Consider the following 103,566-nt stretch of genomic DNA (forward strand, 5'->3'; position numbering starts at 1 on the left):
CGTGATGTCATTTATGGACGGCCCCTTACTCGTCTACCAAACTTGGCAGGAAGGTCTGTTGTGAGGCAAAAAGAAATGTAGTCTTTAATTGGATTTTAAAACAATAATACGGGGATAGTTGTCCAAGAGTCGGGGACTTCCCCCATACCTGGGGAGCGTGGAGGGGGGGGGGGGTCACGGGTTGGGGGGCCCAAACGGTCACTTCCCTAATTTCGTTTCGGTCTTGTGCCGTCCAAAGGTCAACTCCTCACTCGCCTACCTCGACAATCACCACACCTCCTCCGCACACTCCCCTCCACCACAATCGTCATCAATGCGATAGGCAAAGAGTTCAACAATATAACCAACGGCATAACACGATAAAACGGGGGGTTACCAAGAACACTCTCGAAAACACAGATAGAGTGTGCGTCGAGTCGAGGGGAGCATCGAGAATTTGAGCGGGATCACTGGCAGTCGGCATTTAGGGCATCATGGTCAGCCAGCTCCACGTCTTCAACTCGTGTAGCCAACGCGTTGTGTTGGTGCGTGTGGTGCCCGCGGATTCTAAATACTTGCAGACGCAAACAACCAAATATCACGTTAAGGGCAAAGTTGGCATGGACAGTTCTTGCGCGAAGGCGAACGCGGGTGTGGGCTACAGTCAGAAGTCCACCTACAAGGGGATGGACAACACTCCCGGCTTCGTGAAGATCGCATCCAAGGACTTCCTCCGCTGGGATGGCTCCAACTTCTTGCTCACCGTCACGCACGAGGACGGGACGCCCATCTGCAACAACTACAATGTCCCCGAGGACCGGTCCGTCATCGTGAAAGAGGACGGCATCATCCTCTCCAAGTACGGCAGCATTTACACCGGAGAGAATGGAACGCACTACTACTGAGATCTCCAAAAGCGACCCCCTCCTCCCGCTCCAATCCGGTCAGTGGCATCTACGGTACTCGGATTAAATCGAGGGGTCAATTAAATGAATCGTAGCTTAACTGAACGGTATCGTCTGTTAGTGTTATCGCCTTGCTCTGATTGTGGCATTCGGTTTGTTGGCTACGTGCGTGCATACTGAACTTAACGGATTAACAGTTTACAGCCATTTGTCAATCCACTGCTGGCGAAGGCCTCCCCATGTAAGGTTTTTTTTGTTTTGTTACCATGCTTCCCCACGATTGCGAGATGTTAACTACCTCGCCTGGTATGCAGGAGGTCGTGGGTTTGACCCTGACGCCTGCTGTATATTTGGAGCTTGTATGTCTCTATCTCTCTCCGTAGAGATGTTAACTACCTCGCCTGGTATGCAGGAGGTCGTGGATTCGATATCGTTCCTCTGGGAGGGGGGAGGGGGTCCGTGGCGGTGCGAGGGGGGGGGGGCTCCGGGGGCGGTGGGGGTCCGGGGAGGTGGGGGTCGGTGGAGGGGTGCGGGGGTCCAGGGGTTTGGGATGCGGGGGGAGGACTTGGGGGTGGGGGTCCGAGGGCGGCCGCGGTTGGGGGGTCCGGGTCTCTCCAGGACCCGTCGTGGAGAGCAGTCGCCCTCGGTGCACAATTCCGTGGAGAGTCGAAAGTCGCCTTGGCTGTCACTTTCCTGGAGGCGGAGGCCAATGGCCTCTGTCGCGTGAGGTGACCTCGGTGATGGATCGCCCGCGTGCGGCACACCAGAGCCGCGTGTTGCGCACAGACACCCCCCACCCTCCTCTATAGGCGTAACAGGCGACCGGACACTCCTCTACTTATGAGGTTCCAGAGGTGTCTGTTCATAAGTCGATTTTGTTCGCAAGTCCAACTTTATTCCTGTTGATTCCAAACATGTTTTTCATGTTCTGCAGATGTAGATGCCACTGGTTCTTCACGTTCTGCAGATGTAGATACCACCGGTTCTTCATGTCTGTCGATGTAGATGCCACTGGTTCTTCATGTTCTGTAGATGTAGATGCCACTGGTTCTTCATGTTCTGCAGATGTAGATGCCACTGGTTCTTCACGTTCTGCAGATGTAGATGCCACTGGTCCCTCACGTTCTGCAGATTTAGATGCCACTGGTTCTTCATGTTCTGCAGATGTAGATGCCACTGGTTCTTCACGTTCTGTAGATGTAGATGCCACTGGTCCCTCACGTTCTGCAGATTTAGATGCCACTGGTCCCTCACGTTCTGCAGATGTAGATGCCACTGGTTCTTCATGTTCTGCAGATGTAGATGCCACTGGTCCCTCACGTTCTGCAGATTTAGATGCCACTGGTTCTTCATGTTCTGCAGATGTAGATGCCACTGGTCCTTCACGTTCTGCAGATGTAGATGCCACTGGTTCTTCATGTTATACAGATGTAGATGCCACCACCGCCATCTATTGCACGGCGGTTGAGCTTATGACTCATGAGCCGAACAGGCAACTGGACATACGGATAGGTTCGTTCGTATCTCTGAAAGTTCCGAATATTCGTAAGTTTAGGAGTCCCTGTACTGTTTGTGGAAAATTACATTAGCGAGCAGCGCCTACGAGGGGCCATCCATTGAGTAGGTACGCAAAAATCTGTCAAAACTTGACCCCCCCCCCTCCCTGTACGCACGCGGGCTTTTTACCCCCCCCCCCACTTGCGTACGTACGCTTGACGCACCCCCCGAATCCTATAGAACGGCCGAGATTTAATCCACGCAGAAACGATCAAGGATTAATAATATTAACGTGTTTAAGCAAACAGATTGTCCATCGCTGGACTATCTAACTCATTTGAAGGCCAATGTCGACAAATTATTATTGAGGCTTCACCCCCCCCCCGTTTCCTATGCGTACATTGTCAGTAGACCCCTCATTGGGGATGAACGATTTGGGGAAAATATCAAATTGCGATTTTTCTGACAGATATTGCGATTTGATTTGCGATAGCAAAAAAAATTAAAGTGATGCTTCAGTTCAATATTCACTGTGTAATAGATTTAAAACATGTGGTGAAGCATTGCCACAGGATACCATCAAAATGTGAACTGCTCTATATATTCTAATGCAAGGATGAGAACTTAAAAGATATGAATTACTTCCAACATGTATTTATTAAAATGCTTTTATTGAAATTGAACAATCAAACATAGAACAATTAACAATTGTTATGTTAAATAAATAAAGTTATAATAAAAAAAAATCCAATAAGAAAGTAAGAGGACTTTTCAAATCGCAAAAAATCGCAGCCTTTGCGATTTGCTAATCGCATTGTTTTTAATTGCGATTTCGATTTTAAATCAATTAATAATTTAGCCCTACCCCATACGCAAGCGTACGCATTTGGGTCAACCCCCCCTCCCCCCTCCATACGTACGTACTAAATGGATGGCCCCCTACGAGAGAGGCTACGTGGTCAACTGACTTGCTTCACACACCCCGCCAGGGTACTCGTTTGAGGCTGAGTCGACCTAGGGGAGGCACACGACTGGTTCAAATACTCGTCACTGTTATTGTCGTCGGTCGCGGGCGGGAATTTTGGCGTCGGCGATTTGGCGGTGCAGTGCGCTAACCACTGCACCACCGCTCCTCGCGTTGCCCACCTCAATCGGTGCAGTTCGCTGTCTCTCCTTCCTTGGTATGTGCAGCAGGAGCAGCAGGAGCAGCAGCAGGAATAGCAGCAGCAGGAGCAGCAGCGGAAGAGGGCAGGAGCAGTCGGGGACATCTGCGTTTCCGTGCCGTACACTCTCCAGAAAAGTCAACCGCAGCTCCCATGGTGGCGAAATGTCAACTCCCTCGCCTGGTGTGCAGGTGGTCGTGGGTTTGATCCAGACCCTGACGCCTGCTGCTGTATATTTAGAGTTTCCGTGTCTCTCTCTTCCCGTGGTCGCGTGGATTTTTTTTTATTACACGCTTTCTATTAACTCACTTATGTCTGTTGTTGTTGTATCCTCAAATCTTGTAACTCATTTTTCACCCACTTCCCAATGTGGTATCGAGTGCAAACTTGGTATACTTATGTCATACTGATGACAATACTATATTATATCATAAAAAAATATACAACATTTTTTTACATTCTTTTTTACATGTTATGTTTCGGCTTGGGTCTAATTGTCCACGCTCAACTCACGTTGGCTGTAAATCACCACGGCTCCCTTTACGTTATGGCAAGCTTCGGGGTCACTTCCTGGAGTCGTGGAGTTCTGCCATTACTCGTACGGCACATTACATTAAAGCGTGTTTTAAAAAAAATTTTTAAATATAATTCTCTGGGTATTTTGGTTTTCACCTCCATGCATAATCGACGTAATGCGTTTGGGGTATTTGTCTGCTCTACATTACCACATGACGATAAGCCACTTCGTCGCGCTATCCATCATTTGTGGCCAGTCAGCTTCTGGAAAAGAGCTACATAGCTCAGTGGGGCCTTGGGGGCCGTCCATAAATGACGTCACGCGATTTTGGACGATTTTTGACCCCCCCCCCCCCTTCGTCACACGGCGTCACAAAAGTCAGACCCCCCTCAAATTTGACGTCACAAAGCTCTGCCCCCCCCCTCCAAATAAAACATGCTTCAAATCGCTTTAAACTATTGTCATTGTATTGCGTATTTAATGTGACTCTGCACTCTGATGTTGTGGGAGAAAGCATTTATTAAAAAGTCTATTTAAATTTCGATTTAAAGCTTTCGTGACTGCAGGGATTCATCTTCTTGGTTCTTTCGGTAAAGTCACGTAGAAGGGAAGTAATAAATTAATAAAAAATAAAACATAATAAAATAAAATAATTCTCACGACGTTTCGGCTACAACGCAAGCAGCCGTCCTCAGGTGAAGAATGAGACACTGCCAAGCTAGGAGCTTATATATAAGCTGGGTTAATCACATCTTTCCAATGATGATGTGATTAACCATGCAAAAAAGATGTAACTACACTTATTTGCCAATCTTATTTGACAGACAACTATTACAGATTTACCATGTTTAGTTGTTTTCTCCTTGTCACAGGTTGAGTCACAAACCGTACCTCTCCATAACAAAGACTCACCCTCTTAAGCCTCACCTTACCATATGAATAAAAAGTGTGCTGTACTTGGCCCTTACCCACCCCCCTTCTCCAACCATTATATAAACGGAGTGGTAGCTCCTGCAATCTCCTCATTTACTTGATAACAGCTGTCGTGGCTGTGACGGTTCCACCTGAAGACGGAGGCTTGTGTTGCCTCCGAAACGTCGTGATTTTTATTTTTATTTTATTTTACTTTTATTAATTTTAATGTTTTACCTACGTGACTTTACCGAAAAAACCTAAGAATATGAATCCTTGCAGTCACGAAAGCTTTAAATCTAGAAATTTGGTCGTACTTGTTATAATATCGTTTAATGTTAAATTAAATCACAGTTCCTTTGATTACTGTGGTTACATTGTTTTTATAGCGTTATATTGGTGATTTCGCATACATATGGGTAATCAAAATTGTATTATGGTTATTGTTATTGTTTGACTTGCATCACACTGGGATTTTTGCACACAGCGGTTTTTTTCTTTTTGGAAGATTTTCTGGTTTATCCGGGATGTTTCTGTCGCTTTAAGATGTTCTCCGTTCATATTTTGTTTGTTGCGGTTGCACCCGACTTAAGAGTCGAATGGCTCACAGGGCTAGTACCTAATAAATGAAACTTGAAACATTGTATCCGCCCGGAGAGCTTCTCTGCCCTCTGCTGTTGCTGGGAGTGGAGCTGCCGACAACTTGCCCAGAAGCAGCGGTCCTTCACGAGCCTCCTCCCTCCTCCACCTCCACAGCTGCCGACGTGGCGCCCGGAGCCACCCCCACCCGGCCGGCCCATCCCGTGCCCCCCAAAACTTACACCCCCCACCAGAGCCCCCCCCCCCAATACCCCACACACAGCTGCACTTCCCGTCCCCTCCACCCCAACCCCTGCACTCTCCCCTGCTGCACTCTCCCCTGCTGCACTCTTTCCCCCCACTCGCTGAGTTGATGACGTCCTGGTTTCACGTTAAATATAAGTGACCCTTTAATACGATCTCTCCTTCTAACCCCAACAACCTGAATATCACATTACAGATGCCGATCTATCTATCGTTACAATTATGTTGGGCTGGTTCGGCAATATGCCCTCCCCGAATGTCGATTCTTTTTCATTGATAATTATATTTGATTCTCCCCGAACTGCCAAAAACTGGACTTAATTAAATTGCTCAAATATTCGCCAAGTTTTTGCGTATTTTTTCACCCTTTAATTTTTCCCTCCAACTAAACACAACGTAGTTCTAAAGAGATGAGTTTTTTTTATTAAATCGAGATGATTTAAAAGTGCGTATAGCTTCCCAGTGGCTTCCGGCGGCGAGCGAAGACGCTAGGGCACGGCTCCTTCTCCACTCCCACTGGGATGAATTTGGAACAGTTTTAACACGAAGTAGTCTAAGTCGTAGTCGGGCTTTCGCGACCAATATCATCCGTAATAAAGGTTTGCTAGGTTAGATCGCGTCAACATAGGGCGCTTCAAAAAATGTTAACACTTGCGTGAGCCTATCGTTTTTCATGGAAAAAGAACGGATACTACTGCACTGTAACGTGATAACAAATGTAATGTTAATACTGGTAGGAACCTCCTGGTGACACCTGCCCACAGGGGATTATTGTGTCCGTCGTGCAGGGAGGGGCTGGGTGGAGAGGGAGGGGCTGGGTAGGGAGGGGAGGGTGGGGAGGGGCTGGGTGGGGAGGAGAGGGTGGGAGGGGCTGGGTGGGAAAGGTGAGGAGGAGCTGGGTGGGGAGGGTGGGGCTGGGTGGGGAGGGGAGGGTGGGGAGGGCCTGGGTGGGGAGGGTGGGGAGGGGCTGGGTGGGGAGGGGCTGGGTGGGGAGGGTGGGGCTGGGTGGGGAGGGGAGGGTGGGGAGGGCCTGGGTGGGGAGGGTGGGGAGGGGCTGGGTGGGGAGGGTGGGGATGGGCTGGGTGGGGAGGGTGGGGAGGGGCTGGGTGGGACGGGTGTGGAGGGGCTGGGTGGGGAGGGGAGGGTGGGGAGGGGCTGGGTGGGGGGTGGGAGGGGTGGTGCTGGGTGGGGAGGGGCTGGTCACCCCGTGGTGCCCTTATTAAACTCAACGTTTAACCTACTCACGCCGGCATATTTGCGGAATACACCACGCCGCCGTTGACCCTGGCCATTGACCGAGCAACCCAACGTTCCTACCAGCTCCCTCCGCAGGAATGTAATAGCTTTTAAAAAGTCACAGAGTCTCCACTTGTTTGCCGTCGTTGCCAACGCGCCTGGAATCTTCTCCAGGTGGTCTCCAGAGCTCGGAGGAGGCACATGTCTCGAGGCGTTGTTGCAAACTCTCAGAAGTGTTTAAACATATTTTTTTACGCACCCCTGTATAAATGTGTCGTTAAACCCACCACCACTCAACACAGCCAATTAGTAAGTTTTATCACGTAAACAAAACAAAACAAAAATGTTCTTGCTGTGGTTTTCCGACCTGATGATGATTGTTTGTGTTGTAATCGAAACTTCGTGATTTGTTTTATTTCATTTCTACCTACGTGACTTTACCGAAAGAACCAAAGAGTATGGATTCCTGCAGTCACGAAAGCTTCAAATCAAGATTAGAACAGGCCAGTTCGTCACTAGTACAGCACACCGGTGTGTTGGAGAGCGAATCCATGACATTTATAATCTGAGTACGACGTTTTGCCAGTAATTACAACCGGCATCATCAGGCGGACAGACCGATTTATGGAGAAATCCTCCTGTTTCGTTCCTTAAACAAAGGGATAGATGTGATGACGCCACTTGAGGGCCGTCCATAAATGACGTCACGCGATTTTGGACGATTTTGACCCCCCCTCCGTCGTCACACGGCGTCACAAAAAGTCACCCCCCCTCAAATATGATGTCACAAAGCTCTGCGCCCCCCCCCCCACAAAAAAAATAAAACATGCTTCAAATCGCTTTAAACTATTGTATAACGTGTTGTTTATTTATTTAAAGTTGCGCATTTTGATGTGACGTCACATTTATCAACCCCCCCCCTCCTCGTCACACATCGTCACAAATGTCTGACCCCCCCTAGGTGCGTGACGTCATTTATGGACGGCCCCTTGTGAGCCCTTCTTGTGTGTAGTGGGGTGGGATTCTGGTAACAGATGGAGATTTTCAGCACATTTCGATTTGAAGCTTTCGTGACTGCAGGGATTCATCTTCTTGGTTCTTTCGGTAAAGTTATGTAGAATGGAAATAATAAAATAATCAAAATACATATAAAACATTATACAATAATTCTCAGAATTATTTTATTATGTTTTATTTTTATTATTTCCATTCTACGTGACTTTACCGAAAGAACCAAGAAGATTAGCAGCACACTTTGCGTTACTGCACCGCCCTCTCCTGGCGAGCCAGGGTTATGGTTCGTCCTCGACGGGGAGTTTCACAGCCCATCTGTGCGTGATCCACCAACCCCCCCCTGCCGTCTCCGCAGCGCTGGACGAGAGGCAGCCAAGCGTCTGTGGTCACGCTGTGATACAATAAGCCCCTGCATTCATGACACGTGGCGTTGAGTCTGTGTCTCATTTACAACGTTACTCTAAATTAATTTGGAAAAAGTTCGTTGCTGATAATGCCTCCCTCCTCCCATCCACTAAACTTTTATTATTTTCAAAAAAAAATTTAAATAATATTTATTATTTAATTTACATTTTCTACGATGTAAAGCCCACTGAGCTATCATATATATATTTTTCCCTCGAGGCAACCTGTCCACACGTGATGATAGCTCGTCATAGTAAGTCGGCAGATATCATCAGCACCAACACGTGGGGATTTAAAGCATCAGTGAACGAATCTAAACGCACTGTTACATCTCAATGGGGAGCGGTGTAGGCAAAACGGGCAGAGGAGAACAATCCACGCCTCCACCACCACGGGGAGAGAGAGAGAGCACGCGGACTACAGCTTTTTACATCTACTACAACAGGCATCGTCTGGGTCCGGGGTCGAACCCACGGCCTCATGGACCACGTGAGACCGGACTCATCTTACAATGGGATGGGTTACAAAGGCGGGGCTTATAAACAAGAGGCGGAGATTATAACAAGGGCCCGTGGTTCATAAACAACGGGGCGGGGCTTGTAGACTGAGGGCGGGGCTTATAAACAAGAGGCGGGGCTTGTACGCTGGGGGCGGGGCTTGTACGCTGGGGGCGGGGCTTGTACGCTGGGGGCGGGGCTTGTACGCTGGGGATGGGGCTTGTACGCTGGGGGCGGGGCTTGTACGCTGGGGGCGGGGCTTGTAACAAGGGACTGGGCTTGTACGCTGGGGATGGGGCTTGTACGCTGGGGATGGGGCTTGTACGCTGGGGATGGGGCTTGTACGCTGGGGGCGGGGCTTGTAACAAGGGTCGGGGGCTGTCTGCTGGGGGCGGGTCTTGAAAACAAGGGGGCGTGGTCGCGCGTGTCAAGGCGGGGGGAGGGGCTATTAACGGAAGTGACGTTCGCCTTAAGCCCTCTTCACGTGACGGATCTCGTGACGCGCGCGTTACCTTTAAAAGGGTCCCCGCGGGGAACTTTTTGGTTCCGGCTCCGCTGTCGTGTTTTGCTTCGTGGTGCTGCTGCTGCTGCCTCACCACCACCACCCCCCCCCCCCCGTCTCGGACTTAACGCAGCGGTGCGCGTGGACGCATCTCACGGGTCAGGTTCTCTCCACCGCTGGAGGGGAAGGCCGGGGAGAAGGGGTCCCTGGGGACTCGAGTGAGGCCGTGGTTCCTGGGCACCCTGGCGATCGCGACATCATCGGTGGTACCGGTCGCGGTGTGACGGGGTCGCTGCGGTGTCCGCGGGTATTTGCCGGTGCCGTGTGGTGGTGGTGGTGGTTGTCGTTGTTGAAGCGTCATTTAGAAGTTAGTTCCTGTGCCGGCATACCCCCCCCCCACGCCCGCAAAGCCCAGTGGTGGAAATTACCCGTTCGTATGGGAGCAAGTCTGTCCGTAGCACAACCAAATCTTGACGCCCCCCCGGTCCCTCTTCCGCCTACAGAACAAAGCGGTTCTTATTTTATCGGCCCCGAGAGGGAGCGATGATGGGCTGAGTCGACCAGGGTATTTTTGTTTAACTCTCATCCGTCACATTTCGAGAGGCGCTCGCTCCGAGCCCCGTAACTCCACTACCACGGGGATTGCCGCGTGTGGGTGTTGTTGTTTGTGGTGTTGTTGTTGTTTGTGGTGTTGTTGTTTGTGGTGGTGGTGTTGTTGTTTGTGGTGGTGGTGTTGTTGTTGTTTGTGGTGTTGTTGTTGTTGTTTGTGGTGTTGTTGTTGTTTGTGGTGTTGTTGTTGTTTGTGGTGTTGTTGTTTGTGGTGGTGGTGGTGGTGGTGTTGTTGTTTACAATGGTGCCGTCGGTGCAGCGTTCAGAGTCGTTGTCGATCTTCCCTTGGCGGCGTCATTACCGTCGACGTTGTTTCGCACCCTCGGTGTTGCCGTCTTACTATCGCGCGATGCAAGTTGTTGACGTTGTTGTTTATTTAGTAACCGTGTCAGGCCGATGATGGGTGTTGTTGTACGGTAAACGGGGAATGTGAAATCACCATCGTGGCTATTGTCGTTGAGGCGAAAAGCGATCGATTCTGTCCGATTTGAAGGGGTCAAGTTCAAATCCGGGTGAGGGGGGGTAGAGCTCCTCATCGTCATCGTCACCACCTCCACGAGGGGGAGGGGGGTGGGAAAGAAGGGAGCCGTGCTCGTCCTATACACACTGCCAGAGTGTTTACGCGGTGGTGATGGGAGTGGTGGTAATGTAACTTTTTTCGCACTGTACCGTGCTAATCGGAGGTGCGGGGGAACGACCACTCACTCGACATGAAAAAAAGTTCTCAAGAAATGAGTTTGCTAATCTAGACGATGATTTGAAAGTGCATGTCCTCCCAGCGGCTTCTTAATATGGGATGGAAGAGCGTTCCAGACGGCCGCAGAAACACATCTGAAAGCGCCACGCGATGCGGTGACCGGCCGTCTTTGTTCGATGGCCAGCCAGAAGCCGCTGTGAGGATGGATCGGAGCTAGCGTGATGATGGCTTATGCTCAATGATGTCTGTGTCACAGACGATGGCTCTGCTCTGGTTTACTACGCTGATGGTGCTCGGGACTGCGAAGTATGGATCCGGTGAGTGCAACACTGGTGGTGGTGATGATGATGATAGCGAATGGTGATGGTGGTATTGATGGTTGCGGTGGAAGTTCTACTGATGAAGGCGATGGGTATGCAGGTGTTGATGGTGATAATGATTACATGACTGATTTAACACGGAGGCTTTCGCGACCAATATTATTCCTAATGAGCGTGTTTGGGGTTAGATCGCGTTATTTATAAATGTGTCGTAACCCTCCACCACCCGACACGGCCACTCGGTAAAGTGTCACGTTGACAAAAGACAAATAGTTCACTACTTTACTTTAGCCCACCGGTGTGTTGAAGTGTGAATCCACAACATTGAAATTTTTTTAGTACGACGTTTTGCTGGTCATTACATCCAGCATCATCGGGAGATTTGCCAGAATAGTTTTTTTTTACTGATTGGCCGTGTCGGGTTGTGGAGGGTTACGACACATTTATAAATAACGCGATCTAAACCAAAAACGTTCATTATGAATGCTCATGATTACTGTTAAGGAGCTCGTGGTTAATGGCGATGTTTGTAATGGTGGTTTTTTTTCAGGGTGATTGATTTGCGATGTCGGTGTTGATTGTCATGTTGGTGATGGTGTTACCAGAGAGATGTTGACCTTGCTTGACCGTATTCACTGAACCCTCGTGCCCAGCCACTGTGACTGTCAGCGCCCCCGAGGAGGTCGTCCTGACCAACGGAAGCTCCTTGAACGTGACCCTGACACTTAGGTGAGCGCCACCGCCCCCCAACTAAGGAGGCCGACACTGGCTCACTGTATGCGCGATGAGTGATGTGCATTGATGATGCGTACCTGTCAACCCCTTATCAGTCCCCTACCTTATTACAGACCAATTCAGACCTTATTGGTCACCCCGTTCCCCTACAAATATTAACGTTCATTCTACAAAGTCCCATCACAAGGGAGAAACACAAACAAATAGACATTCTGTTGTTCCCGTATTGAAACGGCTGTGCTGTATAGACTTGAAAACTCAATTTCCCTGTACAAGAATACGGGTAAACCGTATGGGTTGACCGGTATGATGATGTGTGTAAGCTTTGTTGTGTGATGTGTGCATGCGTTCTCGTGTGATGTTTGTTGATGACGCGAGTGGTGTGTGATGTGTGTTGATGACGCGAGTGGTGTGTGTTGTGTCGTGTGATGCGTATGCTCGATGCTCTACGCCTCCGAGTCACGGTCATTTAAGTCGGCGAGATCTCATTCGCGTTTTCAAATTTCGCTCTTGTTAATATCATAAGTGTGTTGTGTGTGTTTTGTGTTGTGTGAGCAGTGGAACACTCGCGAAAAGTGTGGTTCTCACGTTCAACATCACGCAGCACTCTGAGAACGTGACCATTGTGGAGCTGCCTGACAGCGTCAGTGCTATCGCCCGCACGCTCGCCCACATGCCGCTCGCCCACACGCTCGCCCACACGCTATATTATTTGACACAATCACACTCGCACACTTTCACTCTCACAATGCCACACTTTCTCACACTCGCTCGCACTCTCCGCCCCGCGTCTCTCCGCTCCGCAGGTGATGTTGCCCGCACAATCGCGGCTGGTGCCGTTCCTCGTGAAGGCCGTCGCCGTGGGTCAGGTCACCACTCATCTCCATGGCAACTCCTCCCAGATCGCAAGGTCCGCTTCCCTACAAGTTTCTAGGCGCGCGAGCCACGGCGCGAGCCACGGCGTGGCGGCGGGGGGTGTCGTTGTGCACGCACGCTGCTGGAGTCGGTTTGTTGTCGTCGTATCATCGGGCATTGGAGGTCACACCGAGGTCAGTGCTGCCCCCCCCCCACCCCCGGTCCATCTCCGTGCAGGGTGGACGCCGTGCGGATTCGCTTCCAGGTGATCCGCAGTGAGGCTCTGCGCCTCCTCGACGTTGTGATCGGCTGGCTCTACTTCGTGGCGTGGTCCATCTCCTTCTACCCACAGATCCTGGAGAATTACCGGCGCAAGAGGTGTGTGGGCACGGCATCGTGAGCGCGGTGTCGTCCGCCGGTGCGAGTTGTGTTTTTGTTTTACTTGCGACGTTGAGAGCGTGCGCCATTGCGGGCATCCCATTGCTCGTGCTGTCCGTGTGTTGTTGAATTCGCCGTTGCGTGTGACCCCATGTCGCTACGAGCGGGGGGAGTGTGTGGAACAGCGGTTGGCACGCTGCGCTATGAATCTGGCAACCCGACTTGTGCTGTAGACGAGATAGGAGGGGAGTGGTGATGCTGCGGTGAGCGCGCCGCGCTACGAACCTCGCAACTCGCGTTTCGATTCCCTCTCTTCTCCTTCCCGCTCACGGCCAACACCGGTGACGATTATCTGAACGGGTCCTAGGCCTCCCTAGGTCCGCTCAACCTCATGAGTACCTGGTGAAGTATGTAAACATCCCCACTGGGGAGACAAAAGCGGCTGGGGGTGGTGTTGGCCACCCACTTCCTCGTGTGCCATGCCGGCCTTCGTAGGTACTCTCGAACATTCTGTTAAGGCTATAAAAGGGGGATCTTTGTGTTTATGAGTTTAACTGCCGTTGTGAGTGCATGACCTTGCAAGTTGTAAGACCGCCGTTTTTCCCTCGTGCGTGTGGAGCGGTAGTGTAGCGGTTAGCACACTGCGCTACGAACCTGGCGTCCCGAGTTCGATTCCCGTTCACGGCCAACACCAGTGACAAGTTTCTGAACCGGTCCTGGGCCTCCCCTAGGTCGACTCGGCCTCAATTGGATACCTAGTGCAATTTGTAAAACATTGCCACTTGGGAGACAAAGGGTGTGGTGCTGGCCACCCACCCTCTCCATGTGCCGTTCTGGCCTTGATAGGTGCTCTCTTCACGGCACTTGACCCAACGGTCTGTAAAGGCTATACTGGGGGATCTTTGTCTTTGCAGCGTCGTTGGACTCAACTTTGACTTCCTGGCACTGAATCTCACTGGCTTCGTGGCGTACAGCCTCTTCAACATCGGCATGCTGTGGATTCCCACTGTCAAGGTGACTCGCTGTGGCCGCTCACGTGTGCCGTGCCGGGCTTCGTAGGTGCTCGCTCACGGCTGCTCGCCCTAGCAGTCTGTGTAGGAAGTGGTGGTAGAGTGGGGGGGGGGGAATGGCGGTGTCGGTTGGTTGCTTCGTATTTTTCAACACTTTCATAGCTGTCAACCCATATAGTTGACCCCGTATTCTTGCACAGGGAAATTGAGTTGTCAGGTCCATACGGCGTACAGCCGTTTCAATACGGGAACAACAAAATGTCTATTTGTTTGTGTTTCTCCCTTGTGATGGGACTTTGTAGAATTAACGTTAATATTTGTAAGAGCACGGGGTGACCAATAAGGTCTGAATTGGTCTGTAATAAGGTAGGCACTGATAAGGGGTTGGCACCCAAGTTTCCAAGCAGACGTGCGAGACCGGGATGAGTTTTAATTTGCAGGAATGAGTGACGGGGGGGGGGGGGGTGAGGGAGTTTGTGAAATTGTGGGTGATTAAGGTGGTGAGTGGGTACATTTATTGAGATGATGAATTGGTAAGGGTGTTAAAAGTCGAGTTGATTTTTGTTTTAACTAAGTGAGAACTCAAGAGATTGGGATGATTCTCATTTGCAAGGGTGATTCGGTTTCATTTCATTTATTTCAGTTTCATTTATTAGGTATAACCCTGTGAGCCATGCGGCTCTTGACTCTGGTGCAACCGCAACAAACAAAAACATGAACAAGAAACCTCTTAAAGTGACGACACGCGACAGAAAAATCCAGGAAAAAACAGCAAAGTCTTCCAGAAAAAACACCGCATTTCAACGCTGTGTGCAAAAATCCCCGTGGGATGCAAGTCGAACAATAACCATAGGACAATTTAAATGACTCGGGTCGCCAAGATGACGCATCACTTTACAAATAAAACACTTTGCAGCAGTGAAGCGAGAACAACTTGTCCGATGACAAATCAAAAAAACATTTCAGAAACATGAATCGATGTTCAGTAATGAATTCCCCATTGCGTGCATAGACTCCAGCAGAATGTTTTTAGGCTGACCATAATTAACTTAGAGGCATGTAAAGAGTGGTTGAAAGCATAAATGCGTTTAGCTTTGTCCATTTATAACATGGTTGGGGGAGGTGGTGGTCGCGATAACTCTCCTAAAGATGATCCAATATGAGTGTAACATTATTATTGTTATAGCAGCGTAACTTTGTTATAATGAAGTTTTGTATAAGTCACACTGCTGTTAGTTACGTTTTCTCGAGCGCGGTTATCCTTGTTGACCAAGACGTCGCACACTCGCCCCCCTGGGGGGGGGTTGCTAGTGGCACGCGCGACGCACACCGCTACGCTGTTTATAATCGCCGACAGACGTGACGGGGGGATGGGGGACGGACGCCCGTTGGAGAAGCGTCAACAGGGTTACGCGCTGGACGCTCGACGCTTGGCGGTGGGGGGGTGGGGTGATTTTCTCGTGTCCGTTCAGGAGGAGTACCTGGTGCAGTACCCGGACGGAGTGAACCCCGTGAGCCTCAATGACGCGGGGTTCAGTCTCCACGCCATCTTCGCGTGCCTCGTTGTCATCACGCAGTGCATCATCTACGAGGTGAGCGTCGTCGGCGTCATACTCCTTGGGAGATTCGTGTGTACGTGTGTGTGTGTGTTAACTTCTTTCACGCCGTACGAAGCCAACCGTCATAATTTGGAGGTGCCTGGGCAATGGACAACAAACTAAACACAAAAAACTTCTTAAGAAATTGATTTTCTATTTTGTATAGTGGTGTAAGTGTAGTGTTTAGTGGTGCAGTGTATAGTAATGCAGCGTATCGCGTAGTGTAGTGTATAGGAGTGTATTGGTGTAGCGTATGCATGTTGAACTTCTTTCGCACCATACGTAGCCAACCATGCTCATTGGAGTTGCGGGGGAAGGACAACAAACTAAAACACAAAAAGCAGTTTGAAATAAAATTATTTATAAATATTGATGATTTTAAAGTGTAAAGCTCCAGTGACTTCTTCTTGGTTCTTTCGGTAAAGTCACGTAGAATGGAAATAATAAAATAATAAAAATAAAACATGATAAAATAATTCTCACGACGTTTCGGCCACAACGCAAGCAGCCGTCCTCAGGTGAAGAACAGGTCTGTCGAGAAGACAGCGTCTGAATGACAACCCCAGGCTTGGAGCGTCTTTTTTAAGCTGGGTTGGACGCTCCAAGCCTGGGGCGTGTCATTCAGACTGTCTTCTCGACAGACCTGTTCTTCACCTGAGGACGGCTGCTTGCGTTGTGGCCGAAACGTCGCGAGAATAATTTTATTATGTTTTATTTTTATTTTTTTATTATTTCCATTCTACGTGACTTTACCGAGAGAACCAAGAATATGAATCCCTGCAGTCACGAAAGCTCCAGTGACTTCCTAATATCGGAAGGAAGAGTGTTCCAGGCGGCCACGGAAGCGCATCCCAATGCGCGCGATGCGGTGACCGCCTTGTTCAATGTCCAGCCAAAAGCCGCTGCTGCGAGGATGACCGGAGGTTTTGAGAAATGTTGCGAGCGACGTGCGTGGGCGAGCACCCTGGCTTGCAGCGTTTGGAACCAGTCGGTGGCAACGTGTACGGCATGCCCTTGTTATTTGCCACGAGCGATACGTTCCGGAGATGCTCGTGAATGGCGAATTTTGCGGATAATGATATTGGCTGTACGAAAATGAATTGGCTTAAATAAATGCCTAAAATAAGCTATCGAATATCATAAAACAAACATTACATTGGTGATAATAAACATAAAGTACCTAAAAATGATGTATATTAAAGTATTAAATAATAGTGGTGTATGCATGTTGACCTTTCGCATCGTACATAATACATTTACTTGACTTGTGATGATGCTGCATAGTAGGATGCAGTAACGATCTCATCACCCTCTTTCTCGATGCAGTCGTGTAGAGTTCCAGATGCGATTAGCGTTTTTGAGCAAAATCGCAGATCGCAAGTTCGTGAATAACGAGCAAAATACTGTGCATGAGTGGTGGCCATCTGGCATCTCTAGCGTCACGTGCGGCTCTTTAATCCACCACGTGCGGCTCTGCTCTTTAATCCCCCACGTGCGGCTTTATCGAAGGGACCTCATGTAGAACGCGCTATCAGAGTCTCATTGAATAATGAATGTCCCCTCTCCTGTGCCGAAAACTGTCAATATATACACACATACTTGTATATACACCTTGACTCTTTGCAGAACTCCTGGGGTACTCTTTGGCTCATGGTCTGTTTCAGGTTGGCCACGCCTGCTGTATATTCAAAGTTTACACGAACAGCAGTTGTTCCAGCAGTTTTTTTTAACGGCCGCCACCGGGTTGTTTTTCTGTCTGTGTTGTTGTTGTTGTTTTGCCCTCGGTGGTGGCGGGTGTTGGCAGCGTGGAGGCCAGCACGTGTCGGTGCCCGCCTGGGTGCTGCAGGCCGCCGCGTGGCTCTTCGCGCTCGCCTACCTCGTCTCGGCGGCCGTGCACGCCGTCTCCTGGCTGCAGTTCCTCAACGGCTTCTCCTACATTAAGCTTGTCATCACGCTCGTCAAGTACATGCCCCAGGTGCGAGCCGCCCGCCTGGCCCCCTCGCCTCAAAGCGGCGAGATGTTAACCCCCCTTCGCCTGGTATACATGAGGTCGTGGGTTCGATCCCGACCCTGACACCTGCTTGTAACCACTTTGCACGGTGGCGGGATGTTAACTCCCTCACCTGGTATACAGGAGTTTGTGGATTTGATCCCGACCCTGACGCCTGTATATCTGGAGTTTGCATGCTCTCTCTGGGTCGTGTGGATTTTTCTCTGGGTCCTCTGGTTTTTCCTTCCACATTTAGAGTCCACATGCATTCCGATTAGCACGGTTGGCTTTGTACGGTGCACAAGAAGTTCAACACATACATTCAGCTGCTATAAATGTCCACGTGATAAGCCATTTCGTTGAGCTACCATTTGTGGACCAGGTCGCTTCTGAAAAGGAGCTACATAGCTCGACATGCCTTACTTGGTAAAAGAAAAAATGTTTAATAGTAATAACAGATTTTTTTTGCCCGCGCCGCTGCTGTCGGGTTACGTGAGCGTGTGCGCGTGTGTCGTCCCGGTCTGTGCTGGGGACCCGCAGGCGTACATGAACTACCAGCGCAAGAGCACGGAGGGCTGGAGCATCGGCAACGTGCTGCTCGATCTGACAGGCGGCACGCTCAGCCTCGCGCAGATGTTCATCAGGTCCTACAACAACGGTGGGGGGAAGCACGCTGCGTGTGCCAGACTGTAGCGGTTAGCGCGCTGCGGTATGAACCCGGCGACCCGAGTTCGAATTCCCGCTCACGGCCAACAGCTGTGACGATTATGTTAACCAGTCCTGGGGCTCCCCTAGGTCGACTCTGCTTCAAATGAGTACCTGGTTCAGTGTATAAGCATCGCCGCTGGGGAGACAAAGGCGGCCGGGCGTGGTGCTGGCCACCCACCCCCTCGTGTGCCGTGCCGGCCTTTATAGGTGCTTGCTAACAGCACTTGCCCCAACAATCTGTTAAGGCTATAGGGGAGATCTTTGTCTTTTTGTAGACAGGGCAGAGGAGCGATGCTCACAACAATGAGCGAAGCGCAGGGTGGCTAAGAACAGCAAGTTGGCACAGCTGGTGCATCTACCGGTCATCTCGGTCAGCCAACCCATGGCACCTGGGTCTGTCCCAAGACCGCTGTTAGCGAGCCTTCGACACTTCACGTGGCCTCAAAGTGCACCTGGCCTGGCACAAGCGCCGTGGTGACGTCACCGTCACTTGGTGGTGAATGGCGGGTAGTGGTATTGTATACGAGATAGGAGGGGAGCGGTGGTGCAGCGGTTAGTGCTTGCCACGCGACGAACCCGGCGATCGGCGTTCGATTCCAGATTCTTCTTCTTGTCGTACGGCTGATGTGGCGCAGAGCAACGAATACAATTTAACACTCGGGTAGTCGAGCCAGATAACCGCGTCGGGAGTAGCGGGAGTATATCACTGTGATATCTACTTCCCGCTCACGGCCACCAACACCGGTGACTATTTAAATAAACCGGTCCTGGGCCTCCCCTAGGTCGGCTCGGCCTCAAATGAGTACCTGGTGCGATGCGTAAACGTGGCCATTCGGGCGACAAAGGCGGCAGGGCGTGGTGCTGGCGACCCACCCGCTCGTGTGCAGTGCTGGCCTTCATACGTGGTTGCTAACAGGACTTGCCCCTACAGTCTGTTAATAGGCTATACGGGGGACCTTTTTCTTCGTAGAGGAGATGCAGCACAACAGGTCAGGCCGTACAAGCGAGACGGACAGTGCAGACAAGACGCAGTACAGATGAGATAGACGGTACACCCTAGACCGACATTGTAGATGAGACCACAGATAAGGCAGACGGTCTAGCCAAGACTATAGATTAGACGGATGAGACAAGCGAGAGACAAGATGGTACAAACAAGATTGTACAAATGAGACGGATGGTACAGATGAGATGAGGGGGCAAACGTGCCAAAAATAATAAATCTTTAATTAAATTCTGACCGGTCAGTCTTGGCGAGAGAGAACGGTTAAATGATTCGTACACTCGAGCGTCAAATCGGTTTTCGTAAGAATTTGTCCCTTGATGTGGTGCGGTGGCTCAGAGGTCGGAGAAATGCACTGGCAGTCACTAGCATCCTGGGTTCGAGTCCAGTTTTCAGCCACTGCCTGTGATGAACCTAGGCTCTCAAGCGTAGCGAGTCTATGCACACACAAAAACCCTCTAAATGCGTGGGTCTACAAGGTGCCCTGTTCGTGGTGGCTGTACACTCTCTTTTGCAGGTACCCAGGTCACCCTTGCAAAATAGGCCGTCCTAGTCCCGCGAGTTCTCACCTGGTTAAACGAAACTGGAGTTTGAAACTCTGGCCGAGTCAGACCTTCGAGAGGTTTTACTGCGATCCGCTCTGTTTGAATAACGCCAGCTGGAAAATAGCTTTTGAGGGTGGGGGGGCTAAGCCCTTTTAGCTCTAGCCACCTGTTGCGATGCGCAGATTTTGTTTAGCCATATCTTGATCAGGCTAACCCCTCTGACATCTCTCCGTCGGGTTTCCCCCCGCGCAGACGAGTGGACCCTGATCTTCGGCGACTTCACCAAGTTCGGCCTGGGCCTCTTCTCCGTGCTCTTTGACTTGCTGTTCATCGTGCAGCACTACTGCCTGTACCGGCGTCGGCCTGGCTACCGGCTCATTCACAGCGACACCCCCGACGACAACAGCTACCCCAAGTGACGGCCGCTCGCTCGCTCGCTCACTCGCTTGCTCGGCCGGCCGGTCAGCCGGCCAGCCAGCCACTTCTGCTCACCCACCATGAGCCCTGCTGTAACCTCGATTTTAAAGAGGGGAAATGCATCAACTCACAGTGGGGGGGGGGGGGTGGGGGAGGAGAGTGCGACATTCAACGTGAAATGGGCTCGACTGCTAAAGAGGATGTGAGGAACAACGGATACCATCCTGCTTGTCTACCGCACCTTCTGCTCAACTGCCCCCCCCCCTGTGCATATCGGGAAAGATTGCGACGCCCATGCTTACATTTGTATTAGTTTTGTATCAACAATTTTTGACTTTTAAGAATTAAGCAGGGCTGAGCTTTCAAAGGCTCCGTTTCCCCCCCCCCCCCCCAGCATTACAAGGCTGTCACCACCAAATAGTATTTGGGGTAGCGATGGTGTTGGGGACTTGTCAGGAGCACTGCGGCGCGCCAGCAGTGGAGGGTGGCGTAAGAAGTAAACGGCGACAATGTTTGTAGGAATAATAACAATGACGGCAATTAAGAGGGAGTATTGAAATATTTGAAGATGTTGCACCTTATGTACTAATGACGTTAATGTGGGGGTTTGTTTTGCACGCCTATGTCTGTTGCTCACTACGAACACGGAGTGGCGCTGTGGTGCAGTTGTCGCCTATTACGTCGGTAGCCTCACACGGGCACAATTGAGACCAAGGTGCTAAAGGTTGCCATCAGTCTTGAGTAAGCTGGCTAATAATTAAGAATGTATTGACTATCGTGCGATGACCTTTACTCCTGCGTAGCAAGGCAGGTGGGGAATTGCTGCCCCCATATTGCTCGGACCAAATGACACTCGAAAGTGATTTTAAAGGGTGGCTCTGATATCTGCTTCCACGGGTTAATTCTCTAAAAAAAAAATCTGCACTGGTCTGCGAGATCTCCGAATGGATTCTCAGTCTCCTGACGTGATGCCGACAGCACATTTAGGATAAAATTTGGGGGGGGGAGGGGGAAAGAAATTTCAAGTAAAAAATCCCGATGCAATGTAGCTGTGCTCCACTCTGGAAGACGAACACGTTGATACACGGTCGATATTTTATCGGTCCTTGGCTCAACAGTAACGACGACTTCCACAGATGAGTTATTCTCGCGAGGTCCCCACGTTCGGGACCGTGCCTTTTTCTAATTCACCTGTTTTTGTGTGGGGATGGGGGGAGACGCACACACACGGCCTGTCCACTCGCTGAGCTCTAGGCAGCTCGCTCGAGCAATCGGCCCACCCATGGGTGGAAAACAGCCGGGTCCTGGAGCCCGGGACTTCTTCCAGTGAGCAAGATGCGTCGGAAGTTTCCGTCGGTGTGTGCCTCCTGCAAACCTCGTCGGGGTAGGGGTGCGGCAGTGCCTTGGGTAAGGTCAAATTTAATGCTAGGGAGGGGGTGGGGGGGGTCTCTATCTCCTGAGGGACAAAAATCTGAGCAACGAGATGATAATTTCTCACAATGGTGGAAGAGGGATAGAGCTGCATGTAAATACATTTTCCAGGAGTACATTACGCACACGTGAAAAAACATTGGGACTTTCAAATGTCCCGGGAAGATTGACAGAGTTCCAAGGACAGCAACTACCTCGAAGGATGGCCTTGGAGAAAACCCAGGACAGGCGTCAACCCTATGCAAGACTCAAGGAATTTTCACCTGTGAAGTCGCGGCACGTCAAGTGTCTGCGTTTTTACTGTGGGTATTTTTTTTGTCGCGGTAATTTGGAATCCTAAAAGTGCACTGACGTTCAATACCTTTTTATTCGTAACACTTGCATTTAAAATGTGGCCTTAATGTGGTGTGGGTGCGTGCCTTCGGGAGGTTGGAATGTGGTCAGAACCGTCGGCCCAGCATTGGCCCCATGGTCTCAGAGTGCAGATTGTATAGCCGAGGGGACCCTAATGGCAGCTTGCCTAAGCAGGGGGGACGCCCTTGTGGTCTTTTGTTGCGCCAGTTTGCACAGCAGTGAAGTCATATTGAAAGCATCTGTTGGTGGAGGACGACTGGTGGTTGTGAGCACCCAACTGTGAATTATTGTTACTTGTACACCGCCGCACTTAATCGGAACTAATAAAACAAATGGCCACCATTTCAAATGTGTCCATTTTATTTTCCGTTGCTGCAGAGTTTGTAACGAAACATAACAAGTTGCCTTGTTCCCACATCTATGGCTCCCCGCCTTTAACCTACGCTGCCAAGTGTGGTAAATTATGGTCAAATAAAAAAAACTCCACGTGCGTCAATAAATGTGCCCTTAAAAGAAAAAAATATTGTTTGGGCAGTGGCCCAGTGTGCTATTAAGTGCCATTGCTCACACAGTCACATTTTTTTTTCATTTTAAGGCCAAGAGTTATTGACGAGTGAATGTTGTGTTGTCTGCACCACTGCTAACGCACCATTACATACCTATCAACCCCTGATCAGTGCCTACCCTATTCGACCAATTCAGACCTTACTGGTCACCCCGTGACCTTATAAATATCAACGTTCAAACTACAACATCTCATCACAAGAGAAACAAATCAACAAAAAAAATGTTGGCTGAATTGAAACTAAATTTCCCTGTACAAGAATACGAATAAACCGTAAGGGGTTGACAGGTGTGGAATTAAAAACTAAACTTTTTATTTTACCAGGTAAGGCCCCCACTGAGCTGTTACAGCTCGTTTTCAGTAGTGACCTGGCCACAAAACATTACAGCTCATCGTGTGTAGGTTTATAGCAGCCAGATACAGTACTCTAAACGTCTGATTGAAATTCTAAACGTTGAGGGGGAAAAAACCGGAGGACCCGGAGAAAAATCCACGCGGTCCGAGACCTGCAAACTCAAAATTTACAGCAGGGGTCGGGATTGAACCCACAAGCCTGTTGCATACCAGGCGAGGGATTTCAACACCTCGTCCTTATCAAATTACACTGGTCAACACACTTTTTCTGGCATAAGGTATTCCAACGGGTTTAAGGTAATTTTGGGGTGTCGATTCCAAATCTGGCATCAGTTTTTGTCCATCGCATCAGTTTGTGAGATATCAAATATTGCATTTTAAATAAAAACTGCAGAAGAAAAATATTAAATAAATGTGGATATCTACATAAAATGATATTATGAACACACTATCCTAAAAATACAGCTCTATATTTTAACACTAAAGCAGTCACTGACTCGCAACAACTTGCAATCATAAGTGACAGAGTTAATTTCGGGTAAAATCAATGAAAATGGGGTATGCCGATAGCATAAAAAATTAACCCGTAAAAACAAAGTTTTTCACTATAAATCCTTTATATGCGTGGCGGCTAGAGTCCTCTCGTCCTCTGGCTTGAGATGGCTGCCACCTATGGGTCAGATGACTGCCTGCCACCATTAAGCAATTGGTAATTAAATATAAAAAAAATTCCTAAAAAGTGTAACATTTTACAAAAAAAATTTCACGAAAATAAATTATCACGCACAACGAGTCTGTGTGCAAAATGTCAGCTCGATTGGATCACGGGAAGTGGGTTAAAAAACGACCGAAAGATTTGCACGGTCGTAAGCGCGCAAGCAAGTGAACTTAATATAAAGGATTTAAAAATGAGATGTGATAGAGCAAATCTGAGATCAGATTTGGAATCGGCACCCTGAAATTAATCTAAAACAGCTGCAAAAGTCCAGGCCAGAAAAAAGTTTTTTTTGTTGACCAGTGTAATACGGTGTGGGGGAGGACCTTGTCCAGCAGTGGATAGAGCATCGACGGCCATGAGGGGGCTTCTGAGGGGATTGCTTTGTGGACTCGAGCCCCCATTGTCTTTTTTCCCGCCAATTCTCTGCAGCCTCATTGGCTCCTGGGCGGCCACGTCGCCTGCACGCCTCAAGTTTTGGCGGCAACGCACAGACGACGACGACTCGAGGTGTCGTGGTGTCGGCACTCTTGAAAGCTATTTGACAATATCGTATCGGTGATTTAAGTCGCATAACCCGAAATAATTGTCATCCGCAAGAGGTAGGAGAAAGTGCAGCCTCCGTTTGCTATTTGCCTCGGCGTGGTCCAGATGTCTTGTGATGCCTCCCGTTTAATTCTTAAAACTTATCTAGCTTAATTTTATATTAGGATTAATTAAAACAGAACTTAACATGCAAAGGGAAAAAAAATTAGGGGTCAATTCGGGGGGTCACAACACAGGTGGACCATCCTGTATATTATTATTATTATTTACGAGATTAGCATTACATCAAGGTTTATGAAAAGACGAATGTGATCATTCTGACGTGACAACACGGTGTTCATTTGAGTTTATGGTATCCGCATTACTGTCGGTCACGGTGGTGATTTCTTTCGGGAATTCTGAAGTACAAGATGTAAAAAAAAAACACGTTTCATAGAACAAGGCAAAGTGTGGTGCGATTTCTGTTGTCATTGAATTTTGTTGCAACTTCTATCTAAATACCGGGCGAGGTAGGGCACTTCGCGATTAATCCCGGTCACCTGAGTTGGATTCCTCGCCACGGCCAAAGGAAGAACCGAGTTAAACAAGAACTGATCCTTGATCCGCCGCCCCTTTTACCAACCCGCACTGACCAGCGTGGTGAAGTATGGCCACAGAAAAACCAATGAAAAAATAAGAGGTTTTAACCCCCTTTCTGGCAATAAAGGAGCAGGTGGTATGATGTTCAAACACCAACCAAATAGAAACCTTTTTTGCAAAGAATCAAGTCTGCATTGACCACGTGTACGTGTGGTTGATGCAATCGTTGATTCTTTGCAAAAAGGCTTCTATTTGGCGTTTGAACATCTTAACATTACTCCTGTTTTATTGCCATGAAGGCTAAACCCTTTGGTTATTTTTTAATGCTTTGATACTGGCAAAAAGGTCCCATTTTGTATCTGCAAAACCCCACGACTGACCAGAGCATGGATAGGCCTGCGTACAGCAGTGGTTTTACAAGCCACGTGGAGCGAGTGTAAATCAGGATTTCACTTTGCCCAATTTCAACATTTTCACGTGGCGTTGTGGCAGCATTTGCAGACTGGCAAAAGAAGATTTCGCACTCGGATCGCCGTCATTTCCCTTGAGATATTTTTTGTTTTTATTAAGCAACGATAGGAATTTTTTTATTCGGCCTAAAATCGACAGCGGCCCCGCAAACTACACAATGACAGAGTTCTGTTATTAATGATATAATAGACGGATGAGGAGCGTCGCTGCCGACCGTATTTACACAATTGGAAAAAGATGAAAACGCCGACGACACGAACAGACGAACACGAATAGGGCAATCATGAGCGGCTTACATAAGAATGATACAGATGAACGGTAATTAAGACAAAATATCATTATGTACAATACTCTTAAAACTCTTTGAGAGAACCATAACACAACTTGACGCGATGGCTGTGCCCCCCCCCCACACACCCCCGCCCTTCTGTGAGGCACCGGCCAACACCAGAAGTGAAAAGCGGTGAAGATGGGGGGCCTGGCGTTGTAAAGCACTGGAGGTGGCGTTGACACTTTGAGAGGCAGTCACGGGGAGAGGTCATACTCGTGGTTGGTTAGTTGGCTAGAGTTGGGGCTCGTACAAGCGGCCGGTTGCCTTATGTACGTACGTTGAACTTCTTTCGCACCATACGTACGTAGCCAAACCGTGCTAATCGTAGGTGCGGGTCTAGTTAGTTGGGGGTAGTTGGTGCACGTTGATAGTTGCTCCTTGGTTCGAGTTGCATAGGGCTAAGTACATTGATTAGGGCAACGGCTAGCACAATTAGCGGATTGGTTGGGGTTGAACTAGTTAGGGCTTTTAGTAAGGCTCGTGGCTGGTGTATTTTATTCCCTCACCATTTGCCCCTTCTCCCCATGTTGAGCACCGAGGCCTTTTTAGGTTTTGTTCCACTTTTCATTTCCGGTGCTCAGTGCCCCGATTGGGGCGATTTACGACATGCTCGGGCGTAGCAGAGGACGTCTTCAATAAACCTGGCACCCACATCACCTCCAGCCGGTACCCCCCCGCGCGCCTACGATGCATATGACATACCGCGTCTAATGCAGCGGCAACACTGTCAAAAGCTCCCCGGGTTTTGCCCGCCGGTGTTGTTCAGCACGGTGTGCGGACGTTTCGCTTCGCGTGTTTAGTTGCCCCCCTTCAAAAAAAATGCCGTCCAGCGAGTGAAATTTCCCAAATGCGGCGTCCGAGCGAGAGAGCGATCGATCGATACGTCAAGCCACCGCGCGGTACAACTCGGAAAAAAAACACATTGCAGGTGAGTAACGGCACTGCCTGGAAAACCGACACGGTAGTAATACTGTCGTCATTACCACCAAGCGTGTTCCTCCTTCCCATCAGTTGGGAGAGTGACCTGTGTGGGCTGTGCGCCGTGCACGACAACATGCGATGGATGTCAACCGCCACGTTCGGTATTTGGGGCCACACACCAGCCGAAGGTCATCTGGGTCTCTTAGTGCGTTCATAAACATTTTTCCAAGTCATTGTTACAGACACGACGTATCACGTATCTGTTGCAACAGCTTGCTGTGGTCTCCACGCTTATAACACAGCTCCCCGGACATTCATTGCATTACTGGCTTGCTGCCGATGTGCCTCAATCGGCGTAAAACACATAAGTGTCGCCCACACGACGGACTAGCTGCAAATACCTTTACGTTGCTTTATGTATTATATCAGCAGCCCGTGAGGATAAATATACCATTTTTATTGTGAATATAATGTCATGTAAAAATAACAAATAAAAAATAAACCTCCCTTTAATCGTGGGACGGGACTGGTTTCTTTACACAGGAATGGTGCCACGGCAGCGGAATAAGAGCAGGCCCGCTCCTACCGCTACGGCTCATCCGCTAATGCCGGCTGCGGGGCCGTGCAGGGGACGTGGCAAGCATGTAAGGCACTTAAAAAGAGCAGCAGCCAACGTGTGATGGCACCACTGCCCATCCCCGTGGTTGGTTGGTTTATGGCTTTTTTTTTTATTGCTTTTCGAATCGGGTGACTTTTGTAGCCCCGCTGACCGAAAGTCTTCTCAGCAGATTTCTCCAGTTCTGAGCTGTAACTGACCCTGGGTGGTGTAAAAGGGTTCTTGAGATGTTTCTAATGAAGTGGGGGGGGGGGGCGGGGGGAGAGGGTGGTCGGCGTTTTCTCCAGGAATTCTCTTCGGCCCACTTTCCTCAAATCAAGCGTTCTAAGCGGATTTGCAACGGCGGTGAAATCAACGTGCTTCCACCACTTTTAATCCCTCGCACCCGTTTAGCCGTGGAGGGTACATTTTCAACATGGGGCACACTCGCACACATCTCCCAAGCGCGCCCTGGGAGGTTAGAGCCACGGAAGAAAGCCTCCTCGCCGTGAATCGACTCGAATAAATAGCACGCGCCAGGCGTGGCTTGCGATGTTGAAGCCTGCGCGTCATCTTGGTTATCGGGGTCCCTGGTTCCCGTTGTTGCCTTTATTGCTTCGTTACTTGCACAAGGAGGAGGAAGAAGAAGAATGCCCACCTGCGCTCCCTGACCGATGACAACTGGGGTCTTGGCATCGGCCTCCAATTAGAATTGAGTGACGTCACGGATATCGCCGCCGACTCACAAACTCCAGTCCGAGAATTTTTGGACGCGCCTCTAGGAAGGGGCCCACGGCGGTGACGAGATTGCGAGGATGCCACCCACCCTGCCCCCACCACCATCACCACCACCTCCTCCTCCTCACCGCTCTCCAAGGCGCCAGATCACTTATATATCCATGTCGTCCGTCTCTGGCGGAACGTAATTCACGATCTCTTCAAAGGCCAGTTCTGCGGTGCAATGGATCGGAAGCAGTGGGGGAAAAGGAGGACATCATGGGCATTAGGCACCAGGGACAATTCATTTTGCGCTCTCTTTAAATTTCCCCCCCCACAGTTTAGTCCAATTGGGGCCAAGTCATTAGAAGAAAAATCTAATCAGAATTATCACAGCACAGTGCATCACGCTGCGTGTTACAAACGGGCCGTGGAAACAGACATCCTAGAGCTACGGAGATATGTCCCAGTGTCAACCTTCATGCTAAGTAGGAGACGCCACTCTCTTACATGCCGTGCTGCGATGAAATGTTTGTGGCATGGCAATCAAATTTATTCTTTACATTCTAAGATGAAATGTAACCAAATGAACTAAAAACCGAAATTTCATCAGATTTTTGTGAGTGAATCATGGGCACACACAAAGTAATTCCACAAACTCATTACACTTGGCCACCAAACTCGCTACACATGAGAACCCAGTTTAACCATGGGTGGGGGCTTTGGTGTGCAGGCGGCTGTGTGTGCGGCTGTGCGTGCGGCTGTGTGTGCGGTTGTGTGTGCGGTTGTGTGTGCGGTTGTGTGTGCGGCTGTGCGTGCGGTTGTGCGTGCGGTTGTGCGTGCGGCTGTGTGTGCGGTTGTGCGTGCGGCTGTGTGTGCGGCTGTGTGAGCCCCACGTTTGATCTCGTCGATGCTGAGCAGTCGGTTCTCGTGCGACTCGTCGAAGGGCGACGCCTCGGGCTCGTCCTCGGGGTCGTGGTACTGCGCCAGGTACGGGTGCGCCAGCGCCTGGCTGGCCGTCACGCGCCGCTCAGTGTCCAGCACCAGCATGCGCTCCAGCAGCTCCACCGCTGGGACGAACAAAGGTGGGCGCAAGGTCAAAGGGGAAGCCGCGTTAGTGGAGCCAGGACAATGAGTGGATTACAGTCGATCAATCAGCTGAAAATGTTACAACTGCGTCTAGTGTTTGCAGCTTAAGTACCATTACATTCACAATACCGTGAATATTTAATGCCCAAGAGAGGAAAAAAGGCGACTCATTGCACCCCAACTGAAAATACAAGAAAATTATGCATGTATGTTGAACTTCTTTCACGCCGTACATAGTCAACCGATTTGCTAATCGGACGGGGGGGGGGGGGGCATGGGCTCTTTCAAGTCGTGTGGTGGGAGAAAGTTTTTGCAAAAATCTGGTGGGAAAGCGGTGAAATCACCGGTACGGGAAAACCTCGGCGAACGCGGGGGGGGGGGGGGGGGATCATGTTCCTGGAAGATGCTGCGTCGAGCGAATCCAAGTTCAACAAATAATCGACCTCATGGGAAGAATAGGATTGCGTTCCTAGGTCTGAAATGATCAAGCCCCTCCCACTTTGTTTCACTAAAATACAAAAAAATGTGCCCTTATATTCTAACAAAGCAGTGGTTCTCAACCTTGTTGAATTTAGTTTCAAGCGAGTACCCCCCCCCCCCACCTCCCACCTTGCCTGACCAAACATGGTTCTGAGAAATAAATGTATGAATAATGAGCATCAATATTTTAATCATTTGTCTATTTTCTGAGGTATCCTAACTAGCTAAGTAACTGCAAGCGAATTAAAAAAAATCAACGGACGCTCTACAATGCGTGACGTAATTTGTTCGCACTAGCTGGTTACCCTTGGAAACCTACATTGTTTAGGATCAATGAGTTTATATATCCTTTATATCGTACTAGGTTACCATACGGATTTACATTTTATCGTAGTTATTTTATATCGGCATATTCACACGTGACTATTCACGCGTTTAGAATCCACCTCACGTTACCCCCTGGGACATTGCCAACGTGTATCCACAGGGGTCCGCGTACCCCCGGCTGAGAACCGCTGTAATAAAGGATTCAGTGTCGCTCTCCATTTCTTTGTGTGTGTGTGCGCACTTTCAATTTCACCTCAACACAACCCCCCCCTCCTCTCCAGTACTCTTACCGCACCGCAGCACTCACACACTCGCCCCCCCGACACTGAGCTCCCAGCCCGACTCTCGCCCCTAACGCTGCCACTTGGAACGTCAATGATTCGCCACTTAGGCCTCAGTATGACTGTTGTCCTCAACGAGTGGGCGGCTGGATGCGTGCAGCAATGTGTGTGAACGTTTGTGGGGGAGCGGTAGTGTAGTCGCGGTTAGCGCTGTGCTGCGTTACGAACCCACCGACCTGAGTTCGATTACTTGAAACGGTCCTGGGCCTCCCCGAGGTCGTCGGACTTAAATGAATACCTGGTGCGGTGTGTAAAAACATCACCACTGGGGAGACAAAGGCAGTTGGGCGTGGTGCTGGCCACCCAACCCCCTCGTGTGCCATGCCGGCCTTCATAGGTACTCGCTAGCAGCACTTGCCCCAGCAGTCTGTTAAGGCTATACGGGGAATCTTTGTCTTTTGAACATTTGCGTTGTGCGCAAGTGTTGAGTGTAGTTGTGTTACATCATCGAACGAAAACACAAAAGATCCATGGTAAACAAACCGTTGTCACAGATGATTAATTCACACCACAGTACTCTCCAACGGGTGCAGCACTCTCACCTCCGCAAGCCTACGGAGCAACCGTCTTAGCAATCAGGTATGTCTGTCGAACTTCCTACGCACCGTACGTAGCCCACCGGAGTGACGTCAAACCGCGCATGGCTGACACCTCACCGCCCCCCCCCCCCACACCACACCATGTTCCGGAAAACAGACCGCATCAAGTAAAACGACGTAAACCATAAACCACGCGCATTCGGAGAACCACGCGCGTTCGATCAAACACGCGCGTCTGGCGAGGTTGTCCTACATATGACCCCAGCCATGAGGCAGAAATCGGCGAAAAACTGCCTCCACGCAAATCGGGCAGCGGCAACTGACGAAGCTGTTCATCGTGAAAAGGGGAGAAAAGAAAACTCACCGTTGGGATTCGCCCCGAGAAACACGTCCCGGAAGTCGCGTTTCTTCATCACGGGCAGCGACTGGATGTAGTTCCTGGCCTGCGAGGAGCACGGGAGGTTCGTCGATGCACCACACGATTAGCTCCCGTACGGCCTAGCGGTTAGGACTCATGGTTCTTACCCAGGTGGCCAATGTTCAGGGTTTTCCAGGTCAAATCGAGGCTATCCTCGGTTCTCGCCGGGTTAAACTGAACAAACTTGATCGGTCGAGACGACACTGACACCAGCTGGTCGCCCAGTAACATTCGGACTCCCGCGCCGGCCGAGTGACTTCGACCTGGTTTTTCCACCTCACTTTTATCATCGCCGTGCAATCTGAACTTGAGGCCTCCCCCCCACCCCACACCCCTCTCTTGGCAGCTCCTCGGCGTGTGCTGCTAATGGGAGCACTTAAAAAAAAGTTTCGGCCATCAGGTCGGGTTTCACGAGACAACCGGTGGCGTGTGTCAAGAGACCGTGAAGTTTACCCGCAGGGCCGATCGCAACAAGAGACAAAGATGCCCCCCACCGTATAGCCTCGGCAGACTTTTGGGGCAAGTGCCGTTAGCGAGCGGCACTTATATAGGCACGCGAGGGGGTCGGTGGCCAGCACCACGCCCGGCCGCCTTTGTCTCCCTAGTACACGATGTTGACACACCGCACTTGAGGCTGAGTCTACCTACGGGAGGCCCAGGACCGGTTCATTGGTCGCGAGTAGGAATCAAACTCGGGTCAGCAGGTTCGTAGCGCAGCGTGCTAACCGCTGCACTACCGCTCCCCCCCCCCCCCCCCAATACCAACACCTGCCATGTGCCACCGAGTGACGGTGAAGTCACCACGGCGCCTGTGCCAGACCAGGTGCACTTTGCGGGCAAGCGAAATGTCGAAGGCTCGCTGACAGGTCTCGGGACAGATCCAGGTGCCATGTATCGGCTGAGATGACCAGTAGATGCACACAACAACCGCCATTCGCCACTAAGTGGCGGTGACGTCACCACGACGCTTGTGCCAGGCCATGTGCACCTTGAGGCCACGTGAAGTGTCGAACGCCCGCTGGCAGGAGGTCACGGGGCAGACCCAGGTGCCACGGGTCAACTGACTGAGATGACCGAGATGCACACACACGCATGCTCACGCACACACACGCATGCACACACACAGTATTTTCCCACTCACCGAGTCCGAGGAAATCTTTTGCATGAGCTCAGGGCCAGGTGTCCCCACCAGTTGCATAATCAGCTTCAGCTGGTCGATGTCTGCCACTCTGTGTCAAGGAAACGGAGCACGTGGGTGACCACAAAAACATTCATGTCCTGCAAGTGGGTAGCCGACTTGAGACCTCCGTCCAGCAGTGGATCGATCATGACCGGCGCTGACGACGAGAACCACGAATGGACGCCGCACATGCCAGACGTTGGGAGGCAAACGGCGTGAATGGTGGCATGTGGCCTGTAATCGGGCGAGGGTTGGGGAGGGATCCCCGTGGAAATTCACCAAACTCTCAAAAAACCCCCGCTGAGGTGTGAGCTGGCCAGAAGGCAGCACAGCAAGCGGGTTCGTGCACAAGTCTGCACGGAGCTTTCAGCACAAATCCCCGATGAGCATCGTAAATTTGTACACAACGATTACCTCCAACTCATAGCAAAAACCACAGAAATGGCCAAAACAACTTATTGCATACAAAAAAGTATTGACTCGGTGCGGCTTTCCTGAATAAACGCTAGGTTGAATGCACGAGCAACGATTCTGGCGGGCATGGAGGCTATTATCATTCCACCTCACGGTTAGCGCAGCGGCTACTGTGCCAAAAATGTGGTTCTCAAACTTTTTTGGCTACTGTGACCCCGTTGTTGAATTTTGCTTCAACCAACCCTTGCCGGACCCAACTTGGTTGAGAAATAAATGTATGAATATTGAGCACCAATATTTTAACCATTTGTCCATTTTGTGAGGTATCCTAACTAGCTAGCAACTTGCAAGGGAACAAAAATAAATTCAACGGACACTCTGCAAGAGTGGCGTCATTTGTTCGCGCTCGCTGGTTACTCTCGGTAACCCACGTTGTTTACGATCGGTGAGTTTAGAAAAGCCTTTCATGTCGTTTTAGGTTACCACAAGGATTTGAATTTCATCGGGAGTTATTTTACACTGGCCGATTCATACAGGATTAGTCACCAAAGACTCTCACGAGCGACATAATTTCACGCATTTATAAATCACCACAAGTACGTACCCCCCCCCCCCCCCGGGAACATTGCCACGTTGTACCCCCAGGGGTCTACGTATTCCCCCCCCCCCCCCCCCGGTTGAGAACCACTGCTCGAGAGCTTCCTCGAGTGGAGACCCTTCCTTCCGTTCTGCCCAGCTCGTGGCGGGCGTGCAATTGCGGGGGTTGCGTTTGTTTTGACATATTTTTTTTTCCATCACCAACTGCAGGTTGTTTTGCAAAAAAATAATAATGCCCATCGGTTGTTCTGCTGTCGTTTGTGCCCAGCGTGGATGACGAAAGCAGTTTTAGAGAAATGTGAATTCACCGTCTCGGCCGCGCCCTATGCAGGCGCACCCGCAAGTTAGACTCGTTTGGCAAGCCACACTTGCATAGCGCAACAACAACAAAAAAATCACAACTAAATTTACACTCGTGCGTCACTCTATAGCCAAGGACATCGAGGGGCCGTGCGTGTTGAGAATGCCCAGTGGGCCGGTCTACCACGTGATTATCGGGGGACCTGATGGCTTCAGGGCCATGTTAAAAGTTACTCACGCGGGGGATACATTTAAAAAAAACATTTGCCAATATAATTCGAGATACAAAATCGCCGTATGGATGCCATTTCAGCTGTTTAATACGAGATGCGATGTAAAGTCACGGTTACATTATTGGCTGACGTGCTCACTCTCTGGTTCAGTGAGGGGTTTCGAGTTTCATCAGCTGTGATGGAGCGAGACAGAAATTCGCTTTCCTTCACACAGGAATCTTGGGTGATAAGGCACAGCAAATCCCGTAAAAATGTTGTTCCTCTGTTAATATTTTGGGCGCAACGGGAGACACGCACCTTTGGGAAAGTCAACTCGTCACGGGCGATTCAACGTGCTGCTCCCGCACCCCCGATTAGCGTGATGGGTTACGTATGGTGCGAAAGATGTTCAACATACATACTTACCCCGAAGCGTTGGTGTACGGTGTTTTTTCTGCAATATTTTGCTGTCTTTTCTTGGATTTTCTGTTTGCACTCAGTCACATGTTCACTTTAAGATGTTTTTTTGTTCATGTTTTTGTTTTTTGTTTGTTGTGGTTGCACCCGATTCAAGAGCCGAATGGCTCACATGGCTATACCCAATAAATAAACTTGAACTTGAAAACTGCTGATTTGGTGCTTAATTCCTTCTCGCCCATCATCAAACGTCAACCTCGGCGATGATTTATCTTTTGATACTATAGCGCCCTTGACGCTCGGGTGCCTCAGAGTACTTTCTGTGCACTAAACCTAGGTTCTCCAGGAAAGAGATAAAATCCGTTCCCTACAACGTCCCATCAGAAACGACGGCAACGCGCTTTAGCGACACGCAGGGAGTCTCGTAACCGTTGCCTTCAATAAACGCCGACAGATTGTCACCACGGTGCGCTTGCTCTGCGACTTGCTGGAGAACAATGCGAAGGTTTGATATTCGGGAGAAATGCCGTGTGGCCTGCGGAGAAATGGGGCAGAGTGGCGTTTCAGCACCCGTGGAATTGTCGGGAAAGCTTGGTTGGGGGCATTCTGCAAACGCATGACAGGGAGCCCAGACCTTGCCCCTTCAGACGTCCGGCCACGCAACGTTCTGAGAGAAGTGCCGAGTGGAAGGCGGTTGACGGTGATGCAACTTTCGATTTAAAGCTTTCGTGACTGCAGGGATTCATCTTCTTGGTTCTTTCGGTAAAGTCATGTAGAAGGGAAAGAATAAAATAATAAAAATAAAACATAATACAATTATTTTATAAAACATAAAAAAATTATTTAATTATGTTTATTTTTATTATTTTATTATTTCCCTTCTACGTGACTTTACCGAAAGAACCAAGAAGAAGTGATGCAACTGCGAATGAATGACAATGCTGAATAAAGTCGCGGCTTATGGATGAACCACGAGACTTCTGTGCTGCCGGCATCAGGAGGCTTGTGGGCCACTGAGACAAGCGAGTTCCAGCAGAGGTGACGCGTACTGAAACGCCGACATTTCTCACAATTATATTCCCACTAGACTGTCAGCGTAATCGTAGGATGACGACACTCACATTCTCACAGGGAACGGTGCACTGCCCTGTGTTGGAGAATGGCACGGGTAGATGATGTTTTTAAAAATACTTCGGAAGTAACTTCAACAGCCACTTTAGGAGATACGAGTTTTAGATTCCCTGCAGACGGTGAAATTTCAATCGAACCAAAACGTGAATGCCTTAGAGCCGGAATTAATGACAATCATGCTACAAAAACTAATTTTAAGTGACGTGGTTCTTACATAGCCCTCGACGATCCATTAGGCCGAGACCACCAACTCCCAGTTGAACCGCGTGCAGCTGAAAGTCACATTCACACCCAACCCACAGTGGTTGTCCACTCGGTGTCTCTCTGGCATGAGATAAGGCCCCTGGGGACCACCCAGCCAGCCACCTGCACACACGCACGCACGCCGTTTAACGTTTCCCCCCCCGCCCCCCCCCCCCCCTTTCAAAAGAAGCAGGTTTTAGAAGGATACAGTCAGTCCCAGGGAAAAGTGCCCGTCCGGTCAGGAGTTCAGCCATGATGCAGCCCACAGACCAGATGTCCACTGAAAACGGCACAGGTCATAACACGCACAGCACACACGGGTCACACCATGAGTCACAACACATTGCGCATAAACTACACATCGCGCCCCTGCCGCATGCCACGGACACCCCTGGTCACATCACGGAGGTCACGCCACGCATCACAGGGTCACCGCAACACACCACGATCCACATGTCGTATGGGACACACCGCATCGCACGAGCAGCACGACACAGTGCCGCACATCATATGGGTCACAACGCACCACGCGTTTGTTACACGTGGATCGTATCACACCGCACAGGCTGAACACTGCACACAGCACACGCGATGGCTCCAAAAGAGTTTTTTTGGGGGTTAGATCGCGTGAATATAAATGTGTCGTTAAACCTGCCACCACTCGACACAGCCAATTAAAGTTACTAATTCAGCACACCGGTGTGTTGGGAGACAATTCTAGCCATCGCCTGATGATGCTCGTCGTAATTACCGATGAAATGTCACGGGACTCGAATTGTAAATGTTGTGGGTTTACTCTCCAACACACAAGCGGTGTGCTGAACTGGTAACCAATCGGCACGTTTCGTTCATGTGTCAAACCTCACCAATTGGCTGCGTCGGGTGGTGGCGGGTTTAACGACACATTTATATTCACACGACCGAACCCAAAAAAAACCTCTCTCATGGATAAATATTGGTCGCAACAGCACTACGACTACTCCTCCTACTACTACGTGTTAAACTGACGCAGCGGCTGTGTGAACTCGGCGCACGCCACGTAGCTTACCGGTCTGGTTGTAGTGCATCCAGTTGAGCATGATTTCGGGCGCGCGGTACCAGCGAGTGGCCACGTAGCCAGTCATCTCCTCGTCCGTCAACCGCGCCAACCCAAAGTCCAGGATCTATACGGAGACAGCGTCGCCAGGGGGCCTTGTCACGTCGACGCCACCCTTCTTTACAGAGCTGGTGCACGATTAGAACGTTGAAGAGTGAAAATCCGACTAGAAATTGTTTCAATCGACCGCTTGCTCTCCTCGCGGTCAGCTTCCTCGAGCCTCCGTTCCTTTAGAGCAGGGGTGGGGAACCTTTTATCTGCCGAGGGCCATTTGGATGTTTATAACATCATTCGTGGGCCATACAAAATTACATTCATGTTGCTATGAAAAAAGCGCCTAGATTTATTGAATTTCGAGTAATGCGGTTGCCTTGGCAGGGCCAGACCAAATTATTTCGCGGGCCTTATACGGCCCGTGGGCCAGACGTTCCCCACCCCTGCTTTACAGCAGTGTGGTTATATATTCTTGGTTCTTTCGGTAAAGTCACGTAGAAGGGAAATAATAAAATAATAAAAATATTAAACGATAAAAATTCTCACGACGTTTCGACTGCAACACACCTGATGATGATTGCTTGTGTTGCAGTCGAAACGTCGTGAGAATTTGTATTTAAAATTGTTTTATTATTTTATTATTTCCCTTCTACGTGACTTTACCGAAAGAACCACGAATATGAATCCCTGCAGTCACGAAAGCTTTAAATCAAAGCAGTGTGATTCTTCACCTTTAATGCAGCCTGCACCCCCCTTTGGTTCTGAATCGTAAAAAATAAAAATAATCTTAATAAAGACGTAGGTTTGATGAAACCAAGTAAGATGTCATTGAGGTGCCCGTGCTTCATTTGTGATTTCGAGGATTTACCTTAAAAAACAACCTGGTCACGACTCGCACCACCAGAAAGGGCATCTGGCACCCCAAGGGGGTGCAGCGTGCACCGCAGGTTAACAGCCACCGCTTTAGATTATCGCAGCTGTCCCCCGCAGGTGGGAAACCCCCTGCAAGCTGCAGCTAGTGTCACATGGCTGGTCATGTAGGTGACATCTCCAAGCCTCGCCCATCACCTTCTGTCCGGTGGCGTGCCAGAAAACAAGCGCGACCTTTTTTTTCTTAGAATTGTTTTAGAGTTATCCAATCAGTCGACAAACGGAGCCGACAATCGATTATTTAAACAATGGGATGTCGCAGCTCTACATCAATACATTGCACCTCCACCCCACCCCCACACCCCAAACCAATCAACTTTTCCACGGCGAGATCCAAACCAACGGATCACCGCACCCACCCTCTTGGCATGGTGGCTGTCACCGAATCCATGTGTTAGGGCGAGATCAGAGTTGATGCCTGTCTAGGCTTTGGGGGGACGGAGCGGGGGGGGGGGGGGGTCCTTTGTATTTTGCTATTGAAGAGACTTGGTAAGTATGTGTGTATGTAGAACTTCTTTAACACCGTACGTAACCAACCGCTCTCACTGGAGGTGCGGCGGGGGAAGGACAACAAACTAAACACAACAAGCAGTTCTAAAGAAATGCGTTTTCAATTTAGCATAGTGCTCTAGTGTATAGTATTGTAGTGTGTGGTCATGTATAGTGTAGTGTATAGTAGTTTGTATGTGTGTATGTAGAACTTATTTTGCACCGTGCTAATCGGAGGTGCGGCGGGGGAAGGAATGAGTTTTCAATCTAAATGACTTAAAAGCGCACAGCTGCAGTGGCTTGCTAATATCGGAATGAAGAGCTTTCACGACTGCCGCACAAGCGCATCCGAAAGCGCGCGATGCGGCGGCCACCGTCTTTATTCGACGGCTCGCCTAAACGCTGCCGCTGCTAAGGGGATGACCGAAGTTCGAGCGATGGTTTATAGCTCCCTGATAAGATGGTCAGTGATGTTATTGTGGTTCATTCTAGATTTGAAGCTTTCGTGACTGCAAGGATTCATACTCTTAGTTCTTTCGGTAAAGTCACGTAGGTAAAAAATGAAATTAAAATGAATAAAAAAAATAAAAACAATAAAATCACGACGTCCACTTGATACAGATTTTTTGCTGCGACAGTTTCACCTGAAGACGGAAGCTTGTGTTGCCTCCGAAACGTCGTGATTTTATTGTTTTTATTAATTTTAATTTAATTTTTTACCTACGTGACTTTACCGAAAGAACTAAGAGTATGAGTTATTGTGGTACGTTTGCAACAAGAAGCACTCCGCGTGTTTCGAGCCAAGCGTGGTCACACACGCCACTCATCCATTACTCTGGGTGGCGAAGGATTGGTGGGTCGCGGATTCGTGAAATTGGAAAATCCACGAGGCTACAAAGAAGGCCTTGAGGCTGTAGTGCATCAGGTGGCTTCACTGAACCTGTTTGTGCTGACCTATATCACATAACATCGACGTATACATGCAATTATGTATTTATTTTTCCCGTGTATCTGGTGCTCTGTGTAAAAACCATTCGCCAAGTAAAAAAGTGCTCTCTCTTCGTGCCTGTGGGTTTTCTCCCAGGCACTCTGGTTTTGTCCCACACTTCAAACATTCACCCAAGGGTTACCCAAATATCTGAACGCTGCAGGAACCCTCCTTGGTGAGCCTCAGGCTCCACAGATGTCACCGTGATGCTTCTCCCAATGCATTTTGATTTTGTTTGCCCACTGGACTTTGTTCACCCTTTGCTATATTTAGTCAATCCCAGGACTGCCTTGAAAAAAATAAAAGCGACGTAATAATCGAATGATAGAGCCGATAGTAGGCGATCGCTTACTTAGATAATGAGACAACCCAGCTCTGCTCGTAACGACGATCCCCGGTTTCCCGGTTCGTAGTGTGGTGCGCGCGAACCACTGCGCCACATCTCTGCCCCGTGGCCTCTTAGGCGTTACAAAAAGCTTCGCCTGTCCGTACCATCAAGGTAGTAATGTCACAAGAGTGGCCGTGTTGAGTCCCTGACCACGATTCATCAGATTAAGGTGATGCCGCACACTGGCAGAGGTGCACGCGCGCAAAGTACGATAGACTCTCGATAATCCACGTGCGGTTTATCCGATTTGCGGATTAAATGCGCGCACCTGAGATTTTGACAAAAATTAATGACCCGTGGATTGTCCCTTAAGCCCAGATTAGTAATCTAGAAAACAGTTATACATTGTTATTCTTGGAAATGTTGATGACAAGTCACGTGCTTAAACCGAACAAATACGTTGCTCCGGTTAATCTGAAATCCACGCGATTGCCTCTACAGTACAGTAGTTGCATATCTTTACAACAGCGGGGGTGGCGGAGTTGGATTGATGTTGATTGGTGTGGCTCTGCTGCTGTCCACAGAGTGGGCCGAGTCTTCTGCTCGGGAGCAGGAAAGTTGAATTATCACCGAGCTCGTGAATTGATCGAGCAATCATTGTTTTCGTTCATTCACAAACTAAACTGAACTCAATCATAATGTGTACCTACATTAGTGGGTTTTAGGCACATAGATTCGTGGAAAATTGTATATTTTTGGATTATCCGCGATTTTTCATTATCCGCAGCTGTCCTCCCCATCATGGGCGCAGATAATCGAGAGCCTACTGTATATATATGAAGTGCACAACATCTGTAGTCGTCGGAGGTGTTGTTGTTGCAACAGCCGCTAACCTTGAGCTCACAGTCTTCATTCACAGCCAGGTTGCTGGGCTTCAGATCCTTGGGGGGGTGGAGGGGGTGGGAATACCGCGCAGAGTCTTACAAGGGTCACGCCATCCCCTTCCAGCGCTGCTCCCGGGGGACCCACAGCGAACATCGGGTAAAGTCCTCGTAATCTTAGTTTTTTCGGTAAAGTCACGTAGGTAAAAAATGAAATTAAAAGCTGGCTTATATACTTCCGCCATCTACATTACAAAGGCTCAGTTCCAGCAGCAGTACTGATCATCTCACAGCTCCTCCTCTCCCGCGGCCCATCTTGGCTCCTCTCCCCTTAACCAGTATATAAGGTCGTGCCTCTTGGGACTTCTCTTCACTTGATACAGATATTTGCTGTGACGGTTTCACCTGAAGATGGAAGCTTGTGTTGCCTCCGAAACGTCGTGATTTTTATTGTTTTACTTTTATTAATTTTAATTTAATTTTTTACCTACGTGACTTTACCGAAAAAACTAAGAGTATGAATCCTTGCAGTCACGAAAGCTTCAAATCTAGAATTAAAGTCCTCGTAAGTTTCCTCCCCATCCCCTCTAAAGCATCGGCGAAGTTGCGTGTATATTTTTTATGTTCCGTACTTTTTCCCCCTGTCAACTTCGAAGCGTGGTGCATCACGTGGGTTCAACACCAACCCTGACACGTGTATATTTGGAGTGTGCATGTCTCTCTCTCTCTCTCCGTGTGGTAGCATCAATTTTTCTCAGGACCCTCCGGTTTTTTGCCTCCACATTTAGAATCAACGTCACGTGTTTATAGAGTTATTTGGCTGCTAAGCGACGATCAGAAGCCAATTCGTTGAGCTATCATTTATGAAAACCAGATTGCTTCTGGAAAAAAAGAGTTCTCTCCCTCTAAGGCTCAATGGGGCCTTAGCTGGTAAAATAAAAAATAAGTTAATAGTTTATACAGTGGTCTACAGAGCTGAGAAAAGTTTGAAAAACACTGCTCTAGAGAGGCTCTTTCGGGCTCCTTGTGTCTCGCTGTCGCCTAATGATGCTGGTTGTAATTACTGGCAAAACGTTATACTTTAATTGTAAATGTTGTGGGTTTCCCTCTCCAACACACCGGATGCGCTGAAGTAACAACTAATTGGCACGTTTTTGTTAACGTGACAAACCTTACTAACTGGCAGTGTCGGGTGGTGGCGGGTTTGACGACACAATTATATTCACGCAATTTAACCCAAAAAAACCTCTATTATGGATAGATTCGTTTTGTACGCCGTACAGGGTTTGGTGTGCTGGCACATGGAAGGCAGTGAGACTCACCCTGTGAATGATTCCGGCCGAGTGTATGTACTGCAGGGAGACACAAAACACGGTGCATGGGGTTATTAGAGCCAAGACTCACAACTCACTTCTATAAAACACAGTTTTTTGTGTTGTTTGTTGTCCTTCCCCCCGCACCTCCGATAAGCACGGTTGGCTATGCACGATGCGAGAGAAGTTCAACAAAGACAAAGATCCCCCATTTAGCCTTAACAGACTGTAAGGGCAAGTGCTGTTAGCGAGCACCTATGAAGGCCGGCACGGCACACGAGGGGGTGGGTGGCCAGCACCACGCCCGGCCGCCTTTGTCTCCCTAGTGACGGTGGTTACACATCGCACTAGGTACTCGTTTGAGGCTGAGTCGAGCTAGGGGAGCCCCGGGACCGGTTCAGATAATCGTCACTGGTGTTGGCCGTGAGCGGGAATCGAACCCGGGTCGCCAGGTTCATAGCGCAGCGCGCTAACCGCTATACTACCGCTCCCCAAGTTCAACACACACACACAAGTGCATCCAGGAAGGTGGCTACTGGACATGTGAAAAATTTCTCCAGGACAAATTAATAAAGATTCCGAGTAGCGGCAGCAAGGAGGGGCTCTTCACGCCTTCTGCCGCTGACGATTTCACAGATGCTGCACCGATCCACCGTAATCGTATTGAAGTTCCCTTCCGCCGGAGCCGTGATGGCGAGCGTCGCGAGTGGTGCCGCTGGAACGGTCAGTCAATAAAATCGTTTCGAGGTAAGAGTTTACTGTTAATTCTTGTTTTACAATCGATCGGCAGGATATCCGACATCTGCCATTACGCCGCAAATTCACCGCGTGACGCGGTAACAAAAAGCGATGATTATGATGGTGGTGATGATGATGCTGGTGGTGGTGATGGTGGTGGTGATGGTGGTGATGATGGTGGTGGTGATGATGGTGGTGGTGATGATGATGGTGGTGGTGGTGATGATGATGGTGATGATGATGGTGGTGGTGGTGATTATGATAGTGGTGGTGGTGATGATGATGATGGTGGTGATGATGATGATGGTGGTGGTGATGATGATGATGGTGGTGGTGGTGGTGGTGATGATGGTGGTGGTGGTGATGGTGATGATGATGGTGGTGGTAATGATGATGATGATGGTGGTGCTGGTGATGATGATGATGGTGATGATGATGATGGTGGTGGTGGTGGTGGTGGTGATGATGATGGTGGTGGTGGTGATGATGATGGTGGTGGTGATGATGATGGTGGTGGTGATGATGATGATAGGAAGTCATGATATCCGCTAACCCATGTGAACATCGGGTCTGGGTCAACACACGTTTTCAGCTTCATGTGTGGGAATGATTTATGCCGAATTGTATGAATCGAAGCAAAAATAGAGTACTCAATTCGTTTTGTTTGTGATACTGCACTGGCAGTGGTGCATCAGCACAAAGAACATAAACTTTTGAGGGCATGGTATTGACAACATTTCTCGCGGTTTCATCATATTGACTGTCACGGCTGACGTGCGCAGTGTGTGGCGCGTGGCGAGCTTGTCATCTTGCCAAGTGTGCACCGCGCCACCCCACTGGCCAGGACCATCACCCGGTACAGAATCACCCCTCCCCACCCGCCTTTCACGGGCACGGCCGCCCCCCTCTGGGCTCGGCTGCCTCCCAGGGCACGGCCACCCGAGGCAGGACTGCCTACCGGGGCACGGCCACCCTAGGCAGGGCTGCCCACCTGGGCACGACCGCCCCCCTCTGGGCTCGGCTGCCTACCGGGGAATGGCCGCCATCCCCGGGGCATGGCTTCCCCCCTCCCCACCCCCCCTGGGCAAGTACGGCACTCACCCTGGGCAGGGATGCCCCCATGAGCACAACTGCTCTCCCCTGGGCAGGGCCGCCTCCCTGGGCAGGGTTGCGCACCTGGGCACGACCTCCCCCCCGCCCGGTGCAAGGACGCCGCTCACCTTCAGGCCGCGAAGGGTCTGGTAGACGAGGAACTGCACGTGGTCGTCGGTCAGCTTCTGGCACTTGACGATGTTGTTGAGGTCGGCGCCCATCAGGTGCGTCACCAGGTACCTGGGACGACAACACGCGCGTTGTCGAGCGTTGTCGAGCGAGTCTAGAGGGGAAGCCGCCACACATATGCGTGTGTGCATGTGTGTGGTTTTGGGAAGCGTCGGTGTAGCGGTTAGCGCACTGCACAATGAACCTGGCGGCTTCGGATTCGATTCCCATTCACGGCCAACACTGGTGATCATTATCTGAACCAGTCCTAGGCCTCCCCTAGGTGGACTCAGCCTCAAATGAGCACCTGGTTGCGATGTGTAGTAAACATCGCCACTGGGGAGATTAAGACGGCAGGGCGTGATGCTGGCCACCAACCCCCTGGCATGCCGTGCCGGCCTTCATAGGTGCTCGCTAACTGCACTTGCCCCAATAGTCTTTTTAGGCTACAAGGGGGATCTTTGTCTATGGTTTTTTTTTGGTCTTGACATGTAACTGTTCATAGATTTACATAATTAAACCTCCTTTGCCAGCACCAAAATATTATAATAGGGTTTTTCCCCTTTTTTCTGACAACAAAACTGAAACCTTTCAAGGACAATGCAAATATTATCATAGTGTGTTGTTTGTTTGCATTTTGACCACAAGTATTGTGGTTAATGCACACATGATTCTTTGTAAAAAGGTTTCAGATTTGTTGCCAGAAAAAAGGGGGAAAACCCTATTATTATATTGTTGACAGATTATTTTTCTCATGATGTAGGCATTGAGTCGTGCGCATCATAAGTAATTATTCACATTTTCTGCAAACGTAACCCCTGAGGCGGACAGACTAAATAAGCGCAAACAAACGAGACAGACGAGAAACAAAATGTGGCGAATGACAAAACGCCCGGAAAGCGCCCCATCTTGTTAGATATCAGAACAGCGAATTAGCTTGGGCCTGGATGGTTCTTGGATGAGCGGCATATTACCGAGCGTAACAGACAGTACAAGCAGGGCTTAGGTTGCTGGCAGGAGAGGGCAGTGAAGCTAAATACATTGTTGTACTCTACTTCTATGCTCCCTCATCTATGGGCTGTACCTCCACCAAGTTACACCGATCAGTTTGGCATATTGCATGTTCTCCCCGTGGTCACGTAGATTTTTCTCCGGGTCCTCCGGTTTTCCCCCCTCCACATTTAGAATCAAGGTCACGCGTTTGAGAGTATTTCGCTGCTGCTGTTATCAATTTCCACGTGATGACGAAAAGCCACATCGCTGAGCTATCATCTGTGGCCAGGTGGCTTCTGGTAAAGAAGCTACATGGCTCAGTGGGGCCTTACCTGGTAAAATTCAATAACACGGTGTAACTAAGCACCGCAATCCACACAGCACGGATTGACAAAACGGCTGTTCGAAAGGGATGTGTGTTGTTTAAAAAACACACGCGCACAGCCATTTCGTAAGTCGGAAATGGATTTTCCCATTAATTTAATCCGTAAAATTAGGGACTCGTTTCAGACAGTAATTCCAACTCTACTCCAAACCCTAAGGATAAAACGACTTTATCACTTTTGACGACATAAAAATGGAAGTAGCAGTAATAGAGAACATAAATATGAAAACGATTGAACAATTATTAATTTCAAACTAATGATGATGATTGCTTGTGTTGCGATCGAAACGTCATGATTTAATTTATGTTATTTTACACCTACGTGACTTTACCGAAAGAACCAAGAGTAGACTTTTCAGGGAACTCGCCAAAAGATCTGCTGCATGTTCGAATGACTCTAGAGGCGATGTGGAGGCTTTACTTGTTGCACTGCAGAAAAACCATGAAGACGATGTCGTGGACAGATGATGACACAGCCTCCCGGGCGGTTTCTCGTTTGAGGATCTCATGGCGGTGTGCCGGAGTGAAGTTTCGTTCACGCGGAAATTAGATTTTTCACTTATCGAAATTTGTCCGTAATTTGTCAATCGCGTCATAGCAAAATTTCCTCAAGCGAACGTTCGTAAATCGAGGGATGGTTGTCCAAACTAGATGGAACCGATGCGACAGTCGATCCACATGAGCGATACGAAACAATAACAAACATAACCGACACTTGAATCAGAATATTTATTTATACTGGAGGAATCCGATGAGCTATAAACTTTTCTTTCAAAGATATCCAGTAGGGGCACGAGGTAAGAACGTTGCAACAACAAACAGTACAAAAATACAATAGTAGTGCAAAGTACGAGAAAGGTAAACAAATCACACAAACACAATCAAAATAAGTGTTAACTTATTTTTCAGAAGCAACCTGGCCACAAATGAGAGCTCAACAAAGTGGACATTTAAAGCAGCAAAATTATCTAAACAATCTCAATGCACGTTTCGATATCCTGACTCGTGACAACTCATCGAATCACGAGTACCTGAAACCTGACACTCTCAGCGCGTACGGATACGCATGTACGTGCGTGCGGAGAGGTGGCGCAGTGGTTAGAGCATTACGCTATGAACCCAGCGACCCCTATTTGAAGCCAGCAATGCTGACGAATATCTGAACCCGGTCCTGGGCCCTCACCGAGGCCGACTCGGCCTTAAAAGAGTCACTGGGTGGCGTGGTGTGTAAATATTGGCACTGGGGAGATGACGCATGCGGACAGGTGTGGCCACCCACACCCTGGCGTGTTGTGCTGGCCTCAACAGATAGCCCCGCTCACAGCACTTGCCCCAACAGTCTGTTAAAGGCTACACAGGGGATCTTTGTCTTTGTTGTTGTGACCAGAGTGGGGAGCGGTAGAGTAGTGGCGGCCCGCACGACTACGGCCAACGCCGGTGACCATTATCTGAATCGGTCTTTTATTGTTCGTACATGCGCGCACACACAAGCACGTACGGTGCATGCGTGTGCACGCGCGCACACGGCAGGGAACTCACATGTCGTTGAATACATCCAGAGACTTGTCAGGTGTGAAGACATCCAGCAGCCCAATTACCTGCAGGGAGAGGGCAAGCACAGACGTGCACAGACACAGCTTCCTCTGTTACCCGCATTGGAACGACGGGAGCATCGCGCTCTGCTGTACGCTGTTTTGGGCCGGCCTATGCGCACGCGCCGGCGTCAGAACCACACTCCTGGGTGGCTTCGTTTCCCCCCCCCCTCCCCCCAGGGCTGGGATTGGCAACGGAGGTGCGTAAACTCAAATCGAGGTGAGTCAATGTGGTGGGAGTGATTCCGGGGGCAGCAGGTGTGTGCACGTACACACGGGTAATTATGAGTAATTGAGCACATTTTGTATTCGCAGCAACTGTTCTCGTAGCGCATATGGTCTGCCGGTAGGGAGCAACTGCTGCCAAGCGTGGTCCCAATTGAGCGATTTTTGCGAGAATGCTTCCAAGTTCGTAAAATTTGGACTACGCAAAAAGGGCCTACCCGGTTCCAATAACGCCGGGTGATCTTTTAACGTCCACCGTGAAACAGACAGAGCGTATTTGTACGGTTAACACATGCCAGAGTCCACACCAGGACTGGCTTGCAAGCCTCTGCAACAAGCGGAAAACAGCACTGCCCCCAACAGTTCGTTAGAGGCTGCACGGGGACCCTTTATCTTTTGTGTTTGCTTACGAAGCTCTGCAACGAGCGGCAAAAGCGCCAGCGCTGGGCCACGTCACCACCACAAAGTGTGTGGGGCTCGACGCGTGCGACCGCCGCTTTTTTTGTCGATTTGCGTTAAACCCCAATTTGTTGGGGGTCGCGGTCTTAACGGCCACGTTTGTTTGCGTGTTCAACACGAGTACGTGCGGTTCGTGCAGACGTGATTCCTTGCAACAGGTTTATGTTTGGTGTTTGAACACCTTAACAGCTCTTCTTGGTTCTTTCGGTAAAGTCACGTAGAAGGGAAATAATAAAATAAAACATAATAAAAGAATTCTCACGACGTTTCGGCCACAACGCAAGCAGCCGTCCTCAGGCGAAGAACAGGTCTGTCGAGAAGAGAGTCTGAATCTTCTCGACAGACCTGTTCTTCACCTGAGGACGGCTGCTTGCATTGTGGCCGAAACGTCGTGAGAATTATTTTATTATGTTTTATTTTCATTATTTCATTATTTCCCTTCTACGTGACTTTACCGAAAGAACCAAGAAGATGAATCCCTGCAGTCACGAAAGCTTTAAATCGAAATCTTAACAGCTGTTGTATTGCCAGAAAGGGTAAAACCTATTCTTATTTTTTCACACTTTGGTACTGGAAAAAAGGTCCCATTTTGTTGCTGCTCACCCCGAGTTATAAATGCCCTGATAGTGGCATTGGCTTTGTGTTGTTCGCCTTCTGGCGTTGTTCTCTAGTCTGAAACTGGTGAGACTAGGCCCTAAAGAAGGATCTCTTGTGTAGGCCAATCAGTTTCAAAGACAATGACATATATTATCAGAGCATGTTTGTTTGCATGGTTACCACAAGTACATGCGGTTAATGCAGACATGGTTCCTTGCAAAAGGTTTCTATTTGGTGTTTGAACACCAGAAAGTGGTTAAACCCTATTTTGTATTTTTCATACTCAACGGCCATGTATTTTTCATACTTAATGGCCATGAGCGAGTTCAAAAAGACTCGTGCGGAGCCTGTGTGTTGGAACAGCTGTTTGACGCAAGTCTGAAGCTTTTATAAAAATAAAGTGATCACAGTCAAGAACGCTGTGGCCTTTAAAAGAAAATATATATTTCGTGACGTTTCGGGGCCAATGGCTCTTTTCGTCACAGCGCGGAGAGAGGCCAGAGAAGTAGGAGTCACAGAGAGGCCCAGTCTCTCTCTGTGCGCTGTGAAGGAGTATTGCCCGAAATAGTCACCTATTATATATGTGTGTGTGTGTCCTTTTAAGATCAGTGTTATCGAAGAATGTGTTGCGTTTTTTGTTCCGGTAAGCTCTCGATTATCCGTGCTAATGATGGGGAGGGATAGCCGCGGATAATCCAAAAATATAACCATTTGCCACGGATCTCTATTCCAAAAACCACTAATATAGGTATCAATTTATAACGAATACTAATGGATCGAATGATGGATGCGCATGCTCAGTGATAATGTCACTTTCCTGCTCCCACGCAGAAGACTCGGCCCACTAAGTGGATGACAGCAGAGCCACGCCAATCAACATCAATCCAACTCCGCCACCCACTGTTGTCAATATATGCAACTACTGTACTGCAGAGGCAATCACGTGGATTTCGGATTAACAGGAGCACATATTTGTTAAGCACATGACTTGTGATAAACATGTCCAAGAATAACAAAGCATAACTGTTTTTAGATTATTAATTTGGGCTTAGTGGAAATTCTATGATTCATGTCAAAATCTCAGGTGCGCGGGGTTCATCTGCAAATCGGATAAACCGCACGCGGATAATCGAGTCGACCGTACTTTGCGCGTGTGCACCTCTGCCATTGTGCGGCATCACCATAATCTGATTAATCGTGGTCGGGGACTCAATTAGGCCGCTCTTGTGACATTACTACCTTGATGGTACGGACAGACGAAGCTTTTTGTAACGCCTAAGAGGCCACGGGGCGGAGATGTGGCGCCGTGGTTAGCGCGCACCACACTACGAACCGGGAAACCGGGGATCATCGTTACGAGCAGAGTTCGTGTTGTCTCATCATATCTAGGTAAGCGATCGCCTACTATTATCGGTTCTGTCGTTTGAAAATTTAGTCAGTTTTCTTTTTTCAAGGCAGTCCTGGGTTTGACTAAATATAGCAAAAGGTGAACACAGTTCCAGCGTGCAAACCAAATTAAAACTCATTGGGAGAAGCATCACGGTGACATCTGCGTAATGAAATAATGACGCATTTGACCGTAATTTTTAAGTCCATATTGTTATTAATAAAGCCTCAAGAGGTGTGTGTGTGACAGCTCCCCCGGGCACAGAGCCAGGGCCGTGTTAGCACGCTACACTATCTTTGTGTTTCCTGTGTGTTGCATCATCATGTTAGCACGCTACACTATCTTTGTGTTTCCTGTGTGTTGCATCATCATGTTAGCAAGCTACACTATCTTTGTGTTTCCTTTGTGTTGCATCATCATGTTAGCACGCTACACTATCTTTGTGTTTCCTGTGTGTTGCATCATCATGTTAGCAAGCTACACTATCTTTGTGTTTCCTGTGTGTTGCATCATCATGTTAGCACGCTACACTATCTTTGTGTTTCCTTTGTGTTGCATCATCATGTTAGCACGCTACACTATCTTTGTGTTTCCTGTGTGTTGCATCATCATGTTAGCAAGCTACACTATCTTTGTGTTTCCTGTGTGTTGCATCATCATGTTAGCAAGCTACACTATCTTTGTGTTTCCTTTGTGTTGCATCATCATGTTAGCACGCTACACTATCTTTGTGTTTCCTTTGTGTTGCATCATCATGTTAGCAAGCTACACTATCTTTGTGTCTCCTTTGTGTTGCATCATCATGTTAGCAAGCTACACTATCTTTGTGTTTCCTGTGTGTTGCATCATCATGTTAGCAAGCTACACTATCTTTGTGTTTCCTTTGTGTTGCATCATCATGTTAGCACGCTACACTATCTTTGTGTTTCCTTTGTGTTGCATCATCATGTTAGCAAGCTACACTATCTTTGTGTCTCCTTTGTGTTGCATCATCATGTTAGCAAGCTACACTATCTTTGTGTTTCCTGTGTGTTGCATCATCATGTTAGCAAGCTACACTATCTTTGTGTTTCCTTTGTGTTGCATCATCATGTTAGCACGCTACACTATCTTTGTGTTTCCTTTGTGTTGCATCATCATGTTAGCAAGCTACACTATCTTTGTGTTTCCTTTGTGTTGCATCATCATGTTAGCAAGCTACACTATCTTTGTGTTTCCTTTGTGTTGCATCATCATGTTAGCACGCTACACTATCTTTGTGTCTCCTTTGTGTTGCATCATCATGTTAGCAAGCTACACTATCTTTGTGTCTCCTTTGTGTTGCATCATCATGTTAGCAAGCTACACTATCTTTGTGTCTCCTGTGTGTTGCATCATCATGTTAGCAAGCTACACTATCTTTGTGTTTCCTGTGTGTTGCATCATCATGTTAGCAAGCTACACTATCTTTGTGTCTCCTTTGTGTTGCATCATCATGTTAGCAAGCTACACTATCTTTGTGTCTCCTGTGTGTTGCATCATCATGTTAGCAAGCTACACTATCTTTGTGTCTCCTTTGTGTTGCATCATCATGTTAGCACGCTACACTATCTTTGTGTCTCCTGTGTGTTGCATCATCATGTTAGCAAGCTACACTATCTTTGTGTTTCCTGTGTGTTGCATCATCATGTTAGCAAGCTACACTATCTTTGTGTCTCCTGTGTGTTGCATCATCATGTTAGCAAGCTACACTATCTTTGCGTTTCCTGTGTGTTGCATCATCATGTTAGCAAGCTACACTATCTTTGTGTTTCCTGTGTGTTGCATCATCATGTTAGCAAGCTACACTATCTTTGTGTTTCTTTTGTGTTGCATCATCATGTTAGCAAGCTACACTAACTTTGTGTTTCCTTTGTGTTGCATCATCATGTTAGCAAGCTACACTATCTTTGTGTTTCCTTTGTGTTGCATCATCATGTTAGCAAGCTACACTAACTTTGTGTTTCCTTTGTGTTGCATCATCATGTTAGCAAGCTACACTATCTTTGTGTTTCCTTTGTGTTGCATCATCATGTTAGCAAGCTACACTATCTTTGTGTTTCCTGTGTGTTGCATCATCATGTTAGCAAGCTACACTATCTTTGTGTTTCCTTTGTGTTGCATCATCATGTTAGCAAGCTACACTATCTTTGTGTCTCCTTTGTGTTGCATCATCATGTTAGCAAGCTACACTATCTTTGCGTTTCCTGTGTGTTGCATCATCATGTTAGCAAGCTACACTATCTTTGCGTTTCCTTTGTGTTGCATCATCATGTTAGCAAGCTACACTATCTCTGCGTTTCCTTTGTGTTGCATCATCATGTTAGCAAGCTACACTATCTTTGCGTTTCCTTTGTGTTGCATCATCATGTTAGCAAGCTACACTATCTTTGTGTTTCCTTTGTGTTGCATCATCATGTTAGCAAGCTACACTATCTTTGTGTCTCCTTTGTGTTGCATCATCATGTTAGCAAGCTACACTATCTTTGTGTTTCCTTTGTGTTGCATCATCATGTTAGCAAGCTACACTATCTTTGTGTCTCCTGTGTGTTGCATCATCATGTTAGCAAGCTACACTATCTTTGTGTTTCCTGTGTGTTGCATCATCATGTTAGCACGCTACACTATCTTTGCGTTTCCTTTGTGTTGCATCATTGAGAACTGTCGCACAAACGCCGTGATGAACTGATTTTAAGTGTGCGTCTCTCTCCAGCCACGTCCTCCGTTTTTTTCCCCTCCACATTTAGGAACGTGCGCTTAGATTTTAATTGAGATGATTTTGATACTAGAAATTGCCACGTGGTGATGAGCCCCATCGTTGAGCTACCCTTTTGTGGCCAGGTTGCTTCTGTAAAAAAAAAAGCAAACGTCTCTCAGTGGGCTTAACCCGGTAAGATATACATTATTTTAAGCGATTTCTTTACCTTTCGATTTAAAGCTTTCGTGACTGCAGGGATTCATCTTCTTGGTTCTTTCGGTAAAGTCACGTAGAATGGAAATAAAAAAAAAGAAAACATAATAAAATAATTCTCACGACGTTTCGGCCACAACGCAAGCCGCCGTCCTCAGGTGAAGAACAGGTCTGTCGATAACACAGATCTGTTCTTGTGGCCAAAACGTCATGAGAATTATTTTATTATGTTTTATTTTTATTCTTTACTTTTACTATACTTTGCGCTTCTATCGTGTTTTTTTTGTACCGTTTGTCGTCGGAACGTTTTGACCCGTGCCCTACTCGATGCAGTTCTACCCTAACTTAGTAAAAACTGGCGAGCGCTGGCGATGATGCAAGGAGGAGGAGGGAGGCGGGGGGGGGGAGCGGGAACCTGCACACTCACGTTCTCGTGGTTCATGTGCTTGAGAAGACGCAGCTCGCGGTAGGCCCGCTTGGCGTGGATCAGCGACTGGAACGGGCGCGACAGCTTCTTCACCGCAACCTTCATGGCGCGGTGCCTGTCCAAGGCCGAGCTGGGAATTAGGGGGGTGCAGGGAAGGTGGGGTGTGTGGAGGGGAGAGGGTAAGAGTGAGGTATGAGCACCGTGACCAGGGTTTGAACTCGAGAGCTTTTCCTTGCCTGCCAAACGCCCCGTTGCCCGTCGGGCTCTCAGTGACACCCAGCCAGATTTGCATCGTTCTCACAGAATAATTGGGGTGGGACACACCACATGGCCAAATCTAGGGCACGAGGAATCAAATCTTCCTTTGGAACACGGAGCCAGTCAATCGTCATCAGGCTGGGTGCTGCTACACTGTGCTCCTCCATCGGCACAACTGTCCGGCCACCAGACCTCTGCTCCTACCACCCTCCACCTATCCTCATCCATGCCCATTTCACCACTTCACGCATGTGCCCCATACCCCACTGCCTCTCATCCACGTTGCACCCATCAGACACCCTCACTCACCATCACATTCCACCTTACTCTGCCTGACCTACCCCAGCAACAACATCAGCTCCATTCCCAGCCCCTGTCCCTACATCCATTCCATCACCTTCCTCACTGAACGCCGTTGGATTGCATCTTAAAGCGCGCTGGAAAAGGGAACTCTAGAAATCCGAAATAAAATAGAGCAGACTGTGAAGCTTCGTGTTCAGCTGCTCATATAAGCGTTCGTCTTACGGCCGCTTCGACATCACGAGAAACGATATCGACGCACCACCGGGGCAGCGTATCGCGGGGAAAAGAAATATCTATTGCGAATTCGTATTTACTTATTTTATACCGCGCAACACCGTTGTACCGCCAATGCGTTCACTTGCAGGCCGGTGGTGCGTGTAACCCGCGTCGTACAGGGACAGATGCCACTCAGCATCCCCTTGGCTGAACTGCAACAGGGCATAGCAACGGTCGAGATGAGACGCGACGACGTTCGGGCGCTTTGAATTGATGGGGCGCTTTTAAGCAAGCGCCGTCAAAACATTCCATTTTGTTTTTCCTTTCATTTCCCACCACCCAATATTTTCCGGGGTCACGGGTAGACTGAAGGGGGGTGTGAAATGCGTCGCCACAGCCATGCCGAGAAGCATCATGGATGTGGTGTGCTGGGCGAGGAAATAGTTTCTGCGTCACCAACGCAGATATATCCAGCTGAAAGTAAGCTCTGGTTAGGGTCAAATGCTGGATGTGAAACGATGCTTCAATATGTCAATAAAATTTTTATTCTCAGGCTCATGGATGCATTCGTTGAATCGTGGTGTAAGGCTCAATTATTTATCTTTTGTTTTGTGCAAATTATATTCCGACGTTATCAATAGAATAAATATCAACACCAATTTTTTTTTTACAAACACAAACAAAACCCGAGGTGATAACAACGTTGATGGATCGCGACAATAGAATTGCCGTGGAGGGGTTGAATTGATGACACGTGTGCAACAAATACACCGGCAGGGTCAGGAGACGGCACCGAGTTAGCCTCGCGTGGTTAAACTTTATAGCCGGACGTGCGCTACGTTTAGTCACTCATCAAGGAAAACCTCACCAATACCGAATGACCACATTTTAAATCACTTCAAATAACAAAAAATCAACATGCCCTGTTTATTTCGATGAAACAATCATCGTCAGGCTGGATGGAAATGTATACTTCCCGCACGACCAGATTATGCGAGGTTTATTTATGTACTTAATAAATGCACTTTAGGAATGAGTGAGTAAGGAGAGATACGCTCCCCGGGTCAATTACCATCCAGTCTGGCAGCTCTAATCGCAACTCTGCTGTAAACGCGACGCGTAACTTACGCTATACCGCCGCCGCCACCATCCCGCCGGTAAAAGCAATTCGGGAAAAAAAAAAATTTGCATTTTTTTGGGCAAAAACGAAAAGTTACGGAACTTCCGCAACGAGTCGTGTAATTTCTCCCGATCCTTCGTGGAAACCCAGCGTTGTTATGGCTCGCTCTCACCGATCGCCCTCTGCCGCTCGCTTTCCCCCGCCCCCCCCCAAGGGGCAGCCGTCATGGGCAATTGAGCTAGGAAATGATTAATCAGATAGAGCATTCGTTTAATTGGTAATTGCTGGCGTAAAAAACGCTTTTCGGAGATGTAATGACCGTGATATCTGTCCCCCCACCCCCCTCCGCTTGATGTGTCCCCAGAGATTCTCCAGGACTGTGGCAGTGCTGAAGTTTCACACCAGCAGCGAACCTCACTCAGCATCAATCATGGTATGTGACCTATAGTCAACACTGGGCGGCACGGCGGGGAATGCCTTTCGTGCACCGCGCTGTGAATCCCGAGGCCTGAGTTGAACACGGGGCCCCAGCTCACGGTGGCAAGTGAAATCTAAATTATTTAAAACTATTAACTAAACTATTTTCATTGTGCCAGCTACGTTGCTCTTTTCAGAAGCGACCTGGCCGTAAATGATAGCTCAACGAAATGACTTATCACGTGGAAATTTGTAGCAGCCAAATACTCGAAATGCGTGATGTTGATTCTATATGGGGGGGTTAAAAACCGGACGACCTGGAGAAAAATCCATGCGACCACGGGGAGAACATGAAAACTCGGGATCGATCCCACAACTTCCTGGATACCAGCAGAGGCATTTAACATCTTGCCACCATGGCAAATCTGAACCGATCCTGGGCTTCCCTCCTCAGCCCTTTACAAACCCTCACTGAGAAGCTTGGTGAAGTATGGTCACACAACCCTCAAGACCAACACAGAGTGGGGAGGCCTTCATTCAGCAGTGGATTGATGAAAGAGCTGTACATTGTTATTGGCGTTTTACACAACATGCACCTAGACAACAGCGACATGAAATTGAAAGCGTTAACAGTGTGCGGTGATGCGTTACGCCGACACAATTTACATGTCAGCGGTGATAAGCTTACAGTGGCGAGCCATAACCGTATCATTCTGTCATCCTACACTAACAGCTCACGGCAGAACTGTCCGTGGCGCAACTCCAAATTCCTCCTCTCTGTACCAAGCGCTCACACCATCACTGCCAGGCGTCGTTACCCCGTGGCAGCCGCAGCCGCCGAGAATCCTGCCATCCTGGCCGCACATTCGCAGGAGCCATCAATCTTCCCCTACACTACTTGGAAGAGGCACTTAAGGGCACCCACACCTCTATCGCGTGGCATTCGCACCCACACAGAGCTTGGCCCCGTGCCTCAAAAGTCACGGTTATTCACGTCCGTAAAATAGTGCGCCCGCTACAACTTGCATTGTTACTTTTACTAATCGTCATTAAGCGTGTAGCAATGCATCAAATTCGTTGACGCGAATCTGTTCCCGGGCTCGTCTTCCACAAATAACATCACGCAGCGTGAGAGACCGTTACTTTGTATTTGCAAATACAATCAAACTGCAGGTTTTCCACTGATGGATTTATCTGGGTCGCAGATTAGGAATACAAAGTAGGGTACGATATGCCGCACTAATTCGCACCCTATTTAAAGGGCGCGATTGCTTCTATATTTAGCGGCGCCTCACCCGTGACACTGTGACCAGCAACTCGAGAAACAATAAAAACAGATGACACCCGTTTTTTACGCGGGTGAACAGTAACAGTTTTATAACCTGACCTGCATGTGCAACACCATCGTTGCTTATGTTTTATCTGGGCCATGTTCGTCACCCTCCCTTCCCTTTCCCGCTTCCCCTCCCGTTTAACCGCACGTTTAGCGAAATCGTTTTACGTAACCCACGGCGGACACAAGCAGTCGCTGCGTTCGCCACAATCTCATCATCACCACCATCATCATCGGCCTTGGTCAATCCGCTGCTGGACGAAGGCATCTCCAAGCCGCCACCGCCACCTTTGACAATCTTGTCATGAAACCATAAATGTCCACGAATGAAGACGATTCAGTCGTAATGACAACGGGCCTGACTAGACAGCGTCATTCACATGGCATGATTTGTTCGGGTTGCATCTCGAGACGCTGAAAATGTCAAACCACGCTTACACTGAATCTCGGCACGAGAAATACCGCGGGAACAAAATAGAAAAAGCAGCGTATGGAAGGTTAGTTACCAGGGAGTCGTGAATTTAAAAAAAATCAGCCAAAGGAGGGGAAAGTGCAACGGGGGGTTTGGGGGGGGCAATCCAATGCGGAGATGGAGCAAATAATCTAATTTGCTACATTTCAATGCATTTCACCGAATGATCCGTTACAGTTTTGCAAAGTAGCCGTGTGACCATGCTGTGATCATGCAACACGCTGAAAAATTAGCTCACGTGTAGAAAGAGGCAAGACAGACCGGCCGTTACATCACACCACTTCTAGAGATGGCGCCTACCTGGTAAGGCTTTCATGCAGCAGTGGATCGACCACCGCCGATGACCATTTCTGTAATACAATGCGGACTATATAGGCCCCACGAGGCACGTTATATACGATTAAAAGGAATAGATTTCTGCGCTCGCAATACTGTGCATCAAATCATTGCAACAGAAATCGAGTTATCTACGGATTAGTGCCAATCGGAGAAGACGCAATGCTTCTTCCGGCTAAAAGAACAGGACAGGACAAACACGACAGAAGAACGTGAGCACGTGTGACAGGCAATGCAATTGGGGCTGTACAAACCAGACTCAAGAATCTATACTGGAAATGAAATGTGACAGGCCAGGGAATGGCTGTGGGGGGAGGGTGTAGTGGCAGTGGATTTTTCCTGACTGTCCGGCATTTCACTACATCCCAGCAATTTTATTGAAGCGTCACGGTTTTTTTAGGTAGCGATTAAATTCAAGAAAGATATTCTTTTTTTTGCCAGTCAATTGCCACTCCCTAAGCCCGAGTGTGAAAGAAACTCGCAGTCAAAGTAACAAGTTCACAGAATTTGCGTCAGCTTTAAATAATCGATTCTTACTCGATTCGCTGCGTGCATCGCAAGCGTAGGAAACGTTTAACTATTTAGGAGATACATCGATACTTGGCGGTGACCGATTGTGTCAGGATGCAACACAGCAATTGCCAAGCGGCTGGCAACCAACAGCGCTCTCAAAGCTGTAATTGGCAGAAGAGTGCAACGCGTTTCTTGAGCGGACAGAGAAGTAGAAGAATAGGTTTTACCCTTTCTGGCAATAAAACAGTTGTGTTAAGATGTTAAAACACCAAACTGAAACCTTTTGCAAAGAATCACGTCTGCATTAACCACACATACTTGTGGTGACCAGGTATGTGTGTGGTATTTTTTGATACTGCCAAGGGAGGTCCCATGATGTTGCTGCTCAAAACCGAGCTCTCAATGTTCTGGTAGTGGCATTGTCTTTGTGCTGTTCGTCTTTTGGCATCCTCTGGTCTAACACCGTTTGAGACTAGGCTCTATAGAAAGCTGTCTGGTGTGGACTAATCAGTTTCAAAGACAATGCATCATCATATACTACCAGAGCATGTTTTTTTTTTGCATGTTCACCACAAGTATATGTGATCAATGCAGAGATGATTCCTTGCACGAGGTTTCAGCTTGGTGTTTTAATACGTTAAGATCGGTTTTATTGCCAGAAAGATCAAAACCTATTCTTATATTTTGATACTGGCAAAGGCGGTCCCATGATGGACAGAGAAGTGTTGTGACCTGCTGCGTGGCCAGTGAGTGAGTGAGTAAACGTGTGAGTGAGTGTCGGTCGGTCGGTGTGAATGGGGGAGTGAATGATCGGGTGCGTGTCTGTGTTGTTATAGTTGCTACTCGCGAACAGCGCTTGCCACAAGTCTTATGAGGCTACGCGGGGATCTTTGTTTGTTGTCGAGACCAGAGCGGGGAGCAGTAGTGTAGTAGCGGCTAGCGCGCTGCGCTACGGACCAAGGAGACCCGAGTTCGATTTCCGACTACGACCAACACCAGTGACGATTATCTGAACCGGTTCTGGGACTCCCCTAGGTCGACTCAGCCTCAAATAAGTACCTGGTGCGGTGTGTAAACGTTGCCACGAGGGAGACAAAAGGCGGCCTGGCCACCCACCCCCTCGTGTGCTGTGCCGACCTTCATAGACGCTCACTAACAACACTTGCCCCTACGCTCTGTTAAGGCTACATGGGGGATATTTGTCTTTGTTGTGACCAGTGGGGAGCGGCACCATAGCGGTTATGAACCCTGTGACACGAGTCCAATTGCCACTCACGGTCAACACCAGTGAAGGTTATCTGAACCGGTCTTGGGCCTCCCCTCGGTCGACTCAGCTTCAAATAAGAACCGGGTGCGGTGTATTAAGCATCGCTACTGGGGAGACAAAGGCGGCCGGGCGTAATGCTGCATGGCCACCCACCCCCTTCGTATACTGTTCTGGCCTTCATGGGAGCTTGCCAACATCACTTGCCCTAACAGTCTGTCAAAGGCTATGTTTGTAATGCATGTGCGTTGAACTTCTTTCGCACCGTACGTAGGCAACCGTGCCAATAATGGGAGGTGCGGTGGGGGCGAAGGACAACAAACTATGGTGGGGAAGGGGGGAGATCTTTTGACTCTGTTGTGACCTGCAAGTAAGGAGGTTGAACAACAACACTGTGTGCAAGAGAAACTTGCAAGCTGTTCCCCCCCCTCCACAAGATCTTGCGTAACGCTTACCCCCCCCACCACTCGCCAGCCCCCCCCGCTCACCAGCCTACCGCCCCCAAGCCCCCCATTTCCCGTCTCCCCCACCCCGGTCTCGCTCGGTGGTTTTCTTTTTGCGCAAGCGACGGCTCTGACAACGCGGCTGGCGATTCCCCGACACCACTCTGCGGCCACCACCACCCTCCATTTACCTGCCTCGACTACGTCAACTCCCAGTAGGGCGTGCGTTGCAGAATGCGTGCACGTTTGCGTTTGTGTGCATTGTATGTACGTTGAACTTCTTTCGCACCGTACGTAGCACAACCGTGCTAATCGGAGGTGCGGGGGGAGACCACTAAAACACAAAAAGCAAGTGTTCTCAAGAAATTAGTTGACAATTTAGATGATATAAAAGTTGCTTAGCTCCCACTGGCTTCCTCATATCGGAAGGAGCAAGAACGTTCCAGACGGCCGCAGGAGGATGGCCGGAGTTCGCGTGACGGTTTATGCTCCTTGACGAGATCAGCGAGGTATTGTGGGTTCATTTATAGCAAGCACTTTGTGCGTGCAATGAGTGCGAGACTCTAAGTATGTGAAGAAGGGCTTGAGCGGAACTTCCAATCACGCCCAACGTTATGTTGTTCAACCACAGACGATCAATCGGTGGCGGTCACGTGCGGTGGGGTAAAGTGTGGGAACTCCCACCTCTTCCCTGATATTTGGCCAGTACGTACACAAGGGTACAGTAAAACCTTGGATTGCGAGTAACTTGGTCTGCGAGTATTTTGCAAAACGATCAAAATTTTTAAATATTAATTTGATAAACGAGCGAGGTCTTGCAATACGAGTAGTACGTGTATACGCTTTGTCTGCCGAGCGTCACGTGATCACAACTGATATACGAGTGCTTTGATGTACGAGTGCTTTGGATTACAAACACGTTTCTGGAACGAATTATGCTCACAATGCATGGTTTTACTGTAGGCGAAAACACCCTCTGGAGGGGATCTCTAGAGCTCTAGACACTTCAACCAGCTGTGACGTGAGCAAGCTGTTGAGGACTGCACCTTTATCTCTATAAACTAAACTAAAACTATGAACAATGTTTTAGTTTACCAGGTAAGGCCCACTGAGCTATGTAGCTCTTTTTCAGAAGCGACCTGGCTATCACAAATGGTAGCTCAACGAAGTGGCTTATCACGTGGAAATTTATAGCAGCCAAATACCCTAAAACACGCGCGGATTCTAAATGCAGAGGGAAAAACCGAAGGACCCAGAGAAAAATCCACACGACCACGGGCAGAACAAGCAAACGCCAAACATACAGGCATCGGGGTCAGGATCGAACCCGCGATCTTGTGATTCCACATTGACTAACGTCCCCGTTTGCCCCATTTCAACATTTTAATCAACGGCAACACTACTGCAGATATCTCTCAACGTGCTCGTCTGGCTGCACTGCGCATTCTCAGTGATGTCCGACGTTTCGCTCCGCCTGCTGGGAGCTTCCGCAAGAACTTAATTCCCAGCACGTTGAAATGGAAACGTCGGGACGTGGTGCCAAACGCGGTGCAAAAACCTACGCAAAGGGGTACAATCGTTGTCTAAACCACCAATGCAAAAATGTGTCTCGGCCATTCTGCCAAGATGTGACCGTCTCTCAGACTGACGGGGCCTGTCCCGTGGGCTGGGGGAACGAACCCCTCCACGCTCCGCCGTGACGCCGCCACGGCGTAAGTGCCAACGAATGGAGCTGCCTAAATCTGCTTCAGGTTCTGCGACCGACAGTCAGGAGGGGGCGATGGTAATTGTTTTCGTTTTAAACAAATGACGGAGAAAAAGGGAAGTATGAAATGTACCGTCTGAATGAGCACAAGAAAGTAAAGTGTGCGTGCGGAGTGAAAGACTGCGGTGGACCGTATGGGCAGACAGATTTTGCCTTTTGTGATGTTATGTCTCACATCAGCTTTTCTTCATTTCCTCCCTCTCGTAACTAAGGTTTTCCGTCCTGTTTTGCAACAATTTTTATCATACAGTGCCGTGCTCTCGAGTTCAGGAGATGAACACATTTGCATTTCAAACTCATCCAACACTGCAACTTCCCTTTGAGTGAGAAAGTTTCAATGGCAAGAAATCATCATCATCATCAATAATTATCATCACTGTCACCAGCATAATCTTCATTCTGGTGGAGCAGTGGTACAGTGGTATGAAGCCGACAAACCGGAGTTAAACTTTCGGCCATGGCTAACGTCAGTCAAACGGTCTTGTACACCCGCCTTGATAGACCATCAACTCGCGCTGACCAACGTGCAGTATTGCCAAAAAACCATCAAGACCAGCACGGATTGGGAACGCCCTCATCCAGAAGCACCCTGACAAAGGGCCGAACGTGTCGACGAAATTCGGACTTATTTATGGTCCGATTGCATCTCCATCTCAAGACCGCAGTCTGTTCAACTGTTGACAAATCTGTCGCTTGATGAAGCTAGTTGTAATTGACTGGCGAAACGTCGTACTCCGATTGTAAATGTTGTGGATTTGCTCTCCAACACACCGGTTAGTGCTGTGCTAGTGACGAGCTGCCATGTTCTGTTCACGTGACAAACCTCACTGTCTGGCTGTGTCGGGTGGTGGCGGGTTTAACAACACGTCTATATTTTAGATTTGAAGTTTTCGTGACTGCATGGATCCATACTCTTTGGTTCTTTCGGTAAAGTCACGTATGTGAAAAATAAAAAAATAAAATAGAAATAAATAAATCACTGATTTTTTTATTTCTATTTTTTTTATTTTAAAAAAAAAATTCACCTACGTGACTTTACCGAAAGAACCAAAGAGTATACATTCATATTTACGCGATCTAACCCAAACAAAAAAAAACCTATATTATGGATGATATTGGTCGCGAAACCCTACTACGTGTTAAAACTGTTGGCAACTCTCCGCCGCTTGAAAGACACCAATCGAGTGAAGCGGTCGGTCGTAAAGAGTTAAAATCAAGCTCTGGCCCACACCCCGCCTCCAACCCTAACTCGACGCGGCTTTGTAGGGAGCCCGTGCGAGGGGCTCTTTCAAACCCGCACTGTCGCGGAAACTGCCCGAGGTTGCCTTCCCACGGCCGAGCATTCAAATGCAAATGTGGACAGTCGACGCGGAGGCGAGGTCAGGCGAGAAGAGGCGACTGGACTTTGAGAAGAGACGCGGGATTTTTTTTATTTAGGTTCGTGAATGGGGAGGTTCTGACGCTGGCGCCCCCAAGACTCGCGCACGCCTCTCGTACAGTTTCCTCGCGAAGAGAAAAAAACGCAGTTAGAGCGATTGAATTGTTAAATGCGTTATAGCACTCGATTTGTAAATGCTGTGGTATTTACTCTCCCGGCACACCGGTTGTGGTGAACCGGTCACGAATTGGCATGTTTTTGGTTTTTACGTGATAGACCCTTACCGATTGTTGGGGCGGTGGCGGATTTAACGACACGTTATATTTACGTGATCTAACCCCCCAAAAAATTAAAACCTCCGTTATGGAAAAACAACTGGTTTTGGCGCCTCCGCATTCTCGGAATCGGTCACCCGCCAATCAGTGTCATTGTGCGCGTGAGCTGCGCTGGATTGTTCCATGAATTTGCAGCGAAAAGTTGCTTTCTTTTTCCTGTCTTTGATGATTTTTCTTGAGGATGAGTTGTTAGGGGTGGGGCGTCATGAACTTTTCACCGCCAGGTCTCCCCTCACAAAGAGGCTTGCGTATCCAAGGGATATCATCTTGGCCATGAAGTGTGCAAACCATAAACCCATTGTTACACTTCACTGTAAATAATCACTGGTCGTCAGCAGTCATTATGGACTACACCTTGCACCGACTTTTATGTCGTTAATGTCAAGGGCTGCCAGAACAAAGGTTGCGACTGGCTATTTAGGGAGTAAATTGCCAGGTTTGTTCACGTGACAAACTTGATGTATGCGGCTTTGCCGGGTGGAGGTATACAATGCACTTTTTTACATTTCACCTTCATGCCGATCTGACCCAAAAAAAAAATTGCCAATCATATTTTTCGATTTAAAGCTTTCGTGACTGCAGGGATTCATATTGTTGGTTCTTTCGGTAAAGTCACGTAGAAGGGAAATAATAAAATAATAAAAATAAAACAATTACATTCTCACGACGTTTCGATTGCAAGACAAGCAATCATCATCAGGTGTGAAAACAACAGCAGGAAATCATTGCAGGACAAATGCAATGTTCAAACAGTGTCGTATAGACAATACACACAACAAATAAGCACAAAAAATATTTGAAATCCAAACTGTACTTGCCACTAGTGTACTTAATTTTTTGTTCAGTTTATTTGAGTTATCCATACTCTATTTGAAAAAAATGGATTTAATTTAGTCTAAAAATGATGAGTGCATGTGAGTATTATGGCAATGCTGCTGCTGCATTGGCAGTGGTGCACAAGCAAACAGAATAACAACTAAATGCATTCATCAATAACTGTGGCCTGAAAGGGGAAAAAGGTTTTGGAATGGGCGACGTTTCGGGTAAAGGTCCTTCTTTACAGTACGTAAGAACACGCAAGGCACGATAGGGAGGACCGATCCCAATGGTCACACGCTCGCCTTCGACAGTACGATCCCACAAATCACCTCTTGTACTGCCACGACTCGTAAAGTGAATGCACGGCATGGGGAGGGAGGGTGGCCAAAAGGCCTCAACTGTTTTTTTAAACACAACTGAGACACAAAGCCCAGTGCGGCAGGTTTACTGTGCTGCAGCTGTATTGGGTTTAAAAAAACCCACTTAGTTTGGAATGGGTTGCGTTCACTGGGGTGGCGAGCTGGTGAAACTATGGCCCTGCTCTCGTCGACTGTGGCTACCGAGGTGAGGGTCTGGGACGACCCTACTGACGGATGTGTGGTGGGGGGGGGGGTCGAACTTGGCCACCCGGGTTCGATTCCGGATCACGGCTAACACCGGTGACGATTGTCCGAACCGGAACCGGGCCTCCCCTAGGTCGGCTCAGCCTCGAATGACTACCAGGTGCGATGTGTAAATATCGCCAGTAAGGAAGACAAAGGCGACCGGGTGTGGTGTTGGCCACCCTCGTGTGCCGTGCCGGCCTTCATCGGTGCTCGCTAACAGCACTTGCCCCAACAGTCTGTTGAGGCTATACGGGGGGTCTTTGTCTTTGGGGTGGTGGTGGTGGGTGGAAACGCGGTGTGTGTCAACCCAACTGGAATTCCTATCCCCCCCCCCTCTCGGACTCACCACCACCCCCACACCACCACCACAAATCCACAAAGTTCTGCCGAAGTTGGAGGACATCTGTTGTTCTATCTGCAATGGAGCACTCAGTTCCTCCACCACCCCCCTCTCCCCACCACCCCCATTGTACTTGCCAATAAGCAACGATAAAGCAGGTTGATTGATGATCTAGAGCGGCACTCGCTAATTCACTCCCAAGACAACTCGTTCAGTCGCCTCCGTATCACTTTTCCATCGCTACTTGCCCTGCGCTGCTTGACATCCCTGCACCCACGTTGAGAACTCATTCACTCGGTCTGCCAACGCCGACAAATCTGCATCTCTCATCCGTGCTGTGTCCAACAACCATTCTTCACAGGCCACAACACAGGCACGCCTAACTTATACAGATAGTCCCTGAATTTCGATCTTACGATGGCGATGCGACAAAATGCATGTTAAAAGTTTTTTTTTAGCAGATAGGATTGTTTCCTGAAAAAACTATCTATTAAATTGCAGTTCATATAGGTAGGCTAAGAATTTACCTTATTTTTACCTTACATTTCACTGTACAATACAGTATTGTAATTAATAAATAGATAGAGTATATAGTTTATACAGTACGGTACTGTAAATTGCTCTGTTTTGCTAAATTATCACCATTCTGTAAGACTCCTGGGTAGGCTAGGCCATCTTCGACTTACGATATTTTTGACTTACGATGGGGTCGCCGTAACGCATCTCCATCGTAAGTCGAGTTCCCTCGAAAAGCTGCACAAGTGGGCTTCTCCCTCTTGAGTCGCTTCCCCCCCCTACCAATTGCTTATAACCGTACTCAATTTGAGGAACGAATCAATAACGCTTATGTATCCATTACAATCTCCAACAGTGGTAAAGTCTTGTTTGGGTGCGTAAATGCACTGTCGTTGTGTCGTCCGCCCACCTCCAACCGACGCAGACAATCGTGAAGGTTCGTGTTGGGTTTCGGTGGTGTGTCTGTGTGTGTGTGCGACACATTAACACTGACGCGATCTAACACCGAAAATTAAAAACGTCATCGTGAATAATATCGATCGCGAGGAGCCGACGACGTGTTAGGGGCCGTCCATAAATGACGTCACGCGAATTTGGACGAGTTTTGACCCCCCCCCTCGTCACACGGCGTCACAAAAAGTCAGACCCCCCTCAAATATGACGTCACAAAGCTCTGCCCCCCCCCCCAAAAAAAAATGCTTCAAATCGCTTTAAACTATTGTCATTGTAGTGCATATTTAATGTGGCGCTGCACTCTGATGTTGTAGGATAAAACATTTATTAACAAGTCTATTTAATTCAGTAGAACGTGTTGTCTATGTTTACTTAAAGTTGCGCATTTTGATGCGACGTCACATTTCTCAACCCCCCCCCTCGTCACACATCGTCACAAATGTCTGACCCCCCCCCCCAGGTGCGTGACGTCATTTATGGACGGCCCCCTACATCTTCGACAGTGAGGTTTCTTCTTACAGTCCGCCCTGCATTGTCTCCTAGCCACTCCAAACTTCCGCAGTCGTGAAAACTTTTTTTTTGCCCGACACATCGGCCCACAGACCTCGTCTCGTCGTGACGGACCCCCCCTCCACCACCCCCCTTGCGGGTGGAGGGGACTGGGGGGTGGGCGAGGAGGCACTGGGGAGGGAGAGGGGATCACGAGAGGGAGGGAGAGGGGGGAGGGAGGGAGAGGGGGGAGGAAGAGGGGGGAGGGAGGGAGAGGGGGGAGGGAGAGGGGGAGGGGAGAGGGGGGAGGGAGGGAGAGGGGGGAGGGAGGGAGAGGGGGGAGGGAGAGGGGGGAGGGAGAGGGGGGCTGAGAGGGGGGAGGGAGGGAGAGGGGGGAAGAGGGAGAGGGGATCACGAGAGGGAGAGAGAGGGGAGGGGGGAGGGAGGGAGAGGGGGGAGGGGGGGAGAGGGGGGAGGGAGAGGGGGGAAGAGGGGATCACGAGAGGGAGAGAGAGGGGAGGGAGGGAGAGAGGGGAGGGAGGGAGAGAGGGGAGGGGGGAGGGGGGGGAGGGAGAGGGGATCACGAGAGGGAGAGGGGAGGGGGGAGGGAGGGAGAGGGGGGAGGAGGGAGAGGGATAGAGATGTAGATCTCGAGAGGGATCAATGGGGAGGGGAGAGGGGACCACGAGAGGGAGAGAGAGGGGAGGGGATAGGGAGATCTCGAGAGGGATCAATGGGAAGAGGGAGGGAGATCTCGAGAGGGATCAGTGGGGATGGAGAAGGGGTCCTGAGAGCGAGAGAAGAGGGAGGGAGATCTCGGGAGGGAGATCTCCAGAGGGATCAGTGGGCAGGGAGAAGAGAGAGGGCGAGAGGGGTCACTGGAGATCTCGAGAGGGATCAATGGGGAGGAGGGGAGAGGGGTCCTGAGGGCGAGAGAGAGAGGGATCGTGATCACTGGTGGGGGGGAGGGGGAAGGGGTCACGAATAGTGAGAAAGGGGAGAGGGAGATGTCGAGAGGGATCAGTGGGTATGGAGGCAGGCGAGGGGGGGGGGTCTCCTCGTGTATCCCAACACCCCCAGCACCCCCATGGGTCACGATTGGGCCGCATGGACACGGGGAAGGCTGCTGCTGCTGCCGCAGGGTCGTGATTATGTAACGCGAGACGGAGTGCACGCAGTGTTCTCGCCTTGCATGCCGCAGTGGTGGTGGCGGGGATGATGATGATGATATGAATATATTATTAACCGTCTCGGGTCAACTCGCTTATGACATGACGATACAATGTTATAACGCCGATGTTCAAACGAACGCTGGTGATGGTGGCGTGAGGTCGATTTGCAAAGAGCATTGTTGAGTTATCTCCGTTTCGCCAGTCAGAAGTGATTGACGATGGTGATGATGACGAATCGTGTTACACGATATTACGATGCGTGATTTGTTAGCCACTGATGTTTGTGTTGACGCTTGATGGGGGATGAGCAAGTTAGTAAACAGGTGAAGACACTCTCCCTTCACCCCGTGACGACTGCCCAACCCTCCCAGAGACACCACAATCGATCACGATCGATGATGATCTTGAAGTACAACCAACTTCGCACAAACTCAATGGTTTTGATCTCGAGTTGGGAGCCAACAACGCTGGAAGTCGGCCGCGTTCACCGATGCCGTGGTTTGTTCTTCGACAAACCCATCAACATCACCAACAGTCGCCATCGAAAGCAGGGTCACGCACACTGCTGATGAACCTCGTGAGAAGGCGAAACCAGTGCGTAGGTTTTTGCAATTAAAACAAACTAAATAAAACACAGCTGTAGTGACATCGCCTCATGTAACCCATCATCATCAGCTGCTGCATTGTATAAATCCGCACGACGCTGGTATCAGTGAGGTTTCATAATAACAACGTTAATCAATTCAAACAAACACAATAAAACAAAGCTGCAGTGACCATCGCCTCATGTAACCCATCATCATCTGCTGCTGCTGCATTGTTTAAATCCGTACGACGCTGGGACCAGTAAGGTTGCATACTAACAACAACGTTAATCAAACGCCAATTAGCTTGTAAGTGACCTAAAGTCCACGGACTTCGCTACTATCGTCTCTACGAGTGGTCGTCTGGTAACCACCGCCTCGACACGGCGCACTTAGGACGACGAAACGTTTCGCTCGATTCTCTCCCGCACTTAACTCGGGCCTCCACAACTTTACCGGAGTACAACAACAACAACCACCCCTTACACGAGAGACAATTAAACAAATTCGCCTCCTAACTTCCTCACAAAGTTACCCGCTCGCTGCTCCTTGTTGTTGTTGCCGTGCAACCGACTCCCAAACCCCGACAACTTCCACAGAGGCCTACTCCGGGCTCTCTCCTCCACGAGCCCCCCTCGCTTGCCTGGACTGGGTACCCGCCCGCCGCCGCGGTTCACGGCGTTGCCTCACCACACGGAGCCGTAGGCGCCCGAGCCCACGGGAGTGAGTCCGCTGTATCGTTCGGGCACCTCCCAGACCGTCTTGTTGAGCTCCTGGCGGTAGAAGGAGGGCTTCGCCGTGGCGGACATGGCTGTGTTGATGTGTGTTTGTGGTGGTGGCGGCTGGTGTTGATGTTGTTGTTGTTCTACCGCGGGGCTGCTGCTGCTGCGGTGTGGGCTGAGTGAGCGGCGGGCGAAGTTGGAAGCGTCACGGCGCCCTGGCTGGGCCGCCTCAAGCAGGAAGCGACTTTGCACGCACGCACGCACAGACACACACAGACACACACGCACACAGTGAGATGCACGCACACACACACAGACACGCACACACACACGCACACAGTGAGATGCACGCACAGACACACACACGCACAGACACGCACACACACGCACAGACACGCACACAGTGAGATGCACACACACAGACACGCACAGACACGCACACAGTGAGATGCACACACACAGACACGCACACAGTGAGATGCACACAGACACGCAGACACACAGACATGCACACACAGACACACGCACACAGTGAGATGCACGCACACACACACAGACACGCACACACACAGACACGCACACAGTGAGATGCACACACACACACAGACACGCACACACACACACAGACACGCACACAGTGAGATGCACACAGACACACACACGCAGACACACACGCAGACACGCACGCACACAGTGAGATGCACGCACACACACACGCAGACACACAGACACACACAGACACGCACACACACACGCAAACACAGACACGCACACACACACACGCAAACAAAGACACGCACGCAGACACAGACACGCACGCACACGCACACAGTGAGATGCACACACACAGGCACACACAGACACACACACACAGTGAGATGCACACACACAGTGAGATGCAGCACAAAGGCATTGTGTTACACACACACAGACACGCACACACACACAGTGAGATGCACACACACAGACACGCACACACACAGTGAGATACACACACACAGACACGCACACAGTGAGATGCACACAGACATTGTGTTACACAAACACAGACACGCACACAGTGAGATGCACACAGACATTGTGTTACACACACACAGACACGCACACAGTGAGATGCACACAAACATTGTGTTACACACACACAGACACGCACACGCACACAGTGAGATGATGCACACAGACATTGTGTTACACACACAGACACGCACACACACACAGTGAGATGCACACATACATTGTGTTACACACACACAGACACGCACACAGTGAGATGCACACAGATATTGTGTTACACACACGCAGTGACATGCACACAGACATGGTGTTACACACACACAGACACGCACACACACACAGTGAGATGCACACAGACATTGTGTTACACACGCACACGCACACAGTGAGATGCACACAGACATAGTGTTACACACACACAGACACGCACACAGTGAGATGCACACAGACATTGTGTTACACACGCAGACAGTGAGATGCACAGATACACACAGACATTGGGTTACACACGCAGACACACGCAGTGAGATGCACACAGACATTGCGTTACACACGCAGACACAGTGAGATGCACAGATACACACAGACATTGTGTTACATGGATACACACAGACACACACAATGAGATCCACAGATACACACATACATGGGGTTACACAGATACACACAGACATTGTGTTACACACACACACAGTGAGATGCACAGATACACACAGACATTGTGTTACACACACACACAGTGAGATGCACGGATACACACAGACATGGGGATACACACAGACATGGGGATACACAGTGAGATGCACGGATACACACAGACATTGTGTCACACACGCAGACACGCAGTGAGATGCACGGATACACACAGACATGGGGATACACACACGTAGACACAGTGAGATGCACAGATACACACAGACATTGTGTGACACGGATACACACAGACACGCACACAGTGAGATGCACAGATACACTCGGACATTGGGTTACACACATACACGCAGTGAGATACACACAGACATTGTGTTACACGGATACACAGTGAGATGCACAGATACACACAGACATTGTGTCACACACGTACACACAGACGCAGTGAGATGCACAGATACACGCGGACATTGGGTTACACGGATGCACACAGACACGGGGTTACACGGATACACACAGACATTGGGTTACACACAGACATTGGGTTACACAGAGACAACAACAGCCGCCATTCACCATGAAGTGACGGTGACGCCACCACGGCGCTTGTGCCAGGCTAGGTGCACTCTGAGGCCACGTGAAGTGTCGAAGGCTCGCTGACAGGAGGTCACGGAACAGACCCCAGCAGGTGCCATGGGTTGACTGACTGAGATCACTTGCAGATGCACCACCTGTGCCCCCTACTGTGCCAACTTTCCGCGTTTTAACCTCCCGGCGCTCCGCTCGTTGTTGTGAGCGTCGCCCCTCTTGCTGACAGGCACGCGTTATGGGGGTGAACCCGGGTTTCCTGGCAGATCGCAGTCAATTTTAGTCTTGGGAGTTTGCCAAATGTTACGCAGGGCCAAGCCGAGAAGGACGTTGATCGTTCAGCGCAGGACTATTATCAACAAGAACACACCTGTGCAGGTAATTACCGCGGTGAATGAGGTTCGTCGACTCAATAAAAACCTGCGCTGCATCTCGCGGATGCAAGCCAATATCTGCCACCCGATCACAAATGCCGATTCCCGCCACCTGTGCAGGTCAAAGCAGGACACGCGGGTGACATTATACACAGTGTGACTGGCGCTCCCCACTGTTCAGAGACAAAGATCCCACCGCAGAGTCTCTAAGGGGCCGTCCATAAATGACGTCACGCGATTTTGGACAATTTTTGACCTCCCCCCCCCTTCGTCACACGGCGTCACAAAAAGTCAGACCCCCCCCCCCCCGAAAATATGATGTCACAAAGCTCTGCCCCCCCCCCCACAAAATATAAAACATGCTTCAAATCGCTTTAAACGATTGTCATTGTAGTGCGTATTTAATGTGGCGCTGCACTCTGATGTTGTAGGAAAAACATTTATTTAAAAGTCTATTTAATTAAGTAGAACGTGTTGTCTATATTTATTTAAAGTTGCGCATTTTTATGTGACGTCACATTTCTCAAACCCCCCCTCCCCGTCATCACACATCGTCACAAATGTCTGACCCCCCCCCCCCCCTAGGTGCGTGACGTCATTTATGGACGGCCCCAAACAGACGGGTGGGGCAAATGCTGAGTCGACCTAGGGGAGGCCAGGAACCGGTTCGGATAATCGTCACTGGTGGTGTTGGCCGTGAGCGGGAATCGAACTCGGTTCGCCGGGTTCGGAGCGCAGCGCTTACCGCTGCACCACCGCTCCCCCCCCCCCCCCACTTTGGTCACACCAAAGACAAAGACCCCCCGTGTAGCCGTAACAGACTGTTGGGGAAATTGCTGTTAGCGAGTAGCACCTACGAAGGCCGGCACGGCACATGAGGGGGTGGGTGGCCAGCACCACGCGGGGGCCGCCTTTGTCTCCCCAGGGCTGATGTGTATACGCACCGCACAAGGTACTCATTTGAGGCTGAGTCGACCTCGAGGGAGGCCTCAGAAAACGGTTCAAACATTCGCCACTGTTTCATCATTAGACCTCCTTTGCCAGTTCCAAAATATAATAATAGGGGGTTTCCCCTTTTGTTATTACCCTATTATTATATTTTGGTACTGGCAAAGGAGGTATAATGATGTAGATGCTCACCCCGAGCCCTCATTACTTTGATAATGCATTATCTTTGAGCTGTACGCCTTTTGGCGTCCCCTGGTCGAGTACCAATTGGGTCTAGGCTCAAAAGAAAGCCGTCCCTTGGTGTGGACCAATCAGTTTCAAGGACAATGCATATATTATCATAGTGTGTTTTTCTTTGCATTTTTACTGCAAGTATTGTGGTTAATGCAGACATGAACCCTTGTAAAAAGGTTTCAGTTTCGTTGCCAGAAAAAAAGGGAAAAACCCTATTATTTGCCACTGTTGTTGGGTCGCGAGCGGGAATCGAACTCGGTTCGCCGGGTTCGTAGCGCAGCGTGCGACCCACTCCAACTACCGCGCCAACATCGCACGCACGCATCATGACAGGTGTCTTCTGCGTGTTATGTGTAAACAGCGTCTCTCTCTCTAAATAACTTGGTTGGCATTTTTCGCGTGGAAAATTGTAAACTCTCCGGGTGTGTGACCGCAAGTCAGTGCAGCAGAACAGACAACGGTGGCATCTCACGACCCCAATGCCCGGATTCACCTTTACACTAAGATCCAAGGCCGTAATTACATATAATATATACAATATTCAAATATGCTCAAAATGTCCCCCCAATATATTGCTATAAAAATATAAAAAAAGTTATAATAATTGCTATGCTATGTAAATAAAAACAACAATTTGCTAAACCTTGTCCACAATATCGAGACATGTCTTCATATAAATCAATGCATAGATTTGTGTTTACATGAATGTGGTTATGGTTGTATTTTATTAATCCCTAATCTCAAACATTACATACAATGAAACAAGAAATGGTAAAAAAAAAAAGTAAAAACAGAGCAATGTAATACAATACACTATTAGACATTATTGTAAAAAGTAAATAAAAAGTCCATTCCATGTGTTGGTGAATTTTTAAATATTTTAGGCAGGAAATGGCAGGAAATTAGTTTTCAAATTAAGATTTTTTTTCTGGGTTGGGACCCCCAGACCCCCTGGAAGATTTAGCCCCCCCAATGTTGACTCCATGGCTACGGCCTTGCTAAGATCCATACATTCACAAAGAGACTCTTAGGCTCACACACAGAAAGAGAGATATAATCACACAGAGAACCAACCATACACTCGCATAGAGACCCAGACTCACGGAGGTCCATAGAGTCACACACACTGAGACCCATAGTTTCACATAAGATACGTGTCGACTCCCACAGTGACCCACAGACTCACCCAGAGAATATCCACAGGAGACGTTATCACGGCGATACACTCTGGTACCCATACAGGCGATAATCTACCTCGCCCAACCACAACGTAACAGCTGTTGCTCTGCATACCTGTCAACCCCTTCTCAGTGCCCTACCTTATTACAATCCAATTCAGACCGTATTGGTCACCCCGTGCCCTTATAAATCTCAACGTTCATCCTACAAAGTCTCACTACCAGGGAGAAACACAAACAAATATGATATTTTTGCCCGTATTGAAACGGCTGTACGTCGAATGGACCTGAAAACTCAATTTCCCTGTACAAGAAATACGGGGTAAAGCGTGATGGGTTGACAAGAGGCATCAACATCAGCCATGTGACGAGGACTCGATTGGACTTTCGATGCACGTTGAACTTCTTTCGCACCGTACATTAGCCGACCGTGCTTTGTCGGAGGTGCGGGCGGGGTGGGCTGTAAACGCCAAAGAACATTTCTGAAAAAAACTTGTTTTCAATCTGGATTTAAAAAGTGCATAGCTCCCAGTGGCTTTCCCTAATATCGGAACGAAGGAACATACAGTCCAGTACATACTTATTACCAGAGGTGTGGACTCGAGTCATGTGACTTGGACTCGAGTCAGACTCGAGTCATGAATTTGATGACTTGCGACTCGACTTGGACTTGCATAACAATGACTTTGTCCCACCTATGAGATGTGGACTCGAGTCATGTGACTTGGACTCGAGTCAGACTCGAGTCATGAATTTGATGACTTGCGACTCGACTTGGACTTGCATAACAATGACTTTGTCCCACCTCTGCTTATTACTATCACGTGTTATTAACGCGAGTAATTTAAATCGTAAATACCGAATTGAACGCCGCGCGCGGCTTCTATTTGCGCATGTGGCGCCCTCTGCTGGAGCATTTCTCAACATTTGTTCAATAAGAATAAGCTTTGCCCCTTTCCGGTAAAAAAAACATAGGTGTTAAAACAAAAACCAAATAGAAACCTTTCGCAAGGAATCAAGACTGCATTAACCGCACGTACTTGTGGTGAACATCGCAAACAAACATGATCATCCCATTGGAACCTCCTTTGCCAGTTGCAAAATATGATAATTGTTTTTTTACCCTTTTATCTGGCAACAAAACTGACACCTTTGTTTTTACAAGGAGTCATGTTTGCATTGACCACAATACCTGCAGTCGGAATGCAAACAAAAAACACAACTCTGATCATGTATGCGCTGTCCTTGAAATTGATTGGTCCACACCCGAGACAGCTTTCCTTAGAGCCTAGTCTCACATGGTGTTGGACCAGATGACGCCAAAAGGGGCACTGTGCGCCTTTTGGCGTCATCTGCAGGTATTGTGGCCAATGCAAACATGACTCCTTGTAAAAAAGGTGTCAGTTTTGTTGCCAGATAAAAGGGTAAAAAACAATTATCAAACATGATCATAATAATATATGGCATTGTCTTTCAAACCGATTGGTCTACACCAGAGACAGACAGCCTTCAGCCTTCTTGAGGGCCTCGTCTCACCTGTGTCGGACCAGAAAACACCAAAAGGCGAACAGCACAAAGACAATCTTGATTTGAAGCTTTCGTGACTGCAGGAATCCAAACTCTTTGGTTATTTCGGTAAAGTCACGTAGGTATTTTTTCTACCTACGTGACTTTACCGAAAGAACCAACAAAGACAATGCGCGTATCAGAGCATTTACAGCTCGGGGTGTGAGCAGCTACATCAATGGGCCATTTTTGCCAGTATCAAAGTCCAAAGAGGGCCCATGATATGAAATTTGTTCACTTTGAAAAGCAGAAGTGACCTTAAATAGCGCCTCCCCCACTCGTTCTCAGCTAAGGTGACACACCACAAACACCACAAACACCACCACCTCGCCATTCACCACTAAACGACGATGACATCACCACGGCGCCCGTGCCAGGCCAGGTGCACTTCGAGGCCACGTGAATTGTCGAAGGCTCGCTGACAGGAGGAGGTCTCGGGACAGGTGCGGCTTGCCATGGGTCGGCTGACTGAGATGACAGGTAGATGCACCACCAGCTGTACCCCCTACTGTGTCAACTTGCTGCATCTTCTCCGCCCGGCGCTCCGCCACGACCACTAAAATCACTACAACACGCCACCACAACCACCACAACCACCACCGCACCCAGGCCAGGACCAGACACACAATTATTGCCACCAGATGGCGTTGCTCTCATTGCTGCTGCTGTTGTGACTGCTGCTGATGCTCATGCCCTTTCTGCTGCTGATACTACTGGTGCTGTCGCTGTTACTACTATTGCTTCTACTACTGCCAATACTGCTGATGCTGCTGTTGTTGTTACTGCTGCTGCTAATGCCCTTTCTGCTGCTGATGCTACTGGTGCTGTCGATGTTACTACTATTGCTTCTGCTACTGCCAACAACAGCTGTTACTGCTGCTGATGCTACTGCTTCAACCGCTGTTGCTACTGTCGCTGTTAATGCTACTGCTGGTGCTAATATTTATTTTACCGGTACTGTTGCAATTTTGCTGCCACTACTGCTGTTGTTGATGCTAATATTGCTTCTATAATTCCCTTTGCCGGTGCTTCTGTTGTAGGTATTACTGCTGATACTGCTGTTGCTGCTGTATGTATGTTGAACTTCTTTCGCACCGTACGTAGCCAACCGTGCACCGCTTTGTATGCAGGAGGTTGTGGGTTCCATCCCGACCCTGGCGCCTGTTGTATATTTGGAGTTTGCATGGTCTCCCCCGTGGTCGTGTGGATTTTTCTCAAGGTTTTCCCTCCACATTTAGAAACGCGCCTTTAGAGTCTGTGGCGGCTACAAATGTCCACGTGATAAGCCACTTCGTTGAGCTATCATTTGTGGCGAGGTCGCTTCTGAAAAAGAGATACATTGCTCAGTGGGCCTTACCTGGTGAAATAAAAATAGTAATCGGAGGTGCGGATGCTGTTGCTGGGAATAGCCATTGAATCCAGCAGTCCCACTTTCTCACCCAAGCCACGTGGCCTTCTGTGAACTCCGTCGTCTCAATCCGCCGAGCGCACTCGCGGTCCATCAGCCCTCCCGAGGCAGCGGGTATCCTCACCCACCCCCACGCACAACAATTTCCTCCCAGAACTGAACCATAGTTCATCTGGAAAAAAAACACACACAACTCCAGACGGAGTGTTTGTTACAGCTCTGGCTGCTTGGGGGAGAGGCTGGATGATGGGGTGGCTGGGTGGTGAGGTGGCTGGGTGGTGTGGCGGCTGAGTGGCTGGGTGGACGGTTGGCTGAGTGGTGGGGTGGCTGAGTGGTGGTGTCGTTGGGTACTGGGGTGGCTGGGTGTAGGTTGGCTGAGTGGCTGGGTGGCTGGGTGACTGGGTGGTGGGGTGGCTGGGTGGTGGGGTGGTGGGGTGGTGGGGTGGTGGGGTGGCTGGGTGGTGGGGTGGTGGGGTGGAGGTTGGCTGGGTGGCTGGGTGGCTGGGTGGTGGGGTGGCTGGGTGGTGGGGTGGTGGGGTGGTGGGGTGGCTGGGTGGTGGGGTGGTGGGGTGGAGGTTGGCTGGGTGGCTGGGTGGCTGGGTGGCTGGGTGGTGGGGTGGCTGGGTGGTGGGGTGGCTGGGTGGTGGGGTGGTGGGGTGGTGGGGTGGCTGGGTGGTGGGGTGGTGGTGTGGTGGGGTGGCTGAATGGTGGGGTGGCTGGGTGAAGGGGTGGCTGGGTGGCTGGGTGGCGGGGTGGCTGGGTGAAGGGGTGGCTGGGTGGTGGGGTGGCTGGGTGGTGGGGTGGCTGGGTGGTGGGGTGGCGGGGTGGTGGGGTGGTGGTGTGGTGGGGTGGCTGAATGGTGGGGTGGCTGGGTGAAGGGGTGGCTGGGTGGCTGGGTGGCGGGGTGGCTGGGTGAAGGGGTGGCTGGGTGGTGGGGTGGCTGAGTGGTGGGGTGGCTGGGTGGTGGGGTGGCTGGGTGGTGGGGTGGCTGGGTGAAGGGGTGGCGGGGTGGCTGGGTGGTGGGGTGGCTGGGTGGTGGGGTGGCTGGGTGGTGGGGTGGTGGTGTGGTGGGGTGGCTGAATGGTGGGGTGGCTGGGTGAAGGGGTGGCTGGGTGGCTGGGTGGCGGGGTGGCTGGGTGAAGGGGTGGCTGGGTGGTGGGGTGGCTGGGTGGTGGGGTGGCTGGGTGGTGGGGTGGCTGGGTGAAGGGGTGGCGGGGTGGCTGGGTGGTGGGGTGGCTGGGTGAAGGGGTGGCGGGGTGGCTGGGTGGTGGGGTGGCGGGGTGGCTGGGTGAAGGGGTGGCTGGGTGGTGGGGTGGCTGGGTGGAGGGGTGGCTGGGTGGAGGGGTGGCTGGGTGGTGGGGTGGCTGGGTGGTGGGGTGGCTGGGTGAAGGGGTGGCTGGGTGGTGGGGTGGCTGGGTGGAGGGGTGGCTGGGTGGAGGGGTGGCTGTGTGGTGGGGTGGCTGGGTGAAGGGGTGGCGGGGTGGCTGGGTGGTGGGGTGGCGGGGTGGCTGGGTGAAGGGGTGGCTGGGTGGTGGGGTGGCTGGGTGGAGGGGTGGCTGGGTGGAGGGGTGGCTGGGTGGTGGGGTGGCTGGGTGAAGGGGTGGCTGGGTGGTGGGGTGGCTGGGTGCTGAGGTGGCTGGGTGGTGGGGTGGCTGAGTGGTGGGGTAGCTGAGTGGTGGGGTGGCTGGGTGGGGTGGCTGGGTAGAGGGGTGGTGGGGTGGCGGGGTGGTGGGGTGGCTGAGTGGAGGGGTGGCTGGGTGGAGGTGTGGCTGGGTGACTGGGTGGTGGGGTGGCTGGGTGGGGTGGCTGGGTAGAGGGGTGGTGGGGTGGCGGGGTGGTGGGGTGGCGGGGTGGTGGGGTGGCTGAGTGGAGGGGTGGCTGGGTGGAGGTGTGGCTGGGTGACTGGGTGGCGGGGTGGCTGGGTGGTGGGATGGCTGGGTGGCGGGGTGGCTTGGTGGAGGGGTGGCTGGGTGGTGGGCTGGCTGGGTGGCGGGGTGGCTGGGTGGTGGGGTGGCTGGGTGGCGGGGTGGCTGGGTAGAGGGGTGGCTGGGTGGTGGGGTGGCTGGGTGGGGTAGCTGAGTGGTGGGGTGGCTGGGTGGTGGGGTGGCTGGGTGAGTTGGGATGATGAAGCATTCCGGAAATACTTTCTATGCGGGTGTCAGTGGTGAGCGATGGGCAACAAAAAGTGTAAAGTGGAAAAAACTTAAATGTCAATATTTACAATCCTCTAACCCTCACCACACGAACCCACCAAAGAGACCACGAATCCTGAATAATATTCCCGACTGCCGCCAAAATCAATGGTTAGTGATATGCGAGCCGTTCCTGTGCCCTCCCCTAGGTCGACTCAGCCTTTTCTTAGTGACGACCTGCTTCGGTCTGTAAACAGAGGCACTTGGGAGACAGCGGCTGCCGTGCGTGGTTCTGGCCATACCCCTCCCCCGCCTCCCCCTCGTGTGCCGTGTCTGCCTTAATAGGCGCTCGCTAACATAACTGTTGCTCCAACAGTCTATGTAGCCTGTTTGTTTCCTTAATAGAGAGACTCGGCATTTCCTCTTGCTCCCCGCTGAGTGGAGCACATGGACGTTTGAGATTTACTGCTCGGGGAATTCCGCGTCTATCGCAATCACCGCTCTGGGAATTCCCCGTGCGTTTATAGATAAACTCTTTTTTGTAATGGGGGAATGTGGGGTGGGAGGTTTGTTTAAACCAAACTCCACCACACTGGTCAATGCAGTCGTGGTGGAGTGGGGGAATGGCCCAGGACTGGTTGAGATATCACTGGACATCTGTGCAAAATGAGCTTGAGAGCTCATCGGATTCCTCCAGTATAAACACATTCCTGCGGAGGGAGCTGGTAGGAACGTTGGGTTACTCGGTCAATGGCCAGGGTCAACGGCGGCGTGGTGTATTCCGCAAATATGGCCGACTGTGAGGGCGGGCACAAGCCGGCGTGAGTATGTTAAACGTTGAGTTGTATAAGGGCACCACGGGGTGACCAGCCCCTCCCGACCCAGCCCCACCCCTCCCACCCCTCCCACCCCCACCCAGCCCCTCCCCACCCTCCCCTCTCCACCCAGCCCCACCCCTCCCATTTTTGGATGCACGATGGACGGACGGACACAATAATCCCCTGTGGGCTGGTGGAACCAGGTGGTTCCTACCAGTAATACATATTCTGACTTGCCACTGATTAACAGCCTATTTGCTATGAAGAAGGTTTATTACCCTAAACGTCACCTATTTTATCTATTTTTTTTTTCATTTTAAGGCCGCACACAGCTATTGGAAAATGTATTCACGTTTCTGTTTGTGGCCGTGATTGGGAATCGAACCTATGAGGCCGGTTTCGTAGTGCGGTGAACAAACAAGTACGCCACCGCTCCCCGGAATAACTCGCAAAAAAAACCATTCCCTAACAGTAAAGAGTTAATAAAATAAGTGGCCAAACTTCCAAAGGCATGACCCTCCTAAAACAGTTTCCTGAGACTCCTCAGCGAGGCATTCATGGATATGATTACTTTAATGTATTATTCATAATTGAAAAAGAAAACCGGTTCTATGTTTTTACGCAAAGGCAAAGATGCCCCGTATAGCCTTGAACAGACTGTTGGGGCAAGCGCTGTAAGCGAGTAGCACCTATGAAAGTCGGCACGGCACACGAAGGGGGTTGGTGAGAACAACACCACGCCCGGCCGCCTTTGTCTCCCCACACACCGCACCAGCTACTCGTTTTAAGACCTAGGCTAGGCCCATGACCGGTTTAAATATTCGCCACCGTCTTCGGAGGTGAGCACGAATTGAACTCGGGTCGCCGCGCTCCATAGCGCAGTGCACTAACCACTGCGCCACCGCTCCCCGCATTTCAAAGCTGCACACAAGCGGGGAAAGGGGGGGGCAGTGGCGCCCCCACCCACGTGTAGAGACAAGCCGTTGCGTGTCTCACACATACACACGCCGTATGTGAGCATTTTCACGAATGTACGACTATGGATATGTAATCACCGACTGTTAATGTTTAATTCGCTTTGCATAGAGCACTGTCAATGTTACACCATGCAAATATTTAGAAGATTCATCTAAAAAAGAGTCGTGGAAGACAGAAGGGAGTTTGAGTTTACTGTTTGATTTGTTACACGGATGATGGTCCGATTTAGCCAGTTACCCGGCTATATATATTTTTTTACAAACGGGATATCCGTGGTGTTACCGTGAGCACATCAGCAGCAATAACACAGAGGCAAAACATAAAAAAATCCGAGAATTAGTGGACAAAAACACTGCAGTGACAACATGTGAGAGCAAGAGGTTGTCGGAATAAAGTTCGGTACAGGTCGAAGTAAGCGCTGTGATTTGGTCTAAACGAAGATTACCCACGTGACGAGGTAGTTAACATCTCATAGTCACCGTGGAATTCTAATAGGGACGTAAATGTGGGGAGTGCAGGGAGGGAAACCAAACTGCAGATGAGCGGCGAAGAGGATTGCATAATCGTGGAGGCAAGCTCCGGGGAAATACTTGTTGTTGTTGTTGTTTGTTTATAACCAAACAAACTTTTAGCAACAGCTAGAACTTTAATCGGCACGGTCGCGAATGAACCGACAGATGAAACGAGCAGAAAATATCTTGGAAAATTATCTCCCACCTCCACAATCACCGTTTTATTGCACGTGGCCTTCTGGGAATTTACACCAGCGGGCATTTGATCCGCATTTGTTTGGCTGGTGGGTGGTGGTGGGGGGTGGTGGTTCGTCATTGCACAAAGACAAAGAGCCCCTTGCAATAGCCTGTGCCATGACCGCTGGGCCCAAGTGCGTGTGACCAGCGATCGTCGATTCACGCCGACTTCGGGCACGCGAGGGGGGGGGGGCAGCCTCGGGCACGCGAGGGGGGGGGGCAGCCTCTGCCACGTGTGCACAGCCGCCTTCGTCTCCCCGCATGTCGACGTTTGTGCACATCGCACTATAGGTTCGGATATAGAGCCGAGTCCGTCCATGGTAGGTATAGGTAGGCAGTCCCTAACACCGGTTTGTTGTTGTTTAGATGTTGTTCGACAGCGACGCTGGCTGCTGCTGGATTTCGTTGAGCGCTAACCACTGCACCACCACTCTCCAACACAAACACACAAAGGTCTCCCCCGCCCCCCCCGTAGAAGATGGGGGGGGCACATGCGATGTTGTGGTCAGGCCGAGCCCACACGGCACACGAGGTTAGTGGACAAAGATTCCCCCGTATTGCCTTGGGGGCCGTCCATAAATGACGTCACGCGATTTTGGACGATTTTTGACCCCCCCCTTCGTTACACGGCGTCACAAAAAGTCAGACACCCTCAAATATGACGTCACAAAGCTCTGCCCCCCCCCCAAAAAACATGCTTCAAATCGCTTTAAACTATTGTAGTGCGTATTTAATGTGGCGTTGCACTCTGATGTTGTAAGAGAAAACATTTATTAAAAAGTCTATTTAATTAAGTAGAACGTGTTGTCTATATTTATTTAAAGTTGCGCATTTTTACGTGACGTCTCATTTCTCACCCCCCCCCCCCCTCGTCACACATCGTCACAAATGTCTGACCCCCTCCCACCTACGTGCGTGACGTCATTTATGGACGGCCCCTTGACGGACTGTTGCGGCAAGTGTTGTTAGCGAGCACCTGTTCAGGCCGGAGCGGTACACGAGTGGCACCAGGTACTCATTTGAGGCCGAGTCGACCTACGGGAGGCCCAGGACTGGTTCAGATAATCGTCACCGGTGTTGGCCGTGAGCGGGAATCGAAACTGGGCCGTTTACACACCACACCAGGTGACTTCATTTGAGACTGAATCGACCTAGGGTGCGGACACACACACAGACACACACACAGACACACACACACAGACTTCCGTCACCCACCCCACTACCCCCTTGACCGGCCCCGCCTTGCAAGCAATGCAGCCTGGCAGGTGTGGATGGTTGCTGCCCACCCCTACCACCCCTCCACCCCTCCACCCCTACCACCCACCTACCCCTACCACCCCATCCGGCACCCACCCACCCCTCCACCCCTACCACCCACCCCACCCGCCCCTACCACCTCTCCACCCACCCCTCCACCCCTACCACCCACCCACCCCTACCACCACTCCACCCCTACCACCCCTACCATCCACCTACCCCTACCACCCCACCCACCCCTACCACCGCACCCACAGTAACAACCCAACAGCAGAGCACTTGCCGCGACGGTTGAAGAGGCTACGCGGGCGGGGCAGGAAAACTTTGCCTTTTTAAACAAAATAAAAGTTTTCGTGCCACGCGCGGGACGCGAGGAGGCGACTTGAGCAGAACCCGGAGCGCATTCGAGCCCCCCCCCCGTGTCCCACCCCCCCCCCCGTGTCCCCCCCCCCCGCAGTGTCCCCCCCCCGTGTCCCCCCCCCGGTGTCCCCACCCCGTGTCCCCCCACCCCCCCCCGTGTCCCCCCCCCCCCGTGTCCCCCCCCCCCGGTGTCCCCCCCGCCGTGTCCCCCCCCCCCCCCGTGTCCCCCCCCCCCCGTGTCCCCCCCCCCGGTGTCCCCCCCCCGGTGTCCCCCCCCCCCGTGTCCCCCCCCCGGTGTCCCCCCCCCGTGTCCCCCCCCCGTGTCCCCCCCCGGTGTCCCCCCCGCCGTGTCTCACCCCCCCCCCCCCCCGTGTCCCCCCCCCCCCCGTGTCCCCCCCCCCCGGTGTCCCCCCCCCCCGTGTCCCCCCCCCGGTGTCCCCCCCCCCGTGTCCCCCCCCCGGGTCCCCCCCCCGTGCCCCCCCCCCCCCCCCCGTGTCTCACCCCCCCCGTGTCTCACCCCCCCCGTGTCCCCCACCCCTGTGCCCCCCCCCGTGCCCCCCCCCCCCGTGCAGGTGGAGACGTGGAGACGCCACGAGTCTCGTCGGGGTGACCGACAGACGCGCAGGCACGCGCGCACAATGACAAAGATCACCCGTGTAGTCTCAACGGACTGTTGGGGCAAGTGCTGTTAGCGAGCGACCTATGAAGGCCGGCACACGGCACACAAGGAAGGGTGGGGGGTGGGGGGGGCAGTACCACGCCCGGCCGCCTTTGTCTCCCGAGTGGCGATGTTTACACACTGTGTAGTAAGTATTTAGGAGGCTTTGACGACGGGGTCGGAGGCACACTTATTTATTAATACCAACTCGTGTACAGTAACGGGTACACACAACACTTGAAGGGGTATCGTCCCCTTCACTCGTCTAACAGGGAGACACAACGTCTAACCCCGCTAACCTACGCCCGAGTCCTCCACTACGGAGCTAGGGGAGGCTACCTATCCCAGCCCTGGTCAAGCTGGGATCCCGGCACCCTGAGTCTCCAGACCGGCTCTTATAAGAACGTCAGTCTGGGCTCTCGGGGCCACGCCACCGGCTTGCCCTGGTCGGTCCTGACAAGGACAGCGAGCCAGGGGAGCTCCGGGGCCTATCCTAGCTGGTCTTCACTCTTCGCTGGTTAAAGCTAACACTCGACCTCGAGCCCTCCGGCTCACCACCTTTTATAGCACTCGGCCCCCGGGAGGGGCCCGTGGGGGATGCAGGTGCGGACGTCGGTGTGAGCACCTCCTCTGTGTACGGCCCTAGCCACGCCCCTTGTGTTTGTTACCCATCCGTGCCCATACATTTCCACAATTACACCTCTACATCACCCCCCCCTGTACAGCTCGCAGCCGTCCCCGGCTGCAACAAAATCACAGTAAAGGTGCATCCCCCCCCCAAAACCGTGTGTGCCTCGCGTAATTTTAACAAGAACAACAACAATAACAACAGGAACAGAAAAAAAACACCCCGACGCACCCCCCCTGAATAAATACCCCATTCCGCAAAACCAACATATATACACGCACTCCGGACGCCCCCCCCTTCTTCCGCAAGGGCCCCCCAACGGCCGACCTCACAAAAGTCTGCGCGTTTTGGCGCGCGTTCTCGCGGCGGGCTCGTCACAAGGGTCTGCCCCGGCTCGCCCAGTGGCGGGTGTCGACAGTCCGGGTGCGAGAGTGTCCGGCTTCGCTGCTGAGTGACCCCCGACCCCCCCGGGAGGGGTTGGCGGTCGTGGACCCGTCACTCCTGGTGCACCTGGAGATGGAACAGTCGGTGTCAGGTTAGGCGAAAGCAGCGAAGCCGGGGAGTCGACGGACCCCTCACACGTTTGGCCATGCGTGTGTGTGTGCGAACCACGGGGCGGCGCAATGAACGGTTTCAACCTGGAGGGGTGCACGTACCACCGACGCCTCCCCCACTTGACGCGTACACATTGCGGCCGCAAGACCTGTACGACCTCCACGGGCCCCCGCCACGGCCGTACCAGCTTTGACGAGGTCGCCAGTGGCACCTGGGGACAGTGCAACCATGCCCTGTCCCCCGGTTTCCATTTGAACACGTGCCCGCCCCAGCCTAAGCCTCTCGTTCGCCTTCTGGCGGAGTTCAGAATTTTGCACGGCCGCTTCCCGCACCTCAGTTAATTTCCCGATGTTAAATTTAACGTGTTCGGACAATTTAGACTTCGCCTGAGGCGTCGAGAGCTTCAGCTGAGTCGTCACAGGCGGGTTAGCCTCGCGGCCATACATTAAAAAGAAAGGTGAAAATCCGGTGGCCGCATGGGGAGCCATCCTGTAGGCTTGTAACACACCGGCAATGCGAAGGTCCCAATCTGTCTGGGATTCCGATACCTGCTGGGACAGCATGGACGTGATAGTCCGATGCAGCCATTCCACCATCCCGTCAGTTTGTGGGTGATATGGGGAGGTCCGAATTTTCTCCGTACCCAAGAGGTCGCACACCTCGCGGAGGAGTTTCCCCGAAAAATTCTTACCCTGATCAGTCAGCAGCCGTTCCGGAGCACCCTTGTCGAGGACATAGCCCTGGACAAAGGCCTCCGCGATGGCTGCTGCCAACTGGTTGGCCAGGGGCCAGGCCATGGGCCATCTCGTGAAGTATTCGACCTCTGTCAATAAGTACCTTTTTCCCCTGGGTGTAGCGGGAAATGGCCCGAGAATATCCAGAGCAACGAGCTCGTTAATCCGGGAAACCTTTATCGACTGCAGCGGAGGGTTGGACCCCCTCGCCGGTGGCTTCCGCTGCGCGCATTGCGTGCACGACCCCAGGAGATCCCCCACGTCCTTTGCCATGCCCGGCCAGAAGAAATCGAGCTGGAGCATGGCAAGGGTCTTGTGAGTCCCCAAGTGCAGGAGCCGCTCATGCGCAGCCCACACCACCTTACCCCTCAATGCTGCAGGCACCACCAGCCGTTGGCGGCGGGATTTCCCGTCCCAGTGCATTAAAAGCCCCTGGAACAACCCCCACGAGTCAACATTCGCCGCCCCCTGACCAACCCCCCCGATGCGACGGCGCAGAGCGAGGAGGGAGGTGTCCTCCATTTGGAGGCGTCCCCACTCCGCAACGGACAACCCCAGCAAGGAATCCCTCCCTTCTTGCTCGATAGGACCCGAAGCTGAAGGCGCATCAGCGGCGGCCACGAGAACCAAATCCGTGTTCACGTTCGGGGGCCTACAACGCCCCGAACCCAAGAGGGAAGCGCACTCCAAAGTGGGTGGCAACCGCGACAGAGCGTCAGCGTTCGTGTGGCGGACACCCTTACGATATGTGGTGACAAAGTGGTAGTCTTGGAGAATCTCCAACCATCGAGACAACTGCCCCGATGGTTGTTGAACCCGCAGGGCGTACTGCAGAGCCGCATGATCTGTACGGACGGTGAAACGTCGACCGTACAGATACGGGCGGTACTGCTGAATGAAATAAACAATCGCCAATAGTTCCCGACGGGTAACGCAGTACCGTTGTTCCGCCGGAGACAACACCCGACTACCCTAAGCCACCACATGCTCTACGCCACCAATGAGCTGGGACAGCACGCCCCCAATGCTCGTGTTACTTGCGTCTGTATCGAGCAAGAAGGGTTGTGAGAAATCGGGATAATTCAACGGCGGAGCCCCCACCAGGGCATCCCGGAGGGCGCGAAAAGCAGCCTCCTCCTCCGGCCCCCAACGAAACCTGACTCCCTTGGACGTCAAGGCATGCAAGGGTTTCGCGATCATAACAAAGTCAGCCACAAACCGTCGGTAGTACGACGCGAACCCAATGAAACTCCTGACCTCCCCCACCGAGGTGGGAGTCGGCCAGCAGCTGACGCATTTCGTTTTGGCGGGATCAGTGGATATCCCCGAGCGTCCAACAATATGACCCAAATACCGCACCGATTCGCGGAGCAAATGGCACTTCTGCGGTTTAAATTTCAAATTGGCAGCCCGCATTTTGAGAAAAACAGCACGCAACCTCTGGAGGTGTTCATCGAATGTTTTGCTAAAGACGATGACATCGTCCAAGTAAATTAAACACGAATCCCATTGCAAGCCCGCCAAGACCAGTTCCATTAACCGCTGAAAAGTTGCCGGCGCAGAATGTAAGCCCATCGGCAAGCGGTTAAATTGGAAGAGGCCGTGCGGTGTACGGAAAGCAGTCTTAGGTTTTGATTCGTCATCCAGAGGAAGCTGCCAAAATCCAGAAAGTGAATCCAGGGTGGAAAAGAATCGCGCCCCCGCCAAGGCATCGAGCGACTCATCCATTCCAGGAAGCGGGTACGCATCTGCCACTGAAATTTTGTTCAACCGCCGAAAGTCGACACAAAACCGCAATGAGCCGTCGTGTTTTTTCACCAAAACGATCGGTGCGCCCCACGGGCTGTTGGAAGGGGATATGATATCGGCGGCTAACATGTCATCAACGGCCGATTTGACATGATCCTTTTCGGCGGGACTCAACCGAAAAGGATTTTGGCGGATTGGCGCGCTGTCACCCGTGTCAATATGGTGTCGCAGCAATGTAGTACAACCAATATCAAAACGCCCGATGCTCCGTGGCGGGGGAAGACAAAAATGTTACACGTCGGCCCGACGGGAGCTCGATGCACCCCTGGTCGATCAATATACGAATAGGCATTTTGGCCAAGAAATCCGTCCCCAACAGGCACGGAACCGCCAGCGAGGAGGAAACCAATACAGGGCCGGATAATTTAATGTCTCCAATACAAATTTTGGCGCGGATTTGCCCAATGATGCCCAGCGAGCCCCCGTTAGCAGCATAGCATGGCACGTCAACGGGGAGCAACGGACGACTTTGAACGGGAAGGATGTTATAAATCAAATCAGATATAATGGTCGCCGATGCTCCTGTGTCAATTAGAATCTGCACCTCAACCCCATCAATATGACCGACCACGACCGACGACCCCACCGACGCTGCAACGACACGATGGGCGAGCTCCGACCACTGGCCCGGTTGGAGCGCTCGCCGCATTTCAGAACAATCTGACGCAACGGCCGGCGATTTGCGAGCCCTGTTCGTTTCAGCGCGTGAGTGTGTGTCGGATGTGTGCACGGGCCAAACGTGTGAGGTGCCACGACTCGCCGTATTTCTCTGCTGGAGCTTGGGTGGAGACGGCGCGGCGTCCTGACGAGGTGTCGCCCCGCGCTGACAGGGAGCCCGGCATCCTGAAGCCACGTGGCCTTGAAGGCCACAGTTGCAGCAGCGTGTGAGCGCCCCAGATGGCCTGGGCTGCTCCTGGCGGCTCGGTCCGTTCCGAGCCTGTGGTCCCGCAGATCTCCATTCCTCCCGCCGCTCCACCCCGCAGACCTCCACCGATGGAAGGGCGGGAGCCGCCATGACATGGCCGGCCACCCCCTTGGCAGCCTTGCGACGCAGGGACCGCAAGCCCCCGTGGATGTGGCGCGCGACCAGCAGGGAAGACATCTCTGTGTCGTCTTGAGCCAAGACGGCGACGTCCAGCTCATCCGCGAGTAGCAACAACTTTTCCACCACCATAGCGTCCACTCCCTCCTCATTTATCCGCGGAAAAGCTGCCTTCGCCAGGGCCAGGAGAGCCGTCCGGAAAGCCAGCGGCGATTCGGTGGCGCCCCGCTGGCGATCATGGAACAGCTGCCTGCAGTCCGAAGGCGGCCCGTAGACAGCGGACAGTAGCTGCAGCGCCAAGTGCAGCGTGGCGTGCTTTTCCTTAGGCGCCGAGGTGAGGGTAGCCAGGGCGTCGTTGTCCAGCATCGCTGGCAGCGCGCGTAGTGCTTCACCGTCCGTCCAGTTCGCCATCTCCTGATGAGCGAGGAACCGTCTCTTGAAGCCACCCCAGTCACCGTCCGCGCCCACGAACTCTTTAAGAGGCGGCAGTCGCTGCTGTAACGCGACGTCTGTGGTCGTGGATCGCGCTCCGTTGTTCCCGGCACACGTTACAGTGTGGGCGGGCTGCGAGCATGGCATCGCCGGTCGCTTCGTTGTTGACGCACTGGCCGGTGTTGATGATGTCACGGCTTCTGCTTGGCCCTCGGCAGTCACCTGACGCGGGCCGGCCCCGCCCTCTGCTCCCACTGTAGCGATGGCGGGAAATTTAACCGCGAGCCGCGTCGGGGTGGCGGGAAACGGCGCCGCGCGTCGGCTGCCGTCGTCGTCCTGCGCAGCCCCTCCAGCCCCCAGCCGCGTGATCTCCTCCAACGTGGCGGCCGCAGCGTAGAGCAACTCCGCCAGGCGGGAGTGAGCCAGCCGAAGTCCCTCGGCCGATGCATCCCTCCCTTCCTGTCGTAGCGGCGCGGGTGTACTCGGCCCCGGCTGCTCTGATCCGACCTCGGCCATCTCTGGTGCCGATTCGGCCGAGGTGTCCTCCATCTCCGACTCCCTGGTACGCGTCGTCCCTCGTGTGTCCATCGTTGAACGATCACTTCTGACCCGAGATGTAGTAAGTATTTAGGAGGCTTTGACGACAGGGTCGGAGGCACACTTATTTATTAATACCAACTCGTGTACAGTAACGGGTACACACAACACTTGAAGGGGTATCGTCCCCTTCACTCGTCTAACAGGGAGACACAACGTCTAACCCCGCTAACCTACGCCCGAGTCCTCCACTACGGAGCTAGGGGAGGCTACCTATCCCAGCCCTGGTCAAGCTGGGATCCCGGCACCCTGAGTCTCCAGACCGGCTCTTATAATAACGTCAGTCTGGGCTCTCGGGGCCACGCCACCGGCTTGCCCTGGTCGGTCCTGACAAGGACAGCGAGCCAGGGGAGCTCCGGGGCCTATTCTAGCTGGTCTTCACTCTTCGCTGGTTAAAGCTAACACTCCGGCTCACCACCTTTTATAGCACTCGGCCCCCGGGAGGGGCCCGTGGGGGATGCAGGTGCGGACGTCGGTGTGAGCACCTCCTCTGTGTACGGCCCTAGCCACGCCCCTTGTGTTTGTTACCCATCCGTGCCCATACATTTCCACAATTACACCTCTACAACTGCACCAGGTACTCATTTGAGGCTGAGTCGACCTAGGAGAAGCCTATGATCGGTTCAAATAATCGATAGACATACATACACACAATACAATAGAGATGTAATTACAGAAACGTAACAGGATACGCGACGACGAGAGCTGTAATCACACGTGTACACACACACGACAGAGCGACACTCACACAGTACAACAGATACATCATATCCGCACACAGTACACGAGTTCTCATCACCAACAACACAGTACACGAGAGATACAATCACACAGTATAGCAGACATTCACACACACAGTCCACTAGAGATACAATCACAAAGTACACCCAGACATCACACACACAGTACACGAGAGATAGAATCACACAGTACACCCAGACACATCACACACAGTACACTCAGATACACACACACCGTACACTAGAAATACACACACACCGTACACTAGAGATACACACACAAAGTACACCAGAGGTGTAATCACGCACACACAGTCCACTCTACATAGCGAATGATGACAACATCGCTCGATCACGTAGCACGCGAACCACTCGAGGTGCACTCCCACACACGTGTGTGCACTCCCACACACGTGTGTGCACTCCCACACACGTGTGTGCACTCCCACACACGTGTGTGCACTCCCACACACGTGTGTGCACTCCCACACACGTGTGTGCACTCCCACACACGTGTGTGCACTCCCACACACGTGTGTGCACTCCCACACACGTGTGTGCACTCCCACACACGTGTGTGCACTCCCACACACGTGTGTGCACTCCCACACACGTGTGTGCACTGCCACACACGTGTGACGTTCACACTCGCACGCAAGGACGAACGAAAGCCCGTAACAGACTCTTGCTGGCAAGTGCGCTAACCACTGCGCCACCGCTCCCACTGCGTAGGTACAAATTCACACACAATACAAAAATCCCCCGTGTAGCCAAAGCAGACTCTTGCCGGCAAGTGCGCTAACCACTGCGCCACCGCTCCCCACACTACGTAGGTACAAATGCACACACACACAAGACAAAGATCCCCCGTGTAGCCTCAGCAGACTGTTGCGGGCAAGTGCGCTAACCACTGCGCCACCACTCCCACTGCGTAGGTACAAATTCACGATGTTTACTGCACACCGCCACTAGGTACTCGTTTGTGGCTGAGTCGACCTAGGGGAGGAGACCCAGGGGACCGGTTCTGTATAATCGTCGCTGATGGTGGTGTTGGTGGCCGTGAGCGGGAATCGAACTCGGGTCGCCAGGTTCGTAGCGCAGCGTAGCGCTAACCGTTGCACCACCGCTCCCCGGGTACAACCAACAACAACAACCGCAATTTGTAACTAAGTGGCGGTGACGTCACCACGACGCTTGTGCCAGGCCATGTGCACCTTGAGGCCACGTGAAGTGTCGAACGCCCGCTGGCAGGAGGTCACGGGGCAGACCCAGGTGCCAAGGGTCGACTGATCGAGACGACTGGCTGATGCACCACCTGTGCCCCCTGCTGTGCCAACTCGCTGTGCTTTAGCCACCCGGCGCTCCGCTCGTTGTTGTGAGCGTCGCTCCTCCGCCCTCCGTTGTTGTTGGAGGGCGACTACCTCCAACTGCCCAGTAGCGTCCTTCATGAGCCTCCTCCACAGAGGCCGATCTTGACACCGCTGGTACCGGTCATCGGCAAGTCCACTTAGCTCCACGTCCTCCTGTACCACATCACTCCATCTCTTCTCTATCCTGTACCGCGTCCGTCTAGCCTCCTGGGTGTGTGATAACAACCACACACACACATACTGGTGTGTGTGTGTGATAACAACCACACACGCACATACTGGTGTGTGTGTGTGTGATAACAACCACACACACACATACTGGTGTGTGTGTATATAACAACCACTCACACACCAGTATGTGTGTGCTCATACCAATGAACAGCAATACGTCCAGGTGCGTCTCGACACACCTGGGCCAGACGGCGAGACCGCCAGGTGAGTGAGTGACCGAGTCATTGATCCCGTGGCGCGTGAGTCGACGAGTGTGAGTGGTGCGAGTGTGCGCGTTGTGGGTTTTGGGGAGCGGTGGCGCTGCGGTTAGGGGCCGTCCATGAATGACGTCACGCACCTCGGGGGGGGGACAGACATTTGTGACGATGTGTGACGATGTGTGACGAGGGGGGGGTGTAAAAAATCGTCCAAAATCGCGTGACGTCATTTATGGATGGCCCCTTAGCGCTCCGCGCTACGATTCTCGTTCACGGCCAACACCAGTGACGATTATCTGAACCGGTCCTGGGCCTCCCCTAGGTCGACTCAGCCTGAAATGAGTACCTGGTGCAGTGTGTAAACATCGCCACTCGGGAGACAAAGGCGTGCGGGCGTGGTGCTGGCCCACCCCACCCCCTCGTGTGCCGTGCCGGCCTTGATAGGCGCTAACAGCACTTGCCCCAGCAGTCTGGTAAGGCTACACGGGGGGGTCTTTGTCTTTGTGGCGTCGGGGGGGGGGGAGCGGTGGCGCAACGATTAGCCCACTGCGTTATGAACCCGGCAGGAGAGCCGCGTTCGGTTTCCGCTCACGGCCAACATCAGTGACGAGCGTCTGAACCGGTTCAGCGCGCTGCGCTCCGGAGCCAAGTTCGACCTCCGACTAGGGCCAACACCGAGCGACCATTATCTCAACCGGTCCGTGGGCTTCTCCTAGGTCGACTCGGCCTCAAACGAGATCCCTAAAAAGGCGTGGTTCTGGCACACGCGTCCCAACAGTCAGGTGAGGCTACCTGGGGGATTTTTGTGTGCAGGGTGTGTGTGTAGTGTGTGTGTAGTGTGTGTGTAGTGTGTGTGTGTAGTGTGTGCAGGGTGTGTAGTGTGTGTGTGTGTGTGCAGGGTGTGTGTAGTGTGTGTGTGTAGTGTGTGTAGTGTGTGTGTGGTGTGTGTAGTGTGTGTGTAGTGTGTGTGTGGTGTCTGTAGTGTGTGTAGTGTGTGTGTAGTGTCTGTGTGTAGTGTGTGTGTGTAGTGTGTGTGTGGTGTGTGTAGTGTGTGTGTGGTGTGTGTGTAGTGTGTGTAGTGTGTGTGTGTGTCGTGTGTGTGTGTAGTGTGTGTGTGTAGTGTGTGTAGTGTGTGTGTGGTGTGTGCAGTGTGTGTGCAGTGTGTGTGTAGGGTGTGTGTAGTGTGTGTGTGTGTGCAGGGTGTGTGTGTGTAGTGTGTGTAGTGTGTGTGTGGTGTGTGTAGTGTGTGTAGTTTGTGTGTGCAGGGTGTGTGTAGTGTGTGTGTGTGCAGGGTGTGTGTAGTGTGTGTGGGTAGTGTGTGTGTGTAGTGTGTGTAGTGTGTGTGCAGGGTGTGTGTAGTGTGTTTGTAGTGTGTGTGTGTGCAGGGTGTGTGTAGTGTGTGTGTGTAGTGTATATAGTGTGTGTAGTGTGTGTGTGTAGTGTGTGTGTGTAGTGTGTGTGTGTAGTGTGTGTGTGTAGTGTGTGTGTAGTGTGTGTGTGCAGGGTGTGTGTAGTGTGTGTGTGTAGTTTGTGTGTAGTGTGTGTGTGTAGTGTGTGTGTGGTGTGTGTGTAGTGTGTGTGTGCAGGGTGTATGTAGTGTGTGTAGTGTGTGTGTGCAGGGTGTGTGTATAGTGTGTGTAGTGTATAGTGTAGTGTGTGTGTGTGTGTAGTGTGTGTAGTGTGTAGTGTGTGTAGTGTGTGTGTGCAGGGTGTGTGCAGGGTGTGTGTGTGTAGTGTGTGTAGTGTGTGTAGTGTGTATTGTGTGCAGGGTGTGTGTGTGTGTAGGGTGTGTGTGCAGGGTGTGTGTAGTGTGTGTGTGTAGTGTGTGTGTAGTGTGTGTAGTGTGTGTGCAGGGTGTGTGCAGGGTGTGTGTGTGTAGTGTGTGTGCAGTGTGTGTGTGTAGTGTGTGTGTAGTGTGTGTGTAGTGTGTGTGTAGTGTGTGTAGTGTGTGTGTGGGCAGGGTCTGTGTAGTGTGTGTGTAGTGTTTGTGTGGTCTGTGTGTGCAGGGGGCTTATGTACACATTGTGTGTTACCTGTGCGCACACTTAGTAAGTGGGAGTGTGGGGGGTGTAGCGGTTAGCGCTACGCTGCGCGAGCAACTTCAATACCCGAGTTCGAATCCCGCTCACGGCCAACGCCGGTGTCACGATTATCCGAAACGGCCGTGGGCCTCCCCTAGGTCGACTCGGCCTCAAATGGGTACCCGCTGCGGTGCGCAAACATCGCCACTGGGGGAGACAAAGGCGGCCGGGCGTGGTTCTGGCAACCCACCCCCTCGTGTGCCGTGCCGGCCTTCATAGGCGCTCGCCAACAGCACTTGCCCCGACAGTCTGTTAAGGCTACACGGGGGGGGGGGGGGTCTTTGTGGGGGAGCGGTGGCGCGGTGGTTAGCGCACTGAGTGTGTGTGCGGGGGGAGCGGTGGCGCAGTGGTTAGCGCGCTGCGCTTGATTTCTGGACAGAGCGGGGCAGTGACATCTGAACCTGCCCCTGGGTCTCGCTTCCGTCTACCCATGAGCCTCACACTCGGTGCAGTGTGTGAGACAAGCGAATGTAACCACGAAGACGTATGAATACTGTAGTTGTATTGTTATTCGAGATGCCGACATACATTTAAGAGGAATACATGTTTTAGTATATTTGATTGTATCATGGTATTGATTTGATATTCTCGAATTATTAATAAGCTTTTACGTGTTGTTCCATCATTCACTATCATCGATTATGCGCTTATAAGCATTCAATATAATCGATCATTTATTATGATCGATTAAGCAATTAGAATCAATCATCCACTATAATCGATTACTATAATCGATCGTTCACTATAATCGGTCATTCACTATAATCGATCAACATAATCGACCATTCACTATAATCGATCATTCACGATACTCGATCACCATAATCGACATTCACTGTACTCGATCTTTCACTGTACTCGATCATTCACTATAATCGATCATTCACTATAAACGACTATTCACCATAATCGACCATTCACCATAATCAACAATTCACTATAATAGATCATTCACTATAATCGATCATTTACTATCATCGACCACCATAATCGACCATTCACTATCATCGACCATTCACTATAATCGATCATTCACTGTAATCGACCATTCACTATAATCGATCTAATTCGGCGTTCAAACCCTGAGAAAACATTTGTCAACCCAGCTGCCGAGTGCTGGATGGATGATGACCCAGCAGCATCAACAAACAGTCGGATGCTGAAGTTTCTCATGGTCCCTTTGGTTCGCTCGTTGTAGACTTTACTCAAAACACCCCTGGAGATACAGACAATGGAATGGTGTCAAGTCGGTTGAACGGGCGGAATTGTCATGGGGTTTCTCCTGAAACTCGATGGAAATGATCAATCGATGTTCACAACAGACTGCAATTTACAGGTCTAATGGGCATATACATGGTGCTTCTAAATAACGTCAACACTTCGATGGGATTATCGTTTTTAATGGAAAAATAACGGATAATACTACACTGTAACGCGATAACAAATGTAATGTTAATAGCTTTAAAAAGTCAAAAAGTCTCAACTTATTCGCCGTCGTTGTGAACGGTACGCCTGGAATCTTCTACAGATGGTGGCGTTGTTGCAAATTCTCAGAAGTGTTAAAAACATTTTTTTGAAGCACTCTGTATATAAAATCACATTACAGTTAATGTCCATATCTCTAAGACCAAATAAAAAAAATGTATCCAACTTTCCATTTCGGTATTTTCATGTTCGGACAGCCCCTGATGTGTTAACATCGACGCTGGGGAGCGGTGGTGGAGCGGTTAGGGGCCGTCCATAAATTACGTCACGCACCTGGGGGGGGTGGGTGGGTGGGGTGTCAGATATTTGTGACGATGTGTGACAACGGGGGGGGGTGAAAAATGTGACGTCACATCAAAATGCGCAACTTTAAATAAATATACACAACACGTTCTACTTAATTAAATAGACTTTTTAATAAATGTTTTCTCCTACAACATCAGAGTGCAGCGCCACATTAAATACGCACTACAATGACAATAGTTTAAAGCGATTTGAAGCATGTTTTACTTTTTATCTTTGTGACGTCATATTTGATGGGGGTCTGACTTTTGTGACGCCGTGTGACAAGGGGGGGGGGGGTCAAAAATCGTCCAAAATCGCGTGACGTCATTTATGGACGGCCCCTTAGCGCTCCGCTGCGCTCTGAACCCGGCAGAGACCCGAGTTTGATTCACCGCTCACGGCCACCAACACCCGTGACGATTATCTGAACCGGTCCTGGGCCTCCCCTAGGTCGACTCGGCCTCAAATGAGTACCTGGTGCGATGTGTAAACATCGCCACTGGGGAGACAAAGGCGGCCGGGCGTGGTGCTGGCCACCCACCCCCTCGTGTACCGTGCCGGCCTTGATAGGTGCTCGCTAACAGCACTTGCCCCAACAGTCTGTTTAGGCTATACGGGGGATCTTTGTCTTGTGTGTGGGTGCACTTTTACCTACACATTGGGGAGCGGTGGCGCAGTGGTTAGCGCATTGCGCTTAGCACCTCGTGAGCGGGTCAAGTGGGGGGAGAGATCTGAACCTGTGCGGTGTGTTCAAATACATCGACGTAACCACCGCCATCATTCTAATCACCACCATCACCACCAGCCCCATCACCATCACCACTACCCCCATCACCACCACCACTACCCCCATCACCACCATCACCATTACCACCCCCATCACCATCACCACTACCCCCATCACCCCCATCACCACCACCACCACCAGCCCCATCACCATCACCACTACCCCCATCACCACCACCACTACCCCCATCACCACCATCACCATTACCACCCCCATCACCATCACCACTACCCCCATCACCACCATCACCATTACCACCCCCATCACCATCACCACCACCCCCATCATCACCACCACCACCACCCCCATCACTACCCCCATCACTACCCCCATCACCACCACCCCCATCACCACTCCCATCACCACCACCCCCATCACCACCACCACCATCATAACCACCACCATCATCACCACCCCCATCACCACCACCCCCATCACCACCACCCCCATCACCACCACCACCATCATCACCACCACCACCATCACCACCACCCCCATCACCACCATCACCACCATCATCATCACCACCCCCATCATCACCACCACCACCCTCACCACCACCACCATCATCACCACCACCATCATCACCACCCTGTGAGGTGGTGTGACGCCTGTCACGTGGTTTCGGTTGTGAAATCACAAGTCCAGAGGAGGGATTAAAGTCCACGAGAGATGTCGGTACCGCACAAGGAGGCGGCAGCAGCAGCAGCACCTCAGCGGTTGCAGTTTCCTCACCGCTGCCCCCCCCCCCCCCCTTGGGGCTCTTTGCCTGCCCCCCCCCCCTCTTTGCGGGCAGCCGTTTAAAAAAAATCCCCTTAAATCTTTAAACATAATTGACCGTAAAGATAATTTATTAAACATTGGAGGGGAATGGGGGGTGTCACAATGGAGTGGCTTGGTGACGACAAGATGTACCTTACAGTCAAACTATATTGTTAAAGATTAACTAAGGAAGTGACAAACAACTAAATAGACGCGGTTTATTCCATCACCAATTGTGTTTAAGTTAATCAATGTGCGTGCTGTCGTCTGCTGTGTCCCCTGCGTTCGTGCGGCTCCGCACGTCCGATGGGCCTCTACAACTAATTTTGGCCAACGACTAAAAGCGATGAAAAGCAAATGCCTCTTCGACTTTCCTCTTCCTCGAAAGGTTTACCGCAGAGGTCGCAAACGGGTTTTGATTCCTTACCCGTACCCGTACCCGGCCGCACCAGGGTCGCAAACGGGTACCCATACCCGGCCGGGTACGGGTAGGGTACGGGTATCGGGTACCCGATTGCGACCTCTGGGATGAAGCCATGTTGCAGGCGCGGGTGGGTTGATTCTAGGAACTTGAATTGTGAGAAGAGACAAGACGTTGGGAAATGAGTGACAAACAGTTACTCACCGGTGACTCACGGCCTACCTGTACCCGTACCCGGCAGCACCAGGGTCACAAATGGGTACCCGTACCCGGCCGCGTATCGGGTAGGGTACGGGTATCGGGTACCCGGTTGCAACCTCTGGTTTGCAGAGCCCGCTGATCGATTCCGAAAAGGCTGACAGGAGGTTTTTGTCGGTGCGTTCGAGAAAGATCCCAGGTTGCAAAACTTCGTAAAACTGGAAATCGGTGGGGGGGGGGTCCAAAAAGTTCAAGGCCACATTTTTTGGTTTTTCTTTGCTCGGTGGCTAAACCGTCGAACAAAGGCACTCGCCAACCTCTCTCCCCTCTCATCTACTCCAGTCGGCAGTGGTAGCACTCGTTCATCCTCGCAGCAGCAGCAGCGGCTTTTGATTGGCCATCGAACAAACACAGTCCACCGCATCGCACTCTTTCGGATGCGCTTGTGCGGCCGTCTGGAACGCTCTTGCTCCTTCCAACTCATTTCTTTAGAACTGCTTTTCGTGTGTTCGCTTCCTTGTCCTTTGATGAGCACATGGCATACAACACGCAGAGGCTGCAAACGGCCTCGCAGCTTAGCGGTCAGCGGTCCATTGACCTGGAAACTCACTGCACGCTGCACGATGTTCAAGTCTTTACAGACACTGAACCAGCTCAGTAGACAGATACAAGACAGAAATGTTTAATAGCGCTTACAATGTATGAATATTACTCACTCTTGATAAGCTAGGCAAGGGGAAGAAATTACTGAGGAGGAGGTGGAGGAACTTCGCTCCATCTGTTGGTCTCTGTGTGTGTCTGTGGGTCCCTTCGCGTGTCTGTGGGTCTCTGTGAATCCCTGTGGGTATGCGCGTGTCTGTGAGTCTCTATGAGTGTCTGTGGATCTATGTGTGTGTCTGTGGGTCTATGTGTGTGTCTGTGGGTCGCTATGCGTGTCTCTGGGTCTATGTGTGTGTCTATGGGTCTATGTGTGTGTCTGTGGGTCTATGTATGTGTCTGTGGGTCTTTATGTGTGTCTGTGGGTTTGCGTGTGTCTGTGAGTCTATATGTGTCTGTGGGTCTATGTGGGTCTCTGTGGGTGTCTGTGGGTATGTGTGTATCTGTGGGTGTTTGTGCATGTCTGTGGATATCTCTGTTAGTGTAAAAGGTTTCAGTTTGGTGTTTTAACATTTTAACACCTGTTTTGTTGCCAGAAAAAAGGGGAACACCTATTCTCATATTTTGGTATTTGCAAAGGAGGTCCCATGATCTAGGGGAGTTCTATTTGTCAGTCAAATAAATCAAGATGAATCATTGATTCCTTCCGGAATGCAGTCACAGAGTTCAAATTTCCACCCCCCACCACGGCTTTCGGAGGTGTTCCGGCCCACGTCCACTGCTGAACCTAGGCTATGAGTGTTGCGCGTTTATAGATGTACTAAAAAAGCGAAATGGGGTAAAAAAAAACCGCCCACGAACCACAACGCAGAGTTAAACATGCGGAGGTGCGACCAATCGGGTGCCAGCATCGGTGGTTTTCCACGTGGCCGTGTCACACGGCTGTAGGGGGTTTTATTGGGCAATATTAGGCCACAAGATAACTTTGTACAAAAAAATAAAATGGTTTATTTAATTTAAAGACACTACCATCCTCAACCTGAATAATACCCATCCCTTACCCCCTAACCCTGTACCAACTGGACGACCAGTTGGCTCGTTCGTGCAATGAACCTGATCACCTGAGTGCAATGAGTTCAATTCCTGGCCAGGGCTGACATGAGTAGCGTTATCCACAGCTATAGGATGGTGATTAGTCAGAGCGATGTCGTGCTCACATCAGCATTGAGGCACCGGTGTTCATCTCCCGGGCACAGCCGTGCAGAGCCAGCGGAGGGCAATTCCACGTTCCTGTGGCGAGAGCGAGGCCTCCTCCTGTAGGACAGCCACTATTGATCCTCCCCGCAGATTGGCGCTAATTTGTTTTTAAATCAACTCTGGAGGGCGGGATGATGGTGGAGTGAGTTGGTGGGTGGGTGGATGAGTGGGTGAGTGGTTGGGTGAGTGGGTGGATGAGTGGGTGAGTGGTTGGGTGGGTGGATGAGTGGGTGGGTGAGTGGGTAGATGAGTGGGTGAGTGGTTGGGTGGGTGGATGAGTGGGTGGGTGAGTGGGTGAGTGGGTAAGTGGGTGGGTGAGTGGGTAAGTGGGTGGGTGAGTGGGTGGGTGAGTGGGTAAGTGGGTGGGTGAGTGGGTGAATGGGTGGGTGAGTGAGTGGGTAAGTGGGTGGGTGAGTGGGTGAGTGGATAAGTGGGTGGGTGAGTGGGTGAATGGGTGGGTGAGTGAGTGGGTAAGTGGGTTGGTGAGTGGGTGAATGGGTGGGTGAGTGGGTGAATGGGTGGGTGAGTGAGTGGGTAAGTGGGTGGGTAAGTGGGTGGGTGAGTGGGTGAATGGGTGGGTGAGTGAGTGGGTAAGTGGGTGGGTGAGTGGGTGAGTGGGTGGATCACTGTGCATCATCACCCCCTCCCCCCACCCCGTGTGGTAGTCCAGACGCCCCCCCCGTTCTGTCGCCTGTCGTGTGAGCCCCCCACTCTGCCAACGCAGGAACGGGGGACGATTACGGAGCGCGCTGCGACTACTCTGCAAAAGGGCCGGGTGGGGTCGGGTAGGGCGGGGCGGGGGGGGCGGGGGGGCGGGCGGGCGGGGCGGGGCGGGGGGGGCTTCCACAATTTAATTTTCGCATTCCCCCACCCACGTGGGCAAAGCGGCGGCAAAATGCCACAGAGCTGCGGCACGCGCGGGAGCGGGTTGGTGGTGGGGGGGGGACGTCGTTCGGTCAGCCCGGTGCCTCGCAGCCTCGCGTTGGCGTGAGTCGGAGGTCTGTGACCCCCCCCCCAATCCACACCCCCCACTGCTGCCGCCCTCTCCCAGAGAGAAAGAGAGATGCTAACAGCGTCCCCTTTGTGCCACCGCCGAACAAACAGGGATGTGATTGTGTCCTCCTCCCTAGGCTGATTCAGACCCTGGGGGCACGGGGGGAAGGCGGTGAGCGTGGGGGCGGCCTGAATGGACGGGAGGGACGTGGGCCAGGCCCGCCGGAGACATGTCATCGCCCTCCATCATCATCGTTGTCATCATCATCGTCGTCGTCATCATCATCATCGTCGTCATGATCATGGTCGTCATGATCATCGTCGGTGCCATCGTCACTATCATTATCAGCCCCTGATGGTCGTCGGAGTCATCGGCAATCATCAATTCAAGGTCAAGGTTTCGCTTGTTGGGTGATGATGATGATGATGCTGCTGCTGCTGCTGCTTTGGCAGTGGCGCGGAAGCGCAAATTACAAAGCTCAACACGTCCGTCAATAACGCTAGTGGCCCTGAAAGTAAAGCGACAATAATCGTAAACATTGTAATGAGATGGGTTTACCCACGGCAGCCTCACGGAGTCTCAAGGCTGCAATTCAGGAGAGACCTGCGAGGTTTTGGCAGTGGGTTGGGAGTGAAGCGCTGTACGTACGTACATTTAAACTTTTTTCGTACCGTACGTAGCCAACCGGGCTAATCGGAGTATGGGTGAGTGTGTGGGTGAGTGACTATGTGAGTGGGTGAGTGACTATGTGAGTCTACCTACGTACGTTGAACTTCTTTTGCACCGTACGTAGCCAACCGTTGCTAATCGGAGGTGCTCTTGAGTGTAATCCGGAGTGCCAATTGAGTAATGTGGAGGCAATGTGTAAGCATCGAGATGTTTGGGCAATATCCCTGATCGTTGGGTGCTTGTTTAGCGATGGGGGAAGTAAACAATTAGAGAACCCGGAGGAAACATGCAGAATAAGGGGCAGAACACACAGATTCCAAAGACAAAGTTCCCCCGGATAGCCTTTAACATACTGTTGGGGCAAGTGCTGTTTGCGAGTAGCGCCTATGAAGGCCGGCACGGCACACGAGGGGGGTGGGTGGTCAGCACCACGCCCGGCCGCCTTTGTCTCCCGATTGGCGAGTTTGACAATCTGCACCAGGTACTTATTTGAGGCTGAGTCGACCTAGGGGGAGGCCCAGGACCGGTTCAGATAATCGTCACTGGTGTTGATGGCCGTGAGCGGGAATCGAACTCTGACCGCTGGGTTCAACCGCCATACAAACTCCGCTCATTCACTCACACGCGAGAACGGAGGCAGAACAGACAAACTCCACACACTCCACACACACCAGTGGTGAAGACCCGTGGCTAAGCAGTGATGACCGTGCCCGTCACACTCGGATCGTCTTGAGCTGCGCACGGACCGCTGATAAACCCTCACTGAGCTCTCCGTGATCTCTCCCAACAATCCGTTTGGCTCCTGCACATCGCTTCGTCTCCGTGACACACGTAAAATCCCCTTGGCAGTCTTTTATCCTCCGTTTGGCCGCCACCCGCATACCTGTCAACCCCTTATCAGTGTCCTACCTTATTACAGACCCAATTCAGACCTTGTTGGTCACCCCGTGCCCTTATTAATCTCAGTGTTCATCCTACAAAGTCCCATCACAAGGGAGAAACACAAACAAATAGACAATCACCACTGCTACACTCACCACTGCTACACTCACCACTAGTACGCTCACCACTAATACACTCACCACTATAACTCTGTCAACCCCTTATCAGTGCCCTACCTTATTGCAGACACAATTCAGACCATATTGGTCACCCCCGTGCCCTTATACATCTCATCGTTTATCCTACAAAGTTCCACCACAGGGCAGAAACACCAACAAATAGACAAAAACTAAACTTTTTTCGTTGCCCCTATTGAAACGGCTGTACGCCGTATGGACCTGAAAACTCAATTTCCCTGTACAAGACTCCGGGGTAAACCGTGATGGGTTGACACGGGATGCACCCGGTCGTCCGCCCTGACCACTTTACCGTCGCCCTCTCTCATGATGATGTCCTGGCCAAGTCTCCACAAACGCCACGGTGGCGTGTCCACGCGCAGGACCACATCCTCACGTCGTCCCACGTCGTCCCACGCGATACGCCGCACACTCGTTAGTTTCGGTCGGGTTTATACGCGGCCTTGATCCGTGCTGCTTTGCAATAGTGTGCAAGCGCACAGCTGTGTGGATGGATAGTCGATCTTCGTATTCTTATTCTCTCGTACGGCCGATGATGTAAGATGCAGAGCAGCAACTACAATTTCACATTCAGGTGGTCAACCCAAGATGACCTGCCTCAGGAGCAGTAGCGGAGTGGTGCATCACCATCGCCATCATCATCATCGCTGCGATGTCTCCTTTATATTCGTGGATCGAGGCATTGCGTCGTTACACGTTGTGTACCGTCTGTTCTGGATGACCACAGTCGCCACACTACCGGAGAGATTTGTTAAAATATTTATTTTCCATTTGTGTACCATCAGGTATTATCCGCATCTGCTGCTGCAATGGTTTGTGCAAGTGGACGCGGTTTAGAAGTGGGACCATCCATGAGCCGCTTCGTGGGAGATCAAACCCAGGGAGACTTCTGCGTTGGCTCTTTCACGACCAGGGAAGTTTGTGAGTTCTCTTGAACCCCATTCAGCTCTCACAAGCTTCACCGGTGGGCGGTGTGAGGTCTCACTCGCATTGTTCAAGCTTTAGGGACAAGGTAATGACCGCCGGTGATGATGCCGCTGACGACGCCGACAGCGATGAGCCGTCGAGCCGTCGAGAGCGCCACGTGGCCCCAAAGCAAAATGGCCGCCGCACGTGTCGCACCCCCCTCCCCCCCTTTGTGCGGTCACAAAGGGTGTGTGTGCGTGTGTGTGTTGTTTGTGTGCGGCTCGCTTTGTTTGTTATTGTTACAATTCCACTGATTAAGGTGGCTCGGTAA

The 103,566-nt window shown here is 50.9% G+C and overlaps 3 protein-coding genes across 8 annotated transcripts; 2 read left to right on the forward strand and 1 right to left on the reverse strand.

Annotated features, from left to right (window-relative positions):
* Positions 1-435: 435 nt before the first annotated feature.
* On the forward strand, positions 436-5,522 carry LOC144946295 (uncharacterized). 2 transcript variants are annotated; one of them, XM_078875179.1, is made up of 2 exons: positions 436-922; positions 3,573-5,522. In XM_078875179.1, exon 1 carries the CDS (start codon positions 474-476, stop codon positions 882-884), a length of 411 nt encoding a protein of 136 aa, XP_078731305.1. In that variant the 5' UTR covers positions 436-473; the 3' UTR covers positions 885-922; positions 3,573-5,522. The 2 variants fall into 2 exon arrangements, with proteins under 2 accessions (XP_078731305.1, XP_078731306.1); XM_078875180.1 differs by having other exon boundaries at positions 3,576-5,522.
* A 3,963-nt stretch (positions 5,523-9,485) lies between these two features.
* CTNS (cystinosin, lysosomal cystine transporter) lies at positions 9,486-22,632 on the forward strand. 5 transcript variants are annotated; one of them, XM_078875082.1, is made up of 11 exons: positions 9,486-9,748; positions 11,033-11,093; positions 11,750-11,825; positions 12,390-12,474; positions 12,638-12,741; positions 12,924-13,064; positions 13,979-14,078; positions 15,547-15,666; positions 17,477-17,647; positions 18,203-18,320; positions 20,171-22,632. In XM_078875082.1, exons 2-11 carry the CDS (start codon positions 11,036-11,038, stop codon positions 20,335-20,337), a joined length of 1,140 nt encoding a protein of 379 aa, XP_078731208.1. In that variant the 5' UTR covers positions 9,486-9,748; positions 11,033-11,035; the 3' UTR covers positions 20,338-22,632. The 5 variants fall into 5 exon arrangements, with proteins under 5 accessions (XP_078731208.1, XP_078731205.1, XP_078731207.1 ...); XM_078875079.1 differs by having other exon boundaries at positions 9,486-9,777; positions 20,171-22,631; XM_078875081.1 differs by having other exon boundaries at positions 9,486-9,736; positions 20,171-22,631.
* Positions 22,633-25,427: 2,795 nt separating this feature from the next.
* On the reverse strand, positions 25,428-68,710 carry LOC144946222 (mitogen-activated protein kinase 14-like). The gene is made up of 12 exons (XM_078875083.1): positions 68,435-68,710; positions 52,614-52,743; positions 46,537-46,595; positions 43,580-43,691; positions 41,631-41,660; positions 40,321-40,368; positions 36,651-36,765; positions 35,811-35,882; positions 32,250-32,329; positions 31,055-31,133; positions 28,811-28,984; positions 25,428-28,148 (listed from the first exon to the last, which is right to left on the reverse strand). Exons 1-12 carry the CDS (start codon positions 68,551-68,553, stop codon positions 28,087-28,089), a joined length of 1,080 nt encoding a protein of 359 aa, XP_078731209.1. The 5' UTR covers positions 68,554-68,710; the 3' UTR covers positions 25,428-28,086.
* Between the last annotated feature and the right edge of the window lie 34,856 nt (positions 68,711-103,566).

This window comes from Lampetra fluviatilis, chromosome 40 (genome assembly GCF_964198595.1).
Source record: "Lampetra fluviatilis chromosome 40, kcLamFluv1.1, whole genome shotgun sequence".
NCBI classification, from domain to species: domain Eukaryota; kingdom Metazoa; phylum Chordata; class Hyperoartia; order Petromyzontiformes; family Petromyzontidae; genus Lampetra; species Lampetra fluviatilis.

Bases quoted from the DNA above. Each gene is read 5' to 3' on its own strand.
- LOC144946295 (XM_078875179.1), top strand. From the start codon at position 474: ATGGTCAGCCAGCTCCACGTCTTCAACTCGTGTAGCCAACGCGTTGTG.
- CTNS (XM_078875078.1), top strand. From the start codon at position 11,015: ATGATGTCTGTGTCACAGACGATGGCTCTGCTCTGGTTTACTACGCTG. The intron at 11,826-12,389 runs GTGAGCGCCACC...TTGTGTGAGCAG, and splicing joins AACGTGACCCTGACACTTAG to TGGAACACTCGCGAAAAGTG. The intron at 14,079-15,546 runs GTGACTCGCTGT...GTGTCCGTTCAG, and splicing joins TGTGGATTCCCACTGTCAAG to GAGGAGTACCTGGTGCAGTA.
- LOC144946222 (XM_078875083.1), bottom strand. From the start codon at position 68,553: ATGTCCGCCACGGCGAAGCCCTCCTTCTACCGCCAGGAGCTCAACAAG. The intron at 52,744-68,434 runs GTGAGGCAACGC...CCTAATTCCCAG, and splicing joins GGCGCCTACGGCTCCGTGTG to CTCGGCCTTGGACAGGCACC. The intron at 41,661-43,579 runs GTGAGCGGCGTC...GTCTCCCTGCAG, and splicing joins AGACCCTTCGCGGCCTGAAG to TACATACACTCGGCCGGAAT.